We start from the raw sequence: 114933 nt of genomic DNA on the forward strand, positions 1-114933 counted from the left end.
CCGCGGCCCCGCCGAGCCTCAGGCGCCCTGACGCCGCCCGTGCGAGCTCGGGGCGGACCCAAGCGGCCGGGCCCCCTTCCATAGTGGCCATGGGGGCGGGGCGGGGCGCGGCGCGCGCCGGCGCGTGGAGGCCGCGGGCAGTGGCGGAGCGCGCGGCAAAGGAGGGGCGCGCGGGGCGGGGACGCGCGGGGCGGGGGCGCGCGGCCGCTGAGGCCTGTGGCGCCGTCACCCGGCAGACTCGAGCGGGTGGAGGGAGGCGCCGCCGGCGAGGCGCGCAGAGACAGATCGGGGCTGCACTGGCGGCCGGTCCACCTTCCCGCCGCCGTCCTCCGGCCCGCGGACCGCGCGGTCCCGTTATCATGTCGTTGAGGCAGCGGCTGGTCCAGCTGGTCGGCAGTTTGCAGGACCCTCAGAAAGTGGCTCGTTTCCAACGGCTGTGCGGGGTGGAAGCGCCGGTGAGCCGCACCGCCACAGCTGCCGCCGACCCGAGGGAGGATGAGAAGGCGGAGGCGCCCCTCGCCGGAGAATCCAGGCGCCGAGAGCGGCAGCTGGGGGCGTCCGGAGGCCCCCCGCCGCCCGGGAGCGACCGCAATCAGTGCCCAGCCAAGCCAGACGGCGGCGGCGCCCCCAACGGCGTGCGGAACGGGCGGGCGACCGAGCTGGGCCCGGCCTCGCAGCGCCGCGCGGGGGTCCTGCGCCGCAACTCGCTGACGGGCGAGGAGGGCCAGCTGGCCCACGTGAGCAACATGCCTCTCTACTACCTGTTCTGCTTCGGCACGGAGCTGGGCAATGAACTCTTTTACATCCTGTTCTTCCCCTTCTGGATCTGGAACCTGGACGCCCTAGTGGGCCGGAGGCTCGTGGTCATCTGGGTGCTGGCCATGTACCTGGGCCAGTGCACCAAGGACATCATCCGCTGGCCGCGGCCCGCCTCGCCGCCCGTGGTCAAGTTGGAGGTTTTCTACAACTCAGAGTACAGCATGCCCTCCACCCATGCCATGTCCGGCACCGCCATACCCATCTCCATGATCCTCCTCACCTATGGCCGCTGGCAGGTAAGGGTCCCTGTCCTCGCCCGGCTCAGCCTAGGGGAGTTAAAGGACTCCGAGCCGTTGTTGCTGTCTGCAGTTATTTGAATTTGGCCGTTCCCCTCCCAAACCTCTCTTCCCACAGGTTTTCACAGTACCCGCAAACAGGCCCTTTTTAGCTTTTAAAAAAATAATGAAGCAATGGGGGAAACCTTCAGACTTAGTCGTCAAACTCTATTTTAATAGTAATACCTTTCTTGGAACCTAAAGTAAACACTATTCGTGGAGTAATACATTATCATCGGGCTTTGGTTGAGTTTCTAAGCGATTTTAATGTGATGCACAGAATATAATTATGATTACTTAATGTAATGTCCTTATAATTAATAGTTGGGTGACTAAGATTCACCCGTTTTATATGGTGCCTTTCGCCAGACTGATTTCTGTTTCAGGCGTAGGTAAAGTCATTGGCTTTATCCCGAGACAATGTTTATGAAACAAACATGGTCGTTCAAGCAGTGAAGTAATGAATTTTAAATGAAAGCCACCCTTTGTGGAAGTTAATGGAGCACCGCCTGACTGCTCTTTTAAAGGGGTGTGGTTGCTAATTTGCTGATAGACACAGTTTAATTAGCTTTTGGATCACTGATCTGAACTATCACTTTGAGCTACAGTATTATTGTTGAATTAGCTTTACAAATGGTTTTAAAGTTATTCTTAAAATTAGGGTTCTTGGTCAGACTAGTGGGTTTGTAAAAATGGTAAATATGACAGCAAGATCAGCCTGACAGCTGGGGATGAGTTTTTAACAGTAAACTTTTATATTTTGCCTACTTCTTCTGGCCTCCCATTTTTCAGTTTTTCATGGTCTGTAAATGTTACTTAGATTTAAAAGCTAATTCTTTTTTTATATAGAAGCAAAATTTATTCTTAGACTGATTTTTTATCTGTCTTTCTAAAATTCTTATTTTAAAAAGTATAGTTGGTTTACAATGTTGTGTTAGTTATCTGCCTTTTAAATTGTAAGGAGGTTTGTTCATTCTGCAGACCAGTCCCTTAATTTAAGAATAAAGTTAATAACTATGAAGAATCTAAAGAATCAGACTTCCTTGATTTTTTTTCCATTACAGCACAAAATCATCTCACACTGAGAAATACACATTCTGTATAAAACTCCATTATGGTAAGCTTACTTATCTCAGGCTTAATTTCAGTATAGATAAACCCTTGTCCTCATGGACATTTCTGTGCAGTGCATCTCTCTTACAGGAACATGGAAAGTATGTAATGTATATAGTAAGTTTAACCTAAGGAGATACACAGTAATATTCAGATTGTAAATTAGTGCTGCCTGTTTTGCATAATAGATAAATATCTCAAGTTTATTTAATCTAAATGCTTCAGAATTTAAAACTGTCATTGACTTATCATATTAACTGGTTAGCTAATGATGTTTCTCTTATTTTTATGGATTTTCCAGATTCCATAATGATAGAGCCTTTTGTAACTCCTCGTTGAGTAGCTATGTTGCAAGCTATTAATATTAGCAGTCCAAGAAAGAGAAAGTAGTTGTCGCTCATCATTCATTCAGAACACATGCTAACCGGAAGTCTGAAAACAGTACTGCTGGATTGTTTATGGGATGCAGCTATCAATATTTTAACACTTCAGGGTTATTTGAATTATCAGAATATGCTTACATTACAGTTTTTGAACAACCTAGTATATTTAATTCAAAGTTTGAGGAATTTATATATCTTACAGTTTTAGAATTTGAGCTAGACAGGACTTTAAAAATCACCTAGTCTCAAACTGTCATTTTACAGATGTGGAAACTGACCAGTTACATTAGAATTAATCTTGGAAAATTGTTTCTTCTTTTACGTGTCCACTCGAAGTTTGAATAAACTTCCAAAATTTGAATGATTGTCTTTGGTTAGTTGTTTTTTTTTTTGCGGTACGCGGGCCTCCCACCGCTGCGGCCTCTCCCGTTGCGGAGCACAGGCTCCGGACGCGCAGGCTCAGCGGCCATGGCTCACGGGCCCAGCCGCTCCGTGCCATGTGGGATCCCCCCGGACCGGGGCACGAACCCGTGTCCCCTGCATCGGGACACTGCACCACCAGCGAAGCCCTGGTGAGTTGTTTTGAAAGAAAGACTCCTGTACATGAAAGTTCTGTGTTTATAAATGTTTGGTTGTAATAATGCAGTACAAAAAACCAAAATGACTTTTTAAATTTTTTACTTTTTAAAAAAATCCTTGTTTTGATTGAAAACAAAAGTACCTTCCTTTGCTTAAGGTGTTTTGGTCCTCTTCTCTGCCAGTTAGTATTATAGTACTTAGAAGGCTTATATTTCCAGAGTGGGTAATGAAAAAAATATATATTGGAAAGTGGGATAAGAATTAAACAATGCAAGCCTAGTGTTTTTCTAATTAATAGCAGTTTTGGTTGACAGTTGTTTCCATCTGCTTGTGCTCCTACTGCTTATTCAGGACAGGTGTGTTTATTTCTAGTGCCTAGGATGCTGAAATGTCTCTGGAAACTGAGTTATCTCATATGCCATCCCTTTGGCTTGAGACAACTACTTCACTCACTCCTCACTTCATGTTCTTAACTTGAAATCTGGACAAGGTTCACTCACATGGAGCCTTTTAAATGAACCTTTTCTGTTTCATTATTCATTTGTTCTTAAAATGACAGTAAGCCAGAAAAATCACTTGGGGCTTCTGTAACGTGCAGTTTCTGCACCTTACCCCCAGAGATTCTGATCCATTAGATAAGTGAGGGGTGTTGCATTTTACTGAAATTCCCCAAATATTTTTGAGGAAAAAATGTACTTTCTTCAGTCCCTTCAAAAATATCAAGGAAGTCTGATTCCTTAGATTTTTTTTTTTTTAAATTTTATTTATTTATTTATTTTTGGCTGCATTGGGTCTTCAGTGCTGTGCGTGGGCTTTCTCTAGTTGGAGCGAGCAGGGGCTACTCCTCGTGTGGTACGCGGGCTTCTCATTGCGGTGGCTTTTCTTGTTGCAGAGCACAGGCTCTAGGCGCCCGGGTTCAGTAGTTGTGGCACGTGGGTTCAGTAGTTGTGGCTCACGGGCTCTAGAGCACAGGCTCAGTAGTTGTGCCACATGGACCTAGTTGCTCTGCGGCATGTGGGATCTTCCTGGATCAGGGATCGAACCTGTATCCCCTGAACTGGCAGGCAGATTCCTAACCACTGCGCCACCAGGGAAGTCCCCTTAGATTCTTCATAGTTATTAACTTTTTTCTTAAATTAAGGGACTGGTCCGCAGAACGAACAAACCAACCTCCAGCCAGTAAAATCAACTCTTGATCCTTAGAATATATTTTATATTTCTACAACATTGCTGTCTCAGTTCTTTTGCAGTTCGATTCTTTGAATCTTGTAAAGATATGTTAATAATACAAAAAGGGAGATTGAAACAGTATGGCTCCAAACAATTATTTGATATGCTGGAAGAATTTTTTCCAGTAATGCAAGATAGAAAGTGTTATGGCATTTCTCCAGGTATTAAATAGCTTGATCCATTGGCCAAGATAATGATTATTGCTCTCATATTATTTGTTGGAATTTTTTGTAGTCTGAATTGGGAAAAAAATAAGAAGTAAGGGACATCAGATATTAAGAACATAGTCTTTTGAAGAATAATCTAAAATAAAAAATAAAGCACTCCTTTTGTATTTATGTCTGCATGTTCTTTCCAGAAATAAAGTCTTAATTTTTAAATAATATGGCATATAATGAGTTCTAATTATATATTTAATTTAATAACATTAAGCAAGTTTTAGATGAATTTCATTTTTAAAAAATTAGTGACATCTCACATTTTATAGGGTTACCTATAGGTAACCTATACGTGTTACCTATAGGGTTACCATTCCCAACTAGGGCATATGCTTTCACTACTTTTAATAATAATAATAGTTATATTATTATCTTTATTAACATTTATTAAGGTCTTACTATGGGTCAGACATTGTTTGAAATGTTTATTACCTCATTTAGTCTGCTCTTAAAACATCCCAATGTTTGGTCCTACTATTAATACAAGTTTACAGATTAGGAAACTGACATAGAGGAAGGATAAATGACTTAGAGTAACATAGCTAGTGAGTCACAGGCTGTCTTTTTTTTTTTTTTAATTTATTTATTCATTTATTTTTTGCTGCATTGGGTCTTCATTGCTGCACGCGGGCTTCCTTTAGTTGCAGCGAGCGGGAGCTACTCTTCATTGCGGTGCGCGGGCTTCTCATTGCAGTGACTTCTCTTGTTGCGGAGCATGGGCTCTAGGCGTGCGGGCAGTAGTTGTGGTGCGAGGGCTCAGTAGTTGTGGCTCCCGGTCTCTAGAGCGCAGACTCAGTAGTTGTGGCACTCGGGCTTAGTTGTTCCGCAGCATGTGAGATCTTCCCGGACCAGGGCTCGAAGCCGTGTCCCCTGCATTGGCAGGCGGATTCTTAACCACTGCTCCACCAGGGAAGTCCCACAAGCTGTCTTTAAACTTACAGACAAACTCCAGAGCTTACAGAGAAAACTCTTTTCATATCATACTTTGTGATTTTTAAATAATCTTTGCAATAATAAAATTTTTGAAATAGATATGTGTGTTCTTAAAATACAAAAACAGCTTTTATATACCTTGAGAAAATAATGTGTACATACATGTGCAATAGTGACAAATATTTCTTTTAAACATTAAGTTGTTGACTGAAATCAAATGCTGATTTGATCACCTTTCCTTTCCTCTATCTTCCTAATATAAATAAAAAATTAAGCATAATGAAGTCTTTGGGGAAAAAAAGAACATAAGATATTCCATCATAATGTAGTTTATTGTAGATTAAAAAGGAAGATATCTGTGAGATCATGAAACAATAAAAGAAAGGCAAGACATAACAGTTAGAAAAGTAGGTCACAAATGAGAGAGACCAGAAAAGACTTCAAGAGCCAAGGAAACTGATCATTATAGTAATTCTTGGAAGAAACACAGTTTATTAAAAAATCAAATTGGTTCGCTACTTTATTTATTTTTACCTAGTATGATACTTGTGTTTGAAATGCACATTTTCCTGATTTTGTAAGTACTTATTATTAAATCTTCATTTTAAATTAATTTATTTGAACAGGTAATAGATTGTAGAAAATTCAATATTTACATAAAAATATGAAGAGGAGAGTACAGTTTCTCTTCTTTTTCTGTTCCACAGCTATGAGAATCTCATTTCCAGAGGGATTCATTGTTAGAAGTTTCTTATTTAGTCTTATAGAGATAGTCTTTACTTTTGTAGGCATATATTTATATAGTTTATTTTTCATACAAATGGCAACATACCGTTCTGGACCTTGCTTTTTTAATGTAGAAATATATTGGGGAGATTTTCCTTTTCTTTTACCCAAAAATTAATGAATACTAATTTTGTGCTTGCGATTGTCTAAATGCCTTACATGACTTTTAATCTCCATAAAATCCCATGAGTATTGTCACTGGTTTGCAGAAGAAACTGAGGCAGAGGGAAGATAAGTAACTAGCCCAAAATGACTCTGCAAGTACCTAACAGAGCCTGGATTCAGACCCAGGCAGTTCTGCTATGAAGTGACACTATACTACTGTTATATTGCCTCTCCGTATTAGCATTTTCCATGTTTTATACAGAGAGCTATCTGATTTTTTTCACATGTGCATGATGTTCCAGTATATTAACAGCGTAATTTATTTAAAAGTTGACTATTCCAGTACTGCCAGTTCAAAGACTTTCTCTATTTTTTTTCCTATCAGATTGTTGGTATTTTACTAATTTTTAAAAACTATACCTCTTTGGTTTTCTTTTTTTTTCTTTAAGTCCTTGCTCTACCTTCAAATAATGTTACACCATTTCAAGTATAGCAATAGTATACTTCATTTTTCCCTTTTCCCAACTTTTTTTTTTTTTTTTTTTTTTGCGGTACGCGGGCCTCTCACTGTTGTGGCTTCTCCCGTTGCGGACGCGCAGGCTCAGCGGCCATGGCTCACGGGCCCAGCCGCTCTGCAGCATGTGGGATCCTCCCGGACCAGGGCACGAACCCGCGTCCCCTGCATTGGCAGGCGGACTCTCAACCACTGCGCCACCAGGGAAGCCCTCCCTCCTTTGTATTATTGTTGTCGTACATTTTACATCTACATATGTTATAATACTCAGAATACATTATTATTTTTGTAGAGTGTTCCAGCATTATTTCTAGAAATATTTTTTTCTGCCTTCTTCTCTCACATCATCCCCTTCTGGAACTTCAATCTCATGTATGTTAGATTTGTTTAACACTGGTCACTTGTAAATCACTAATGCTATGATGATGATGATGACGATGATGAAGAAGATGATGATGACGATTGCAGTGTTTCTGCTCTCTGTGCTTCATTTTGGATAGTTTCTATTGCTACAACTTCAAATTCACTGGTCTTCTGCAATGCCTAGTTTTCTGGTAAACTCATCAAGTAGAATGAGATATGATTTTAGATACTATATATTTTATATCTGGAAGTTCCTATTGGGTCTTTGGTCTAGTGTACAATTAAATTACTTGTCAGTTTAATCTTTTTAGGCTTGCTAGAGTGGGTCTAGAATAACCATAGTCTAGAGCTAATTTAGCCTCACTTCTAAGGTGATAACCTTCCAAAGACTACCCAATTCCCTCAGCACTCTGCCTGGTGGGAAAGCAATTACAGGCCTGTGTAAGCTTTGGGAATTATTTGGCCTACTGCTTTCCAATAGAAAAGCCTGATGGATTTTCATCCCGTGTGTGCACAGGTTAGTACTCAGCCAGTGATTTGCAGAGACCCCTTCACCCCCACGGGGCTCTTTCTCTGTGCAGAGTCCTCTCTCCAGTACTCTCTTGAAAATTATTGCTGCTTTGATCTCTGGGAACTCCTGTTTCTCTCCCCTCAACTCAGTGAGACTGTTGGACTTTGTTTTGCTTCCTCCTCCTGTGCTACAGCCTGGAGACTGCCTCTAGCAGCAAGCCAGGGCAGTCATAGGGCTCATCTCATTTGTTTTCCCTTTTCTCATGAATCACAGTCCTGTGCTATTTGTTTTCCAGTATCTGAAAACAGTTCTTTCATATAATTTGTCTAGTTTTCTTGTTGTTTACAGTGGAATAGCTTTGTTTTCTTTTACAACAGTTAATCATTTATGGGCAGAAACAGAAATTCTCTTACCTCTACTGTTTTTTTTTTAACATATAATAGCTTACTGAGATGTAATTCATATACCATACAATTCATCCATTTAAAATATACAATTCAGTGGCTTTCAGTGTATTCATAGTATTGTACAACCATCGCCACAATCAACTTTGGAACATTTTCATCATCCCCCAAAGCAACCCCATACCCATAGCAGTTGTTCTCTATTTTCCCCCAATCCCTAGGCACCCCTAGGCAACCACTAATCCACTCTAGAGATTTGCCTACTATTGTCATCTCATGCAAATGGAAGCGTACATATGTAGTCTATTGTGAATAGCTTCTTTCACTTAGCATAATGTGTTAAGATTCATCCATATTATAGCATGTATCAGTAATTCATTCCTTTTTATTGCAGAGTAATATTCCATTGGATGGATATACCACATTTTATTTATGCTTTCATCTGTTGTTGGACATTTGAGTTCACTTTTTAGTTATTCTGAATAGTGTTGCCATGGATATTTTTGCGTAAGTTTTTGTGTGGACGTATTTTTTTTTCCTCTTGGGTTACTTACTAGTTTTTTTTTTCTTTTTTTGCGGTACATGGGCCTCTCACTGCTGTGGCCTCTTCCGTTGCGGAGCACAGGCTCCGGACATGCAGGCTTAGCGGCCATGGCTCACAGGTCCAGCTGCTCCGCGGCATGTGGGATCCTCCCGGACCGGGGCACGAACCAGTGTCCCCTGCATCGGCAGGCGGACCCTCAACCACTGCGCCACCAGGGAAGCCCACTTACTAGTTTTTGAAGCCTTTTATGTAGTGGTGAAATTTGCCTTTTGACTGTGGTGTGATTTGGAAGTATGTTTCCCTAATCATTACTTCTCTTCTGACTTTTTTTCCAAGGAGAAATTTTTCTTTTTATGTATCAATCTTTTTTTTTTTTTTTTTTATGGTACGCGGGCCTCTCCCGTTGCGGAGCACAGGCTCCGGACGCGCAGGCTCAGCGGCCATGGCTCGCGGGCCCAGCCGCTCCGCGGCATGTGGGATCTTCCCGGACCGGGGCACGAACCCACGTCCCCTGCATCGGCAGGCGGACTCTCAACCACTGCGCCACCAGGGAAGACCTATGTATCAATCTTTTATTTCATAGTTTCGCAATTTTGTGTAATATTAGGATGGCTTTCTACCATGGTTTCTTTTTTTTTAATTTAATTAATTAATTTATTTTTGGCTGTGTTGGGGCTTCGTTTCTGTGTGAGGGCTTTCTCTAGTTGCGGTGAGCGGGGGCCACTCTTCATCGCGGTGCGCGGGCCTCTCACTGTCGCGGCCTCTCTTGTTGCGGAGCACAGGCTCCGGAGCGCAGGCTCAGTAGTTGTGGCGCATGGGCTTAGCTGCTCCACGGCATGTGGGATCTTCCCAGACCAGGGCTCGAACCCGTGTCCCCTGCATTGGCAGGCAGATTCTCAACCGTGCCACCAGGGAAGCCCCCTCTACCATGGTTTCTTATAGTACTTTTATGGTTTCATTTTTTATGCTTAAATTTTTGAATCATCTCTTGTTTTGAGAAAGGAATCCAACTTGATATTTCCCAATGGCACCATTTATTGAATAATCCATTTTTCCCTACTGACTTGAACTGTCACTTTTATCATATATTAAGTATAGGTATATATTTGGGTCTATGTCCATAATTTGATTTAGAATTGATATATCTAATATTTTGTGCAAGTACTATACTATTACATTTATTGTAGTTTTATAGTTTTTCAGAATTCTTGCTGTTTTTATTTATCTTCGTGTACTTTCGATTCTGTCTAGTTCTAAAAGAAAAATCCTTTTGTGGTTTTTTTTATTAATTGGAAAGATAAAGTTGTCCTTTCACATTTAAGTTTTTGATCCACCTTCAGTTGCCTTGTACGTGCTGTGAGGTATGGATCTGATGTAATGTTTTATATAAATAATTAACTGACCTTGTGCCATTTTTGAATAGTTTATCCTTTCTCCACTTATCTATAATGCCACTTATGTTACATATCAAGTTCCCATATATGTATGGGTCTAATTCTGGGTTCTCTGTTTTGTTTCACTGGCCTGTTTGTCTCTCTCCTTAGCAATATTATCATCTTTCTTAATTGGTATAGTTGCTTTAGAATAAGTCTTGGTATCTGTTTATGAAAGTTCTCTATCATATTCTTCAAGACTGTGTTGGCTATTTTTGAATATTTGTTTTCAATATACAGTTTAGAACCAGCCCTTTAATTTCCATGTAAAAACCTGTCTGGACTTTTACTGAAATTGCAATGAATTTATAAATTAATATGGAGTGAATTGATAGCCTGACAATTTTGAATTTTCTTATGTTTGAATATGGTAAATCTTATTTATGTTTTCTTAAATGCATTTCATGAAGTTTTGTAATTTTCTCCATATGGATCAAGCATATCTTTTGTTGGATTTATTTCTAGTTACTTTATTTATTTTTGTTACTGTTGTAAATGATATCTTGTTAAAATTCAAATATTCTAACTTTTTGTAGCTGGAATATAGAAATGCCCTTGGTTTTTATACATTGATCACATATAAACTTTGTTCAACTCGCCATTAGTTTAATAATCTGTAGGATAGTCTCATCTGTTCTCTATAGGGAAAATCATCTCAGCTGAGAATAATGACAAGTATATTAGTTCTGTTGTAGTTGTACACTTTTTTCCTTCTCATTGACTGAAAAGCTTTAATCAAGGTAATGACATTCAATTCCACAAATATGATCTCTTCACATTTCTAATAAGTACTAGGCAATAACATAAGCCCTCCAGATATCAGAGTGACTAAAACAAATATGGTCTGTTTGCTCAAGGAGATTAGATTGGTGTTTTAGCAATACTCTTGTGTCTGTAGGATGGAAAATGGACTGGAGAGAAGCAAGACTGGAGGCAGGTAAGCCAGGCCTAGTAAGAGGTTACTCTGCCAGTGTAAGGGAGAGATGATGGGGACCTAGATCAGGAGACTGCGGACAGGCCTGCTGCCTGATTTAATATGACTTGTGAACTGTGAATGGTTTTCACATTTTTAAATAGTTGAATAAAGTCGAAAGAAGAATGATATTTTGTGACACGTGTACATTATATTATTCAAAATTTTAGGGGCTATACAGTAAAGCTTTATTGGAACACAGCCGTGTTCATTCATTACATAATTGTCTGTGGTGCTTTTGTGCTACAACAGCAGAGTTGAGTAATTGTGACCTTGATTGTATAGTCCACAAAGCCCAAGATAGTTACTTTCTGGCTCTTTACAGAAAAAGACTTTGCTGGCCCCTGACCTTTAGGTGGCAGTAGAGAGAAATGGTGAATTTGAGAGTTATTAGGAGGTAGACTGACAAGGCATGGTGATTAACTGGGTGTGGTTGTAAAGAGGAAAAAGTGGAATAAAGGATTATTCCCAAATTTCCAGATATTTGGAAAGGTGAGAAATATTAGTTTGATTTATAGAGATAGAAGATATTGAAATCAGGTCAGATTTGTGGAAAGGGGCAGGAGCGTGGAGGAGATGAGTTCTGTTTTAGATACGTTGAATTTGACATGTCTGTAAGACAGCCATTTGCAACTATCTAGGAGGCAGCTGTATACATGAAAGAGACCTGGACAGGTTTGGTGTCAACAACATAGACGTGCAGAACAAAGTGATTAGAGTGGATGATATTGCCCTCAGTGAGGATACAGAGTAAGAAGAACAGAGGGTCTATAGGAAAAAAAAATTTAAAGACATCAATATTTAAGGAATGGATAGAGTAAAAAGAACCTGGAACAGAATCTGACAAGTAGCAGTTCGAGAGGTTAAGAGGATATCTTAGGGATTGTCTAACTAAGGCAGCGTGTGTGTGAGTGTGTGTGTGTGAGTGTGTGTGTGTGTGTGTGTGTTGTGGGGGTGCAGTGTTCTAGTAACCCATTTGAACTAGCTTAAGCAAGCAAACAAACAAACAAAAAAACAAAAAAACGTTATTTGAAGGCTAGAGGGGGGCTGTCTCGTGGAAGTCAAGGATAAGAAAGTGCTACCAGGTCTCATGAGGGATTGGAGCTAGGCTCTGGAATGCTATCAGAACTAAAGGCATGCCATCCATCTTTGTTTCTTGAGGTTGCATGGTCTCTCATTTCTGCTTCTTTCTTTTCTGTCTGTACTTTGGCATGTGTATGTCAGCCTCACCCCTAGTTCTATGTCATTTCCAAATTCAAGCACGTAACAGAGACTGACTGACTTTCTGACTTTATTACTATTAGGAAAAAGAATCTGATCGGCTCAGCCCAGCCAATGGATTTGCTTCCCTAGAGCCAAGTGTCTGATTCAGGGGCTGTGGTCAAGAGAGCAGGATCACACAGTATGAGCATGTCTCCAGGGCCACACTGCTGGGTCTAAGTGGGGATGTTTGCAGAAGAGAGGCATATAGATTGGACAGTATCATAAAAAGAATATACTATAAACTACAAGTGAAAGAAAGAGAGGGTATTCTGGAAAAGGAAAGTAGTTAATATTGTTAAATGCTACTAAAGATAAACGGGATAAGTACCGAACCTTATAGAAGGCTTGGAAAATAGAAGAATAGGAAAAAGCTAGTGTTAACTTTATTTCCTTACAATTTTGAAATAATTGGGACCATATTGTATGCGGACTTTATTCTTTTTTTATTTAATATAATGTGATGGTAAATTTTGAGTCAACTTGGTTAGGCCACAGTACGCAGATTTTTGGTCAAACACTATTCTAGATGTTTCTGTGAGGATATTTTTAAAAGACACTAACATTTAAATCAGTAGACTTTGGATAAAGTAGATTACCTTCCATAATGTGGGTGGAGCTTTATCCAATCAGTTGAAGGCCTTAAGAGAAAAAAGACTGTCCTCCCCCAAGGAGGAAGGGATTCTGCTAGCAGACTGCCTTTGGACTTGAGCTACGTCAAGTCTTCCCTGGGTCTCTAGGCTGCTTTCATACCCTGAAGATTTTGGATTTGCCAACCTCCATAATCCTTAAAATAAATCCAATATAAAGCCAATTCTTTATAATAAATCTCTCAATATATATGTATACATATACATCCTATTGGTTCTTTTTCTCTAAAGAATTCTGAGTAATACATTGTCATAAATTTTCTATCAGTAAAAATTCCTAGAAAACTATTAATGAATGAAATATTTTCATATTCCTGCAAAATACTTTTTATACTATAGGGTTGTCCTTACTGTTGATATTATTATCTTTATAAACAAGGAAACTGCATTGCAAAGAGACTATAAAACTAGCCCATGGTCCCACACCTGAAGAAGTAGGCACCTTTCGGAGAGTCTGCCGAGTTCCCAGCCCTCTGAAGGTTCCCTCACCTATAGGGCTGCCATATTTTCTCTACGTGTTCTTGCCCATCAGGAACTGAGAAGAGTACTGTTTGGGCAGGTTCCTCAATGAAGAAGTAGTGAATTCAGAAAGTTTTATCTACCATGTGGACTGAAGAACAGAGAAACTAGTCTGCAGAAAAAGAAGAATGAAGTGGATATGTAAAGAGAAGAGATGGTCCTGTGACCGTCCAGTTTATAATTCCAGTTTCTTCTTGAAGCTTAGCCTCATTCTGCCATAGGGTCCTGTGAGATGCTCTGTATCTTTACAGATACATCTCTTTTTTTCCCTTCAAGATAATTTAATATCTGTTATTTACATTTTTAGAGTCCCAATAAATGCATGTAGTAAGTGGCTAGATCCAGGTCTGTGTAGCTCCAAAAACTGATATTTTATTTTATTTTTTTTGGCTTCGCTGCGTGGCTTATGGGGTCTTAATTCCCCGACCAGGGATTGAACCAGGCCCTCGGCAGTGAAAGCGCCGAGTCCTAACCACTGGACTGCCAGGGAATTCCCAAAAACTGATATTTTAAGCACTACTTTATTATCAATAAATGTTGATTTATTCATTGTTGTATGGTATATATAATTTTATTATAAACATATTTATATATAATCCTTGCCCTCATTTCTATTTCTTTAGTGAAGAATTCTAGGAGAGAGGTTACTGATTCAATGTATATGAACATTTATAGCTCATTGTGTATTGACAAAATGCTTTCCAGAAAGGTTGCCTCAATTTTTACTCCACTAGCAGTGTATGAGAACAATGCAGGATGTATCATTAATGTGTTCTTCCTGTCCTTTGTTGTTCATCTAAACACTGTCCATTCCTCAAATAGAAAATATAATATTTTTTCTTGGTGCTTGCCTTTGTCCCATGTTTAAGTTACTTTAAAATTTTTTGACTTCTACTAAGAACAGTCTTTGTAACTGCTTTTTTTTTAATTTAATTTTTTTTTTTTTTTGGCTGCTTTGGGTCTTTGTTGCTGCGCGCGGGCTCCCCCTAGCTGCGGCGAGTGGGGGCTACTCTTTGTTGCGGTGCGCGGGCTTCTCATTGCGGTGGCTTCTCTTGTTGTGGAGCACGGGCTCTAGGCGCGTGGGCCTCAGCAGTTGTGGCTCGCAGGCTCTAGAGCGCAGGCTGAGTAGTTGTGGCGCACAGGCTTAGTTGCTCCGCGGCATGTGGGAATCTTCCCAGACCAGGGTTTGAACCTGTGTCCCCTGCATTGGCAGGCGAATTCTTTTTTTTTTTTTTTTTTGCGGTACGCGGGCCTCTCACTGTTGTGGCCTCTCCCGTTGCGGAGCACAGGCTCCGGATGCGCAGGCTCAGCGGCCGTGGCTCACGGGCCTAGCTGCTCCGCAGCATGTGGGATCTTCCCGGACAGGGGCACGAACCCGTGTCCCCTGCATCGGCAGGCAGACTCTCAACCACTGCGCCACCAGGGAAGCCCGGCAGGCGGATTCTTAACCAGTGTGCCAGCAGGGCAGCCCTATAACTGCTTTAATTGTAAGTAATTTTATTAACTTACTGACATCAGTGAGTGTGAATGGAAAATGTCCTAATATAAAACATAATTCCAATTATGAGTGATAAATACTTAAGGAAAGCATATCAGTAAAAGTAAAAACATTTGGTAGAATAACGGAAGGAAATGTTTAGATAAGTGTTCTGTGATAGGATTTGCAATGAAAAGATTAGATAGTGGCATGAAATTAAAAACATCTAGGAGGTCATGTAATCTGTTTTGGGTTTGGTAATTTTTTATTGATTTGAAAATAGGAAGGATTTGTACATTTTTCTTTCATCTTTTTGCTGTTGTTGTTGTCATTTTGCTTTTTTCTTTGGCCGCCCAGCTTGCAGGATCCCCAACCAGGGATCGAACCCGCCAGTCTCAGCAGTGAAAGTGAGGAGTCGTAACCACTAGACTGCCAGGGAATTCCCTCTTTCATCCTTTTTGATAAGATCTAAAGACTTAAGTAAAAACATTCTTTTTAGAGGAAATAACATAAATTCAGCAGATAAAGCTCAACATTCTCTAAGAAAAAGAAAATAGAAGCTAGGAACCCTTACCAAACTCAAAATTATAACTTATTTGTGTAGTGATAAAAGTGTAAAGTAATAAGCATGGTAAATTGGAAAAATCATCAGAATAGGCCACTAGAATATAATACTAAATGTTATTTAGCATTGCTGGGTCTGTTTCTTATTTTGTAAAGAGAGGGGAGAGGAATTAGTGTACGATCCTTTGTACTTGCAATTAAGTGAAGTTTGTACCTAGCCTCCATTCTAAGAAAAACTAAGTAAAATGTATCTGTGGTATTTTTGATCCTAGGGATACAAGGAATTAAACAAATAATACACTTTATACAGCTTAGTATAGTGGTTAAGAGCTCAGACTTGGGAATCAGACTTCCAGTGTTTGAATCTCATCTCTGTAACTTAATACCTGTTTGATTTTGGGCCTCTCTCTGCCTGTGTCATTTAAATTAGAACACCTACCCCTTAGGGTTGTTCTGATGATTAAATGAGCTAATATTTGTAAAGCTCTTAGAATAGTGCCTGTACATGGTAAATTGTACGTTAAATTATTTAATCTATTAACATCTCAGTAGAAAACAAACTCACACACATTTCTTCTAACATCTGCCTAGAATTGAATTTGGGGTATAAAAAAATCCAGTTTGAGTTTTCTATTGCAATGCCTTTTGCATTTTGAAAATTACTGTACTTAATTGCCTTTATTCCACTTACTCTCCCAAGTGCTGAGGCAGCTCCAGAAGAGCTGTTGTCATCCCAGACTAGATTTGCTCCCAACCCTAGAGATTTGAATTAGGAATTAAAAAAAAAAAAAAGTCTCTACAGAATCTGTACTAGACACTGGAGAGATTTTCTGGGACCTTGTGAGCAAATAGGCTATATTATCCAAGAGACAATTAGATTAAAAATGATTTGACAGGTTACAATCATAATGAATTAATGAATTGGATACTGCCTGGAAGACGGGATTTACTAAATTTCTTTTGTTTCTACTCTGGTTTCTGCAGAGGGAATTAAGAATTTGTTGTTCACCTTAACTATCTGGAAAGCTGTGGGCTTTAGAGCTTCCTTTAGCAGCTCTAAAATGATGCAATCTATGTAATATTACATGTAGCCCTTATCTTTTTTCCTCACAAATCCCTTCCCTATAATAGGAATTGGGAAATGGACTTATTTTGTTAACATAAGGTCACATCAACTAGTTTGCTAATAAATAGTATGTCCTTATTGTGGTTTGTAATATAAAAGACATTTAAAATTATAATTAAGTTCTATTGATGAGTTCTTTTGCTAAATTGTGATATAAAAGTTTGACAGTGAAACAGTAACTAAGATGACAACAAATGTGTATAGGTCAAAACAGTAGATTGAGTTGAAAATGTTTTAGTACACATTTTTATTAATATGTACATTAAATGACTGTATATGGGTCAGATTTTGTTTTACCTATTTGAACCGACATATTACTCTACATTAGTCTACTGGTGTGGAAAGTACCATGAAGGAAAACATGCTATTTTGATTAAATTTTTTTGATTATTTATTTTTGCTTTTAGTGTAGAAAATATAGTTCATATTGTGTTGTTGAATGAAGTGGCTTTTATATTTCTATGCAACTTGAGTTACTTTGTTTTAGAAAGTGTATATTACTTTTAAAAGCTTAAGCTACAGAATCCTTACCTAATAATGTTTGTTCTAAAACAAGTATTGGAAGTTCCTAGTTTACTCAACAGGATTTTCAGATTGCAGTTTATCATGGTGAATTCCAGAGATGCTCTTAGAACTAAAGTTTAACATAGCCCAGGTTTGAGGCCAGGAATTGAATGATACCATGGCTTTTGACCCCGAGTTATCTTGAATGAGTTACTGTAAGACTGATGTTCTTAGTGGCTAAAGGCTTACATTTACTTCATTCAACAAGTATTTATTGACTGCTTACTATATGCAGACACTAGACAATAATTAAAATAAATACTATTATTTTACGTACATATAAGTATTTGTAATATATATGTACATATAGAATATACATAAAATATATCCTAATGCATAAATATATCCTGTCAAAGGTAAGGGTGTTTAATTTCTTTTATTAATGTTTTGTAGTTTTCAGTTTAATTTCTTTTATTAATGTTTTGTAGTTTTCAGTATACCATTCTTTTATTTATCTGGCTAAATTTGTTCCTAGGTATTTTATTCTTTTGGGTGCTCTTGTAAATTGAATTGTTTTTTTAATTTCCTTTTCAGATTACTCATCACTGGTGTATAGAAACAAAACTTATTTTTGTGCATTGATCCTGTACCCTGCAACTTGCTGAATTCATTTCTTAACTCTAGTAGTTTTTTGTGGATTCTTTGGGATTTTCTGCTTTTAACATCATGTCATCTGTGAATAGAGATAGTTTTACTTCCTAATTTAGATGTTTTTTATTTCTTTTCCTTGCCTAATTGCTCTGGCTAGAACTTACAATACAGTGTTAGATAGCAATGGTGAGAGGTAGACATCCTTGTCTTGTTCCTAATCTTGGAAAGCAGGGTGGGAGGAACCTTTCAGTCTTTCAACCATTGAACATAATAGTGTCTGTAGATATTTCATAAATGCCCTTTATCACGTTAAGGAAGTTCCCTTCTATTCCAAGGTTTTGAGAGCTTTTATTAGGAAGGAGTGCTGGATTTTGTCAAATGCTTTTTCTGCACCAATTGAGATGATCATGTGATTTTTTTGTTTTGCTTTGTTTTGTTTTTTGCGGTAAGCGGGCCTCTTACTGTTGTGGCCTCTCCCTTTGCGGAGCTCAGGCTCCAGACACGCAGGCTCAGCGGTCATGGCTCACGGGCCCAGCCGCTCCGTGGCATGTGGGATCATCACGGACTGGGGCACGAACCCGTGTCCCCTGCATCGGTAGGCGGACTCCCAACCACTGCGCCACCAGGGAAGCCCGTGTGTTTTGTTTTGTTTTTACTTCATTCTATTCATGTGGTGTATTACATTGATTGATTTTTCTTTGTTGAACCACCCTTGTATTTCTGGGATAAATACCACTTGATCGTGGTGTATAATACTTTTAATGTGCTGTTGGATTTTGTTTGCTAGTACTTTGTAGAAGATTTTTGCATCAGTATTCACAAGGGATATTGGCCTGTAGTTTTCTTGTGATGTCTTTGTCTGGTTTTGATATCAGAGTAATAACGGCCTCACAGAATGAGTTAGGAAGTGTTCCCTCTGCTTCTGTTTTTTGGAAGAGCTTGGGAAATACTGACATTAAATCTTCCTTAAATGTTTGGTGGAATTCACCAGTGAAGCTGTCTGGACTCAGGTTTTTCTTTGGAGGTTTTTTTTTTTTTTTTTACATCTTTATTGGAGTATAATTGCTTTACAATGGTGTGTTAGTTTCTGCTTCATAACAAAGTGAATCAGTTATACATATACATATGTTCCCATATCTCTTCCCTCTTGCGTCTCCCTCCCTCCCACCCTCCCTATCCCTTCCCTCTAGGTGGTCACAAAGCACCAAGCTGATCTCCCTGTGCTATGCGGCTGCTTCCCACTAGCTATCTATTTTACGTTTGGTAGTGTATATATGTCCGTGCCACTCTCTCACTTTGTCACAGCTTACCCTTCCTCCTCTCCATATCCTCAAGTCCATTCTCTAGTACTTTGGAGGTTTTTGATTACTTACTCACTTTCTTTACTTGTAAGTCTGTTTAGACTATATTTCTTCTTGAGTCAGTTTTGGTAATTTGTGTTTTTCCAGGAATTTGTGTATTTCATCTAGGTTATCTAATTTGTTAGCATATAATTGTTCATAGTTTTCTCTTATAATCCTTTTTTAAAAAAATAAATTTATTTATTTATTTTTGGCTGTGTTGGGTCTTCGTTGCTGTGTGCAGGTTTTCTGTAGTTACGGCGAGCGGGAGCTACTCTTCATTGCAGTGCGCGGCCTTCTCATTGCGGTGGCTTCTCTTGTTGTGGAGCACAGGCTCTAGGTGTGAGGGCTTCAATAGTTGTGGCACGTGGGTTCAGTAGTTGTGGCTTGCGGGCTCTAGAGCGCAAGCTCAGTAGTTGTGGCAAACAGGCTTAGTTGCTCCTCGGCATGTGGGATCTTCCTGGACCAGGGCTTGAACCTGTGTCCCCTGCACTGGCAGGCAGACTCTTAACCACTGCGCCACCAGGGAAGTCCGTCTTGTAATCCCTTTTATTTCTGTAAGATCAATAGTAATGTTTCCACTTTCGTTTCTGATTTTAGTTATTTGCATCCTCTTCTTTTTTTTTTTTTTTTGTCAGCCAGGCTGTAGATTTATTAGTCTTGTTGTTTTTTTTTTTTGTTTGTTTTTTTTTTTGCAGTACGCGGGCCTCTCACTGTTGTGGCCTCTCCCGCTGCGGAGCACAGGCTCCGGACGCGCAGGCTCAGCGGCCATGGCTCACGGGTCCAGCCGCTCCGCGGCATGTGGGATCTTCCCGGACCGGGGCACGAACCCGCGTCCCCTGCATCGGCAGGCGGACCCTCAACCACTGTGCCACCAGGGAAGCACTTGTTGTTCTTTTTAAAGAAATAACTTAGTTGTGTTGCTTCTCTTGTTTTTCTATTCTGTATTTCATTTTTCTCCACTCTTATCATTTTGTTATTTCCCTCAGTTGCTAGCTTTGCATTTAGTTTGCTCTTCTTTTTCTAGTCTTCAAGGTACAGAGTTGTGACTGATTTCTTTCTTTTTAACATAGGGCTCGACTGTTATACACTTCCCTCTGAGTGCTGCTTTTATTGTATTACATGATTTTTATTATGTTGTGTTTTGTTTGTACTTGTTTCTATTTTGTAACTTCCCTGTGATTTTATCTTTGGCCTATGGTTATTTAAGCGTAGTTTAATTTCGGGACCTCCCTGGTGGTCCAGTGGTTAAGAATCTGTCTTCTGGGCTTCCCTGGTGGTGCAGTGGTTGAGAGTCCGCCTGCCGATGCAGGGGACATGGGTTCGTGCCCTGGTCTCGTGCCCTGGTCCGGGAAGATCCCACATGCCACGGAGTGGCTAGGGCCATGAGCCATGGCTGCTGAGCCTGCGTGTCCGGAGCCTGTGCTCCGCAACGGAAGAGGCCACAACAGTGAGAGGCCCGTGTACCACACACACAAAAAAAGAATCTGTCTTCTGATGCAGGGTACACGAGTTCAATCCCTGGTCAGGGAAATAAGATCCCACATGCCACGGGGCAGCTAAGCCTGCACCGCAACTACTGAGCCCTTCCACTCTAGAGCCTGCGGGCCACAACTAGAGAGAAGGCCGTGGGCTGCAACTGGAGAAGCCCCCACACCGCAAGGAAGAGGCCTCGAGTTGCAATGCGTGCTGCAACTAAGAACCAACACAGCCAAACAACAATTAAAAAAAAAATGAGTAGTTTAATTTCTACATACAGTTGATCCTCATTTTTCATGCATTGCTTGTTTGTAAGTTTACCTACTCAGTAGAATTTGTCACTCGAGAATCAGTACATTCAGACCTGTGCAGAGTGGTGAAAAATTTGAGTCATCTGGTATACATGTTCCCAGCCAAGGCTGAGCAAGGCAATAAACTGCTTTCTTGTTTCAGCTGTTATACTGTAAACAAGAGTCCTTTTTGCAGTCTGTTCAGTACCACATTTGTCATGTCTTTGTGCTTTTTTTTGATGGCTTTGCTGTTTAAAATGGTCCCCAAGCTGCAGTGCTGTTTAGTGTTCCTACATACAAGAAGGCTGTGATATGCTTTACAAAGGAAATATACATGTGTGAAGTAAGATTCATTCAGGCACCAGTTATACTTCTTTTGGCCATGAGTTCAATATTAATGCATCAACAATATAGTACATCCAGAAAATGGAAGAGGAAATTCACTGATGTGTATGTAAGGCCACTCTGGAAATGCTGAAGTAGTATCTGTAGTGTCTGATGAAGCTATGGAAAAGATGGAAAAGTGGCTGACTTTGTGGATTCATGAGATGATAACCAATTAAAAAAAAGAAAGCATAGTGGACAGCATCATTATGAAGCTGAAAGCCAATGAAATCATGTTACCCAGAGTAAGGAAAATATTAAATTCTTCTCTTGTAGTACTGACTGGCCTGCACATTTCAAAAGACTATACAGCATGAAAAATGTTAAACTTGCAATAATCCTGAGTCAAGATCAAGAGGCTGTGGGAGAATCTTTAGGTTGTCTGCTAAGTGTTATTTAGGAAAAAGGCTATGTGGAAAAGCAGGTTTTCAATGCTGATGAGACTGGCTTATAGAACTATTTCTCCAGTTCTGTCAATGTTTGTTTCAGTTATTTTTGGGCTTTGTTTGGTGCAAATGTGTTTATAATCATTATATCTTCTTAAAGAATTGATCCTTTTATCAATACATATTGTCCTTTGTCTTTGGTAACAATTTTTGACCTGAAGTCTGTTTTGTCTGATTTTAGTAGTGCCACATAGTTCTCTCTGTTGGTTACTATTTGCATGAAATATGTTTTTCCATTTGTTCACATTCAACCTATTTGTGTCTTTGGACCCAAAGTGAGTCTCTTTAGGCAGCATATAGTTGGATCGTGCTTTCTTATCCATTCTACCAATCTCTGCCTTTCATTGGAGAGTTTAAACCATTTCCATCTAAAGTAATTACTGATAAGGAATGACTTTTGACATTTTGCTATTTGTTTTCTGTGTGTCTTATGCGTTTTTTACTTCTAATTTCCTACATTGCTGTTTTCTTTTGTGTTTGAGTTTTTTATAGTGTACCTTTTTTTTTTTTTTTTTTTTTACCTTGTTTTAAACTAGCCCACATGCTATATAGCAGACACTATGAGCACAGCTTCAGGACTACTATTCCTCCTTTTACGACCACTGAGACCAGGGTTCAGATCCAATGGAAAAGGGAACTGGAGGGTTATAGCATACCATTTTGATTCCCTTCTTATTTCCTTTTGTGTATATTTTTTAGATACTTTCTTTGTGGTTACCATGGGGATTACAATTAATAACTAGATATATTTTGAAGGTATAACTGACACTTTTAATGGATTGGATGATGGGTATGAATGAGGAAGTCAAGGTTAACAACAAGGTATTTGGCCTGAGGAATGGAACAGTGGAGAAGTCATTTATTAGGAAGGAGATAACCATAGGAATTTAAGTTGGTCAGATGTGGAGACGGCAGAGAAATCAGGAGTTCAGATTTAGTCGTGTTACATTTGAGATGCCTGTTAGACATTGATCATGTAGGCAGTTGGATATAAAAGTCTGAGATTCAGGAGACGTGTCCTGGCTAGAGATGGAAATTTGAGTCATGAACATATGGATTGTATATAAATCCTTGGGACTGGATGAGATCACTAAGGGAGTGAGTGTAGATTGGGAAATGGGCACACTAATACTAAAGAGCTGTGAGTAAAGGGGGGAACTAACAAAAAATGACTGAAAAGGAGTGGTCTATGTATATTTTATATATTTCTAATAGATTCTGTTATTTCTTAGGACAGGATAATTCCACATAAATCTGTTTTCTTTCCAGCAATGTCTAAATGAGGACAGTGGTCCTAAATATTAGTGGTCCTAAATTTTAGAGACAGTTTAACATAAAATAAAAAGGTAGTTATAATTTGGATATTCTTAAATATAAAATAAGTGTGCCAGATGAATTGGTTATTATGCATAATCTTCCTCCCCCAGCATGATCCCACTTTAGGAATATTACTTTATCTAGTTTTTCTAGGTGGTTTTACTTTTTTTTTTTTTTTTTTTGGCGGTACGCGGGCCTCTCACAGTTGTGGCTTCTCCCGTTGCGGAGCACAGGCTCTGGACGCGCAGGCTCAGCGGCCGCGGCTCACGGGCCTAGCCACTTCGCGGTATGTGGGATCTCCCCGGACCGGGGCGCGAACCCGTGTCCCCTGCATCGGCAGGCAGACTCTCCACCACTGCGCCACCAGGGAAGCCCGGTTTTACTTTTTATAGTCATTAAAATCTGTGATCCTTTTTATCTGCTTAAAAGATTGCTTGATAAAATACTTCTTTGCTTTGATACTGTAATTATACTGAATTCTGTTCTGCGGGGAGCGAATGTGAAAGTTATGTAGTCAGAACTGAATCAGGTCTTCCCCCAAATGTGTTTCTTTCCACAAAAAAAATCTAGGGAAAATATTGTGAAGGTAGAGACTAATTGCTTAAGAAAATCAAACATCAATGAAAAAAAAATGACTTGTTCTTTTCCCAAGTAGTCATCTTACCCCAGTGAGATCTAAAGGTGCTCTGGAATAGGGGAAAAGCTTCCGCATCTAGCTTGTTTGCATTCCTAACTCTCCCATTTAAACACTTGGAGTTAGTAAACCTGAATAAAGGTGGATTAAGTTAAGTTAAATTCAGTTAACTTAAAATGCTTCTTTTTGCCTACCTTCAGTCCTAGCTTTTGAGACTTAATAAATGAATTTTTCTTCTATCTATTGTGTAAGAGAATTCCCACCAATAACTTTGTACTTTTTTACTTCCTTATGGGGTCTAAGTGAAAAAAGAGAAAGAAGAAAGACGCATAGGAGACTTTTTTGGTGGTGGTGGTAGTTTTTACTTCTTTGCCTCTCCTTTGCTATTAACAGTTTTAAAAAAAATTAACAGAAAAATTGAAAATACCTGAGTGCCTGCTACAGAGACAAAAGCCACTGTTATCATCTCTCACCTAGATTGTAACAGCAGCCTCCTAACTGGTCTTCCTGCTTCCACCCTTGCTCCCTTATTGTCTAATCCCATGACACTGCTCTGCTCAAAACCCTGCAATGGCTCCCCATTTGATTCCCCACAAAATCAGATTTCTTACGGAGGGCTCTCAGGCTCTGGTTGCCATGACCTCTCTCACCTCTCCTCCTACCTGCTCTCTCTGTTCCAGCCACACTAGCTTCCTTGCCAGTCACATTTCCTCATTAAAGACTTTGCTCTACCTGATCCCACTCCCTCATATAGGTTCTTTCCTCAGATACCTGGTTGGCTAATTCTCTCACTTCCATCCAGTCTTGCCTTAAATCTCAGCTTGTCAATATAAAGCCTCCACTGACTATCTTTTAATACTTTAACCTGCCCCACTCACACTCCCATACTCCTAATCCTATTTCTGTTACAGTTTTAATTATGATAGGTGTGGTTATGCTCTGGTAATGACTTAACCCTGAAAACAGCTTAACAACGAAAGCTTATTTCTCATTTGTGTTTCATATCCATTATGGGTTAGCAAACGACTCTGTTCCACTTAGAACCTCAGGGACCCAGGCTGATGGAAGTTTGCCCATCTTGTGATGCATCTCAACATGCAGCTTCCAGCGTCCCATCTGTAGGGAAGAGAGAGTTCATAGAATGATTGAAAGGGGCAGAAGTCACCTTTTTCCCAGTTCATTGTCAGAACCAGTCACATGGCCCCAATCTAACTGCAAAAGGAGCACAAGGAATATTTGGTGAACATTACTGTTTCAACACCTGTTCTCTTATTTCTCCATAGTACTTATCATCTTTTATTGTATAATTTGTATATTTTATATAAAATGTCATTTGTATATTTACATATTGTATAGTTTGCATATTTTGTTTTTATTATTTAGTGCCTTTCCTCAGCAAGAATTTAAAACTTATTCTCCTAGAAAACCTCACTACTTACAGCTTCTTGGACACAAGCATTTCTTCATTTGCTCCTGCTGTTTGTAATGTCCTCTATCTTTTTTGCCCTGTGCTCCTTTTTCCTCTAAAGAGTAAATCCGACTTATCTTTTGGGACAATTTGAATCTTAATCTGGGAGACTCAACTAACATCCTTAAACTAAGTTAAAGGCCCATCCCTTAGACTCCCTCTGAATTTTTATTATACTCCTATCATAGCCCTTAACCTCCTTATAGGGTTACATGTCTGTCTGCCCCATTAACCAAGTTCCTCATGCATATGGAAGAATGTCTGGAGAAATACATGGGGCCTAGAAAAGAAACTATGAGGATCCGAATAAGGACAGTATAAGTAGGGTGACGGGATGACAGAATCAAGAAATATTTAGAAAGTAAAATCAGCAAGACTTGCTTATTGGTTGAATATGAGGGATAAGGGAGAAATCAAGGATAATTCTTACTTCTCATTTAGATTATGATACTTCCAAGTGACATAGGGAATATGAGAGGAGGAACAAGTCTAGGTGGTAGGATGATGAGTTGGGTTTGAGGTATAGTATGTTTAACTCCATAAGGATCTCAAGATGGAGATATGTGCAGGGGTTGGCTAAATGGTTCTTAATCCAAGGACATGGATAGGTGTTCAGCATGCTAAGTAGTAGTTAAAAGGTAAGAAAAGGTGAGACTGCCAATAACTACTAAGGGCAGAACCCTTAGTTAAACTAACGTTTAAGGAACAATTAGAGGAATACATGCTCTTGTGCAGAAAACACAGAAAAAAATAGGTGGTGAAAGGGGAACCACGAGAGTGTGATGCTGTAGAAATCAAGGTATTTAGACTTTCAGGAAGAAATATGTGGGCCATGTTAAAAGCAGTAGAGAAGTCAAATCAAAACAACTGTGTACTAAATCTTGACCACTCTTCTTGCAACGTTACTTAACTCTTTCAACTCCACTTCTTATTGAACCACCTTGAATTCTTATTGAATTGAACTATCTCGGCTTCAATTTCATTGAGAAATTTGAAGTTATCAGGCACATGCCCATCCATCAATCATTTCCTCCTTCCGTTTAATATCAGGAGCTTCAAAGCCAAGTCTAATACCAGTGCCATTAATACTAAGAGTTGTCTACATTTTAAGTTTTTTCCCAATTTATGGCTTTCTGCTCCCAGTATCCCACCAAAATTTTTTGCAATAAGGTTGCCATTTGAAATTTTAGTGGAGGGGCAAAAATGGACAACAAATTACGTGATGCTGAATATCAAAAGGAAGATGTGGAAATGGCAAATAGCACTCAGTCACTGATGGAAGTGAGAGGGAGATAATGCCTCCTGCCCAAGGGAGCAATGATATTCACCTGGACCAGATTCAGGTGTTATTCCAGAGGCACTTTCATTTTGGAGCTACAGTAAAAGTATGTCTCTTACCTGTTTTTCTTCTGTAGCATACCAGTGATTGAATCTTTACTGTAGAAGCAAAAATGAGCCAATTCCCACAACGAAGATTGTAGAAGCATTCCATTTGATTCATTTGTTCATTCATGTAAAAGTATTTCCTGAATGTCTGCTATGTGCCATGCTTATGGTTAGGTGCTGGGAATACAATGGAGAGTAAAAAACACATAGTTCTTGTTCTCCTGGAGTTTTGTAGTATAGTGATTTTTTATTTGCTTGTTTATATTTAACCTAATTTATTTAACTAATTTTACTTTTTTTTCCCTTTAGTATCCTCTTATATATGGACTGATTCTTATTCCCTGCTGGTGTTCTCTAGTTTGCCTAAGTAGAATTTACATGGGCATGCACTCCATTCTGGTAAGGAAAAACATTGTGTTCATAGAGCTTTATTTTTTTCTAAAATCGACAGGCAATTGTATAATTTTTACTCATTTTCAAACTTACTGGAAACCTAAATGAGAAAATATAGTTACTGTAAATCTTCTTTGTTTTGCAAAAATAGAAACAGGATGCTTTGTAAAGTTTTAATGTAGTTATCACGTATTTCATACAAACAGTTCCCACAATAACCAAGTATTATACTCAGGATAACATTTCTCCCTCCTTCCATTTTCACTTTTCTTTTCTTTCTCATTCTCTTCTATGCCTTTCCTACCACGGAGTCAAAACCAACAATGTAAATACAGACACCAAGGAGCTCTACTTATAAGTGAGGACCCAGTGACTAGAAGCTAAATGAACTTAAAACTGTCCTGGTGCCACTTGTATTTGAATATTAAACTCTAGTTTTCTTCTCTTTCCCGACAGTACTTTAGGGCTTACATCAGATATTTTATTTTGAGAATGCAATTCAGTTTCAAAAGCAGCAGCACAGAGACCCTGTACTCTTTCAGCCAGCCACGCCTAACCACTTCCCTTCCCCTCCATCCCATTGACATTTCCTAGTTCTGGCCTGTACCATCTCTTAACCAGATTACTGCAGCAACTTCTTAATTAGCAGCCCCACTTCCAATAAGACACTGCTCCGTACAGTGTTTAGCCTCCTGTTGTAGTTTACTGTCCAAAACACAAGTATGATGCCATACTGAATGACTTATGTTTCCTCAAATGCAAAGGGTGTTTCATATCCCAATACCATTAGGAATGCCTTAACCGCCACATGGAATGCCCTTTCCCTTTTCTTTGCCTAACGGACTATCCTCTCCTGTTCTTCACGACACACAAAAAAACATTATCTCCTAAAGCCTCATTACCTTCCCCATCTTTCCTTTCTCAAGACTGGTTAGGTAGCCTTTCTCCCAGAGCATATTGAACATAATTCTGGCATAGCACTTATGCTAAATTGCTATTGCTTTTTTCTTTATCTTTCATCCCCACTAGATAATAAGCAACATGAGAAAAGTAACCCTCTATCCCTTGCATTTAGTGTGGTGTCTCTTATGACACTCTGTGAATGTATTATGTATTATCTTGTAGATAAAGGATCAGAAGAAAGATGGAGAGATAGAAATGAATTCATGGAATCCAAAAGTTTATAATAGGTTATATAAAATTTTTCTTGTCCTTAACAAGTTCACATTTTTAGACTTTTCTACTCATAAAAGTATCTCATTAGCTTATTTCGTAGCTGTAGAAGTATTGGGTTTCTACTTCTTCCTCAGATTGCTTGCTTCCAGCAGCTGCCCCTTCACTAGTAAATTACCAGAAGTGCCAAATGCTCTGTTAAGAAGCAAGCTATTTGTGTTTTATTTTTTATAATTATTTATATTAATGCAAATTATGAATTGGCATATAATTCTGTCTTTCTGACTAATCTCTACTAGTTTTATAATAGACTAAGTATCACATTTTTATATCAAATCTAATATTAGTCACAAGAAAATGTTTTCCATCTCTGTGCCATGTTACAGTTATTCCCTTCCACTACCAATTAGCAATATTGCACCTAAAAAACTAACAAAAGGTTATGCATCTATGAATGATAATATTATCCCTAGATTCATTATCATCATAAAAGAGGAATAAGAATCTTAATATATTGAATATGTAATCTCAACCATGCTGTTCTTAAAAAAAAGGAAATGTATAGTGAATTAATTAAATATTTAAGCTGAGTTCAGTTCATGTTTAGATACTGGATAACATCTGTTCTTGAATCAGCTGAAGTAAAAACAATATTGATGTATTATTTTTCAAATCATGAGTCTGACAACCAAATCATGAGTCCGATAACCCTCGGTCTTCTTTTTTGGCCGCACTGTGAGGCTTGTGGGATCTTAGTTCCCAGACCAGGGATTGAACCCGGGCCCCAGCAATGAGAACACCAAGTCCTAACCACTGGACCACCAGGGAATTCCCCAGCCCATCTTTTAATTATTCAAAAACGATCTTGTCCCATAAAATGTCTTTATCAGTTTTATTCTGACTAGCTACTGAATTTTATTATGTATAGCATTGCAAGTTGTTTTCCTTTTAAAAGTAAAATCACAGATGACTTGCAAGCATCGTAAATTATGTTTCTGTATTATAAGCACAATTATTCCTAATCAATAATATATTGGTTTTATCATTTGATAATTGATATATGAAATTATAGTCATAATGAACCCCCCCCTTTTTACATTATGGATCTAATATATTCCCACAATTTTCACTTTTTCCTATATTTTAATGCTTCAGTAGTTACCTGCATTTTGAACTATTTTCTTAATCATAATTTGTATCTTCATTGTTTATTGTGAAATTACTATGGAACTATAGGCAGAGTATGCCCTAGAAGTTGCTAATAGGTGCTTAGATGCCATATTATCTAAGCAGATGTCTTTATTAACATTAAGAAGAAAGTTCTAATAATGTAGTCTAAATAATTTATATTAACGAGCACTTTGTTGAGTATTTTTCATATGCTTTGTTTTTATTGTTATAACACAAAGAGCAACACTTAAGTTTATTTTTAACATTTGCCTACCTTCCTAGATTTTCTTAATCCCCAGAAAAGTAGAGGAGTTACCACATCCATTTTTCCTCTATTTATTTATGTATGTATTTGTTTATTTGTTTATTTATTTGGCCGTGCCATGCAGCATGTGGGATCTTAGTTCCCCAACTGGGGTCGAATGCATTGGGAGTGCAGAGTCGTAACTTAATGGGGAAGTCCCCATTTTTCCTTTATTCATCATCAAACCTAGCTCTAAAAATTTCTTGAAACACAAGCCATTTTTAAATTACTAGATTAAGTACTTGACAAATTACTGTTTTGTTTCTACATTAGTAAAATTATGAATATGTTATAATTACATTTACCCAAAATTGTACTAAAAGTTTATTTTTCTATATGTGGAAAGTCTTTTTAGAAAGATATTATGAGATCATAAAGTAGAATGTACCTCTCAAACCCATTTTTATAACAAGACATAAAAATCAAACTAACCAAACAACAGGAAAAATCCTGAAATCATGTTATAGAGAAAGATCCAGAACAGTAAACACTAAGAGTTTTAATAGTGGTTATTTCTGGGTAATAATTACTTGTTATCGTTTATCCATATTTTCTAGTTTTTCTGTACTGAACATGTATTAAATTTGAATTTTAATTAAAGATAAAAATTTCAAAATCCATCCCTAATAATGCCTTTATAATCAAGAATTGCATTCCAATAATACATTTTGTTAGAAACCCTGTTGGCATCACTGACATGTTGAATTAGAAGCAGAACACCTGAAATATGTTACAATTAAAAAAAAAAAACCCTAGGAGCCAGCAGAAGTCTTGAATTCTAGCCTCAGCGAATCACTAGCCTCTTTAGTTTTATTTACTGATTGGAAGAAATGAAAAGGAGACAATTTCAGATTTAAAACATAAGAAATCTTTATTGAATTTATGGTATTTGATATCTTCTACCATAAATTTGATAACCATGAACATTCCATTCAAATGTGTAATTATTAACTTTTATGGCATGTATGTTATCTATAATTAATAAGTATCTAAAATTATTTCCTGTTTCTTTTTGGAAAATTTCCTACTTTGAGTTCTTTATGCTACCTTTAACATCAGCTTTTCTTTATTGCATACTTTGTGCTGTAATGCTTAAAACCACTTACACATTTTAATATTGTACATTAAATTGATATTACAGTGATAGCCACCATGTTTATGTCCTGAATTCAATCATTCTTCCTTCTGGTTCTGTAGCATGGAAATTAAATGTGCCTTTTTATCCAGGATAATATTATAAATAATTAATAATTCAATCAGAAAAGGAGGCAGATTTGTATAGAGACTTGTAGTAATCTAAGTTTATTATTCATAGAGCTATAAAAGAAAAGCAGAGGACAACAAATATTGGATGTTTTCTGTCATACTGAAATATACATCTAAAAATATAATTGATGTGTTATCATATATATATATATATATAACCATGTAAATCAGTAAGAAAAAGAAAATCCAAAGGAATAGTTGCCTTAAAGACACAAATATACATTGTATAGAAAAGGAACAGTCCATAAACATATGAAATAATGCTTAATTAATTATCAGGGAAATGCAAATAAAACATCAAGAAATACCAACAACTGATGGGATATAAATTTCTGTAAACATTTTGGAAATTTTTTATTGTCTTGTACAATTGAACGTGCACATATACTATGATTCTGCCATTATATTCCTAGGCATATGTCCTGGAGAAACTTTCATAGACCCATATGGGAACATAAAAAGAAAGAACATAGAGGCATTGTTTATAATGCTGCTTGGTTTAAGAATATATACCAATTAAGAAAGCTCAACCATAACCAATGAACTAATCCAAAAGCTGAAAACATCCTAAGTTACCATCAGTGGGAAAATAGATAAATTGTATAACCACACAATAAAATATTACATGGTTGTGACAGTGAATGACCTATAACTAACTACGTATGATGAATGAATCTTAAAAACTTAATGTTAAGTGTAAAAAGCAAATCAAAAGAGAATGCATACTGCCTAACATTTTTATAAAGCTCAGGAAGAAGCAAAACTAGGTAATGTTTTGTTTGGAGATATGTGATAAAACAGTTTTTAAAAGCAGGTACTTATTCAGCTAATACTCAGGCTTATGCAGAGTGATAGAACTAGGAAACAACATACCAATAGATTCAAAGTACTGGTAATATTATAGTTCTTTTTGGGGGCAGTGATTTCATAGATATTCTTTTTGTAATTTCACATATACTTTACGTATCTTATTCTATGTACTAACTATTACATAATAAAAATCTTAGGACAGAAAAACATTAAGCACCTACTCTGCTGCTTAACTGTACTGAATGCTGTTGAGAAGTAACCATTGTTTTGGGCAGCATAAAGGTCACTAGTATCCATGAAAAGAGTGGTTTCAATGCAGTGATGAGTTTAGGAAAAAATAAGAAGTGAGAAGGTGGAGGCAGTGAATATAAGCAACTCTTCCGATAAATTTTTCAGTGATACTAGATCCCAGGGTTTCGTTTTGTTTGTTTTAAGGTGGAAATTCTGAAACAGTTTTGTTCATGTCAGGAATGATTCAGAAAGGAAAGTTCTTTTAATAATAGTGTTATTTCCTCCAATAAACCATCTTCTATTTTCTACCCAGTTGTTTGTACCTAAAAGTAGGAGTAGGAGTCATTTTTGATCCCTTTTTCTTTTGCTTCTCTCTTACATTCAGATCATCACCAAGTTGAAGTTCGTCAACTCTAATTTTAAAATATTTTACTAAATCCATCTATGTACGTCTCTTTATATGGACCATATCTAGAGTGAACCACTACAGTAGCCTCCCACTAGTGTCTCCTGTCTTCCATACTTTACCCCTATAATATATTCTCTACACAGCAGATGGAATGTTCTTCTATAAATATCCATCAGATTTTATTACACTCCTACTTGGGAATCTTTCAGGCTCCCTATCACTTTTGAAATAAAATCTGAACTTCTTACCTAGCCTACAGGGGCCCTATCTACATGATTTGACATCTGCCTGTCTCTTGGATCTCATATCACATCACTCTTCTCACTATTTGAGCCACACGGAATTTCTCTCAGTTCCTTGAACTCACTAGGTTCTTTTCTGCCTCAAGGCCTTGGCACTTGGTATTCCCTCTACCTGGGACACTTCTTAGATCTAAAGATAGGGCTGACTCTTTTTTGGAATCAAATTTCTGCTCAAGGGTCACCTCCTCAGACAGGTTTCCCTAATCACCCTAATAGGGTCTTTCATCATTCTATCCCATTGTCTTGTTTTAATTTCTTTATAACAATCTGAAATTGTAATATTTATCTATTTTTTACTTACATGGTTATTGTCAGTCATCCCCACTAAAATGTAAGCTCTATGGCGTAGGAATCTTTTCATTTATTAAGCAGTGTATCCTCAGCCCCTAAAATAGCGTCAGGCACATGTAGGTACTCAATAAGTATTTGTTCAGTGAATAAATGAATGAATGGGAAAAGGAAAAATAGGCTTTGTATCCTCTTTAGTCATGGAAATAATTATGTATTTAAATGTGTGATTATTATATTAAATGCATGAAGATGAAGTCTTTGAAAAATAAGTACAGTTGATCCTTGGACAACGCAGAGGTCAGCACAATCAAAAATCCACCTATCATTACAGAGTGCCCTTCATAAACTTGGTTCCTCTGTATCTGCAGTTCCTTTGTATCAGGGGTTCTGCATCCTCAGATTCAACCAACGGGGATCATGTAGGACTGTACTACTGTTTACTATTGAAAAAAATCAGCAGTTAAGTGGATCCACACAATTCAAACTCATGTTGTTTAAGGGTCAGCTGTATATTGTTTTCCCCAGAAATCACTACATACGTTAAGCATAGTTTATTGTTCATTTGAATATACATTTGTGTATAGCATATATGTATTAATTTGTAAAAGGGCAGAGCTATAAAAGCATAATCATTTTATTATCATCAGTGAATCTTTTTAGTATTATTAAAACAGCTTTTAGTACCTATTATATAAAGGTTACTTTAAGAATGTGACATATTTAAAAATGTACATTTATTAACATTGAAATGTGAAATATATATATATATATATATATATATATTTCCTTAAATGCCAAAAAAGTATTATACTAAACAACTCTACCTTCTTCTTTTCTCAGGATGTTATTGCTGGATTCGTATATACCATTTTAATCTTAGCTATCTTCTATCCATTTGTGGACCTGATTGACAACTTCAACCAAACTCACAAATATGCTCCATTAATCATCATCGGGCTTCATTTAGCCTTGGGGATCTTTTCTTTCACTCTAGACACTTGGAGTACATCCCGGGGAGACACAGCTGAGATTCTAGGAAGTGGTGCTGGGATTGCATGTGGATCTCATTTTACCTATAAAATGGGTCTAATATTAGATCCTCCTCTGGATATATTACCTTTACCTAGGCCCCCCATTTCAGTGACTCTGTTTGGAAAAGCCATATTGCGGATTCTCGTAGGGATGTTGTTTGTACTAGTAGTCAGAGATATAATGAAAAGGATCACTATTCCTTTAGCCTGTAAAATCTTCAATATACCATGTGATGATGTTCGAAAAGCAAGACAGCACATGGAAGTTGAACTTCCTTATCGGTATATTACCTATGGAATGGTTGGTTTCTCGATCACATTTTTTGTTCCTTACATATTTTTCTTTATTGGTATCTCTTGATGGAGAAACATTGTTTACGATAAGAAAGGAGGGTATCAGTTACTGATATCTAAAACCATATTCTAGTTAAAAGCCAAATCAGAGTTAGGCTTTTGCAGGAATTTAACTTAAATAATTATTTAAGTAAATTCATAGGAGTCAGTGCATTTTATCATTGCACATCCAGTTATTGTTTTAGGTGAGCTGAGCTATTTCAACATTGAGAAAATGATAAGTATCCATTTGGAATGTTCATGTAATATTTGGAGAGTTTTATGCTGTTATGGATTCAAGTTATATATAATATATATTAAGGAACATAATATATAATTATGTATCTAATATATGTTATATATAAAATAATATACCTAAGTTTTTTTTTAAACCATGGGGGTGTATTATAAAATCAATAATAATATGCAAACAGTTGTGCCTGTGTATTTGGACTTAATACAGGTATGTTGTTATTAACAGATATATTTAATGTTTATTTACTATGGGAGCCATTTCCTAACCAAATTGCATAATTACTAGACCAGAATTCGTACGCTACCACATATTGATTTCCTGCCTCTTTTTATACTGCCATCACCTTTCATGTTACTCATGATGTTGAACATAGGAGGCATTTTTAATGGACCAAATTTTCAGAAAAATTAGTTTTTGAATTCCTTTTTTTTTGTTTCCCAGTTCTGTACACTGTGTTGAATGTACTTTATTTGCACTTGTTCTGGACATTAGTTTAATAATTCAGGTACTGAATTTTATTGCTTGCTAATTGTGCCTTTCTGTTGCTGAATTAAGAAATGCCATGTATACTGTGATATAAAAATAAGACTAACTTTATCTTAAGTTACATATAATCAGACAAATATTTTAAAAAATATCTGTCAAGCTAACAGGGCTAGCAGTAAACCACCTTCAGTTCTTCAGCCTTTGTTTAGAAAGAAATGTGGAATGGACTAAACTTTCTCACTAATTTATTGGGAACCTAAATGGATAAATATTTCCATTTTTGTAGGTATTTTTCTGTGCATTGTAAGTTATAGGAACAAGATGTATTTTTTGTACATTGTCTTGATCGTTTATACTACAGGTAGATATTTCCAGTGAATGGAACTGTAATTGAACTTTATAGGTGGGACAATGCACATTTCATATGTAAACAAACCATTTTTCTAAATTATTTGGAAACGATTGGGTTTAGCAGTGTTAACTTTTAATACCATTTATTAGCTACTGTGGTAAATTATAAAATTTTAAAGTATCAGTATTTTAGGTCCTATTATTTTTTTCAACCTTTTGTTATTTTCATGGTGGAATATTTGAGTATAAATATTAAACTATTCTTTATGCTGTTCGTGCCTTTATATTTTGAAGTGTAATTGTAATTAGGTTAACATTAAGTTTATTTGTAGTAAGTTTTTCATAAAGAAGAGAATTAACTTTCCATGTAAATGAGCATCAGGTATGGAGTTACTGACTTAGTGCAATATCTGTCTGATTATCCAGAGGTATCAACTTAAGATGTTTCTATTTTGGGCAGCATAACTATTTGAGCTCATATTTTTATAATTATGATTGAGAATTTAGGGACTTGGTAATTTTTGCCAATAGTGAATCTGATAATTGTAAGTAAAACAACTAAATTTTCGACATTTACCTATTAGTTAACAGAAAACCAAGGCACTTAGGAACATATCGGTACGTTGGAAAATGTGCAAAGAACTTTTCTTTCAAAATGTGTTCACTGAATCAAATTTTAGGGACTATTTCCCATAATTTGAGTATACGCTATCTTATTAATTTTTATATCTAGCTTAAAAGGTATTCAAAAATATTCCATTTCTTTGTGATTTATTGTTTTCTGTCCTATGATAGTTCCATGCTAAATGTATTTTAAAATAAAAGCCAAATTCAAGATTGGAGGGTGTTTTGTTTGCCTTCTATGCATTTGTTTCTGTATTGTCTGGTAGAGATTTATAAAATATATCTAGTATTTTCATTCTAGCAGTCTTTTCCTGTGAAGCGTTTTATTCAATATAAGTACTGTTTTTAGAAATAGAAGACATTGAAGAAATTCTTTAAGGTTCAAACTGCTTTGGACTCTATATATGATCATTCTGACACTGTACTTTTAGTGAAAAGTTTCATAACTTTATTTTTAAAACTTATGCATAAAACATGTTTCAGTAAAATCCACGACTGAGTATTGTAGGTAGTTGGCTGTTAATCCATTAATCCAGGAATTAATCATAATACAAAGAACAGGTACTTTTACAAGCAAAATAAACATATGGACATTTCATTTTGTAATTATAAAGTGCCATGACATGTGAACTGCAAAAACTAGGGCTTCCTGAAAGTCATTATAAGACCTAATATAAAGCAATGCTACTATAGTAGATTTATGTAATTTAATTTTATCTACCAGCTTTCTTTACAAGTAATGTTTATTAAATGTGTCTTTCAAAGACAACATAAAAATTAATTCAGTGATATGAGTATAATTTAAGGGCAGATTTTCATAAAATGTTTGATAAAGATGAGTAAATGTTAAAATGTTTTTATTTTGAGTAAAATTGTGTATAATCACACAATTTTATATGCAAAGATTTTTTATTGCCAAAGCAATTTCATTCTTGTTAAGAATGTTTACTCTAGATTTAAAACCAAACTGTTTAATCTGGACGTCAGTAAGGCCCAGTTTTTAAAATGCAACTTTATAGCTGAATTAGTTTTTCTGAAGGGAGTTTTTGTTGTTTACTGTGGAGATTATTTTGAGAAAGGGAAGAGGCAATAGTTTGAGAAAGTAATTTGATGTAGTGGATGTTACTACGCTATTATTTTGTCAAGTTTTGGTCATGTTCTTCCAGTTTTTGCTGTTATATACATAAGTTAAAAAGAAAACTTTTAGGGCTTCCCTGGTGGCACAGTGGTTGGGAGTCCGCCTGCCGGTGCAGGGGACGCAGGTTCGTGCCCCAGTCAGGGGGGATCCCGGGTGCCGCGGAGCGGCTGGGCCCGTGGGCCGTGGCCGCTGAGCCTGCGCGTCCGGAGCCTGTGCTCCGCAGCGGGAGAGGCCACAGCAGTGAGAGGCCCGCGTACGGCGTACGGCAAAAAAAAAAAAGAAAACTTTTAAACTTGAATTTTAAATAACTTTTACACTTGGATTTTAATGGTGGTTACATAGACTATAAATAGCACAATAAAAATAAGTTTTAACATGCTAATTACAAAGGACATTTTAGAAAGTTCTTCATTTTTAAGCACACCAGACCACCACAAATCTTTACAAACAAAGCATGCCATGCCTTCCTTGTGAGACACACAGGAGGGAAAATTCAAAGAAAAATAAAAGAAATATATTTTTTAAATAAAAATGTTTACAGAAATAAACACTAACTTTTTAACCTCAACTATCTGGTATCTGCTAATTTGTCCTTTTTTCCTTTCATCATGTTTAGTCTTGGTGCACTTTCCATGGATGTCTAAAAAGCCTAGCTCCTAGTACTGTAAGTGACAGGCTATGACAGAAATCTAAAGTGTGTTTTTAAAGGGTATTTTCCTGTCATTTTCTAAAAGCCAAGTGAATTTTAAAATAGCCTTATGATGTATACTATATCATGATGTCTACAACATCATTGGGTTTATTTCAACCTTAAATGTCATAAAGTCCATTATCTCAGGTTTTAAAAGTTCATACACTTATCTATTATGCTGTTTGCAATATTTGATTTAATACATATTTTTAAAGTTTCCTTTGTTACATAATGACATTTTCTTATGAGATGTAAAATGGATTCTCTTTTTAAAAAATAGTTACTACGGTAATATTACCTCTTCAGATTTGAGGTTTGTCCCTTGTCCTAAATTAGGGGTTCTCATAACTGAAATCCATTGTAGCACATATCACAACCTGTGATTATTTATGTATTATTTTCTTAAATTTTATGTCTTCATCTCCATGATGTAAGCTCTATGAGGAAAAGTGGCTTGTGCCTCTATTTACTTCTGGATCCCTGGGACAGAGCACGCATAATAATATATATTGAATGAATACCCAGTCCCTAGACAGGCTTCAGTATGTGTATTTATCTGGGTGAAAAATTCTACAATTTTCATCAGCTTCTCAGAGAGATCGGTGATCTAAAAAAGTTTAAAATTCTGTAATAGTCTACATTTTACTTCTTGTTCTAGCTGTTTTAAAGGTTTAGATTGTAAATAAACGCATCCAATTCATCTAGTAAAAATTTTGTCACTTTTCTTGCAAATATTTAAAGGATAATCATTTAGATTCTTGAAATGTTTTACATGTAATTACTATAATACCCCATTGTATAGAATGTGATTTGTATCCAAATAAGTTTTAAGATGTTATTTTCTTTGGAATTAAAATAAAATCTGAGAAGAAAATATTCTGCATATATGGGGATATAACTTTAGTTTCTAGTAATAAGCTATATAAATATGTTCTTGAGAATATTACTTTGTACAGTTTGATCTTTAATCTTTCACATAACCAACTACTTCACAATCTGTGATTTTTATAATTAAAGTGATATTTATAATTAAAATGTAGATGAGATATAGTCAGGGCTTAAATATCAATTTTTTTACTTAAGCACAAAGACTCCCCTGGATTCCAAATGTCTCCAGGCCCAGACTTGTGGGACTCAACTGGGGTTGGTGACAATAAAGTGGATTCTAATTCCCCTAATATTTAAAGTTCCCCCAGTGTCCCCCTCCCTGCTTTTATCTGGGCTGACTTAAGGGATAAAATTCACCAAACTCATTTTAATGGTGGTGTTACTTTTGCTAATTTCTTATTGAAATGCTGTGATGACAAACTTGAAAAAGTAAAAGAAAAAAAAGAAGTTATAGTCCCTCAACATTTCCACTCTGCAAAATGTTTCAAGTAGCTTTACAAAATAAATATTTTAAAAATATTTCTTTCTCTTGGCAGTACATTCCCAAAATCTTATTTAAATTATTCATGGATACAAGCTGTAAATTTTTTAAATTAACATATAACTTAATTTATAAATATCATTAATTAATTATAACCCAAACATGACATTTATATCTGAAATATTTTTCTTCCTTTTCTAAAAATAAGTTGTCTACATTTTCCAACTATGTTATATATGTTAAGGCTAATCGTAGATTTACAAAATACTTTATTTTTTTAATCTATTTTTTTTTGAAGTATAGTTGAATTACGATGTTGTGTTAATTGCTGTACAGAAAAGTGACTCAGTTTTATATATATATATATATATATATATATGTATGTATATATATATACACATTCTTTTTCATATTCTTTTCCATTATGGTTTATCACAGGATACCGAATATAGTTCCCTATGCTATACAGTAGGACCTTGTTGTTTATCCATTCTATATATACCAATTTGCACTGCTAATCCCAAACTCCCACTCCTACCCTCTCCCACCCCCCTCCCCCTTGGCAACCACCAGTCTATTCAAATGTCCCTGATTGTTTCTGTTTCATAGATATGTTCATTTGTGTCATATTTTAGACTCCACATATAAGTGATATATGGTATTTGTCTTTGTCTTTCTGACTTCACTTATTATGATAATCTCTAGTTGCATCCATGTTGCTGCAAATGGCATTACTTTGTTCTCTTTTTTATGTCTGAATAGTATTCTACTGTATATATGTACCACATCGTCTTTATCCATTCATCTGTCAGTGGACATTTAGGTGGTTTCCATGTCTTGGCTATTGTGAATAGTACTGTATGAACATAGGGGTGCATGTGTCTCTTTGAATCATAGTTTTGTCTGGATAATATGCCCAGGAGTGGGATTGCTGGGTCATATGGTAAGAATTACAAAATACTTTAGATGTATCTGGCATCTTAGAGCTCATATATGGCAATTTCTTACCAAGTGCATAAATCTATAATATTATTAGCAGATAATCATGTGCAGGCTTCTTAAATACTTAGGCAGATTGTAACTTTATTGATGCATTGTTGAAATAAATGAACGAATGAAATAAGTGAAATAAAATTTCAATGGGCTGAGAGCAGTGTGGTGGGACAGAGGATACATTTTAGGTAGAAGTAATCGGATGAACCAAAACATGGAAATGGGATGTATTAGACCTGTTTGGCAAACAAATGGATTGCAGTTTGTCTGGAGCATCAAGGTACCTGGAAAGGAGTGGTAGAATGTAAAGCTGAGAAGTTTGTTAAATTATTCAGTAAACAATGGTAATAGTGGATGTTGCCTTTCTTTACCAGTAGAAGAGCTGCACTATTTATTGCTTGTGGATGAAATTACACCCAACTTGAAGGTAATCAAAACTATTGTTTGTTCAATAAATAAGGATATATTTTTAATCTGTGATAAAGGAAGAGAGTTGTGTGTTTAGCTTTAAGTCTTGTTTACTTATTGAGAAGAGAAGTAAGGCAATTTTTTATTATTAATCCTGGATGTTATATGAAGAAGCCCAAGGCCTTGAACTTTGGTGACATGAGATCATGACTGCTACAGTTGCAGTTATTTAAAGGAGCCCCAAGTGACTTAGGAGAACTTTGAATGTGAAGTTACACGCCCCCAACCTTCCACCCTCACTAGAGGGTTGTAAAGCAAATAATGGCACACCAAGAACCCCGTGAACGACCCTAAGGAATGCAGCATGAGGACTGCAGAGTTTGCAGGCCTTTCATGTGTTCCACGGCAAGGACTACCTCCCAGGGGATGCACTGGGATTTCTAGACATGCTCTGGGAGTAATGTTGGTGTTCTTCAATTTATCTCCTATCCCACCATACTTGAGACTGAACTTTCTTCTTTGGTTTGAAGTCAGAACCTATCACACATCTGATCAACCCCAACTGCTTGAGACATGGATTGTGGGGTGAGTGTAGGAAGGATGTTTGCTAGTAGAATCACAGAGACACCATAAATATGTTCTATATATGTCAGATAATCCACAGTACACCCATGAGCACCTGATTTTTCTGATTCAACATTATTGTTCAGGAGGGCTCTTAGCTTCCTCATTAGAGGTGTGTATGTGTGTCTATTACCTATTTTAAAAGGACATAATAACTATATTGTCTTATATTTACCTTCCAGTTAGCCCTCAAACATGTTACTAGACAGTGCAGATCTGCAAGTTTAGCCATTCCATATCATTCACTTGAAACTCTCATTCAAAGAACCATTTGGCGACTTTTCCATGAGATGGTTTTGTAAGTAGAACAGAAAGATCATAGAATTTTGTTTTGGGGGACTTTAAGGTGTTCCGTGTCATAATATGTTACATTCTTATTCTTGCCCTTGCAAGTCTATCATAAAGCTGACTTCAGATTCCCAGCTCGCAAGCAGTGGTTTCTCTCAAATCCTGACCCTGATAAAGAACTCTTCATTTTTTACAGAACTTTTTTGAGAATTTTTGTGTATGAATTGCATTCTGCATGAAGATGCTGGTGCCAAACTGGTATTGACTTTTATGTTCCCATTCTGTGTCTGTTTTCTCCAGTAAATACAACAAAACAAGTATGTTGAATAAAAGAAACAGACTCAAGCCAGTATGTTACAGATGACGTCAGAAGAGCAGAATTTTTGTTTTGACTTTGTTATGTCTTTGACTATAATTTGCTGTATACCTTTAGGCACTAGCTCCGTCTTCGTGAAACACCATGTCCTCACATATAAAATGAAGATGTTGGACTTGATGTTCTCTAAGATCCCTTTCAACACTAAAATTTAATAAACTGTACTAGACGAAGCATGCAGAAGCAAAAGGAATATTTCTATTGGTTTTATGAGGATACTGAAATTTAACGGAAAAAATTTTACTCCCTTTTCACTGAGGGAATAGAGTCGAAGGAGCCTATCTTGTCCTGTCCGTAAAAGGTTTGTAGGCACCCGTTTAAGAAAGTTTCAAGTTTCTCCAAAGAGAAACAATGAGTTAATAGCTTTAGAAGGGTCATAATAAGAGGTTATAAGTCTCCGTTATAATTCTTGTTTGAATCACAAGGTTTAAAGTGACCACTAGGCATTACCTAATCCAGCCTACTATCCAAATAGCTGTGAACTGTAATCACCCTAAACAGATGGTTCTTTAAAAAATAAAGGGAGGGGGGCAAGGACAGGGTAGACGCCAAAGACCTCAGTAATTCTATAATTCATTCAACAAATCTTGCTAGCTATGGAGATGAACAGTAAATGAAAAAGAGAAACAGAAAGAAGAAAATTCCCTTTGGGAATCTCAATCAGAACTAAAAGAAAAAACAGAAGAGAATGCTTGATAAAGAATGTAAAACTACCTCATTACAAGCATAAATCTAGTATGAACATTGAAGATTCATGTTGTATTTTAGAAAATAAGACCCTTGTAATAAATTCAAGACATTTAAAAATTGCAGAGCACATTATCAAGTTATATTTTGTAAAAATAAAATAAGCAGAACATAAAATCACTACCTTTGTTCATGAGAACATTTCTAAAATTTCAACAGTGCTCATTGCAGTAAGGCATTTAAAAAATGTTTCAAAAGTTCTGTTAGAAAACATGAGGTTATTGAATGTCAGTCAGCTGTTTTCTTACAGTGAAATTTTTTCACAGAAATGGGAAGTTAACTTGCCACAAAAAATTACATGAGATATATATGGATACATTGGTGGTGTAAAAAAATTCAAATACAAGAAAAGCAGAAGTCCTATTTGACCATTATAACAATTGCATTCTCCTCCCAGAAGTAACCAGTGTTGCCATTTGGAGGGTTGTTTTTTTCTTTTGTATGTATATATTCACACGTGTTGAAATACATAATTGTGTTTTATAAAAGTTGGGTTTTCTAAACAAAAGCAGGATGTTGTATATATTGTTCTGCAAATTGCTCCCCTCTTTTTTGTCCAGTTAATGATATATATTGGAGTTCATAGAGAATTTCTCTCCTGGAGTTATCTTTTTTATCCTGAAACATGGACTTTTCCCTATCTACTAAACTGCTGCCAAGAGCACACAAACATGGTCTGCCTCATGGCTCTGTTCTCAGCTTCTTGCGAATTGTCTGTATATTGTCTTCACTTCCTCACCACCCATTCCGTGTTTTATTTGAGAATTTATAACAATTACAGAAAAGTTAAAAGAATATAATAAATATCTATATTCCCATTACCTAGAATGAACTACCCTTGGTATTTTGTCATATTTGCTTCCAGTCTATTGTATTTTACTTTTTAAAATTGAGATATAAAATAAATAAAATTGAGATATAATTGACAAATAACATATTAGTTTTGAGTGTACACATGATTTGATATATGTATATATTATGAAATTATCACCATAATACGCCTAGTTAACATCCATCACTACACAGTTACAATTCTTTTCTTATGATAATATCTTTTAAGATTTACTGTCTTAGCAACTTTCAAGTATATAATACAGTATTATTAACCATAGTCACCATACTGTATGTTACATCCCCATGACTTATTTATTTTATAACTGGAAGTTTGTACCTTTTGGCCACCTTCACCCATTTTGCCCACTCTTCTCCCCCCACCTCTGGCAACCAGCAATCTGTTCTCTGTATCCATGGGTTTGTATTTTTGTTTTTTAGATTCCACATATAAATGAGATCATATGGTGTTCATCTTTCTCTGTCTTACTTATTTCACTTAGCATAATGCCTTTAAGCTCCATCCATGTTGTCGCAAATGCAAGATTTCATTCTTTTATATGGCTAAATAATATTTCATTGTGTGTGTACATACGTGTATTTATTTTCTTTATCCACTCATCCATTGATGGGCTTTTAGGTTGCTTCATGTCTTAACTATTATCAGTAATGCTACAATGAACATGGGGGTGCAGATACCTTTTCAAGTTAGTGTTTTTGCCTTCTTCAGGTAAATACCCAGAAGTAAAATTGCTGGATCATACAGTAGTCCTTTTTAAAATTCTTGAGCAACTAACATACTGTTTTCTATAGTGGCTACACCAATTTACATTGCCACCAACAGTGTACAGGATTCCCTTTTCTGCATATCTTTATTTGTCTTTTTGATCATAGCCATTCTAACAGGTGTGAGGTGATATCTCATTGTGATTTTGATTTGCATTTCCCTGATGATTAGTGATTTAGTTTATTTTTAAAAAGAAGTAAAACATTACAGATGAACCTAAGCTTCTTTTAATCATTGCCATATTCCCATCTCCTCTCATGATTTGCAGAGGCAATTGTTATGAGTCCTTCCAGTCCATTGTTTACTTTTATGCACATATTTGTATATCCATAACCAGTGTACAATATTTTATGTGTTCTTTTAAATATACATCAATGGTATCATTCAACAATTGCTTTTCTTTGATTCAGCATTATGTTTTTGAGATATATCCTTGTTTATAATTTATAGATCTAATTCATTTGTTATCTAATGTATAGTATTTCATTATATAATTATACCACAATTTACTCCTCTAGAAGGGACAATTAAATTATCAATATGTTTCACTAAAAATATAATAGACTTTATTTTTTAGAGCTGTTTTAGTTTCACAGTAAAATTGAGGAAAAGGATAGAGGGTTCTCACATTCCCCCACCTCTCCTCTCCCCAAACCTTACATAGCCTCTACCACCATCAACATCCTGCACCTGTGCAGTACATTTGTTACAATAGCTGAACCAACACTGACGCATCATTATTTATCAAAACCCATAGTTTACATTAGAGTTCACTCTTTCTGTTGTATACTCTATGGGCTTGACAAATATATAATGACATGTATCCACAATTATAGCATCATACAAAATAATTTCAATGCCCTAAAAATCCCCTTGCTCTGCCTATGCCTCCCTCTTTCCCCCTAACGCCCTGGCAACCACTGATCTTTTCACTGTCTCCATAGTTTTGCCTTTTCCAGAATGTCATATCGTTGGAATCATACAGTAATAGCCTTTTCAGATTGGCTTCTTTCACATATTAATATGCAATTTTATATTAAAATAATATTAAATATTAAATAAATAAAATAATATTAAAATAACATGCTTTGATGTACAACACAAAGAGTGAGCCCTAATGTAAACTATGGACTTTAGTTAATAATAATGTATCAGTGTTGGCTCCTCAATTGTAACAAATATCACACTAATGCAAAAATTAATAGGGGGAGTTGGGGAGGGGATTAGGGGGCATATCTGTATTTTTCCCCCAGTTTTTCTGTAAACCTAAACTTGCTCAAAAAAAAAATCTCAAGGTAAAAAAAAAAAATAGACTTACAAAACTTAACTCAAAATGGATAAACTAAGAGCTAAAACTATAAAATTCTTAGAAGGAAACATAGGAATAAATCTTTGTGACTTTGGATTAGGCAGTAATTTCTTATATATGACACCAAAAGCACAAACACTAAAAGAAAAAATAGATAAAATGGACCATCAAAATCAAAAACTTTTGTGCCTCAAAGGATACCATCAAAAAAGGAAACAGACAATCCACAGAATGGGAGGAAAATATCTGATAAGGGTCTAGTATCTAGAATATATAGAGATCTCTTACAACTTAATAACAGAAGATTAATAACCCAATTTTTAAAATAGGCAAAGGATTTGAATGACATTTCTCCAAAAAAGATATACAAGTGACCAAGAAGCACATGAAAAGATGCTCAACATCATTTGTCAATTAGAGAACTGCAAATCAAAACCACAATGAGATACCACTTCACACACTAGGATGACTGGTGGCGCAGTGGTTGAGAGTCCGCCTGCCGATGCAGGGGACAAGGGTTTGTGCCCCGGTCTGGGAGGATCCCACATGCCACGGAGCGGCTGGGCCCGTGAGCCATGGCCACTGAGCCTGCGCGTCCGTAGCCTGTGCTCCGCAACGGGAGAGGCCACAACAGTGAGAGGCCCGCGTACCGCCAAAAAAAACAAAAACAAAAACAAGACGGACAATAACAAGTGTTGGTGAGGCTATGGAGAAATTGGAATTCTCAAACATGCTAATGGGAATGTAAAATAGTGCAGTGTCTTTGGAAAACAGTTTGGCACTTCCTCAAAATATAAGCAGAGTAATTATATGACCCCGCAATTTCACTCTTAGGTATTTACCCAAGAGAATTAAAAACATATGTCCATGTCTGTGAGTTTGTTTCAGTACAGAAAACAAACTTATGGTTACCAAATGGGATAGGGAGGAAGGGAGGGACAAATTAGGAATGTGGGGTTAACAAACTACTATACATAAAATAGATAAGCAACAAGGATCTACTGTATAGCACAGGGTTAAATTATATGCAATATCTTGTAATAACCTATATGGTATATAATTTGCAAAAACAATCACTATGCTGTACATCTGAAACACAGTATTGTAAATCAACTATACTTCAATTAAAAAAAAACTTACATCCACACGAAAACTTAAACACAAATACTCATAGTAGCATTATTCATAATAGCCAAAAAGTGGAATCAATCCAAACGCCCATCAGTTGATGAATGGATAAACAAAATGTGGGATGTCCATGCAATGGAGTATTATTTGACCATAAAAAGTATTGCTATATGCTACAAAATGGATGAAACTTTGAAATTGTGTTAAGTGAAAGAAGCCAGATATAAAAGACTACATATTTGGTGAATCTGTTACATGGAATGTTCAGAATAGGCAAATATGCACGGACAGAAAGTAGATGCCAGGGACAGGGGGAGGTGGGGGAGGAGTGATTGGGGAATAACTGCTAATGGATATGGGGTTTCTTTCTGAAATGATGAAAATCTTCTAATTAGTTATTGGTGATCATTGCACAATTTTGAGAGTATACTAAAAATCACTGAATTGTACACTTTTTTAAAACTAAAATGAAAAATAAGTTCTATAAAAACCTTTGTGACAATTTCCTTGTGGAATTATGCAAGAGTTTCTCTTGGGTACATATCCGAAGTGGAAGTATTGGGTTGTGAATTATGCACATTCATAATTTTAGTAGCTACAAACAAATTGCTCTCCAAAGCAATAGTACCAATTACAATCCCAATAACAGTACTTTTTTGCTTCACATCATTGCCAACATATCCTATTTTTATGCTTTTTAGTTTTTGCTAATATATGAGTATGAAATGGTATCTTGTTGCTTTTATTTGCATCTCTACTCCTCAGTGCAATTGAATGCTTTTCCCTCTATGACCATTCGAGTTTCCTTTTGTGGTTTGCCTACTCCAGTGTTTTACCCATTTTTCTACTGGATTGTCTTTAAAAAATTGATTTGTAGGAATTCTTTTTTTTTTTTTTTTTTTTTGCGGTACGCGGGCCTCTCACTGTTGTGGCCTCTCCCGTTGCGGAGCACAGGCTCCGGACGCGCAGGCTCAGCGGCCATGGCTCACGGGCCCAGCTGCTCCGCGGCATGTGGGATCTTCCCGGACCAGGGCACGAACCCGTGTCCCCTGCATCGGCAGGCGGACTCTCAACTGCTGCGCCACCAGGGAAGCCCCTGTAGGAATTCTTTAATCTTTATCTACGTCACTTATTGAGCCTTGTTTGTTATATCTTTTGCAGTATGGAGTTTTTTTCTAGTTTAAGATAGTAAACTTATTAACCTTTTGCTTTATGGCTTATGCTTTTTCTTTTTTTTTTTTGGCTACGCTGAGTGGCTTCTGGGATCTTAGTTCCCCAACCAGGGATTGAACCCAGGTGCTCGGCAGTGAAAGTGCCGAGTCCTAACCATTGGACCGCCAGGGAATTCCTGGCTTATGCTTTTTAAGTTTTATTTATGAAAGCTTTCCCTACCTTGTAGCCAGAGGATATTTCCCCATGTTTTCTTCTAGTATTTATAGAATTTGTGTCCCCCACTCCCATCTGTATATAGTTACTCCATCTGGATTTTACTACCTACTTCTTTGACTTAAACTTCATCCCAGTCACAATGGCCTTTTTCTCTAACTCAAGCATCACAGCCTTTGCCATTGCCATCTCTCCCTACGTCTTCATTTGCATGGCTTCCTCTCATCATTCAGATCTCAGCTTAAATAGCACCTCCTCAATGAAGCTTTCCTTGGTCATCTTATCTAATGGGCCCCCATCTCCTACATGTTTTTCTTTATCACATTATCCTGTTGTATTTTTTTCATAGCACTGAAATTATGTTGTTTAATTGTTTGCTTGTTATATTCTTTCCCCACTAGCCTGAAAGCTCCATGAGGGCAGGAACCATATCTATCATGTTCTCTGCATTATTCCCAGCACCAACTCAATAAATGACTGAATAGATCCTATGAATGAGTGAATAGATCTACCTTATTATTTTACAGTGCTGCATGGTATAATTACATAAATCTACCAGAGTTTACTTAATGCTTACTATATTCATGGACTTTCAGATTGCTGCTAATTTTTTGCTATAACAATGCTACTCTAAAGATTCTTCTATGTGTCTTTATTTATTATTATTATTATTTTGTAATTGCATGTGACTGCAAATAGGCAGGGAGCCAACAGAGGTGAATAAATAAGACTATATCCTGTCCTCTTTCCTAACAGCATTTCTATTTCCTTTTTCCACAGAGATTTAAAGAGCCCTCGTACCCAAAGTAATTTTGAAACATAAAGCAAGTTTGTTTCTTTTAATAGCTAGATCCAAAGAGAAAGTTTTTGCTTTATCATCAAGAATGTATTCTCTGTCCCAGTCTAGTTAGATCTGAAATTCTCTTATGTCTCAGAAATCACCATGGGATTGTAAGAAGATAGAAGACTCTTAAAATTACCTCTACAAATAATTTTAAGCTTGATCTTTCATCATCGTCATCTTATTCATCTCTGTTGACTCCCTGCCTGTACACGTCTTCAGCAAGTTATACTAGAATGTTTAAAAGTCCAGTACCGGACATTTTGTAACTATCATTTTTAATGGATATTTATTGCTATTTGTATTCCCTTTATATTTAATAGCTGTTGGTATACTGAAGTATATCAAAAATGTATAATTTATTTTAAGAAAATTAGTACTTAAAATCTGCTTCTGGAGGGAGTCTTTACAACACATGTTTCACCTCAAGGACAAAAACCAATCAACTAAGAGTGTTAAAGGGCTGTGTTGTGAAGAATTATTCAAATTCTGTTGATAGTGATATCTGCCAAGGGCAAGAGAAAGGGGGTGGAAGATAAGAAGTCAATGAAAAGGTCTCTAAAATCCAGACTGAAAGGGAGGAAAGAGTTCCCAGAAGAACAAAGAGATCAATAGTGTCAAATGCTAGTGGAAGGATTCAGGATAAGGGTAGAGAAAAGCCATGGGTTTCTTGTTTAACTTTAAAGAGAGCAAATTCAATAATATATGTGGTAGGATTAGTAGTCAGATTATAATGAGTTAGAGGGGGAACAAAAGAATTGGAGAATGAGGCAGTAAGTATATTTCTGAAGTTTATAAATTTGTGAAATTGGTAGGTACTACACGCTAGAACTAATTTCATTATGTACAGTTTTTTAAATCTACATTAAATCTAAGATTAGACTGCATATGAATCGGAAAGAATGTAAAACATAAGGCTAAGACTATCCATCCAATGACTTTGTAGCACCTGATCTTAAGCAATAAATTTCAGTACCATTAATCTAGCTTTTATCTCACATTTGTCAAACAAAGAGAAAACATCAGGGAACCACGTCTAGGGGATTAGCTAAACTACCTGGAGCAGTAATTCTCAGTGTGCATTTCCCTGACCGGCAGCATCAGCATCACCTGGGAACTTGTTAGAAATGCATATTTCCAGGCCCCATTTAGGACTTACTGAATCAAAAAAGATTTGGAGCCTGGAACCAGCAATTTTTTAAACAAGCCCAACAGGTAATTTGGTGTACACTTGAGTTATTATATTGTAATATATTGTAACATATTACAATATAATGTAACATATTATATTGTAACATATTATAATGGTACTTTCTTATTAAATAAGCCACATAGTTATTAAGTTACTAATCCACTTGGTGGGCTTGGCCTAGATGCTATACTGCCAAACGCTTTCAAGGCCTCAGAGCCAACTGAAAGTCTTTTAAGGGTATTGTGGTCTATCGGCCAGTATTAAGAAACCTCAGAGCTGGAGGAAAAATGATTACTCACATTGGGCACCAGTGATCCCACAAGTGAGAGAAGTTCCTCTCCTTAAGTCCCTGGGGCTTGAACTCAGAAGTCTCAGGTACCCAGAGCCAATTCCTGACACATCAAAACTACGTACAGCCATTTTTGACATATTTTCTGTGAAGAACAGAACTATTTGTTGAATTTTTGCCTCACTACCCATTTGTAACATATGCCTTGCAAAAATTCTCCCCCCCCTTTTTTTACAAGTTTATTTGTACATCTATTACATTGCTGTATTACATATAATATTACATAATAATATATTATACTGCATTTCAAAATGATCAGATCCTTTAAAAAGATCCCTTCACGGGCTTCCCTGGTGGCGCAGTGATTGAGAGTCCGCCTGCCGATGCAGGGGACACGTGTTCGTGCCCCGGTCCGGGAAGATCCCACATGCTGCGGAGCGGCTGGGCCCGTGAGCCATGGCCGCTGAGCCTGCGCGTCCGGAGCCTCTGCTCCGCAACGGGAGAGGTCACAACAGTGAGAGGCCCACGTACCGCAAGAAAAAAAAAAAAAAAAGATCCCTTCATCTAGAAAGTGTGCTTCTCCTACTGAGTTCTCCTTTCAGCCTCGCAATTATTGAAGGTCTTTACATAAAGAAATTAAAAGCTCGCTTCTTTGTATAATATCAACCCAGTGTTAGAAAATAGATGATCTAGCCAGTATTTACAGGCATAGTGTTGACTCTGCTGAACCTGTGCTCACTACCCAAGGCCCTCTCTTACTTTCTCTGACTCTGGTTTGGTCCTAGTTACCTCCGTTGGTCAATCTGTGCTATGGGCACGAGGCTTGAAGTGGCATCCTCACATTTGCCAGTGCTGTGTATGCCAGGGAAGGTCTAAGACAGAACCCCACCATTGAGATCAATAATTGTGTGATTCATATTTGTAAAACTGAGAACATTTATTTTCAGTGTTTTTTTTAAATAAAAATTGAAAATGCTCTTTACTAATCAACATTTTATTTATAGTGAAAGTTATAGCATGGGTTTAATGGATATCTACATCACCAGATTCAAAGCATTTTTTAACAATAACCTTAAGAGTGACATCTTTGTTTCTCCTTCTGAACTTTGTCCTTAATTTATCTTGTAACTATATGAATGTCTAGACAATCTGTGCTTCAGAATTATCATGTAACCTTGAAATGATTGATAGTGATTATGATTGTTTTAAATTCATGTATTCAACATATTTACAATTCATTAAAAAATTTTTCCAAATTGTTTTGAATTCATTGCTACCAATCAAATGCAGGTGCATTATTTTCCTGTCTTTATTAAATCCACATTTCAATTAGTGCAATGGAAAATCATATATCACTAATGTTTATTAATAATCATGCAATAGCATAAACTACCATGTTTCAGATACCATCTAAACATTTATCAACATTTAAATTGACAGTATTTTGATGAAAAACTGTCAATATAAAAATAATTTCTCCTGTCTCAAAAATAATAATCCTTATAAATCATGGTTTGGTTTGAAAGAAAAGAGGAAGAACGTTTATGAAAGTTCCTATAAAAATACATCTAGTATATTCAATAATGTGTATTTAATGAACTCGGTTTCTTCTAGAGTAAGTTGAACTGAAATTTCTGACTATTGCCCTAAATTTATCCAGATTATCAAATCAGCATTTTATTTTCTGCTATGCAAACTTTCCTTAAAATCCCAAATTTGAAATACTGCACTTAAAGACATTTCTATTGCAAGGGGAAAAATACCCCCATAAGTTAGTACCATAATAATTATAAAAGTGTAAAACAACTGCAAGAAACCCATACCTCTCATGCTATTGGAGTCCTTAACAGATGACAAAGAATGAAGACCTCCTAATTGTTAATAATTTAACTACCAGTTCAAACTATAAAAGGCGAATATGTATTATTACCAGATTGGAAATTAGTCTTTGTTGCCAGACTTACACAGCTCTTCCTCTCCACTATGTTCAAAGGAGAGCAAGATGGTGATTTCCAATATTATATACCTACTAATGTATCATTAATAATATTGGTGGGACCTTAACCTACATATGCTACATTTTTCAAGGTTCTCAATATATAAATGTTTCAAATAAGTGTTCAATACAAATTCTGGTGATATAGGTTGGCATTTCTTAAAAAGGTTCTATTTCTGTAAGTGGTATTTCAAGAATAGTATTCACAATACTTTTATCTTATGAAGAGAGTGCTCCCTCGAGAATCAACATTTACATTTCAAAATTTAGTAATATGTATAACCACAGAAGAGTGGAACAGTAGTTGTGTTTTCAAGAGAAAGAACTCTATTTCTTGTAGCCATTCAAAGCATATATCAGAGTTTTGCAAAATCAGGAAGTAACATTAACAACTTACTTTCGCTGTCTTTGATAGAGAAAAAGTGATAAAGTGTATTGTTTTATAGCTAAACGTCAGTTAAAAAGAAATTGACCTGAATGCTTTGAGGTGAACTATTTAATTTTTTAAAAATTAGTTGTGTTTAAATGAAAGCCCTTTTTAATGAAAGTCTTTGAAAATTTACAAATAAATTACTTCCATAACTTTGTAACTACAATTTAATTCTCCTTTAACAATGGAGAGTCTAATTTTCTCCTACAGTCAATATCTGGAAGCACAAATTTTCATGTGCTATTCCAGTCTGTATAGAGACCCTGTTCTTGGAGCTTAGAGGCTGCTTTTTTCTAGAAGGGGGATTGCAGCAAAGATTTCTGAATGGGTACATGACATTTAATTTTATTTTTTATAAATTTATTTATTTATTGGCTGCATTGGGTCTTCGTTGCTATGCGCGGTCTTTCTCTAGTTGCGGCGAGCGGGGGCTACTCTTCGTTGCCGTGTGCGGGCTTCTCATTGCATGGCTTCTCTCGTTGCGGAGCATGGGCTCTAGGCGCATAGGCTTCAGTAGTTGTGGCTCGCGGGCTCTAGAGTGCAGACTCAGTAGCTGTGGCACACAGGCTTAGCTGCCCTGCGGCATGTGGGATCTTCCCGGACCAGGGCTCGAACCCATGTCCCCTGCATTGGCAGGCAGATTCTTAACCACTGCGCCACCAGGGAAGCCCGGTACATGACATTTTAATGTAGCTATTTTATGTGGCCATTTTGGTGCATTGATATTTTTTAAAGTTTATCACAAGTTAATAAAACTTGCTCATAGTTACATAAAAAATTAAAATATAACTGAGATACAAAGGGGAGAATAAAAGTCTTCCTTTTACTTCTCAGAAGTAACCACTGTTGACCCTGTAGACTTTTAAAAAATGTATACACTAGCATAAAAATCCCTTTGAAAGTTAAATAAAAATGAGCTATATATATGGTTCTGTACAGTTTCTTCATTTAAAAATTGTATGAAGGATCTACCTAATTTTAATGGCTGCATATTATTGTATTCTTGTAGCATAGTTTAACCAGTATTCTATTTATAAATTTAAGATATTGCTATGTTTTTAAAAATTACAGTGATACAGAGTCTATCCTTGTATATACATTTTAATGCATTTATGCAAAGTAACTGACAAGTCAAAGTTTTTGTGGATTTCATTGTTGATAGATGTCAAATTGCCCTCCAGATAGGTTATATCAATTTATAGCACCACTAATAGTATATGAAAGTACCTGCTTCCCTATTCACTTTTTACTGTATACACTTTTGTGTTGTTTCAAGGTTTTTTGTTTTATCAAGAATGCAAATCACCTTTTCAAAGTTCATAATTTTTCTAAAGTGGTGAGATAATTTAAAGTCAGTCTTTTTCTTTTATGGCTATCCTATTTTTCCAAAACTATTGTTGAATCAGCCATCTTTTACTCATTATTCTGAAATATCATCTTTATCATATACTAAATTCCCATATAAATATTAGTCTTTTTCTGGATTCTTTATTCAGCTTCGTTGATTTGTTTATCTGGTTGCAAAGAGTTTCAAGTACTGTAGCTATATAAGTTTAAAATTCTTGGGCTTCCCTGGTGGCGCAGTGGTTGAGAGTCTGCCTGCCAATGCGGGGGACACAGGTTCGAGCCCTGGTCTGGGAAGATCCCACATGCCACGGAGCAACTGGGCCCGTGAGCCACAACTACTGAGCCTGCGCGTCTGGAGCCTGTGCTCCCAACAAGAGAGGCCGCGATAGTGAGAGGCCCACGCACCGCGATGAAGAGTGGCCCCCGCTTGCCGCAACTAGAGAAAGCCCTTGCACAGAAACGAAGACCCAACACAGCCAAAAATAAATAAATTAATTAATTAAAAAAAAAAATTCTTATAAGACTAATTAATCCTCCATAAATGCTCTTTTTTAAAAAAGTTTTTTTTCCATCTATTCTCATATTTCTAGAAGAATTGTTTTGGCCAGTCAGATTGTTTTATTGTGGTAAAATACACATAAAATTCAGCATTTTAAACATTTTTAAATGTACAGTTGTGCACATTCACACTGTTGTGCGACTGTCACCACCATTCATCCCCAGAATCTAGATGAATTCTAGTAACACTTTGTCAAGTTCCAAAACATAATGCTGTTGATATTCTGATTATTATATTCAGTGTAGAGATTTACACAGCAATAACACTTTTACATTATTGTTTCTAACCAAGCACAATATATGTCTTTCCATCTCATTCATTCATCACTAACTTAAGAAACATCTGTTGAGTGCCTATTATACCGAGAACTCTGCTAGGCACTGGAGATATAATTGTAACTAAAGTAGTGTATCTGTTATCATAGATTTTATGAAATCCAGTAGGGGAAATAGAGATTAAGCAAACAATTGTACATATAAACATAAAATTGTGAAGGGAGAGATACATGCTGGGCCTATATTAAGTGATTTGATCTAACCTTGGGGGTCTGGGCAGTCTTCCCTGAAGAAGTGACAACCAAGCTCACTCAAATTATACTCAAATATACTCAAATCGTCTTCAGTATCCTCCAATTGGCTTCATACAGGCCCAGAACATTTCTTAGGTTTTTCCCTGAGTATATAATCTTTGAAATAGTATGCAGGATCTTTTATTCATTTTATTTTCTAACTGGGTCTTTTCTCTTTATCACTTTATACAAAGTGATTGAACCTTGTATTAAATTTTTAAACAGTTGCCTTTAGGATTTTTTGACTGTTTTTGAGGGAACTCATTCTCTTATTCTTGTACATTTTCCCTCAGCCATTAAGACAGGAATGTCTGCCAAAACTTGCATTCTTTGGGAAGTTTTAGGGAGATGCTGCTTTCTCCACCTCTGTGAATGCAAGAGGGATTTATCTATTTGGTGAAATGGTGAGACTATGACATCTGTGTTGAGTAGAATTAATGTGTGAAAGGTGGCCCATCTCTCTTAGCTCTTGATAGTCAACAAGTAAGGCAGACCCCAATCCACTCTGCAGCAGGCTGGTTCACATGTTTGCTCTCTTGACATAGCTCTCCTGTTACAGGAAGGATGCTTGAGTTCCACACACTACGTTACTTCATGTAAAATTGTTTGGCCAAGAAAAAATTGGAGATTATATTTTTATTCTTATATCTTGGATTTTTACCTATTTCAGAATGAAATTAAAATATTTAATTGTATCAGCTTGGAGAGTTTGATTAAGAGCATTCTGTCAATGAAGTACTTACTATTCACTAGACCAGTGGTCACCAAACTTTGTTGATTGCACATTCATCATAAAAAATTTTTAATCATCTATCCCGAAACTTTACTTAATAAATTACCCACATGTACTATAATAATGTTCTTTGTATTATAAAATATACATGGAATCAAAATTGTTAAAGGATGAGATTTCTAAAATAATTTTTACTTATTAATCATTCTCAAATGTTTTGCTCTCAGCAATAATAATAATTATTATAATTTCATTATGTTTTAAAATCTTGGTTTAACAATTTGGATATAAAGCTTCTTGAAAGTCTGATTCTACATTCAATTTATTTCACTTCTTGGTTTTAATGTCTATAATGTATGAAAAACATACTTCAAAAAGGTACTAAGGTTCAAAGGGAAGTGGTGCAAAATCAGGATACTCATTTTTTATTATCTATATCCTAATTATGGAAATTTCTGTTGAAAATTCCACTAGAAAAGTAGAAGTTTTTGTTGAAATTCCACTAGAAATCTTCCCTAATGTCAATCAGATGGTGTATATCTAACATATGGATTAAATATCTACTGTAAGTCTTCATTGGAAAACTTTCAAACAAGTTTGACAATTCTGTTTCCCAATTTCAGCAGACTTGATTTTTTACAGATGACAAAACATCATTTTCAGCAATAAAATCACAGAATGATAGAAACATTTCCAAACGTGTTTTCAAATTGTACTTGCTTTTTTTTTTAAAATATGATGGCTACTCAGTGAATCACCTTTTTTTTAATAAAAATTTTATTTATTTAGTTTATTTATTTGGCTGCGTCGCGTCTTAGTTGCAGCACGTGGGCTCTTACATGTGGCGTGTGGGCTTCTCTCTAGTTGTGGTGTGCGGGTTTTCTCTCTCTAGTTGTGGTGTGCAGGCTCCAGGGTGTGTGGGCTCTGTATTTTCTGGCACACAGACTCTCTCTCTTTAAGTTACCCGAACTCAGTAGTTGTGGCATGCGGGCTTAGTTGCCCCGTGTCATGTGGGATCTTAGTTCCCCGACTAGGGATCAAACCCAAGTCTCCTGCATTGGAAGGCAGATTCTTTCCCACTGGACCAACAGGGAAGTCCCTGTACTTGCTTTTGATAAGCAATTATTTTTCCATTCATTGTGAAAAGGTCGTTATTACCTTGAAGGAACAGATAAAGTGTTCCTTTTTTCTGTTCCCCAAAATATCTGCCAACATTGCATTTGCAGAGAGCCCCTTGTCAGCACAGGAAATTTGAAACACTTTCTCTTTTGTAAAGGGAAAATGTGAAACTCATCTTCATTTTGGCAGCTCTTTTAAGTACTCTGCCACAAAATATCAGTAAACCTCTCTCTGTTGTATAAAAAAATTTCATGCCCATTCTACGGCTAATTAAAAAGTATTGTAAAGAGTCTACACTAAAATTTTAAAGTTTTGTTTCCATTAAAATAGATGATATTCTGTAGAATTTCATACAGTGTGGCTCCAACTTTCCTGTCTTTGTAACTTACCAATGAAGAATCCAGTGATTTGATTTCACGTGTTATTAGCACTGTAACCATGTTCCAGAGAATTCATTTATTCTAGTGAAACCAGTTGCTCCACTAAAAAAAATCAGTTTTGCTTTCCCATGCAAAATTGTTTTTATTAGCAAAGTCATTTATTACTGAAAACATAACCTCTCTGGGATATCTTTCTTTTAATGGCTCAAGAAAAATAGTTCTTCCTGTACTTCATTCTTAACTTAGAATTTAACAAATACCATAAGCTGAAACAGATGAGAAACACTTACACGTTCATCCAAATGAATAGGAAGAGAACAGAGCTAATTACCTGCCTTTTCATTAACATTTACTTTTTTTTTTTTTTTTTTTTTTGCGGTACGCGGGCCTCTAACTGTTGTGGCCTCTCCGGTTGCGGAGCACAGGCTCCGGATGCGCAGGCTCAGCGGCCATGGCTCACGGGCCCAGCTGCTCCGAGGCAGGTGGGAACCTCCTGGACCGGGGCATGAACCCGTGTCCCCTGCATCGGCAGGCAGACCCTCAACGACTGCGCCACCAGGCAAGCCCAAGATTTACATATTTTGTTCCTTAAATGGTTACTTCTTCCACCCTGCTAAATCAATTACCACCTTCTACTCAATTTCCATCTTCTAAAAATCCATTAAAATCTCTTTTCTTCCCTCTTGTTTGCTTGGTCCTTCTGGATTATTAACTTTTTTTCATTCCTTTACGATAATTTTAGAAAATAGGAGGAAGTAGAGAGAAACTGTTATGTTACTCTACATTTTAAAACCAAAAATCCACGGAAGGTTTAAGCAGGAGAGTCAAGGATTTGCTCTCTCTACAAGGTAAAGCACTGGTGACTTTATGGAGAAGAGGCTGAAGGAGGGAGAAAGTAGAGGCAAAGCTGGTTTAAAGCTATTGCAAAGTCCAAGTAAACAGTAAAGAGGGTCTGAGTTAGGAAGGTAGCAGTGGGGAAAGCAGGGGTACAGGAGAATGTTTTTTTCTTCCTCCAGATGCTATCAATGTGTGACTGAATGAAAAGGGTTAAGTTGAGGGTCAAAAATTATGTAAAGGGCTTTCGTGTATGTGGTTGGCTAGGATAAGGAAGCCACTGAGAGGGGCAACACTGAAGGTGCAGATAGTTTTTTGTGGGACTTTGGGGACATTACATTTAGGAGGAGACAGAGGGACTGAAAGAGGATTAGGATGAAGGGAAATCAGAAGCCAATGGTATTTCACAAGATGCAGGGGTCAACATTTTCAAATGTAGGTAGGTCCTGTCAGACAAAGTAGAGAAAACCCTTGGATTTGGCAATTAAGAGTTGATTTGTGACCTCTGAGAGAAGTTTTCATGGAAGCCTAGAGATGAACGCTATATTCTACCTGATCAAAGAATGAGGGTGAGATGATGAAATAGAGGCAGCATATAAGATATAGAAGATGGAATAAATCAATGGGTTCTCAGGGTCACAGGAAAGGTTTTTATACAATGGAACAGACTTACATATGTGTAGGAAGAAGGAAAAGGTAGAACTGAGGAAAAGGTTGAAAATAAAGTGAGGACACAATTGATGATTCAAGGCCTCAGAGGACATGTGATTAAGTGCCTCAGAAAGAAGGGCACCCCTGAGGTTCCTAGTATTTCCTTCTTGCAACCTCTGCTCCCCTTAAAACACACACAGAATACACCCACCTACAAAACTGTCTTGTACTCGGATGTCTCTATCATACCAGTTCAGTCTATAGGAAACAATTTGTCGTTGTAATATATATCCCCAAATATGAATTATTCAGTCCAGGACAACACAAAGGAGGCACTATCAGAAGAGTCTAAGGTTGTCTTTGGCACTCCTAGTTTTGTTCCCACTGAAGTCTCCCCATCAGTGTGTGGTAAACAGATCTCCCATGCTTTCTGGTCATCCAACAGATAACTGTTGTATAAAATATCCCCCCCCACACACCTCCCAAAGACTCTATACTTCTCAGGAAGAATACAGAGTTAATACACAGCTATTTTATAACTCTCCACCCTCTTAGCTTGCTTTATTTTTCTTCAGAAAAGCAGGGCTGATTTTCACCCGATTTACTTTAGCAAGGCTACATCAATTGTTATAATATTGAGATACTCTACTTCTATGTTGGCAAGCAGATAGCTGCTGCCCCACATCCTGAGTGCATCCCCAGTTCTTGCTATCCTAGCATCTCCCAGACTCCCATGATCTGGCAACTAAAGGGATAACACCAGTCACAACTAGTCTAAGGCCTGCCCATGTTCTGAGGGATTAGGGTGGGAGTAGGAAGGGGTATGTGGGAACATAGTTACAAGCGAAAGCTGATATACTAACACATTATTGGGAAGTTCAATGTCAAGGAAGTTGGAGTGAGCAGGAAAGGGAAGTGAGGCAGGGAAGGAAGGGAGCAAACACAGAGGAGTACAAGGGAATATGAACCCATACCAAGTATCACAAAGCTGGCCATACCAATGTTAAATATTTGAATATTCCACCCTGCATAGTACTTGTCATTAGCTGAAATTATATTATATACTTTAAAAATATACATTATATTTATATTTCTAGTGTCTTCCCACTAGAAAGTAAGCTGCATGAAGGCAGGAACTTTGTTTTGTTTAACATTGTAATTCCAGGATGTAAAATGTACTGAGTACATAACAGGTGATAGATAATATTTGTTGAATGAATGAATCAACTCATATTAAGGAGAAACATTTTCTAAATAAAGCACATTTTATGTAAATTCCTGGCCATAATACATGTAGTACTTTATATTATTTTTGCAGAGTGGTTTCCATTTCTCATTTTTTATTATCCAGCTTCCTAATCATGCCCAGAGGCCTTCTTGTACATAAGAAATGACCATATGGTAACCATTTCATGTTACAGTCATCTACCTGTGGTTCCACCATCTATCTACTCAAAGACCTGGCAAAACTCTGAAGTCCTTGGTTTCCCTTATCTTAGCCCACCAAATAGGTAGTCAAGGCATCTAAAAGGGAAAAGAGGGAGATTTGTTTTCTCCTGCACAGAGCATTCTCTCAAGGGTGGGGGACAAAGGTTACAATTTAGCTCACTTAGACTTGGTATTTATGACTTTGCTCTTTGAAACAGTTCTCTTTCCTTCACTGCTCATGCTGCTCTAACTAGTACTCAAATATGTCTTTTTTTTTGAAATATACATTTTCTTAGTGTGGAAGTTTTATAGGAAAAATTATTACATGCTACAAGTTTAAGTGGGAAATGATTATCAAAAGTAGTCAGTTTTATAGTACAACCAAGAACTACCATGTTTAGATTTTCAATTTGGGAATTTAAGGGTGAGAAAATGCTAATTAATTAGATTAATATATTCATGACTGAGACAATCTACTTAATGTTCCTTTCCTCTTCTAACCTTTCACTTCATCAGCCTAAGAGCAACCATCTGTAATCATTTATAATCATCTGATTGCAAACTTATTCAAGCTGCTGACTCTCACTGTGACCCTATATTTTATCTCCATCATCACAACATATTTTTTAAAATTTTCTTTTATTTATATATTTTTCTATACACAACATATTTCTCTAAATGAAAGAAAACACGGTTTTGTTGCGATGTGATATTATTATTGCTCAGATATCAAGATGCTGGCAATCATGATCAGATTCATCTTTATAATGCTCGGCACAACTTAGGATATTGTGCCATCTGGCAAGGAAATTTATTTAATATAATGCTTAGAAAATCAAAGCCAACCTCCTACTAAATATTTTTCTAGAATAGAGGTGAGAGAGAATCACACAATGTGTAAATCCAAAAAGATGTAGACAATAAGTGGGGATACCAGTGGTATTTGAGTCTGGGGGCTAAAAGTTCCAGAAATCCTACAAAAGAAAACAGAAAGGTTTCATATTTCTTTTACAGCTCAGATGAATAGTTTTGTATTATACCATCATATAGATCAACTGGAGATCACATGAAAAAAAGAAAAACCCTAAGGATATGAGATTAGTCAAGGAGTATATTTCACATAAGTTCATATCAATTATCTTATTACTGGGCTCTACTCTACTTTGCCTATAACTTTGATCTACTTCATTTAAACTTCTTAGATTCCACTTCCTGGCTGTTGTACACTCCTAGTGCTATCATTAAAGTTTTTTTCTTTTTTCAAGGATAATTTTCAACAACTAAAGGGCTCAGCAAACATCTTGGTTTTGGTCATCCTTCCCATAATCTCTCAGAGCAAGTGGTGAAAGTAGACCAAATGTTGGAATTTGAACCAACAGTTCCTGAACGTCTGCACTGTGGCATGCACTGTGCTGGGCACTTTATTTCCACTGTGTTAATCTTCATAACCCCATTGAAAGGAATATATGGTCACCTGATGAGTAATTTGAGGTTTAGAGAGATTAAACAACTTGCTCAAAATCACACACCTAGTTTTGAGTAATAGATATTATTAAAATATCTGCCTATTGTAGTTACATTTGGAGGGGGAAGTCATTATATAGAGTTACAAAGAGTACTATTTACAAGTGAAATGATGCTGGGATTTTCTTATAAATAATCAGATAGGAGATGTGGTGGGAATGTGGGTGAGAGCATAGATATAAGTAAGTTGAGCCATCAGTTAAAGTTGGGTTCATGATATATTTTTCTACTTTTGTATACAATTGAACTTTTCCACACTGAACAGATTTTAAAAGTAAACTGGAAAGTAGAATCACGATAAAAAAGAAAGTGTAAATGTGCAGTGGCGTTCATCTGAGCAATTCAATAACTCTTTCCGCTATATCCTTTTAGAGCTGATCTTGAGGAAGGACCCTGGATCAATTTCACATGCATGGGTAAATGGGCACTTTCATAACTTATCTAATAAAAAAGTGATGGGAATTCCCTGGTGGTCCAGTGGTTAGGACTGGGCGCTTTCACTGCCGGGGCCCGGGTTCAATCCCTGGTCGGGCAACTAAGATCCCACAAGCCACGCAGCACGGCCAAAAAAGAAAAGCAGAAAAAAATGAATATTCATAGCAATTATTAAGATCCTAAGCTGTTCCTATTGATCCTAACCACACCTCTCTCTTTAAATAAACTATGGTCCTAATTCTTAATTAAACAGAAGACCCAAAGACCAGTTTGTCAGATAGCCTGGTCTGCCTTCTCCTCTTGACTCCATTTAGTGTGCTACTTTACTGTCTGTTCATTCTTTTTAACTGCAAAGTGGCAGGAAGAGAACAAACAGCTTAAAGCAGTTGATTCACCACTTTTGAGCAGCCCTATGGAGAGGTTTTCTGGAGGTAGGTAGTGTTTTCGATCAACACAATTATCAGTTTCAGTACTAGCTCTGCCTCTTCCTCAACTTTCAGCTGTCTAAATTAAAAGGGGTAATAGGAAAGTCCATCTTAAAACTGAAGTAGTTAAAATACCACCATTATCTTGAAAAAATTTGGGCATGGTGACTGGTATAAACCAGCTGGCACCTGTTACAGGATGTTTTAGCCACCACTCCACCTTCTGGCTTCAAGGGCAGTGTTGCTGACATTTTCAAAAGCTTTAGAGCTGGTAGCTTACCAGGAAGTACTCCTCATATAGTAGAGGCCGGCTTGCCTACGAGTGGGCCTTATTTACTGAGAAACCTCTGTGATTGAAGAGTTGGGCAAAGTATTCCTGGTGCTAAAGAATGGAGCCAAAGACTTCAAATGTAGGCTGTGAGGCCAATATCTCAAGGACTAGCTGGCCAAAAGAGGTAGGGAGTTAGAGAGGTAGGCTGGAATGGAGTTTGAAGGTAGAGCTGTTCCTTTTAGATGTATTTTACCAGAGAGTGGAAAATGGAATTGGTTTGTACATCCTATATGCTTATACTAACCCACTCCCCCAAATACAAGACACAGTGTCAAACACGGTTCTTTGGAATGAGTTCCAAGCCTGAAACCGGACTCTCAAATGAATGATCTGAAATTCTTCATCTATGTGTTGCTGTGAAGGTATTTTGTAGATGTAATTAACATTCATAATCAGTAGACTTTAAATAAAGATTATCCTGGGCTTCCCTGGTGGCGCAGTGGTTGAGAATTCGCCTGCCGATGCAGGGGACACGGGTTCGTGCCCCGGTTCGTGAGGATCCCACGTGCCGCGTAGCGGCTGGACCCGTGAGCCATGGCTGCTGAGCCTGCGTGTCCGGAGCCTGTGCTCCGCAACGGGAGAGGCCACAACAGTGAGAGGCCCGCGTACGGCAAAAAACAAAACAAAAAAATAAAAATAAAAAAAGAAATAAAGATTATCCTGGATAACCTGGGTAGGCCTGATTCAATCAGTGGAAGGGCCTTAAGAGCAGAACTGAGGTACTCAGAAGAAATTCTGCCTGTGGATTGCAACTTCAGCTCATGCCTGAGAGTTCCAGCCTGCCTCTCCTGACACCCTGCTCTACAGATTTCAGACTTATCCCCTAGCCAGCCCCTACAACTGTGTAAGTCAATTCCTTGCAAAAAATTCCTTAATATGTGTCTCCTACTGATTCTGTTTCTCTGGTTGAGCCCTGGTATAGTGATTGTGCCTGAGTATTTTCAAGCAGTTATTATGTGTAATTCAGACTTCGTATTTTAACAATAGCAAATACCAATATTTTTATGTATATATAGGAGTAAGAGTATGTGTGGGCTGTATATACATGTGTGCTCTTTTGACTAGGCTTGACCTTCAGCTCCCATGTCCTTCCTTGTAGCGTTTAAGAATCCTGTAGCAAGAATTCTGCTAAGGCAGCTTAACCAGAATCACCCTCCCTCAATATCTGACTGAGTGCCTCATCCTTCATTATCCCCCAGTTGATGTCTGATTACACCCACCTACTTTTGGTAAGAATACTGTTGAGTGATGTAGCAATAATCCCCCTTATGCCTGATGTTTCTTCATAGTAATTTTCCATCCACTGACCCCCTATCCCCTACTCCTTGGCTATAAATTCCCACTTTTCCTGTTGTATTCAGAGTTGAGTCCAATCTCTCTCCCCTATTACAAAACCCTACCACAGTAGCCCCCGTTGAATAAAGTCTGCCTTACCATCTTAAAAAGTGTCATGAATAATCTTTTCTTTAACACCTCCACACCTTTCTTGATCACATATTTCTCAATAATTTTTTTAACCATTCATATATATATAAACATATATACATATATATGGTTAGATTTCAAAGTTTATACTGTTATATCATGTTCACTATTTTTAAAAATACAGATATAAAAAGAAAAAGAAAAATGTTGATATTAAAAAGTAAATATTACAAATGGGGATTGTACTATTCTCTTCCTGTATCTCAAAAGTCATCTTGCATTTATCTCACCTTGAGGTCATTCCTTAAACTATTTCCCAACAGAGGGTGTACCAAGGTGATTCCTGGGTTCACATCTTAAAAAGCAGTAATGGTGCCTGTTGCAATTTCTACTTTTAAATTCTCAGTTAAACAAAAAATAACTACTAAAGTTTTTTCGCTTTAAAATGGAACACTTTGAGAGCGTACAAAAGACTCCAAAAGAGTGAGCACTTAGGACAGTTAATACCAATCAGCCAAATGTGTCTAGGAGTCAGTCACTCAGTTGATTTATCACTCTGCTGAACCCTGCTAACGACAGTAGCAGTCTTGATACCTGCAGTTTTTAATGGTTTTTATTCTTAGTCAAACGAATTTAATTAACATCCCAAATGGACCACTGATTTAAAATAGGAGTCAAAAGGAACATTCTTTCAAAATGTTAGTTAATGGAAAGCATTAAAACTATTAAATCTGCATTTTTGTCTCAGGGTGATTTTCGTATCCATATATGTCACTTAGTACATCATATCAAATATTTAAAGGAGAAATATAGTGATGATTACACCCAATTTGGCTATTTATTGAGAATTATAAAAAAGTTATGTTTCTCATGTTTCATTTGCAAATAAAACCTGAAACCTTCTCTCATCATCTACAAACAAGACACAAAAAATTATTAAAGTAATTTGATTTTTTTAAAACATAAAAGTAATTATTCCAAACATCAGTCAAAAAAGCAGTTTCTGCTTGGCTTAAATCCTCTAAAAGTGTACTTAATTTTTAGTCCAACAACAAGCCCTTTTCTTACATATATGAAAATTTGTATTACATATTAAATAGAAAAAAATTTGTTGGAAGGAAAAATTCCACTCAAAAAGTTTTGGTATTTATACATTGATTTTTACATTTGCTAAACACAAAGTGATGAAACATTACTAAATGTGCTCACAGAAGTGAAAGGAGTTCATGATTCAATAAAGGCAGGGAAATTCTGCCTTAAACTAACATGTTTCCAATAAGACTGAAAATAGACGTGATAATACAATCTCGAATAATATACAATGTGCGTGCCTCCTGAAACTGGTCACGTTTGACATTTTAATTACAGCACTACTTTTCTGTCAAGACAGCAGCCAGTTCTGCTTCATGTCCTATCAACACTTGATTTATGTAAGCAGCGACAAAACAGTATAAATAGCTGTTAAATTTAGGGCGCTTTTCAAATATCCTCGAATGGGCACTAATATGCAAATCAAAGACCATTTTGTTGTAAAGGCAAAAGCTAAGACTTAGTATCCGCTTAGTACGTTAATTACGAACATCTAGCAGAGAGCCAGGCACAGTAGTGGAATGTTTGAAACACTAGTATTTATCTTTACAAACATACATGAAGTCTTTCCAGTCTTCCTAAGTGTCCTCTGGCCTTAATGGTGCTGATAAGTGAAAGGATTAAAAAAGCACAACGGAACACATGAAAACCACAATAAATGTCAGCGGTTGTTAGCAACGAAGAGCTCAGCGACAACCACATTTAAAGCCATAGGATCTTTGCGCCCGATACTTGAAATCCCAAGGTTCCCTGGGGGTGGAGGCGGAGTTACATTCAAATTGACAGCTTTTTCAGCCAATGACACAGCCAAGCAAAAGACCGCGAGAAGCCCTAATTCTTCCACATTACAACGCTGAAATCATACGAGTTCTGAGCGTATGTGGGTGTTTCAGGGCCCGATTCGAACTACTAAGTATTTCTCACCTGCAGTTACTGTCTGGTCAACATAGCAATTCTCTACCCGAGTGTGGCTCTGTGGGAGTTCTAGCGTCTAAACGCTGAAAGAAACACGTCGCCCTATGTCAACTGAAGAACCCATTGGTCCGAGGAAGAGGCGGAACTCGTTTATATTCTTGCTCTTTATTGGCCACGCAGCAAGGAGACCTAAGCTTTCAGCACAAACGATAAGTCGTTAAAACTTCCGCTAACGTAACGTAAAGGGCAGTGCTGTGCAGCGCTATACGGAAGCTGGGTCTACGCTGGCGCAGATATCTTGCATTTGTCCAATCCGGAGAGAGGCCACTCCCTGGCGCTTCTTCGCTCCCCCCGCCCAACCCCTTTCCCTTCCCCTGGGCTATGGCCCGCCTCTGTGCTTCTGACCAATCCTCTGCATCCTCCTTTGTGCGTTTATCCAATCAGAGAGGTGGAGGGTGGAGTTCCGGTCGACCGGTCCGCGCAGAGGCTGTGCTCTGAGTTCTCTCCTGCAGCAGGTGTGGGCTCTCTGATGAGGTATATTTCCCAGACTTGCGTTGGGCAGGTTCCTGGGATGGGCAGCTCTCTAGACGGGCAGCGACAGTACCGGTTGACTGTAGAAAGCCGAAGCCACTGAGCCTGTAGCACGAGGAGCAGAGGGAAATGGGGAGGAGCTGGGAGGAGAGAACCACGTGTTGGGGCTTCTGGTGCAGTTGTCGGAGCCCCTGGGTCATGCCCGTGCTGTCCCTGCCCCGCGGGCCTTCCAAGGGTTAGGTTGGTGTCGCCGAAGCCGCCCCCAGCACTCCTCTGGGTTATTTTTGAGTAAAAACAAAGCGCCTATTCGTCAAGTGTTCAAGGAGAGGTAGCCAGGACCTATTTTTCCCCTACCCTCATTCCCTTCCCTCGCATTCTTAAATTACCCACCTCCTGGGTTGGTTAATTTTCGGGGTCAGAAAGCAGATTTTCCTTTGGGAAGAGACGTGCTGGAGTATATAGTACGAACTCTGAGACTAGCTTTCATGATAGGCACTTTACGTGTATTATCTCATTTAATCCACACAGCAACATCTAAAGGGTTAGGTACTGTTACGGTTCTCATTTTCATGCGAAGAAACAGATATGTTAAGTTACTCGTCCACGTGTTCTCTTCAGCTTTTCTCTGACCACTTAATTGAGTGTGACATTCGGCTTCCACGCACGTAAAATTTAAATATGGTATTGCTTGTAAAATGTTGGTCTTGTTTTCTTTCCTAACGAAGTTATTTTAGAAGCTAATACAACATACCTAGAAGTAAATCGATTGATGTTATCGAGGTAAAATGATCTAGTAGAAAGACATAAGAGTAGGAGCCATTTACTAACCTTTGGGCAAGTCACCTTCTCAGCCGCCTCTTCCTCCACTGCAGAATTGAAATCAGTTCCAGACTTGTCTACTTCCTGGAGTCGTGAGGATCAAATGATATAATATGTATAAATTACTGATGTTAACTACATATGACAGTTTTCTGCTTTTCAAATTCTTTCCTATGGAAGCTAGACTATCATTAATATGCAATATCTATTATAATTAAAGTATTATGTATATACACACATACAGTGGATAACATGCAGCCTAGTACCACTTGAGTGTGAAATACCTCTTAAGAGTATGTGGCCCACTTATCTGCTTATCCAGGGTTCAGGATAGTATTCCCTGTGAATGCAGAAGTGGTGCTTGTCTGGTTTGTATTCTTTCCTCAGACTGCTGTAGATAGCATAAAGTAAAAGTAGATCAGCTCATTTTACTGCTTTTCTGAGTTCTGATTACTTTTGGAGACTCTGAAGGGAGGTCCCATTTCCTTGCCTTTTTCAGCTTCTGGTAGCCTTTTATATTCCTTGGCTTGTGGCTCCTTCATTTTAAAAGCACATCACTTCAATCTCTGCTTCCGTAATCATATCACCTTCTCTGCCGTAGTCAAATCCGTCTGCTTTCGTCTTAGTGGGGGCACTTGTGTTTATACTTAGGTCCCATCTAGATAATCCGGAATAATCTCTCCATCTCAAGATCCTTAGCTTAATTATAAAATCCTTTTTGATGTATAAGGAAGCATTCATAGGTTCCAGGAATTAGAGCTTGGATGTTTTGGGGGTGCATTATTTTTAGCTTGCCACAAAGGGTATAAAGAAGGGTAAAACATATCCTATCCTAGTGCAGCTTAAAGTCTAGTAGGATATGCTGTAAGAGAAAAAAAAAATGACTTCTGGATTGCTGTGAAAAGACTCTTCTAAGTTACCATAGGTTGGTACTTCAGCTTTTCCCCTGGAAAACAGAAGAGGTAAATGAATATTCCTGTGATAATGTGGATACAAAGCCTGAATTAACCCCTTAGAAGAGTGAAATTTCTTTATATTCTAATCTTCTGCCTTAAAAATTCATGTGAGTATTGCATTTAATTTCATATTTGTATTTGATACTGTTTTGAACTATTGCCACATCATAACATTGCTGTTCTACGGAGATAGACAGTTTATTTTGTGGCTTCTTATAATAGCCAGTTTACTATAGTCATAGGTGTGTCCCCTAGTTTAAGAAGCATGACCTCAGATGATGGGGATTTATTATAAGGAAGCCATCTATGCAACTAAATACGCTGAGTCTCATTGCTCCTAAGGCTAGAATATGCACTAGGCTTCTTGGAGAACTGGACTGATAGTCCCTCATGATTGATATCCTCTAGTCCCCCCAGCAAGGAGATAGTAGCTCTGATGACTTCAGTGTTTTGTTGTATCTTCAGAAGGAGGTAATATTCTGTTCCTCTCATGTCTGGCTGGAATTAATAATTCTCAGGAGACAGAATCTGATGAGTTGGGTTTGTTACCATCCCACCCAGTGTGGATATGTTGGAATAAGATAAAATACGAAAGAACCCAGCTTCAAGTAGGCATTCAGTATATAAGAACTACTCTGTAACAGTCTCTGTGCTTTTTGCGTGGAGATGGAAGGGTAAAGGGCAAGGAGAAGCACATGCGGGACATTTCTGTGGGCCAGCCCTAGAAGTGACATACATTGCTTTTTCTCAGGTTCTTTTGGCTAAGACTCTGTCACATAGCCACACCTAACCAGTCTAGTTGTGCGCCTACCCTAGTGATCTGCTGATGAGTTAGCAGTCTGCTACAATGGGCAGTACCTGTAGCCAGCTTCTTAAGACTTGTCCTCAGCCCTTAGTTTCCAGCCTTTAGTTTCTTCACCCTGTGAACTCTGTTGACGTCCAAATGCCTCTAGACAAACCTATTACACAAAGTTCTTTTTTTTGCTGGCTCCATACCTTTGCCATCATCAGGTCCACAAGAAAATGTCTCACATCCTTTGCTGTATAAATAACAATGCAGTGTGATGCACCCATTTGTCCTTGTTCTGTTTGAGCAGGTATCCAGCCACAGTCTCTTGGACTTTTCCAGGCATGGCTCTTGTATCAGCAGTCTACAGGGTACCAGATCAAGGTCTGAGTTTGACTGTAATGGCCTATATGGGAAAAGAATCTAAAAAAGAGTGGATATATGTATATGTATAACAGATTCACTTTGCTGTACAGCATAAAGTAAATCAACTCTACTCCAATAAAAAATAATAATTTTTAAAAAGAAATTAAAAAAAAAACGTCTGAGTTTGAACCACTCTCATGCATGGTAAAGTGGGCCCGAGGAAAAACTTCTGTAATATTTTTCCACAAATAACTTATTCCAAAAAAATTCTTTATCAGCTTCTTTAGTGCTTTTATTCCCTCAAATTGGTGTCAAGCTAATGATTACAAGACTAGTTTTAGGCCGTCTTCTTTGCAAGTCCAATGTGGGTGGTCCACCACCTAACTTAGGGCTGTGAGGGTATAGTACACAGTTTATAGCTACAACATTTTTATTTTTGTGCACTTAAGGTACAGTTTATTGGGTGTTTTCTCGATAATTATATAACTGATAATCCAAACCTAAGCTATTTCACTTATTTGTTAAATGTTCCTATTTGGTTCACCAGCCTTCTCTGTTCCTTGGCTGGGTAGTAATTCAGGTGAAATAGATATATAGAGGAATGAACATTAAAAAATGTTTTTAAATAAATTTATTTATTTTTGGCTGCGTTGGGTCTTCATTGCTGCATGCAGGCTTCTTCTAGTTGCGGTGAGTGGGGGCTACTCTTCCTTGTGGTGCGCAGGCTTCTCATTGCGGTGGCTTCTCTTGTTGCGGAGCACGGGCTTTAGGCGCACGGGCTTCGGTAGCTGTGGCTCGCGGGCACTAGAGCACAGGCTCAGTAGTTGTGGCGCATGAGCTTAGTTGCTCTGCGGCATTTGGGATCTTCCCGGAGGAGGGCTGGAACCCACGTCCCCTGCATTGGCAGGCGGATTCTTAACCACTGCGCCACCAGGTATGTCCCGGAATGAACTTTTTTTTTTTTTTTGCGGTATGCGGGGCTCTCACTGTTGTGGGCCTCTTCCGCCGCGGAGGACAGGCTCCGGACGCGCAGGCCCAGCGGCCATGGTTCACGGGACCAGCCGCTCAGCGGCATGTGGGATCCTCCCGGACCGCGGCACGAACCCGCGTCCCCTGCATTGGCAGGCGGACTCCCAACCACTGCGCCACCAAGGAAGCCCCGGAATGAACATTTTTAAAAACTATCTTTGAAACGGATAATCTCTGGGAAGCTAGCATTTAAGTGATTGAGATGAATGGTAGTTAGAAGTGATTTTTTTTTACTTCCTGAAAAGTAGTATTATTGTAGTTACGTTATTTCACATTTATGCATTTAAAATTGGATTTAGTTACCTTGTTTGTGTGTGTGTGTGTGTGTAAGTAACTCCCTACCACTTAGCTTTAAATGCAGATTTTTCTTGGGTTCCAAGTTCATTTTGGCTGAATTAACTTGTTCATCATTTCAGCTAGATAACTTGTACATCATATAATAATGAGATTTTTAGCAAATCTCTTTACATTTTAACAACCATAAAACTTCATTATGTTTTCTGCTGTATATTTTCCAAATTTTCTTGGCTGTGAAACAACTTGAAAAGTATAAAGCTTACCATTTTGGCAGCATGATGTAATAGAAGAAGCACTTGGAGTCAGAAGGTATATCTAGACCATGCAAAATATTTAAGTTTTCTGAGCTTAAGTTTCGTATTTGTAAAATAAGAATAATAGTACTTCTCCTACTTAACTCTCGGAGTTGTGAGAAACAGATGAAATAAGAAATACTGTAGTCCTTTGAAAAATGTAATTCTTTCATAAACAAAATACAAGGTTGTATTAAGTATCTGTTATACCTTAAAAGGTTCAAATTTAGCATGAATTTTATTGTGAAATCCACTAGTTCATGTGATTTTTTTTTAAGTTTTTTGCTGCTTCATAAGATGCCTGGACCAAAAAATGATAAAAATCCTGTCTATCAACTCTTTAAAATTAATATTAGTGTTAATTAATATTATTTTCCCAATTTCATTCCTTTGGTTTGCTAACAGTACAATTTCATAGGAAAATTAAAAGAAACCTCTTCTTCCAAAGACTAATAACTTTTCCTGATAGCATAGATTAGTTTACCATATCAGTTAATATATTTCTTTTACATGTTCCTTTGTATTAGTATGTATACTGAGGTAAGTGATGGCTCCATTCTCTTTGTGGACATTCATCCTGATCATTAGTACTTTATATTGGCCTAAAAAAAAAAGAATTTCACCATTTCTTGAATTGCAATGGAGCTAGTGGTTAAGAGCACAGATCCTTAAACCTGACGACCTGAGTTGAATACTGGCTCCAATTATAACTACTTTGTAGGCTGTTAGGATTAAATGAGTAAATATTTGTGAAGTGCTTAAAACAGTGCCTGACAAACACTATTAAATAAATTCCTTCCTTAATGATTTTATTCAGTATCATTCATCAAGTATTAATGTGAAATAATAGCTAAAAGAGAAAAAGCTCTAGGGGATGGCTTATATTTTAAATTATATCTTGTAGCTGATACTGTAAGTCTCTAAGACTATAAATACTTGGAAATTTACACATCCATTCAACTAAAATTTGCACTGGATTTCACATCATTGATATTACCACTGTCTTAAAAAACTTTGTTAAGGCCCTCCACATATTCATATTCACATATTCATGCTTTAAGTATTTTAACTTTATGTTGCTTGGTTGTATGAAGTCATTTTGATTAGTGCAAATAAGAATTATAACAGGACTTTACATTTGAATGGCCATTTAAGAATGCTTTGTAAAATATTTCCTTTATATCATTTGAGAGGCAGTATAAGAAAGTATTTAAGAGTGTGGGCTCTGAAACCAGTTTTGAGTTCCAGTCCCTGCTATGCATTTGTGAGCAAAGTGACCTCTGGTGTATCACCTACCTTTTCTAAGCTTTACTTCCTAATTATATAAAATGGGAGAAGTAAGTGTACCTATTTTGTAGGGCTGTCTGGAAGGTTAAATGAGATACAATGCATGTAAGGCATTTAGAACAGTGCCTGGATTATAACAAGAGTTCATTATGTCTTAGTTACTGTTAATGTCACTGATGCATACAAAAGTATCAGTAAACAGAACAAGTGGAAATGTGAGGCAACCAAGATTCAGATTGGATCTGTGATTTACTGAAGGTCACAGGCAAAAAAAAGAAAGTAAACCTCCTTACTTCTAGTGCAGATCTTTTCCCATAAAAACACTGCCTTCATTTCCACCTTTAACACCTTTCAGCTCACTCATATTGACTAGGTCCATCTCAGAGGCACGTTCCTTCGTTTTCCATTGTGTTTCCAATTCTCGGCTGCTTGTTAGAGTATTTTTATCTTGGTTCTAATTCTGTCGGACTGCTTCCGTTTCTTCATGAATCCTTCAGCCCTGTATTACTCAGACCTAAAGTTGTTAGCATGCATGACAGGCATCTATTTTCAAGAAAGGAAGAAAGAATAGATACTGAAGCTAAATTTTTCATAGTGGTTAGTGTTTGTTGTTGTTGTTGTTTAATTAATTAATTATTTAAATTTTGGCTGTGTTGGGTCTTCGTTGCTGTGAGCCGGCTTTCTCTAGTTGCAGTGAGCGGGGTCTACTCTTCGTTGCGGTGCACGGGCTACTCATTGTGGTGGCTTCTCTTGTTGCGGAGCACCAGCTCTAGGCACGCGGGCTTCGGTAGTTGTGGCACGTGGGCTCAGTAGTTGTGGCTCGCGGGCTCTAGAGTGCAGGCTCAGTAGTCATGGCGCACAGGCTTAGCTGCTCCACGGCATGTGGGATCTTCCTGGACCAGGGCTGGAACCTGTGTCCCCTACGTTGGCAGGCGGATTCTTAACCACTGCGCCACTGTGATTTCATTAGCCTGTCATTAATTTGTATTTAATGTAGCACTGAATTATTTTTGCAGAGCTATTTCATTCTTTCCAAACTTTCCCTTCCCCTGCCCCCACCCCACCCTGAGGTTGTAAAGTCAAATTGAAGTTATTTCTTAGGAACTAAGAAGGGAGACTGAAAATCACACAAATACCCTGAGCCATTATAAAAATAGGAAGAATACAATTTTATGAATCACTGGGTTATTTTTTAAAATCTTTAAAGATTATAATGTGGATGTATCTTTTTGGCATCAAAAGCATGTTTGTATCATATAAGCAAAGCACAAAGTATTCAGTGCATTATACTGGAATTTTGAGTTAGTTGGATCCCGTGAAGTATTTTGTGCAAGAAGAGTTGCATTTTGAACATTCTGGTCTGAGATTTGGGTTTGCAGATCTAGTTATTAAATTGCATTCAAACCATCAGGTGTTTGTTGAATACTTTCTGCCTGTAGGGTACTGTGTGAGATGGTAAGATGATGTTCCCAAATCCTAGCCCTTTCCTTAGCCTCCTCAGTTATGCTTTCCTGGTGCTTTCTATGATGTTAGGAGGTTGAGTGAATTTACCTCTAAACTGTGGTTATGGATGTTTTATCAATATTGATAATATTACTACTATTTAATTTCTCCACAAAAGGAATAGCTGCTTCTAAAGCTTGGTCTGTGTGTGTGTGTGTGTGTGTGTGTGTGTGTGTGTGTGTGTGTGTGTGTGTTTCCTGTCTTTGACTGTCATTGTTTTACATCTATGTGTAGTTCCTTATCTTTGCCTCCTGCCTGCCTCTATTGAGTGTGTTTTGTGTGTGTTTATATTTTTATACTCCTCTTATGGGAGGTAGCATTTCGTGAGGTAAGCTGTGGAATTAGTCTCAGGCTGGTGGAGGATTGATATTAGAGAATTGGAAAATACGGTTCCTGTCCTTAAGAAGTTTATACTTTACACTGAGAAAGAAGCAAATATAAATATATAAAACATATAACTAGAGATAAATAGCACTTTAGTATATTTGGTATATGATTGCTAAATGAATAACAGTTGATCTTTTGGCATTCAGAGGAAGTAGAAACTCACTTTAGGCTGAGTTAAGAAGGATTTTGTAGTAGTGGTAGAATTTGAGCTATATCTTGAAGCATGGGTATTATCTAGATAACTCAAGAAAATGATGTAGCGTTCTTGGAGAGAGTAGCAACTCTTCTGCAGTTGTATTGTGGGGAAAATATTTTGCCTAGCCTATTAAAGTATTGATGAGTCTGGGCTTGCTATAAAATATAGTGTGTAATTCACATGTTCAAACATCTGCAGTTCATGCAGAAACAACAAAAGAATGTATGTCGTACTTTATAAAAATTAAGTGTTTAGTTTATGTACTTAAGAAATGTTTGTGAAATCTATATTTGCTTTTATTTCTGATATACTGAGTGTCAATATTTTTTACAACATGAAGTTGGCTTCTAAGAATAAAACTCTCACATGATATTTCTTGTGTGGGAAGTAAGAAATTTTCCCGTTCTTGACATCTTTGGCCAGGAATCAGATGTTAAGTCAAGTGTTTCCTGTCATGCTCTGTATCAGGCACAGAGGAGGTTATTGCAGTTGCAGGCGAGAGGTAATGGAAAACAGGAGGATAGTGGCAGGACAAACAGTGAGGAGATGGATGTAATGGGTGATTTTCAAGGTAGGCTTTATTAGCGAGGAGAATCTTGTCGTTTGCCTCCTTTTAATCAAAGGTAATTCTGAGATTTTGAGCCTTGGTGACTGAGAAGATTGTGCAGTTAACAGAGATGAGGAATATATGTTTGAGTTACATTTTGAGTATATTTAATTTGAAGTTTTGGCAGCACGTTCGAGGGTAGAGGTCTAGGCAGACATTAGAAATATGGGATTGGAATTTTGAAGAGAGATCAGGGTTGAGGATAAAATCTAGGAGTTCACATAGAGGTAGGAATTTATATTGCTAGGTGAAGAGGAAAAAACAACTTAAGAAAATCTCAGTTATCCTGGGTAACAGTGGAAATTTATTCTGTTTAGAGACTTTGTAATTAAGTCCTGAATGATGTTTTTTGTCATTCTCTAATTTTTGCACCTGTTGCTCGATGGCAGTAGTCATCAGTGCCATGAGCAAAGAGGGCAAGTATTAAAAAAGAATTTGGTAGCTTAAGTCTTCATGTTTAGTAAAGTTAAACTTGACAGTACAATATTTCCAGTCCTTTTTATCCTTCACATCAGATCTATACAGTAAGTGTGGAATTTTTTTTCCTCTTAATATCCGGCTTTTGTAGCATGGTTCAAGAATTATGCCTTTTGTTGGTTATTTCTCTGATATCAGGATCTTTCACTGTGTTCAGAGGAAAGGAAATGAGTTTAGAACTTAACTAGATTCTGATCTTCCCGTGATATGGCACAAAGTGGTTAAGAGAACTGGTCTGTCCTATTGAATCTTTACACGAATATAAAGCTATAAATATTTATGTTTAAGGGTTTTTACCACTGTTTTGATTTCTATTTCAATAGATCCCTTTTGGATACTCATCTAATTTGGAGTAGTAAATAGTGAATCTATACTTCAAAATGTAAAAGAAGATATCTTTAACTATCTATTTATAAATATTTGTAAACTGTTGCCTTTTGTATGAGAGATATGTGGACATGATTATAAGCTCTCCAGTATTAGGAAGCCTCATTCTGGCTTAACTTTATTTCAGGCACTGGTTAACAGTGGAAATTAAAAGAATTATTAGTATGTTAAAGTGTTAAAGCATCTTTCTGTTTGGTGACTTTTGGGGAGAACATTTCATACTGTGAATTCACTGTAGAAGTATCTAGTCTGCTTGTCTCCCTGCCCCCACTGCCCCCAGTGTATATATTCAGTTTGATGTCAGTTATCATGGTTTACAGCATGGGGGATATGTGTATATATATATATATATATATGTAAAATCTAGTAGGTTATTCTGCAAGTTTATCGTTTGACACTTGCATTTCTTTGAAATTCTCTGTGCTGGCACTTCCTGCAGCATTCTGAGCACTTAACATGTAGTAATTAGTTTATATCTTATAACAACCCTGTTAGGTTGGAACTGTTAACCTCTGTTTAAAGAATAGGAAGCTGAAACACATAACTAGTGAAGCCAGAATTTTCTTTTTTTAACATCTTTATTGGAGTATAATTGCTTTACAATGGTGTGTTAGTTTTTGCTTTATAACAAAGTGAATCAGCTATACATATACATATATCCCCATATCCCCTGCCTCTTGCGTCTCCCTCCCATCCTCCCTATCCCACCCCTCTAGGTGGTCACAAAGCACGGAGCTGATCTCCCTGTGCTATGCAGCTGGTGAAGCCAGAATTTGAACCCTGACAGTCTGGCGGTATACCCATTCTCTTAACTACTGTGCAATACCTATTTCTCTAAGCCTCAGTTTCCTCACCTAAAAAGCAGCAATAAAAAGATTATCTTTTAGGATTATTGGTAGGGTTAAATGAAGCAATATATGTGAAGAGACTGATACAGGAACCTAGTTATTAATCAGTTAATACTAGCTGTCTATTGTTTGGACACTTTTCTGAGGTTCTTCTGGTTCTTTCTTTGTCTCCTTTATAGTTTTTATTTTTTCTCTGCCCATTCCTTTAACTGGTGTTTCAGGGTTCCATTCTTTTTTTTTTTTCCTAATTCATATTTATGTATGTATTTATGTATGTATGTGTGTATGTATGTATGGTGGCATTGGGGCTTCGTTTCTCTGCATGTGCTTTCCCTAGTTGTGGCGAGTGGGGACTACTCTTCACTGCGGTGCGTGGGCTTCTCATTGCGGTGGCCTCTCTTGTTGTGGATCATGGGCTCTAGGCCGTGCAGGCTTCGTAGTTGTGGCTCGCGGGGTCTAGAGTGCAGGCTCAGTAGCGCACGGGCTTAGTTAGATCCCACATGCCGCGAACTTCCCGGACCAGGGTCCGAACCCGTGTCTCCTGCATTGGCAGGCGGATTCTTAACCACTGCGCCACCAGAGAAGCCCTCAGGATTCCATTCTTGACCTGTTTTCTTTGTTTGTTTTTGTTTTTGTTTTTTTTGCGGTACGCGGGACTCTCACTGTTGCGGCCTCTCCTGTTGCGGAGCACAGGCTCCCGACACACAGGCTCAGCGGCCATGGCACTCAGGCACAGCTGCTCCGCGGCATGTGGGATCTTCCCGGACCAGGGCACGAACCTGTGTCCCCTGCATCGGCAGGTGGACTCTTAACCACTGTGCCACCAGGGAAGCCCTGACCTGTTGTTTTATATCATTCTGTATAATTCCCCTTCGGGAGTTTCATCCAAGTCCCTACTTTTTAACTACTGCCTATTTCCTATAGTCTGATGACCCAGTTTTATACTTTCCTCCTGAGCTGTAAACTGATGTATCCAAATGTCTATTTTACATCCTCCCTTGGCTACCCCCATATGTCCCTCCAGCCTGATGTGGATAAAACTGTAAAAGGATTTTAATCTAAAATGGAATTGAAAGATATGGAATGGAGAATCTCACACTTGTGCTCTCAGAACAATGAAACTTAAAGACTGAGAGACTGATTTCCCATGCCTGATTTACAAAAGTGAAACTTCACCTCTGACCAATGAATCTCTCCCCATCTTTGAGCCAGTGAACTCTGCATGGCCCCTGATTGGACCCTCCCCTTTTGCACTCCTTGCCCATAATTGCAACCCAGCCTAAACCTTCAGTGGACTCACCTGTAGCTTACTGCAGCATGCATGTCCTGAACTTCAATATCTCTGCTACTCCAGGATAAACTCGATTTTCGGTAACTCAGCTTACCTCTTTTCTTTTAGGTTGACATTGCGTGGTGTCATAAGTGATCTGAAGGCGCCAACCACTTGAACTTCCGGGATCAAGTGAGGTTCCTGCACTTGAGTCCTTTGCACTGTTTGCTTCTGTGAGTCGCTGTAACTTTCAGTTTGGTAAGTCTCCTCTCAGATCTCAAGCTACCTCCTTTTGGTTGAGCTGTCTTACTTTATTCAAAATCTAGATAGAGACAGATTGTCTTTCTGGTAAGTACTCTTTTGTTTCTGATAATTTAATCTAGTCATCTGAATGTACTAAAGGTGGCCTCCCCCTTGGGGAATCCTAGCCAGTGCGGTACGCGGGCGTCTTACTGTTGCGGCCTCTCACGTTGCGGAGCACAGGCTCCGGACGCGCAGGCTCAGTGGCCATGGCTCACGGGCCTAGCCGCTCCGCGGCATGTGGGATCTTCCTGGACCAGGGCACGAACCCATGTCCCCTGCATCGGCAGGCGGATTCTTAACCACTGCGCCACCAGAGAAGTCGCCACTCAGGTGGCTTTTAATTCCATGTGTATAAATTGCCTGCACAAGGACTTATCCTTGTTGGTCAAAAGAACCTGTATCGAATGGGAGACAGTGTTCACCCCTGACCTTATCAATCTGCCTAATAAATTAGCTCACACCATAGAAGGTGACTCTAGAAAAAAGACAACTAAGATTTTGAATCTACAGCACCAACGGATAGAAACTCCAAAGCAAATCCGTCCTACAGGACTATGACATTATTGTAAAAAACCTGACCTTGGTAAAAGGATTACTACAAATAGAAATCCAAATAGTCACAACCTTCTAAGAACCCATGGCCAAACCCACCCCCAATGATGGGACTCCAAGGACACACAGGGACTGTTCCTTGTTCTGCCATTATGTAGACTGGAGGAAACTACTCTCCAGATCAGGGACAAATTCCTTACAGTATTTTTTTTTAATACATTTATTTATTTGTTTGTTTGTTTGTTTATTTATTGCTGTGTTGGGTCTTCATTGCTGCGCGCGGGCTTTCTCTAGTTGTGGCAAGCCGGGGCTACTCTCTCTTGCCGTGCGTGGGCTTCTCATTGCGGTGGCTTCTCTTGTTGTGGACCATGGGCTCTAGGCACACAGACTTCAGTAGTTGTGGTGCACAGGCTTAGATGCTCTGTGGCATGAAGAATCTTCCTGGACCAGGGCTTGAACCCATGTCCCTTGCATTGGCAGGCGGATTCTTAACCACTGCGCCACCAGGAAAGTCCCACCTTACAGTATTAATTGACACAGGAGCTACTCTTATAAGTGCTCAACCCCACTACAATTAAACAGTCCCTTTCTTGGAGTAATATGTATGTTCAAATAGTGGGAGTCTTAAAAAAACTGCAATGTGTCCATATTTCTCAGCCCATATTTTTTTGTCTGGACCTTTGCAAGATAAATGCCTGCTCCCAAACGTTTACTGGGATGAGATTTTCTGGAGAAATACAATGCTGCCTTTTTTTTTTCTCTCAAAAGGCAGAAATATCCCTTGAGTTTGAATTCTACACTTAGGAAAATTTAACCCCTTTTGCTATTATTGGCACTCTACAAACCAAGGCAGTCCAAACTTTGTACTCATCTGTCCTATTAAACCTGGTATTCCCTAATATTTGGACAAAATTCTTAACAGAAAAAGGCACAATTCATGGTGCCCCTCCCATTATGATCCAGATTGACCACACAAAACCTCTCCTAAGAATAAACAAATATCCTGTGAATAAAGAAGGTTGACAGGGCATAAGGCCCATTATAGAGGACCATAAGGCCCAAGGGCTTATTATCCTTTGTGCTAGTCCTTGTAATACCCTTATTTTGCCTGTTAAAAAAACAGGATGGGGCTTCCCTGGTGGCGCAGTGGTTGAGAGTCCGCCTGCCGATGCAGGGGACACGGGTTTGTGCCCCGGTCTGGGAAGATCCCACGTGCCGTGGAGCAGCTGAGCCCGTGAGCCATGGCCGCTGAGCCTGTGCGTCCGGAGCCTGTGCTCCGCAGCGGGAGAGGCCACAGCAGTGAGAGACCCGCGTACCACCAAAAAACAAAAAACAAAAAACAAAACAGGATGAGGATGGAGATTTGTCCAAGACCGTAGGGCAATAAATAACATTGTAATTCTCTGCCGTCCTGTCTTTTCTAATCCCCACATGCTGTTGGTATCCATCCATACTGGAAGCAACTTTTACATTCTAGTCAACTTATACAGTGGGTTTTTAGTATCCCTGTTGAAAGGGGTAGTCAGCGTCTCTTTGCCTTCACCTGAAGGACAACAGTACATCTGGACAGTCATGCCTCAAGGCTTTACTGAGGCCTTCTGACTTCTCACAAGTTTGAAAGACTGATTTAAATGACATAAAATTCTCTGGAGGCTTTCTGGAACTAGCTGGTCATTGTCATAATTGGATCCCAAATTTCTCCTTAGTGGTTCAGCCCCTATATGCCTTACTAAAGAACACCAACCTGACCCCATTGTTTGGATGATCAAGATAGCTTGGCCTTTCAGATCTTGAAGGAAAGCCTAATAAATCCACCTGCCTTTGGACACCTAAATTATCAGCTACCCTTTTTCCTTTTTGTATATGAAAAGGAAGTGAATGCCCTCGGATTACTTACCCAAAAACATGGGGACTATCACTGACCTTTAGGTTTCTACAGCCAACAGTGAGATCCAGTGGCCTGAGAATACTCCACCCCCACCCCTTAGAGCGATGCCTGCTTCCACTCTTTTAGTAAAGGCTACTGAAGAGACTGTTATAGGGTCCTCCTTGATCATCTTTGTACCTTAGCCTGTTGAGCCTTTCTTAAATTTTGCACCACACTCAACACCTTTCAGCGAGATGTCTTACCACCTATGAAATCCTCTTACTAACCTCCCTTCATATGACTCTTATTCATTATAACAGTCTCAACCCTGCTATCCCTCTTCCCTCTTGCACTGATGAAGTTCCCCATGTCTGTTTGACTTTGATGGATCACCTCTTGACCCCTCATGATGACTTACAAGAAACCCCCTTGGTGAATGCTGATCTGGTTACTTGATGGTTCCTGCCTAAAAATTGAGAATGGCAAATTCTGTGCCAGGTATGCAAGGTCATTGAGGCTGCACCCTTGCCTTCGACCACTTCAGCCCAACAAGCGGACTTACATGCTCTCACTCAAACATGTGTTTTAGCCAAAGGCAAGACGGCAAATGTCTGTACAGATAGTTGACATGCCTTTGGGATAGCCCATGACTTTGGAATGTTATGGAAACAGTGGGGTTTCCTTACTTCTAGTGGAGTTAAAATTAAGAATGGCCCTTATGTCCAAAATTTGTTGGATGCTATACTGCTGCCAGCAGCTCTGGCTGTCATTAAAGTTCCTGGGCATTCCAAGTCAGGTTTTCTGGAAGCCAAAGGAAACCACCTCACCAGGAATCCTGCAAAAAATGCCACCCTTCTGAGATCTATAAACCAAACCTCTGTCATAGTCCAGAAGGCTACTCCCCCTGGCAAGGACCTAAGGGAACTAGCCAGGGAAGTACAACAGTTGGCCTCTGAAAGAGAAGAACAGAATTGGAAAATCAAAGGCTGTTGGTACTGTGAAGTAAAGGGACTCTGGTTTGGACACAGTGATAAATTGGTCCTGCCAAAAAAAATCTAAAATTTCCCTTTTTAACTACCATATATGAATTAAACCATTGGTCCAGTGAGAAAATGGTAACATTTATGAATCAATATTGGTGGAGAAACATCGGCAAGGCCACAAAAAACACATATCTTGTCCTAAATTCAACCCAGAGGAGACTATCTACACTGCCTGGGGACATTTTGATTTACCCAATAGACCATTTGAGGTCTGGCAGATGGATTTCATACAGTTGTCCCTGTCTCATGGATATAAATATATTAGACTAGTAATGGTGTGCATGTTTTCACATGGACTGAAGCATTTCCATGTAGAAAGGCAGCTGCCTCTTCTGTAGCTAAAGTCCTTTTAGGAAAGATTACTTCCATTTGAGGAACCTCCCTGGAACTCCATAGTGACTGGAGAACCCACTTTACTGGATAAGTACTTTCACAAATCTGTGCCATCTGGCCAGTTCTACAACATTTTCATTTTGCTTATCATCCTCACTCTTCAGGACTGGTTGAACATACAAATGGAATTATCAAGATCCATTGGCTAAATTATTTAAAAATCTCCAGATACCTCAACCAAAAATATTTCTGCTGGTTCTTCTAAATCTTGGACCCGTTCCATTCAGGATTCATAAGCTCTCACCCTTTGAAATAATTATAGGACAGCCAACGCATTTAGTCCCTGCTTCCTTTGACCTACAAATAATAAAAGGGGATATATTTCAGTTTTGCAAAGGTCTAATTAAATCCATTGACAATAATAATGCTTTGGAGGAATAATCCTTCCACAGCATGCTCCCAGGAGACAAAGATGTCAAACACCACCCTTTGCAGCCTGGTGACTTCGTCTGCTGGAGAAGACATAGCCATAAAGTTTCCCTCCAACCTTGTTGCAAGGGCCCCTACCAGCTGTTGCTGACTAACCCCTGTGTCGCTAAGCTCCAAGGGATGGACTCCTGGATTCATGCGTCTCTTCTGTAAAAAGGCCCCCAAACTTGAGTGGATCTGCAACCTAACTGGTGATTCAAAGCTAAAATTTTCTACTGAACCAGATGACATCAGAAGTAGACAGCTTTCCCAAGATATCCAGACAGGCCTGTGTCATGCTGCTTAAAGTTCTAATTGCCCTTTCTTTGGCTTTCTTGCTGCTCTCTTTAGCTTTAGCGCATCCCTTGGCGCACCTTACCAAAACTCCCTGATTCTGCCAGCCTTACTGATTGTTTGATTTGTGCCAGAGCTAATAACGTTCATGATGAACCTGAACTGGTAACCTGGCCATTAACCTTAGAAGGATGGAGAAATCTGTCTGGCAGAGATGTAGGCTTTTCCTTTGGTACCTTTGAAGAGGTGCATGTTATTCCTTGCAGCAAATTGGCACCAGACATTACAGAATTCCATTGGGTGCCCCCTGCCCATAAAGGAATACCCCTTAATCAAGTCTGGACTCTTACCCAAAATCTTTCTTTGTGTTTTGAAAACATTTATGGTACTGGCAAAACTCTGGCCTCCCTCCCACTAAACGCTTGTAACTATACAATTCTATATGACTCAGATGATCGTGAATTCACTCCCTGCTGGAATCAAGAAGACTAAATGTCTCCTCCATTAATGTAGCTCTGTGGTGGGATAATGAAAATTATAATGGTACCAGGGAATGGGAAGCGGATGTGCTTCCTTTCAATGGTACTTAATAGGGAATTGATCAAAAATCTGGTGAATGGTGGGAACTTAATTCGACTCACCTTCTCCCTAGAGATTCCCCAGACCTCCATGAGAAACTTACCCGCAATAATCAAACTCATCTATTATTCCATATGTATAGAAATTTAAAATGTTCTTATAGCCATTCCCACCATGCTGACTGTCATGTGCTATGTGTAAATGACCATGTTTTTGATCCTGAGAGCTCTTCTTTTATACCAGGAAAAAAAGGGGGCCCACTTAACACCCTGTCTTCAGAAAACACTGGTTATTTCTTTCTGTGCAGAAACACTCCTCCTTAAATGGAAGGGACGTTGTGGAGTTGTTGCTCTTCCGCTGCCTATGTACCCAGTCTGGGTTCTTTCTCCTAACAACTTAAAAGAGCACGTCAAAGCTGGGATGGATATAATTTTGGATGGATGCCCACAAATAACCCCATAGTAGATAGAAAGGGGTTTGGGCGTGCCTTTGCCTGAGTCTTTTTCCCCTTGGGTTGGAGTAACGGACTTGAAAAAGCAATTTGAAACCTCTCCGTAGTCATGGCAACTACCTTTAATGCTTCTCTTAGAGCCTTTGAAAATCAACAAACCCAAACAGACAGCCTAGCGGAAGTAGTCTTACAAAACCACAGAGCACTACACCTCCTCACTGCACACTAGGGAGGAACCTGTGTCCTGCTTGGGGAAGAAGGCTGTTTTTATGTTAACAAATGGGGAAAAATAATGCAAGAAATAAAAATGATGGACAGTATCAATCTGTTAACTGAAATAGGCCAAGCTCCAGGACTTGGGACATTCTCAACCTATTAAATATTAGGTAGCTGGGGAAACTGGTTGAGAAGTTTGTTCCAGTCAGTAACCATAACTGGACTTCTGACCCTGGGTGTCATCCTCCTAATGAAATTTCTGCTGTCTTATTTCAGTAGGCAAATGTCTTTCCCTCAGACGTATGTACAAAATAAAGTTCCTAAGGCTCATCATGAGGCTCAATTGACCATGGAAATCAACCTGACCACCTTAGAGGACTATGACTGAGATTCCCCATGTTGTTCAAATGAAGCCAAAAATCCACTTGCCATTTCCCTCTTCGGTGGAACAGAACATCTTAGAATGGTCCTCTGCAGCTCCAAGGGACACACAGCCCAACATCTAACAACATCTCTGACTAAACAAATACCCACGCAATAAGGTTGATCAGCGATACTGTCTGTGAAAGATCCTGCTCAAGCGAGGGAAGAGCGAAAGGATTTTAATCTAAAATGGAACCAAAAGATATGAAATGTAGACCCATTCATGTGCCCTCAGAAAAACAAAACTTAAAGACTGAGAGACTGATTTCCCATGAATACCCGATTTAGAGAATTATCAAATTTACAGATTTATCGAAACTTAACCTGTGACTAATGAGCATCCGCCAAGAATCTCTTCCTATCTTCGAACCAGTGACTTGCTGCATGGCCCCCAACTGGACTCTGCTTTTTGGCACCACTTGCCCATAAAAGCAACCCATCCTAAACCTTCAACAGACTTGCCTGTAACTCGTTGCAGCTTGGCTGTTGCGAATTGCAATTCCTCTGCTGTTCCCAAATAAACTTGATTTCTGGTACCTTGAGCTTCACCTCTTTTTTTTTTTTTTTTTTTGCGGTATGTGGGCCTCTCACTGTTGTGGCCTCTCCCGTTGCGGAGCACAGGCTCTGGACTTGCAGGCTCAACGGCCATGGCTCACGGGCCCAGCCGCTCCGCAGGATGTGAGACCAGGGCACGAACCCGTGTCCCCTGCATCGGCAGGCGGACTCTCAACCACTGCGCCACCAGGGAAGCCCGCCTCTTTTCTTTTAGATTGACTTTTTTCTTTTTTTGGCTGCACTGCAGCGGCATGTGGGATCTTAGTTCCCCGACCAGGGATTGAACCCGTGCCCTCTGCATTGGAACCACAGAGTCTTAACCACTGTACTGCCAGGGAAGTCCCAGAGATTGACATTTTATTTTCCTAACAGATTTTCAAAAAGCAGAGAAGTTTAAATTTTTAATTAATTCAAGTTTTTCTTTGCTGGTTTGTGCTTTTGGATTCTAAGAAGTCTTCACCTAACCCAGGGTCGTAACTTCTCTGCTTCTTTCCTAGAAGTTTTGTAGTTCTTGCCCTCACATTTAGTTCTATGATAATTTTGAGTGAATTAATAGTGCTTGTTCAGACCTCTCCTTTGTTTGATGTTAATAAGCCACTGCAGTGTTGGGCCTGGGATGCTGGAGGGCTTTCCTCATTGTTCTTCTCCACTCGCAACTTTTAGCAGGCACTGCTGGCATGTGCCAGATAGGGGATTTCTCACCATGCTGTTTCTCCTCCAGCAGTAGACTTTTGATGCTTTTTACTCAGTGTGAGAATCGTGATGGAGGCAGAGGGTCATTCTCCTCCGTGATGATTTGTTTGTTTTTTCAAATGTATACATCTGTGCATAATCACGACTCACAGAGTTCTCTTGCTTTCTTCCCCAGTCCAGATTCCCCCAAAAGATAACCAGTATTCCGATTGCCACCATTGTAGATTTGTTTTACCTGTTCTTAAACTCTGTATAAGTGAAATCCTGTAGCAACCTTTTGTGTCGGGCTTCTGTCACTAAACAGTTCTGAGATTCGTCCACCTTGTTGCATGTACCAGTGGTGTGTGGGTTTTTGTTTTGTCTTTTGCTGTGTATAATTTTATTGTATTAATATACCACGGTTTATAAAGACTGTTTAAACAATTGGATAATTGTCTAATTATCTAATTAATCATCTTGTAATTATCCTGAAAGCTTGTAATTATCCTAAAAGTAACATGCCAATGGTCTATTCACTTTGTGGCTGAGGCCAGAAACCTAAGAATCATCTTTGACAATTGTTCTCATACCCCTCTTGAAGTCTAATGAGAAAATGCTGTTTATTCCTCTTTCATAATTGTGGCCTGAATCCAGCCACTTCTCCCTACTTTCGTATCTCTTGCCCAAAATTGTGCACAAGCCTCTTTACTACTTTCATTCTTGCCCTGGGTCTGTTTTCCAGTCAGCAGCTGGAGGAATCTCTTCACAGACGTTTCTCACCTGCTGTCAACCTGCAGTGGCTTGCTTTCTCTCTTGAGAATAAAATCTGAAGTCCTTACCGTGGCCTGCAAAGCTCTTATCTGACTGCAGCTACCCCTTCAACCTTATTTCCTACACCACTTTCTTTCTCTGACTCAGTGTTAGCCGCACTGGCCCACTTGCTATTTTTCTCTGCCCAGGAGAGAAAATTATCTTCTGCCCATTTTTGGATTGGGTTGTTTGTTTTTTTTGATATTGAACTGCATGAGCCATTTATATATTTTTGAGATTAATCCCTTGTCGGTTGCTTTGTTTGCAAATATTTTCTCCCATTTCAAGGGTTGAATTTTCGTTTTGTTTATGGTTTCTTTTGCTGTGCAAAAGCTTTTAAGTTTAGTTAGGTCCCATTTGTTTATTTTTGGTTTTATTTTTGTTTCATTATTTTTCTCTTGGTTCACACGGTCCAATACTTTGCTCCCTCATTTTATTCTGGTATTGGCTCAAATCTCACCTCATGAGAGAGGCTTGCCTTTAATGACCAAATCTAAAAGGCTATTCCTGCCCCATTTCTTGCCTTACCCAATATTATTTTTTATAATACTTAATCACTATTTTCATTATTATAATTAGTTGTCTATATATCTGTCTCCCCACTGCTCTTTGTTGAGAGAAGGGACTTTGCTAAATCTACTGTGTTTTAGGCCTGTCATGTTAGCCATTTGAGAATCATTTCTGAATTATTGAATAGGGATTTAATTATTTTTTAGAAATATTTATTTATTTGGCTGCACCAGGTGTTAGTTGTGGCATGCGAGATCTTTAGTTGCTCCATGTGGGATCTAGTTCCCTGACCGGGGATCAAACCTGGGCCCCCTGCATTGGGAGCATGGAGTCCTAGGGATTTAATGATATTGCTTATCAGTTTTTAACTATAACATAATATTCAAGTGGATTGTTCTTTGATAATGTTAACATCATTCTATTATAGGTCACTACTCTTTATTCCCCCTCCAGTTATTACAGAGAGCATTTGCAGTTATTACAGAGTTATCGCAGTTATTACAGAGAGCATTTGCTTAGTTTTTAAAAGCATCTATTGAGAATTAGAAAAAGAAGTAGTAAACATAGAGTACCAATTCAAGAATTGGATTATTCCACATTGCTACTATCTGTTCCAAATTAAGACATCTGGTGACTGAAGAAGTTTGGTTTATTCTCTGTTTGGTTAACCAGCTGGTTGTTTTGGAAAGGCAAAGGCAGTTCATTGTTCTTGTTGAAAGAAGCTGGGTATTCATAGACTTACTATAAAGGGTGACTTTTGGGTGAAAGATTTACTTGAGAAACTGGATATCTCAAGATGTTATTGAGGAAAATGTCTTTGTTTTTTAAAGATACTTTGAATGTTATATCTGGAACCTGAAGGATAATCTCATACTGCATGAGAAAGTGTGTGTGTGTCATTCCTTCCCACCCCCTCCCTCTTTTCCTTGGTAACAAATTCCTGCACTTTAAAAACTGTGCTCTCCCTAAGCATTTTAGTGTATTTAATGCATGAAGTGCCATATGTTGCTGCAACCAGTATCTTGAACATTCGTGTGAACAAAAATAGTATATTCAGGCTCGCTAACCAGGATTAATTTACAAAGACATTGTCTCAGTCATTAATGAATATGATATTGAAAATTACATTGAAATTGTAGCAGAGGTCAGTTTAGCATACCTTCCACTAAATATACAGCACTTCTGCCCAATTTAAAACAAATTGTTCTTTGATAGATTGTTTTAAGGCCAATTATGTGTCAGTTTAAAACATACACACAAATTTCTCTAATTTTTTTTTTTTTTTTTTTTTTTTTTTTTTTTTTTGCTGTACGCGGGCCTTTCACTGTTGTGGCCTCTCCTGTTGCGGAGCACAGGCTCCGGACGCGCAGGCTCAGCAGCCATGGCTCACGGGCCCAGCCGCTCTGCAGCATGTGGGATCTTCCCGGACTGGGGCACGATCCCGTGTCCCCTGCATCGGCAGGCGGACTCTTAACTACTGTGCCACCAGGGAAGCCTTCTAAATTTTTGATATAAAAGTTTTCTCAGAAATGTTCTGCAGAAGTTAAACCAATGCATGCTTTTTATCCCAAGGTATTGATTTCTCTAGGGCATACTGGTAGTGCATATGAGGGACTGTTCTTTAATGTCCAGTATAGAACTTTTGTAGCTAACATTAGATTTTTCCCATTTGCCACTGACCTTGCCACTAGCACATGACATTAGACATTAGCAGCTACTGCTTCCAAATGCTCTGCTAACACAACATTGAAACTTGAAGAGTACTAGCCAGGTATTTGTAGATTGTCCCTCAATTGAGTTTGTTTGACGTTTTCTCAAGATTAGGCTGGGGTTATGAATTTTTGAGACGAATGCCACAGAAGTAAGCTATCTTTCTCATCACATCACATCAGAGGGCAAGTGACATCAACATGACTTACTACCAAAGATGCTGACCTTGATCAGTTGGTTAAGGTGGTGTCTTCTGATTTTCTCTAGTTGAATTTACTATCTTTTACTCTTTCAATACTCTGTTCTTTGGAAGCAAGTAATTAAGTCCAGCCTATACTCCAGAAGAGGAGAACTGAGCTCCACCTCCTAGAGGAGGTTGTATCTGCTTATATAAGTTGGAATTTTTCTGTAAGGAAGATATGTCCCTTCTCCCTCATTTATTTACTTACTCAATCATTTATTTTTATCAGTATGGATTCATGGGTATTTATTTTATTGTTTGGCTGCTTTTTTGCTCAAACTGGTCTAGAGTGACCAGTGGGAGATCTTGGCTCTTGCGTCTTTTTTTTTTTTTTTTAAGCACTTCTTTACTTTCAGGCACTATTTGATGCTGTAGGCTCATCTTGTATTTGCCCTGTCCAGACCCAATTTCAGGCCATTTGTCCAAGGAGGTCAAAAGGTAGTTGTAATTTTTTGGGGGGTAGAGTTGATTTACAATGTTGTGTTAGTTTCAGGTATAGAGCAAAGTGAATCCGTTATACATATACATATTTTTAGATTCAAGGGTATTTTTAATAGGGTAGATCTTAAGCCTTTCTGATTGGTACCTAACTAAAAGATAAGAATTTTGGAGTTCACTGAGAACTTGTTTCACTTCAGTGAAACTATATCATCTTCTAAAACATACTGAAGTTCATTTGCTCTTTAGAAATGTATTTTTCATTAAAAAATTAAAAATGAAATCTTAAAAAGCACCCACTCGGGCTTCCCTCGTGGCGCAGTGGTTGAGAGTCCGCCTGTCGATGCAGGGGACACGGGTTCGTGCCCCGGTCCGGGAAGATCCCACATGCCGCGGAGCGGCTGGGCCCATGAGCCATGGCCGCTGAGCCTGCGCGTCCGGAGCCTGTGCTCCACAACAGGAGAGGCCACAACAGTGAGAGGCCTGCGTACCGCAAAAAAAAAAACCAAACAAAACACCCACTCAATTTAATATGTCAGTGGTTTATTCAGAATTGAGAGTTGCTGATTTGATATTCATGTTCATGAAATTTTGCATATTGTTTCATTTTTTAAAAATAGTTTTAATATAAAAGTAACAGAATGCTTTCATTTTTAAAAGCTGTAGAATGGTATTTTTTAAAATGTGAATGTGAAATGAAATAAGGCAAATCAAATGAAGTTATTAGAAAGAAAGGAAATCAATATTTGCTTATTTTCTTTATGCCAAGAATTATGCCCACTACATCCTTCTGCTTTGTGTTCCTGTGTCATCCTCTGATTATCTCTGTCCTTGTACCATCACCCTATAGTGTAATTGTTTACTGGTCTTTCTCCTAACTTCTTGAAGACAGCAAGTATGTTTCTCATCTGAATCTCCAGCATTTAGCACTGTACTTGGCTATAAAAGGTGCTCAATATCAAGTATGTCCATTTCTATCCCCATTTTAAAGATGAAGAAACTGAGGTTGGGTTAATTTGTACAATGATGACTTTGCTAGTTTGTGGTAGAACAAGGGCTTGAAATTAGTATTTTTTTTCTTAAACGTATATTGCTTTTTTATTGTACCACACTGACAGATTATTGACAAGCTGAAAATTACTTCACTGCATTATTTCCAAATTGACAATCTCTGAAAACATTCATAAGAAACTGGTAACATTTGACGACTCCTGGGAGAAGAAAGGGGCTTGAGGACAGAAATGTTCTAAGATATTAGTTTTGGAACCTTTTGAATTTTGAGCCATGGGACTATTTTAGAAATTCAAAAATATAGATAAATTTTAAAAATACACAAACTTACCAGATAGAGTTTTATATTAAGTTTTAAAATATTGTAGCATTTCAGAGGTTTGTTTGTTTTTTTGTTTTGTTGGTGTCTTTAGAATGAGGGATCCTACCATTATTACTGAGCATAGGTTTTTATAGTCTTCTGACAATTCCTTTGTGTATCATATTTTTTGGAATAGGTGGGAAAGGGGAGAGGATAGAATGTTCTAAAGGGAACAAAAGATCAAAGTCTCCATCTTTAATATGAATGACATTTGACTTTTTAAAGTATGTTCCCTAAATCTTTATTTGTAGGAGCCTCTTACATTAAGTCAGTACTTGGTGATAACACCCAAGACTTTATTTGATTACCTCTAATTAGTTAGGCTGGTTCTGGCTGCATTAACAAAAACTCCACTGCAAATTGACTTAAATAGTCAGAAAATGTTGAATCTTATACACATGGAATTAAAGTTCTTTCCATCAGTTGGATTGGGTACCCTTTAGAATTAGCATTCCACATGTGAACAGATTGTAGTTAGGAGGGGAATACATGCGTGGACTGGCAAAAATGTAAGGTTTCTGAACAATTACTGGTTTAAAAGGATGGCATTACTATGGTTAGGTTAATCAGGATCCATCCCTGGTGCTACAGGCAACTGAAACAATGTTGATGCCACATGGAGGGGGAAGAGGGGTGAGTTGGAGGGGTTCCATCATACTAGATGTCCTCTACAGTTTCCTAATTGCCCTTCAAATAAAATAAGATATATGTTTGACCCCTCCACTGCTAATAATAAGTTTTGAGGAATGTAATTGTTCGTGGTGGATAATGGGTTGCATAGGGGTTTCTTTTACTACTCTTTATTCCATACAAATTCCATAATAAAAAATGGGACACAAAAAAATTAAAAGTGATGGCTGCTTACTGTAACCTTTTTCTGTGTTTGTGTGTTTTTTCAATCATCCTGTTCCCTTTTTTTAAAAATAAATTTATTTATTTATTTATTTTTGGCTGCATTGGGTCTTCGTTGCTGTGTGCAGGCTTTCTCTAGTTGTGGTGAACGGGGGCTACTGTTGGTTGCGGAGCGCGGGCTTCTCATTGTGGTGGCTTCTCTTATTGTGGAGCATGAGCTCTAGGCGCGTGGACTCTAGAGTGCAGGCTCAGTAGTTGTGGCACACGGGCTTAGTTGCTCGGCAGCATGTGGGATCTTCCTGGACCAGGGCTCGAACCTGTGTCCCCTGCATTAGCAGGTGGATTCTTAACCATTGCTCCACCAGGGAAGCCCCCATCCTGCTCCCTTTCTTTCTCCTCTGCTTATATGTAGAATTAATATGTAATTCTTCCTCTCAAAGCCTAATAGGCATATTCCTTAATTAAAGTTGACACTAATATTTTAGTACTTACATGGAAAAGGAATAGCATAGAATTGAAATGAATACAGGTTCACAGGTTTTAAAGTTACAATTTGGGTTTCAAATCAAACTCCCCCTGTTATTACCTATGAGAGCATTGGCAAGCTAGTTTCTCTGAACTTCAGTTTCCTCTGAAAAATGGTGATAATAATACCTGTCTCATAGGGTTAAATGATTAGGGTAAAAAAATTAGATTTATCAATAAGTTTCTAGCACACCGCCTAGCATTTGTTGAACTCCAGTTATGATTATTTTCTTCTCTGTGAGACTCAATCATCCTAGCCCAATTTGATAGATATGTTAGCATTATTGTAGTTAAATTATAAGTGTGGATTGTGAAGTTATTAGAGCCCATTCCTGAATGACTTTTCCCATTTAGCTTCTCCCTGCATTGGGGACATTAGCCGAATCTCTGCATTGTGCAATCATCAGAGCTAGTTCCTTGTGGTCAATGGGCAGTATTAAATTTCAGCTGTGGGGAATTAGTTTTTCTGACCCAAGTCTGTTAAATTGTTTCAAAAGAAAACTAGTCCTTTATCCAATGTACAGTTCAAATACAACTCTTATTCTTTAGTTGTAAAAATGTAATAGTATTTGTTGGTTATGCTGTCAGATCTTTCAAGTATAATGAACATTTATTCATACCTGAAAGACAGAAATATATCTATTTCTAAGGATACTGCTCATTTCTGACTTCCTACAAAGTAATATGCCAAAGACTTAGTATAGTGCCTTTTGTAATCAGTAGTTTCTAAATAGGTATAAAATGTGTGTTTTCGTTTAATGCATTTTTTCATCTTGTTTAAATGAGAAAGAAAGCTACTTCCTCTTCCATCATGGAATGACTTAAGCTACCTAGGCTGTCCTTCAGATTTCATATTCAAACTTGGCCAATTCAGGAATAAGAGCAACACCTAGTTGCGGCTAGATGTATTTAGGATGTACTTTATATATAGAAATAACATTTTATTGGGTTTATTTTAATAGGAAGTAAAATGAAAGAATATTTTGATTGATAAAGATAACTTAAATTTTACTAAGGCAAAAGCCACAAAAGAAATACTTATGTTTAGGGATTTTGTTATCAAGTAACTAACTCTTTATTACCTAAGGACATTTCTTCAGATTAGAGATTAGTCAGCATTTCCCTTCTAATGTGTTTCAAGGTGGCAGTTCACCAAGAAGTTAATATTTTCACCCCCTTGAAGCTTAGCCTAAGCTGTTTGTTTTAGGGTGTCTTTCTAAACATCTTCCAGCTACTGCATTATATTCAGACATGAGAATTCTGTATCCCAGTAAAGACCACAACAGCAGTGGTGGTGGCTCAATGCCAGGACACTGCTGGGGGTCTGCTATTTCCTGATCTGTACCAGGTGGGTCAAGATGAGATATTAGTAATTTTTTCAGAACAGTTAGGCCAATATTTAAATTGGGTTATGGTTGCTTGCTACATCTACTAACTCAAGGACAAGGAATTTTTTTTAATGAAAACTCTTTAGCCAAGTGAACCAACATAGCTTTAGACTCTACTAAACTTCCTTTACCTGGACCTCTTCTTGTCTCATGTCAGTGTTGGGAAAGTAAGAACTGTAATGTGATCCAACAGGTAGTGGCGGTAACTCCATCCATTACTTTCTCTTTTTCTCAGCTGTTCTCTTTTGGCTTATCTTCATTTCTCTTCTTTTCTCCTCCCTACTCTTTGCTTTAGTACTCTTTTCCGTCCCTCTCTTTTTGTCCCCTCTTTCATTTGTGTGTGTGTGTGTGTGTGTGTGTGTGTGTGTATTAATATAAGAAAGGCTCACTCTACATCCTCAGCTCTTACTAGCCTGTTGAGATCTAGAATGCTAACTAAGCTTCCTTTTATGCATCTAACAGAAATAAATAGAGAAAAGATTAAAATTATGGATAATCTTATTTGTTTTCTTTATATGTTTTTGTTAGGTTGAACTATATGAAGTTGTCAATATTGTTTTGATCTACAGAAATAGATTGAACCTTATAGTTCAATATACTCTTAGTAGCCTTCAGCAGAAGTGAGATTTAGAAATGGATTGGAAGGGAGATCAGCTCGGTGCTTTGTGACCACCGAGAGGGGGGGCGATAAGGAGGGTGGGAGGGAGACGCAAGAGGGAGGAGATATGGGGATATATGTATATGTATAGTTGATTCACTTTGTTATAAAGCAGAAACTAACACACCATTGTAAAGCAGTTATACTCCAATAAAGATGTTAAAAATGAAAAAGAAAAAGAAAAAAGAAATGGATTGGAAGAGAGCCCTGAGTAAGAGAGTTGGATGTTCCCCAGAGGTTCTGGCTTAGAGAACTGGGTGGGTCAGAGTGTTGTCATGGTGCCAATACCATTGACCAACATGGAGAACATTGAGAAGCATATTCTGATTTTGTTTTTAAGGAGAAGGTTGGTGGGGGCATAAATAATCAGTTTTACTTTGAGGTGTAGTGGGACATGTTCGAGGAGAAATGGCTAGTAGACACTTGGAAGTATGGACTTGTAAATAGATGAGCCCATTGGCACTTAGGTGGCACTTGAAAACATGAATGTCAATGAGGTTGTCTTGTGAGAATGTCAAGTGATAAGAAAAGAGAGCCTATGGCTTATCTTGAGGACTGGGAAGTGGGTCATACAAAGAAAACACGGAGAAGGGCATACATAGAAGTAAAAGGGTTTATTCATCATTTTAGAATGATCCATTAGTATATTAAATTAAAATTAACTATGTAGCCTTGGAAGTTATATTTCAAATATGATTCACTTGCATATTAATGTGTTAAAGCATAAGCCAGAGGTTTTCATCTTTTCCCTAAGAGATTAAACTATTTTACTCTTTGTATCTATGGACAAATGAATATGAACTCTACAGCATGAGAGTGTTGTAGGAGCTACCTACCTTCTAACATCTATCTTTTTTTTGAAGTACTATGCTGCATTTAAACAGTGTGTCAGGTGGACAACCATTGAGATTGTTACCATTACTACTGTCTTAAAAGTGTTTGTTGTAGCGTTCCATCTGGGCCCACTGTGCCTGCCTCATCAATCCCCAGATCCTTGCAGGGGACTGTTCCAGTGTGAAACAGACTCTCCAGGCAGCACTGTGGAGGAGTACTGCACTACTATCCTGCTTGGGGGTAGCAGTGCATAGTCAGAGTCCTATAACTTACTATTAGCTTAAAAGTCACATTAAACTTTCTTATTGTTTAAAATCTGATATTTAATATGCAGAGATCAATATGAAGCAGCAGCAAAGAATTGTTTCTTTTGTAATCTCATTAATACTTTGACTAGTATTTCAAGAATGGGCAGTTGTTTCTATCTGGAATTAAAAAGGATTTTTCCTTGAAGTGTATAGGCAGTACACTCTTAAGTGAACACACATTTTAGGATGTATTTGAAGAACTTGTAGTAAAAAAAAATTAAGTTAAATAAGTTTTTTTTCACAAATACAAATTTTTTCTATATTTCCTTTTTGTACTTTATTTAAAGTACTGCTAAAGAATGCCAGGTTTCCCTGGTGGCACAGTGGTTGAGAGTCCGCCTGCCGATGCAGGGGACGCAGGTTTGTGCCCCGGTCCGGGAAGATCCCACAAGCCGCGGAGCGGCTGGGCCCGTGAGACATGGCCGCTGAGCCTGCGCGTCCGGAGCCTGTGCTCCGCAACGGGAGAGGCTACAACAGTGAGAGGCCCGCGTACGGCAAATAAAAAAGCCATTATTTTACTAATTTCCATAAGCACAGCTCCCCCTGCAAACACACAGACACATGCAATATCATTTTAGATTTATTCTGTTTCTCCTGGAAGAACTCTTCAGCTCTTAATGCATGAAAGTTGAATCAATTATTCAGTCATTTATTCAACAATCATATTGATAACAAAAAAGCAAGAAAGAGTCAGGTAATAAGTTCACCTCACCAGTAAAATCAGGTTTTTAAAAAATATTGAGTGAAAAGAGCAAATTGCAACAAAGATACATATAATTGTGATGCCACTTAAAAAATTTCTTAACCATAGGAGTTGTGTCTATAAGGTTTCATTTCTTTAAATAAAAAACTGAGGCAAATGTGGCAAAATGTTAAATCTGGGTAATATGTACAGTACTTGGGTGTCTGTTTCCTTTTTTCTACACTTCTTTGTATATTTGAAATATTTCATAATTAAGCATTTTTAATTTTTTTTATTAATAAAATGGGCAGTATGATAGGGGGGTGACAGGCTACTTTAGATTGGTTGATCAGGGAAGCTCTCTCTGGGGAGATAACATATTGAGACCTGAATAACAGGAAGGAGTTACACAAAAAAGGTACAGAAAGTATTCCAGGCAGAGAAGCAGCTATTGCTACAGTCCTGAGACAGAAGCAAGCATGACATGTTGAAGGAGAGAAGGCCATTTTAGCCTATCTGGTTGTAAAACCAACAGTTATGCTGTAGAGGTAAATGGTCATTTAGTCTCAGAATACTTGAAGCATGCTCACCATTTTCAGACTTATTCTTGTACAGAGTTGTTCCATTTAGGGCTTACATACTAATTGTGATATTGACATATCAAAAGCACACAGAAGCTGGCTGCCTGAGGAGTTTCTCAGTGGTCAAGTTGGGGACAGTTTGAGCACCAAGAAGAATTTAAGTAAGTAATCAAACTTGTTATTGTGAGTCTCTATGATGTGATGCAATAGGAAGTACCCAGGGCTTCCCTGGTGGCGCAGTGGTTAAGAATCTGCCTGCCAGTGCAGAGGCCATGGGTTCAATCCCTGGCCCAGGAAGGTCCCACATGCTGCGGAGCAACTAAGCCCATGCACCACAATTTGAGCCTGCGCTCTAGAACCCATGAGCCACAACTACTGAGCTCACATGCCACAACTACTGAAGCCCGCATGCCACAACTACTGAGCCTGTGTGCTGCAACTACTGAAGCCCACGTGCCTAGAGCCTGTGCACTGCAACAAGAGAACCCACCGCAATGAGAAGCCTGCGCACCGCAACGAAGAGTAGCCCCCGCTTGCTGCAACTAGAGAAAGCCCGCACACAGCAACGAAGATGCAATGCAGCCAAAAAAAAAAGTACCCAGCATCACCTAAATTTTATCCCTGATAACAATATTAAACTGGAATCTAATCATGAGGAGGAAGCAATTAGAAAAATTCAGAATATGGGACATATTATCAGACAACTGGCCTGGACTTTAAAAAAAATTCAGTGTTAAGAAAACAAAAGATTAGGGAGGTGCTCTGTGTTAAAGTATTTAGAAATGAAGTGATATTTTGTCTGCAGTTAACTTTCAAATAGTTCATCAAAAAATGTGTGTGTGTGTGCTTATAGAGATAGAAGAAAGCAAGTTGTTGAACCTCGGAGGTGAAAGGCTATGTGTGTGTGTGTTCGTTGTACTATTCTTTCAACTTTTTAAGTTTTTAAATAGTCAAAATTTAAAGTTGGGGAGGATGCTTATTCTTTTTTTGAAGCCCAATGCAACTTTTAAATATTTTTTGTCTTTTGGTTTAATTGTTTTGTTTGGAGCCACTCTGATAGATCCAAATTCTTCCCCATGTGGTGTTAGTGGTATTGATAATGGTAATACTGGTCATTTTTACGTAACATTTGTTGAATGTGTATCATGATATGCCAGACACGTTATTTCAGTTAATCCTTCTAACAACTCTTGAATTAGTGTTCATTTATCCTTGTAAAGATGAAAATACAGACAGTTAAAAAGCTATCACTAAAGCAACAGAAAAAAAAGCATTTCATCTTAAGAATGAAAATGTGAATTTGTGAGGCAGGCTAGAATATTCATTGGTGAAAGCAAGATAGAAAAGTTTGTGATAAAGTCACTAGGCATGCATATTTTTCTGGCCTTGAACTTGTTCTGTATACAACCTACCATTGAGAGGCAATCTAGCGTGGTGGTTAAGAGCAGAGTCCCTGAAGCCAGAATGCCTAAGTTTAAATTGCATCTCCAACATTTACAAGCTGCTACTGCCTGAGAAGCACATCTCCAGAATTCCTACTGGGTACCTCTATTAGTTTTTTATTGCTGCTGTAACAAATTGCTGCAAACTTGGCGGCTCAAAACAACATAAATTTATTATAACTCTGGAGGTCAGAAGTCCAAAATGGGTCTCAATGGGCTAAAATCAGGGTGTTAGCAGGGCTGCACTTTCACATGGAAGCTCTAAAGGAGGCTGTTTCCTTGCCTTTTCAGCTTTCTAGAGGCCACCCAATTATTGGCCTCCTTTACCCAAACCAGCAGTGTGTCTCTCTGAACCTTTCTTCCATAGTAACATCTCCCTCTGACTCTCATATTCTGCCTGCTTCTTCTACCAGTACTTTTAAGGGCACTGGTGATTACTTTGGGCCCACCCAGATAATCTAGAATAATCTCCCTATTTTAAGGTCAACTGATTAGCAACCTTAATTCCATTTACAACCTCAATTCCTCTTTGCCATGTGACCTAACATATTCATAGGTTTCTGGGATTAAGGCATGAACATTTTTTTTTTTTATGAATTTATTTACTTCTGGCTGTGTTGGGTCTTCGTTGCTGCACGCGGGCTTTCTCTGGTTGCGGCGAGCGGGGGCTACTCTTCGTTGCAGTGCTTCTCATTGCGGTGTCTTCTCTTGTTGTGGAGCACGGGCTCTAGGTGCATGGGCTTCAGTAGTTGCGGCACGCGGGCTCAGTAATTGTGGCTCACAGGCTCTAGAGCGCAGGCTCAGTAATTGTGGTGCACGGGCTTAGTTGCTCCACGGCACGTGGGATCTTCCCAGACCAGGGATCGAACCTGTATCCCCTGCATTGGCAGGTGGATTCTCAACCACTGCGCCAGCAGGGAAGCCCCATGGCATGAACATCTTTGAGGGACCATTTTTCTGCTAACACATCTATGTTTAGATTCTATAGTTGTTAAGGCAGCTGGGGCCAGGTGAAGATGATCTCAAAGTGGAGATCCTGGCTAATGCGGAGGATTGTGCGTAGGACCAATTATTAGGTTTGAGCTGAAAGGAATTACTAAGCAAGGTATGTACATGTTTTAAAATTCTCTTACTGTCAGTAGATTCAGTATATAAAAAGTGATTTAATTAGAAGTAGGCAACTGAGTTTTAGTTACATCATGGTAGGGAAATGATTAAACTATTAGATTTTAGTTCTGTTGTTTTGTGCCAGCTCCCAGAGGGAAATGTTCTTGATTTAATCACAATGTAGAGACGCTTTGGGTTTAATTTTAATTTTTGTTTTTATTACAGATTTTTACTACCCTTGGATGCACTCCTGATATGGAGAAGATTGAGGAACAATTTGCTAATTTGAACATTGTTAAACGTTCCTCAGAAACTAAAGAGCCTACTTATCTGCTTGGCATAGACACATCAAAGACTGTACAAGCAGAAAAAGGAAGCTTCGTTGCTGTTTTATGTTCTAATGGATCAATCAGAATATATGATAAAGAAAGATTAAATGTACTGCGAGAATTTAGAGGATATCCTGGACTTAATGGAGTCAAGTTTGCAAATTCCTGTGACAGCGTGTATTCCTCATGCACTGATGGCACTGTAAAATGTTGGGATGCTCGATTAGCCAGTGAAAAACCTGTCCAGCTGTTCAAGGGTTACCCTTCCAATATTTTTATCAGTTTTGATATCAGCTGTAATGATCATGTCATTTGTGCTGGTACAGAAAAAGTTGATGATGATGCATTGTTGGTATTTTGGGATGCAAGAATTAATTCTCAGGATTTGTCTACTACTAAAGACCCACTTGGTGCATATTCAGAGACACATAGTGATGATATCACTCAGGTATGTTTCCATCCCAGCAATCCCAACATGGTAGTCTCAGGTTCAACTGACGGCCTGGTAAATGTATTTGATATTACTGTTGATAATGAAGAAGATGCACTGGTTACAACCTGTAACTCAGTTTCATCAGTAAGCTATATTGGTTGGTCTGGGAAAGATTATAAACAGATTTACTGCATGACACATGATGAAGGATTTTGCTGGTGGGATCTTAATCATCTGGATACCAATGAACCAATTACATGTTTGAACATCCCGGATGTCAGAGAAGTAATTAATGTGAAAGAAGGGATTTTGGACTATTTGATTGGCGGCCTATATCATGAAAAGACAGACAAATTGTTTGTAGTTGGAGGAACAAACACAGGAATTATTCACATAATGAGCTGTACTACATCAGGATTGGTGCATGTGACCAGGCTTCAGGGAGGGCATGCTGCTACAGTCCGTTCTTTCTGTTGGAATATGCAGGATGATTCTTTGCTAACTGGAGGAGAAGATGCACAGTTGTTACTTTGGAAACCTGGAGCAGTAGAGAAGACGCTTACAAAGAAAGACAGCATGAAAATAGCATCCTCTGTGTACCAGCGAGTTCGAGTTCATAGTAATGATTCTTATAAGAAAAGGAAAAAGCAGTGATGTTACATTGGGAGTTTACTTGACAGGTTTTATAGTTGCAAATAATTATTTCTGTGTACTACCTGTTGTAGACGTGTTTAAAGCTCATATGTAAATAAAAACAAGCCAGTTAGCAAACAGTCCTGAAAAAATGTTGAGAATGGTTTAATTCAGGTCTTTGTGTATTCCAAAGTTATTTTTTTTTAAGTCGCCATTTGAGTATGTAATCAGTGAGTTGAAAGTAAAATTACATTCCTCATTTTAAAAACCCATCTGTTGAATTAGTAAATGTTGAGTTTGAAGAAATAGCTTTGATAAAGGCTTTTTAGAAGTAGATGGCTGGTGTGACTTTATAAAACAGGTGGTTTGGGCTGTGTTTTTTAAGCTCAATTTTTTACATTTTAAATCATCTTCATTATTTATAAAACCAAATCAGACTGTTTCTTCATTCGAGAAGCTCCTACTTGCTTAATACATATAGATTACATTGGCATATTTAAATATAAATATTCTAATGAATTTAAATAGAATTAAACCTTTTCAGAAATAGTGATTTGCATTTATTTGAGAAAAGTATATTTAGTAAATATTTGCGTCCACACTTTAATATTGTTGGTTAAACAGTAAACAGGTGTTTCACTGATGAAAAGGAAATTACCTTGCAGAATGCTTTTTGAGACTCAAAGTGAATATACAAAAACAAAAGTATTTATAATAGTAGAATGACTTTTTATTTCAAAATATTAGAATATTTTGTGATAAAATTTTCTTCTATAGTGTTTCATCCATCCATAATTTTAAACTTGAATTTTTGTTTACTGCTAATTTTTCCATCCTTCCTTTTAAATATTTCTCTAAAGAAGCTTAATTAAAAAGTTGATCCCGGGGCTTCCCTGGTGGCGCAGTGGTTGAGAGTCCGCCTGCCAATGCAGGGGACGCGGGTTCGTGCCCCGGTCCGGGAAGATCCCACATGCCGCGGAGCGGCTGCGCCTGTGAGCCATGACCGCTGAGCCTGCGCGTCCGGAGCCTGTGCTCCGCGACGGGAGAGGCCACAGCAGTGAGAGGCCCGCGTACCGCAAAAAAAAAAAAGTTGATCCCTCTAAAGGTTTGGTATCTTATCTCTGAGACTGTAGCACTGGGGGAAATTTTTATTTTTCTATAGAACATTTGTAACTTATATTTAGATATGATTTAGCTTAACTCAAATGAGACTGAACAACAGGTAAGTTGTTGTTATATTAAATATATTAAAAATACATGTTTCTTATTTGGAGAGATTCAGCTATTCTTGGTATTGTCCAAACCATAAACCTGAGGGTAATATAGTACTTTTCCTTTTTCCCTTAACCAGTCAATCGCCAAGTCCTGTGCCATTCCACCTCCTAAAATCTGTGAGCCTGTTCTTTTGACTTTACCCCCCCACCCCCGGCACTACTGCCTTAGATAAGACTTTCATCATTTCTCTCCTAGATTACAGACTCTAATCTGCTCCAGTTCATTCTCCCTACTACTTCTAGACTGAACATCGAAAACACAGATTTGATAATGCCTCATGCTGCTTAAAATATTTGATACATTTTGATCTTTTGATAGAGGACTGTTTAAAATGAAAAACCATGTTTTCAAGATATTTAGGATATGAGACAATGCTGACTATGTTGTAAGTGGGAAAAGTTGGTAAAAAAGACTTTCAGAGACACTGCCTTTATGCAATAACAGGAAATGCAACAGGAGTTATAAAACAGCAGAGCTCTTAAAAATATTTAAAATTCAGAAGTAATTATTAGAGCTGTAAGATGCAAGTGAGGAAATACCTCTGAAAGAGACAAAGTGAGAGAAAAGATAAAGGCCGCAGGAGGGGTCTAATATCAGACTGATGGTGTTAGAAAGTGAAAAAAAAAAAACTTTTTAAGGGGTAGGAAGGGATTATTAAAATGAAATAACATAAGAGCCTATCCCAGAACTTCATTCTTTAGGTTGAAAGGCCCAACAAGGGTGTCAAGTGTAATGAATGAAAAAGACCCACACCAAGGCATAGCACTGTGAAGTTTTAGAACTCTAGGAATAAAGAGAAAAATCTTAAAAGTTTTCAAAGAGAGGGTGAAAAACAATCACTTAGGAACAAGAATAACATCTGCATTAGACTCAGCAAATCTGGATGACAAAAAATGGTAGATCAATGCCTTCAAAGTTCTGAGGACATATTCCTGCTATCTGAAATTATGCTCTCCAAATTCATGAAGATTACAGTAGATTCAAACTATTCAATCTAAACTCGGATTACAGTAAATTTTTTTGACACATCCCTTGCTAACTGAACACTTCCTTCTTGCTCTCTGAAACTCAGGAACCAAATTTATTTAGCTAACGGTATTCGTTGCTAACCAAACTCAATGGCTGAACCTAGGAAATAAAAGAGATTTGGATTTCAGGAGATACTTGCTTTTCCATCCTATAATTCTGTGACCAAACTACCCTCATGTTCTATACTTCAAGTTTAAAACATGAAGAGAAGTTTAAAACATTTAAGACATACAACATTTTAAACTTTAGTTTCTATGCAGCATTTCTCCAAAGAAGATATACAGATTGCCAACAAACACATGAAAGAATGCTCAACATCATTAATCATTAGAGAAATGCAAATCAAAACTACAATGAGGCATCACCTCACACCAGTCAGAATGGCCATCATCAAAAAATCTACAAACAATAAATGCTGGAGAGGGTGTGGAGAAGAGGGAATCCTCTTGCACTGTTGGTGGGAATGTAAATTGATACAGCCACTATGGAGAACAGTATGGAGGTTCCTTAAAAAACTAAAAATAGAACAACCATATGACCCAGCAATCCCACTACTGGGCATATACCCTGAGAAATCCATAATTCGAAAAGAGTCATGTACCACAATGTTTAATGCAGCTCTTTACAATAGCCAGGACATGGAAGCAACCTAAGTGTCCATCGACAGATGAATGGATAAAGAAGATGTGGCACATATATACAATGGAATATTACTCAGCCATAAGAAGAAACGAAATTGAGTTATTTGTAGTGAGGTGGATGGACCTAGAGTCTGTCCTACAGAGTGAAGTAAGTCAGAAAGAGAAAAACAAATACCATATGCTGACACATAAATATGGAATCTTAAAAAAAAATTGGGAATAAAGACGCAGACCTAGAGAATGGACTTGAGGACATGGGGAGGGGGAAGGGTAAGCTGGGACAAAGTGAGAGAGTGGCATGTAGATATATACACTACCAAATGTAAAATAGATAGCTAGTGGGAAGCAGCCGCATAGCACAGGGAGATCAGCTCTGTGCTTTGTGACCACCTAGAGGGGTGGGATAGGGAGGGTGGGAGAGAGTTGCAAGAGAGAGGAGATATGGGGATATATGTATATGTATAGCTGATTCACTTTGTTATAAAGCAGAAACACACCATTATAAAGCAATTATAATCCAATAAAGATGTTAAAAGAAGTAGAAAAAACCAAAACTTAAATATGAACACTTGCAAAATAAATAAATTGTTAATTATGGCCAAAAAAAGGCTCATCTAGGAAAAAATAAATAAAAGTCTACTATAAAAATAAATAAAAATAAATAAAAGTCCACAAAAAATAAGGGAGTAAATCAAGGGAGGCAGCAGATACCAGAAATCAGTGCCCCAACCCAGTATAGTGGCAGGATAACATTTGCAGCAGGCCCACAATATTCAGTCCAGATTGGAGGAGGATGAGCTATGGGGAGGGAGATGTCCAGGGAGAAAAATGAACTGACAGGTTACCCAATGCATTTGACCATGGGGAAAATGGTATAAGCGGATTAAACTCACCAATTACAGGAGATCCTATATTGAAAAATTTTAAGTGAAAACCTTTAAAAAATAGAAGTTTTTAAAAGATTAAAAAATAAAAGCAATAAATAAGATTCACTTAAAGGCATAAGTTAAAACATAAAAGGATGAGGAAAGGTAGATCAACCCACAGAATGGAAGAAAATATTTGCAAATAATAGATAAGAACTTGTATCAACTTATTTTAAAAAATGAAAAAAACTTGCCACTCGGTAATAAGACCACCCAGTGACTTCCCTGGCGGTCCAGTGGTTGGGACTCCATGCTTCCACTGCGGGGTGTGCAAGTTCAGTCCCTGGTCAGGGAACTAAGATCCCACATGTGGCGCCGCCAGAAAAAAAAAAGAAAAAGAAAAACAAATCTATTAAAAATATAATAAGACACCAACTTTTTGACTGGTCAAAGGATCTGAATAGACATCTCTCCAAAGAAGATATACAAATGGTCAGTAAACACAAAAAAAGATGTTTAACGTCATTAGTCATTAGGGAAGTGCAAATTGAAACCACAGTGAGATACCATTTCACACCCACTAGGGTGGGTATAATAAAAAAATATTGGTGAGGGTGTAGAGAAATAGAAAGCTTCATATACTGCTGTTAGGAATGCAAAATGGTATAGTTGCAGTCTGGCAATTCCTCAAACGATTAAACAGAGTTGCTATTTGATACAGCAGTTCCACTCCTAAGGCATATGCTGAAGAGTGTTGAAAACAGTCCACGCAGAAACTTGTACATGAATGTTCATAACAGTATTCATAATAACCGAAAGGTGGAAATCCAAATGTCCCATCAACTGATGAATGGGTAAAAGTATATACGTACAATGGAATATTATTCATCCATAAAAAGGCATGAAATACTAATACAAGCTGCAGCTTAGATGAATCTTGAAAACATGCTAACTAAAACTAGCCACAAAAGACCACATGTTGTATGAGTCCATCTACATCAAATGTTCAGAATAGTCAAATCTATAAAGAGAACATATATATATATAGTGGTTGCCTAGGGCTGGGAGGTGCGGGGGGGAGTGAGAGGGTGTGAATGATAGCTAAAGGGTATAGGATTTCTTTTGGGGGGGTGATGAAAATATTCCAAAATTGATTGTGGTTATGGTTGCACAACTCTGAGCATATTAAAAACCATTGAATAGTACACTTTAAATAGATGAATTGTATGGTATGTGAACCATATCTGAATAAAGCTCTTGCCAAAAAAAGTATATGCCAGACAAATATGAACCCAAAAGCCCAGATTGCAATCTTAACTATTGACAAAATAGAATTTAAGGCTAATGTTGATTTCAAAACCAGATGAAAATGAAGAAAAAAGGCCCATTTTGTTTATGAATATATATTCACAGTTAAAAATACTAGCTACCAAATCCAATGGTGTATTTTAAAATACGTGACCAAATAGGATTTATCTCAGGAATACCAGGATGACTCCACATCAGAAAATCTATCAGAATAATGGACAAAAAAGGGAAAAAAAAGTGTGATTATCTTAATTGATATAGAAAAGCATATGGTAAGGTTTCACACCTATTTATGAAAAATACAGCATCAAGCCAGCAATGGAATAATTTTTTAACTTGGTTAAGGTTTATATATAAAAAATCTAAACTAAATGTTATTCTTAGTGGAGAAATGTTATTAGATTAAATGCATTTCCTTCAAGACCAAGGCAGTGGATAAGCCTATAATAGTATGGATTCTGTCTAATATCATAAAGAAAGATTTTTAAAAAACTATAATATATAAGGATTGTAAGAGAAGAGGGGAAAAAAACCTCTCCTTTGCAAAAGATAAATACCTGAAAAAATCCAACAATCAACAAATTATTTGAACTATAAAGAGGTTCAGCAAAGTTGCCAGAAGAAAGTCAGCCTATAAAAATCCAAACATCATTTCACAATAGCAAAAGTTAAAAACTATCAAGGAATTAACCAAGAATATAAGAGATCCATTTGCAGAAAACTCTAAAATTCCAATAAAGACATAGGAAATGATCTGAGAAACATTCCATGCTTCCAGTGAGATGACAATATTAAAAAAGTGAACATTCTAAATTTAATCTTTAATCCCAACCAAATTCTAGTTGAATTTTTTGAGGAATCCAAACTTACTTTAAAATTTGTATGGAAGAATGAGGTCCACAAATAACTAAGTAAACTTTAGAAAGGGGCATTTTCTCTATCAGATATTAAGATATTCCACAAACTCATAGCAGTAAGAACTGATATGGCCATAGAACAATGCAAACGAATAGAGCTCAGAGACAGCATGGATATATGGCAACTTAATATTTGTAAAGGTGACATAATAGAAAAGGAGAGTTTTTTATTAAGTGGTTTTGAGCATACTAGCTCACTATACAGAGAAAAATAAAACTAGATTCCTTAAATGATAGAATTAAATGATAAAAGGTTATAACTATAAATTTACAAGGAAGCATGGGAGAATATCTCTAAGCTAGAGGGTGGCAACTGGCTTCTTAAACTTCAAAAGTATGAAGTATAGGGCTTCCCTCGTGGCGCAGTTGTTGAGAATCCGCCTGCCGATGCAGGGGACACGGGTTCGGGCCCCCGTCCGGGAGGATCCCACATGCCGCGGAGCGGCTGGGCCCGTGAGCCCTGGCCCCTGAGCCTGCGCGTCTGGAGCCTGTGCTCCACAACGGGAGAGGCCACAACAGTGAGAGGCCCGCGTACCGCAAAAAAAAAAAGTATGAAGTATAAGACAAAAACAAAAGGAATTTGATTATATCAAAATTAAGCATTTCTGGTCACAGAACATCTATAGATAAATGACAGAATGGGAGAAAAGATACTTGAAATCAATGAGTGATTAAATGTAGACTACAGAAGGAATTCTGAAAATCAATAAGGGAAAACCAATGGAAATATGAGCAATGAATATGAAAAGGCAATTTCAGAAGAAACCAAAGAAATCATCAAACTCTTTAGTAATTAGAAAATGAAAATAAAATAATCACCTTGTATCTTTTAGAATTACAAAAGTTAGGAAATTAAATGATACCAAGATATTGGAGACATGTGGGCATATAGGAACCCTCATGCACTGCTGATGGGAGTGTAGACACACAGATACAACTATTCTGGAGAGCAAAAACATGTGTTCATCTACCCTCTGACCTAGGAATAACACTGCTTGGTGTGATATTCCAAAGATATTTCCATACAGGTCCATTGTCGGTCATTATTTGTGATGTCATGGAGTTGGAGACAACCTGGATATCCATCCCTGGGAGACAGGTAAAAATGTGGTGGATGTACACAGTGAAGTACTCTGCAATACGTACAAACCACAGACTAGATGTACTTTAGCCATATGGCTTGATCATAAAAATATAGTACCAAATGAAAATAGTAAGAAATTGAATACATGTGTGGGGAAAACCATTTATATACGTTTAAAATATACAAAAAGCAATTCACATTTTGCAAGAATATATAGACAATTATACATGTTAATCACGTTAGGGTGGTTGCCTGGTATGGGGAGAGAAGGGAATGGAAGTGGGTTTAGAAATAAAAGAGGAAGGGAGAATGAGAGAGGAAGGAGAGAGAGATAAGACAATAATTTTAATAGGAAAGAAAAGAAAATCTCTTTGAAGGGATAGTACAACCCCACTGGAGAGTTTGAGAACTAATCATAGGCATATGGAAAACCATGCAAATGAAGAGGCGGTGGATAATTTTTAACTCCAAGGGGGGAAAAATTGTATGAGAAAAGAAATGGAATTGTAGTATACTGCTTGACCCCGTGGCGAATAATATTTATGTAGTCATAGTGTAAGGACAATATTGATTTCATCAAAAGTTGTAAAACTATATTGAGAGCAAGGAAGGAAAGTGAAAGGGGTGTGCAAATGCTTAGCTTTCCTTTTCCATAGTAAAAAGTCAGCATTCTTTCTATGGAAAAGTCAAGAAAATAGCCAAATAAGCATATTTTTTAGAAGTATGTAAGTAAATCACCTGCCAAAACAGAAGAGTTGAAAGTGGTTCCCTCTGGAGAAGAAAGGCAGAAAAGAAAAGATAGGAGACTGCTGTTTTTGTTGTTCTTTGATTTTTGTTATATGCATACCTTCTGGTAGAATATCAGGATACTTTTGGCTGCAAATACAGCTCAATTCAAATTAACCAGAAAAGGAACATATTACTTTGCATAAGTTCAGAAGTGAAGCATTCCCAGGGCTGGTTGTTAGCAAGAATGCAAATTCTTTCCATTTTTCTGCTCTGCCAGTTTTCATCTTGTCAGGTTCAAGTTCACAAGATGACTACAATCAGCCAATGAGCACATCCATACTCAACAAAAGTTTTTTTAAATATATAAATTTATTTATTTATTTTTGGCTGCGTTGGATCTTCGTTGCTGCGCGTGGGCTTTCTCTAGTTGCGGTGAGCGGGGGCTACTCTTTGTTGCAGTATGCGGGCTTCTCATTGCAGTGGCTTCTCTTGTAGCTGAGCACGGGCTCTAGACGTGCAGGCTTCAGTAGTTGTGGCTCATGGGCTCTAGAGCGCAGGTTCAGTAGTTGTGGTTCATGGGCTTAGTTGCTCCACGGCATGTGGGATCTTCCGGGACCAGGGCTCGAACCCGTGTCCTCTGCATTGGCAGGTGGATTCTTAACCAGTGTGCCACCAGGGAAGTCCCCTCAACAATGTTTAATGGAGACATTTGCTTGTGATTCTTTTTATTAACGATTACACACACTTTCTGAGAAGCTGTGCAGCAAGTGTCATTGGTGGAAATTTCATTATGTGCCCAAGCCAAAAATAGTCACTAGCCAGAGAAATACAGTCACCACCAACTGGCCCAATCATGATTCACTGCCTATGGTTTTGGAGATAACATATCTGAAGCACATGTGTTCAGAGAAGGGTATGGAAAAGTAGGTTGGGGTTGATGAATAGTTCTTCTACAGGTACTAACTACTTCAGTTATGTGTATGTGTTACTTCAAAATACTTTTCACTTTATCATTGAATCAAATAAATAAATGTAAGATATTTGTGAGGGGGAAAAAATGGTTCTGAAGAACCTAGGGGCAGGACAGGAATAAAGACACAGATGTAGAGAATGGACTTGAGGACACGGGGAGGAGGAAGGGTAAGCTGGGACGAAGTGAGAGAGTGGCAAGGACATATATACACTACCAAATGTAAAATAGATAGCTAGTGGGAAGCAGCCGCATAGCACGGGGAAATCAGCTCTGTGCTTTGTGACCACCTAGAGGGGTGGGATAGGGAGGGTGGGAGGGAGACGCAAGAGGGAGGAGATATGGGGATATATTTATATGTATACCTGATTCACTTTCTTATAAAGCAGAAAGTAACACACCATTGTAAAGCAATTATACTCCAGTAAAGATGTTAAAAAAAATTTGTGAGATGATTAACTTACACTGTTGTAGTGATCAACATGCATTAAATGCAAACTATCATATCTATATATCTATTATATCTTTATTGGACTATTGTTTAGAAGAGAGGTAGACATTTAAAAAATGGAAAGGAAAACTACTATATATAAAGTAGATAAACAGGGACTTCCCTGGTGGTCCAGTGGTAAAGAATCCGCCTTGCAATGCAGGGGATGGGAGTTTGATCCCTGGTCAGGGAACTAAGATCCTACATGACGCAGGGCAACTAAGTCTGCGTGCCACAACTACTGAGCTCCTGCGCCTCAACTAGAGCCCACATTCCGCAAACTACAGAGCCCACGCGCTCTGGAGCCTGCACACCACAACTAGAGAAGAGAAAACCCGCACACCACAGCTAGAGAGAAGCCGGCGCACCACAATGAAGAGCCTGCATGCTGCAAGGAAAGATCCCACGTGCTTCAACAAAGATCCTGCGTGCCGCAGCTAAAAATAAAGTAAATATTTAAAAAATATTAAAGTAAAAAAATAAAATAAAGTCCAACTGTATAGCACAGGGAACTATAATCAATACTCTGTAATAAACTATAATGGAAAAGACTATGAAAAGGAATATATATGTATAACTGAATCACTTTGATGTATACCAGAAATTGACACAACATTGTAAATCAACTATACTTCAAAAAAAAAATTAAAAGAAAAATTGAAAAATGTGCCAGATGATTTTTGTTGTCTTTTTCGCAAAGTTTATGTAATCTTCTGCCACTGCAATCAGTAATATCATATTGAATTAATTTATTATTCAATTACTGTCTCATTAGTAAATCCATCTCTCGGATCCACAAACCAACTCTCAATTGTCTGGCTTTGAGATTACTCACACATTAGGTCTTCTGAACTTTAGTGCTGCCTGGGTTTTGTGCTTTTCACTGCCCATTATCTTTTTGATCATGTGAAGTGTCAGAATTAAAATCATACGACTTTGCAGCCTTATCACCCTCCATTCTTCCCACTCTTACACCTTATGCATAAACCAAAAGAAATTACTTGAAATCCCTGAATACCCCATGAAAATAATGCAACCACACTTTGCATCAGTTTTGTTATCTGAAAAAGAAAGATGAGTATGTGACAGAACCTGCTAATTGTCTCCCATTATCTGTTCTCCCTTTCCATACTTATGGAAACCCCACATTTCAGGTGGGGATGTAATGCCTGGAATGAAGATTATATTCTCCAGAGTCTTCTGCAACTGTTTGTGGTTATAAGACTATGTGGGGTTGGGAGTTCCCTGGTAGCCTAGTAGTTAGGATTCTGGGCTTTCACTGCCATGGCCTGGGTTCAATCCCTGGTTGGGGAACTGAGATCCCACAAACCACATGGTATGGCCAAAAAAAAAAAAAAGACTATTTTGGGTTAATGAGATGTATGTAGAACCTCCATAAAATGACCGTTGAGTTCCCTGTGCTCCCTCCTGCCATCTGGACTGTGGATGTGATGGCTGGAGCTCTAGCCAACATCTTGGACCAGGAGGATGATGGCCACAACTAGCTTCTAGAGTAGTTGGCTAAAAGGAGCCTGGGACCCTGAGGTTTTGTGGAGAAAGGAGCTATTAAACTACTGCTTAAGCCACTCTTATTTTAGGTTTCTGTTGTAAACAGTGGAACCTAACTGATAACATTGTATAAAGTTTTTAAGATTGTTCAAAACATTACGTGAACTGATATATGTCAAAGCTCTTAGAGCATTATCAGCTTTTAGAGTGAGTGCAAAGTAATATTTATAATGTTATACTATTTCCATGCTTTGGTAAGGTTGTTCCCTCTGTCTAGAGGTTTATTTGGCAAACTTGTATTTGTCCTTAAGCCCCAGATTAATCATTTCCTTCTCTCTGAAACTTTTTCTGATCCCCACCTGGGGAGTTAATCCTTCCTTTGCTTTATACTGGTTCTTAATCTTGTGTATACTTTTATAGCAACTTGATATTTCAGTTTACACATTTGTCTCCCTATTAAACCACTCTTTCTCATTCAAAACAAAACAAACAAAAACAACTGGAATTCTCTCTCAATAAACATAAAAATCTCATGGCTCATGTAGATTCTGATACTGCCCCTAAACCTATTTAATAGGGTTAGATACTGATAGATACTGATAGATACAGCCCCTAAACCTATTTAATATTTTACAATATTAATATGCCAATCCTGCAAACCCCTCCTCACTCCCCACCCCCAGACCCCTGCCAAAAGATCCTGATGCACCACCCTTAGAGGAGACATACCGCTCCTTCCTTCTCCTGGCCGATTCAGTTGATCAGTTAGGATAAATATCTGTTGGACCAGACACTGTAGTAGATGATGCTGGAGAAAGAGATTTGGTCTCTGTCCTCACAGGGGCTGCAATGTGCTAGATGAGATAGAGTCTCTAATAATAATAATACGACGTACAGAGTGCACAAGTAGGAGGGATGGGAATATGATTCATTCTGTTTTCAGGCACAGGTTAAGAATAGATGATGCCTGGACTGTATTTTGAAAGAAAAATAGTTTACCTGATAGACTGGAGAAAGGGGAGAAAAGAGCAACAGAAGATAAAATGGGCAGAAGGAACAACATGTGCACAGACGCAGAGGCATAAAATACGTGGTTAATTTTAGTCATGAGCATCGGACTCAGGTCTTCCTGAGTTTCTCTGCAAACACATTCACAAAACATTTCTTAGGGTGAGTTACCTCCGCAGATGGCTCATCGCATCTCTTACGTCTTGATTTTTCACTGTTTTAATTCTGAGGACTGTGTTTCCCTGAGCCTGTTTCCTAGCGTCAATACCACTGGATAATAAGTGAAGTTGTTAATATTACTCTTCTGGAGAAGTGTTCCTCGGTGCCAGTTCAGGGCCTCGCCGTTGACTCATCCTGCAATTGTGCACATTCAGAAGCTCTTTCTTCTAAAGGCTTACGCTCATCTCTGACATTCAGAACATTTGCAAGATTGCTTTGTAAAAACTTCCTGGTTAGTTTTTAGATTTTCGTTTCTAGTTAAAGCCAGGTTTGTTAGTTTTCTACCCTCTGTCTTTAGTCCCTAGCCTAGGGGCAATGCTGCATTCATTTAGCTTCAGTCTTCTTGTTTATTTGTTTTTTGGTTCCAGTAGCCTCCTCATTGATTAAACTAGACTGTATTTATGAAGTGGCTTCTGTTCTGAAAACGGGTGACATCCTCATGGTTGTCTGTAGGAGGCAGTAATGTGATCTGAGTGGTTAAGAGTGTGGACTCGGCTTCCCTGGTGGCGCACTGGTTGGGAGTCCGCCTGCTGATGCAGGGGACGCGGGTTCGTACCCTGATGCGGGAAGATCCCACATGCCGCGGAGCGGCTGGGCCCGTGAGCCATGGCCGCTGAGCCGGCGCGTCCGGAGCCTGTGCTCCGCAACGGGAGAGGTCACAACAGTGAGAGGCCCGCAAACCATAAAAAAAAAAAAAAAAAAAAAAGGAGGAGTGTGGACTCAGATGTCAGATTGCCTGCGTTTAAGTCCTGGCTATGTTAATTATTGCTTCTGTGGATTTGGGGAGCAAGTTACATAACCTCTCTGTGCCTGGGCTTCCTCATCTGAAAAAAATGGAGCAATTAATAGCTTTTACCTTTTGGGTTGTTATAAGAATTAAATGAATTAATATGGGTGAAGCACTTAGCATAGTACTTGGGACAAGAAAAGTCCTCGATAAGTGTTAGCCGTCAACATCATCATCATCGTCATCACTGGAACCGAGTTTGTCAGGTAGCAGAAGTCAGATAAAATGAGGCCCACGACCATTAGTCACTGATCACAAAAATTTGTGCTTGCACAATGTTTTACAGTCTTCGAAGACCTTTCACATTTATTATCCTGCCTGATTCCATCACTCTATTGGCTGGTATAGCCAGTTATGCCATCTTCATTTTATGGATTCATTCAACACTACTTAGAGAGGCCTCTTATGTGCCAGGCACTGTTATGTTCTGAAAATTCAAAGATGGAAACGTATGGTTCCTGCTCTTTGGTTATCAAGAGCTATCTTTGGGAGTGGGTTTTGAGAGGCCATTTTATTTTCTACACTTTGTTTGAGTTTATATGATAAAAGTATATTAATTTTACAGTCAGAAAAGTAAAAGGTGTGGTGCAAGGGAAGAGTCTAATGGTGAGGCAGGGATGCAAATTACTAATTATAATACAGTTGTCATTGTGGAGGTACAGATAAGGATCAGTGGACATACAGGAATTCCAGGGGGAAAGTCAGAGGAAAGTGGCATTTAAGCTGGGACAGGAATGTTGAGAAGTTTGCCAAGTAAA

At 38.0% G+C, this 114933-nt stretch overlaps 2 protein-coding genes, 1 long non-coding RNA gene and 1 other non-coding gene across 5 annotated transcripts; 2 read left to right on the top strand and 2 right to left on the bottom strand.

Annotated features, from left to right (window-relative positions):
- The first annotated feature begins 235 nt into the window (after window positions 1–235).
- SGPP1 (sphingosine-1-phosphate phosphatase 1) lies at window positions 236–36858 on the top strand. Its single transcript, XM_060004433.1, has 3 exons — window positions 236–1055; window positions 26988–27077; window positions 33868–36858. Exons 1-3 carry the CDS (start codon window positions 360–362, stop codon window positions 34417–34419), a joined length of 1338 nt encoding a protein of 445 aa, XP_059860416.1. The 5' UTR covers window positions 236–359; the 3' UTR covers window positions 34420–36858.
- Window positions 22394–22519, bottom strand: LOC132421454 (small nucleolar RNA SNORA61). Its single transcript, XR_009518701.1, has one exon. It is a non-coding gene; the product is annotated as a small nucleolar RNA SNORA61 (small nucleolar RNA).
- On the bottom strand, window positions 24765–66791 carry LOC132420213 (uncharacterized). The gene is made up of 3 exons (XR_009518329.1): window positions 66704–66791; window positions 26691–26855; window positions 24765–24940 (listed from the first exon to the last, which is right to left on the bottom strand). It is a non-coding gene; the product is annotated as an uncharacterized lncRNA (long non-coding RNA).
- Window positions 66792–67078: 287 nt separating this feature from the next.
- Window positions 67079–101932, top strand: WDR89 (WD repeat domain 89). 2 transcript variants are annotated; one of them, XM_060003415.1, is made up of 3 exons: window positions 67079–67228; window positions 78864–78992; window positions 100174–101932. In XM_060003415.1, the coding sequence occupies exon 3, from the start codon at window positions 100204–100206 to the stop codon at window positions 101362–101364; it is 1161 nt and encodes a 386-aa protein (XP_059859398.1). In that variant the 5' UTR covers window positions 67079–67228; window positions 78864–78992; window positions 100174–100203; the 3' UTR covers window positions 101365–101932. The 2 variants fall into 2 exon arrangements, with proteins under 2 accessions (XP_059859398.1, XP_059859397.1); XM_060003414.1 differs by lacking the exon at window positions 67079–67228 and adding an exon at window positions 69025–69107.
- The last annotated feature ends 13001 nt before the right edge of the window (window positions 101933–114933 follow it).

This window comes from Delphinus delphis, chromosome 2 (genome assembly GCF_949987515.2).
Source record: "Delphinus delphis chromosome 2, mDelDel1.2, whole genome shotgun sequence".
NCBI lineage: Eukaryota > Metazoa > Chordata > Mammalia > Artiodactyla > Delphinidae > Delphinus > Delphinus delphis.

What these genes read in the sequence shown, in the direction of transcription:
- SGPP1 (XM_060004433.1), top strand. Translation starts at nt 360, where the DNA reads ATGTCGTTGAGGCAGCGGCTGGTCCAGCTGGTCGGCAGTTTGCAGGAC. An exon ending in TCACCTATGGCCGCTGGCAG is followed by an intron (nt 1,056 to 26,987) that starts GTAAGGGTCCCT and finishes TTTTCCCTTTAG; the next exon opens with TATCCTCTTATATATGGACT. An exon ending in TGGGCATGCACTCCATTCTG is followed by an intron (nt 27,078 to 33,867) that starts GTAAGGAAAAAC and finishes TTCTTTTCTCAG; the next exon opens with GATGTTATTGCTGGATTCGT.
- WDR89 (XM_060003415.1), top strand. Translation starts at nt 100,204, where the DNA reads ATGGAGAAGATTGAGGAACAATTTGCTAATTTGAACATTGTTAAACGT.